The 114755-nt window shown below is 50.1% G+C and overlaps 2 protein-coding genes and 2 long non-coding RNA genes across 5 annotated transcripts; 1 reads left to right on the top strand and 3 right to left on the bottom strand.

Moving 5' to 3' along the window:
* Positions 1-1970: 1970 nt before the first annotated feature.
* On the bottom strand, positions 1971-8023 carry LOC308590648. The gene is made up of 3 exons (XR_014009838.1): positions 5779-8023; positions 3711-3819; positions 1971-2872 (listed from the first exon to the last, which is right to left on the bottom strand). It is a non-coding gene; the product is annotated as an uncharacterized lncRNA (long non-coding RNA).
* Positions 8024-10422: 2399 nt separating this feature from the next.
* On the top strand, positions 10423-12703 carry LOC308590632. The gene is made up of 2 exons (XR_014009819.1): positions 10423-12148; positions 12360-12703. It is a non-coding gene; the product is annotated as an uncharacterized lncRNA (long non-coding RNA).
* On the bottom strand, positions 11108-41668 carry PPP5C (protein phosphatase 5 catalytic subunit). Its single transcript, XM_081200385.1, is given in 14 exon segments — positions 11108-13146; positions 14310-14391; positions 15625-15803; positions 16880-16920; positions 19791-19878; positions 19974-20116; positions 22555-22660; positions 24623-24721; positions 26203-26268; positions 28845-28966; positions 32396-32543; positions 34470-34711; positions 41160-41353; positions 41355-41668. Coding segments are annotated over 14 exon segments (1872 nt in total). The 5' UTR covers positions 41654-41668; the 3' UTR covers positions 11108-13083.
* A 9253-nt stretch (positions 41669-50921) lies between these two features.
* On the bottom strand, positions 50922-114521 carry HIF3A (hypoxia inducible factor 3 subunit alpha). 2 transcript variants are annotated; one of them, XM_081200286.1, is made up of 15 exons: positions 114383-114521; positions 86149-86339; positions 81130-81275; positions 79265-79349; positions 77547-77656; positions 75519-75733; positions 74114-74220; positions 71356-71503; positions 68056-68216; positions 67698-67939; positions 65929-66024; positions 62100-62482; positions 60139-60250; positions 58981-59086; positions 50922-57781 (listed from the first exon to the last, which is right to left on the bottom strand). In XM_081200286.1, the coding sequence occupies exons 1-15, from the start codon at positions 114406-114408 to the stop codon at positions 57630-57632; spliced, it is 2280 nt and encodes a 759-aa protein (XP_081056412.1). In that variant the 5' UTR covers positions 114409-114521; the 3' UTR covers positions 50922-57629. The 2 variants fall into 2 exon arrangements, with proteins under 2 accessions (XP_081056412.1, XP_081056411.1); XM_081200285.1 differs by lacking the exon at positions 114383-114521 and adding an exon at positions 91054-91348.
* Between the last annotated feature and the right edge of the window lie 234 nt (positions 114522-114755).

The following is a 114755-nucleotide window of genomic DNA, read 5'->3' as shown; positions in this document are numbered from 1 at the left end:
ATCAGTTGTCCCCCTAGATCCACAAATATCATTGAAAAGCATTGAAAGCAATAATAATAATAATAATAATAATAATAATAATAATAATAATAATAAATAATTTATTTTTACCCCACGCTCCCCGGCCAGAGCCGGGCTCAGGGTGGCTAACACCAGTAAATGTACAGTAATAACATAATAGGGGGGAAAACCCAATTTAAAATACAGGTTATAATGCAATTTAAAATGCAGCCTCATTTTAAAAGTCAAAACCATAAGGGGAGGGAAACATAAGGGTCAGACTGAGTCCAAACCAAAGGCCAGGCGGAACAGCTCTGTCTTGCAGGCCCTGCGGAAAGATGTCAAGTCCCGCAGGGCCCTAGTCTCTTGTGACAGAGCGTTCCACCAAGTCGGGGCCAGTACTGAAAAGGCCCTGGTCCTAGTTGAGACCAGTCTAACCACCTTGCAGCTCGGGACCTCCAAAGTGTTGTCATCCGTGGACCTTAAGGTCCTCTGCGGGGCATACCAGGAGAGGCGGTCCCCTAGGGACGTGGGTTCTAGGCCGCATAGGGCTTTAAAGGTCAAAACCAGCACCTTAAACCTGACCCTGTATCCCACTGGGAGCCGGTGCAGCTGGTATAGCACTGGGTGAATGTGATCCTGCGGCAAGGACCCCCTAAAGAGCCTCACCACGGCATTCTGCACCCGCTGGAGTTTCTGAATCATAGAATCATAGAATCATACAGTTGGAAGAGACCACAAGGGCCATCGAGTCCAACCCCCTGCCAAGCAGGAAACACCATCAGAGCACTCCTGACATATGGTTGTCAAGCCTCTGCTTAAAGACCTCCAAAGTAGGAGACTCCACCACACTCCTTGGCAGCAAATTCCACTGTCAAACAGCTCTTACTGTCAGGAAGTTCTTCCTAATGTTTAGGTGGAATCTTCTTTCTTGTAGTTTGGATCCATTGCTCTGTGTCCACTTCTCTGGAGCAGCAGAAAACCACCTTTCTCCCTCCTCTATGTGACATCCTTTTATATATTTGAACATGGCTATCATATCACCCCTTAACCTCCTCTTCTCCAGGCTAAACATGCCCAGCTCCCTTAGCCGTTCCTCATAAGGCATCGTTTCCAGGCCTTTGACCATTTTGGTTGCCCTCCTCTGGACACGTTCCAGTTTGTCAGTGTCCTTCTTGAATTGTGGTGCCCAGAACTGGACACAGTACTCCAGGTGAGGTCTGACCAGAGCAGAATACAGTGGCACTATTACTTCCCTTGATCTAGATGCTATACTCCTATTGATGCAGCCCAGAATTGCATTGGCTTTTTTAGCTGCCGCGTCACACTGTTGGCTCATGTCAAGTTTGTGGTCAACCAAGACTCCTAGATCCTTTTCACATGTACTGCTCTCAAGCCAGGTGTCACCCATCTTGTATTTGTGCCTCTCATTTTTTTTGCCCAAGTGCAATACTTTACATTTCTCCTTGTTAAAATTCATCTTGTTTGTTTTGGCCCAGTTCTCTAATCTGTCAAGGTCGTTTTGAAGTGTGATCCTGTCCTCTGGGGTGTTAGCCACCCCTCCCAGTTTGGTGTCATCTGCAAATTTGATCAGGATGCCCTTGAGTCCATCATCCAAGTCGTTGATAAAGATGTTGAATAAGACCGGGCCCAAGACAGAACCCTGTGGCACCCCACTAGTCACTCTTCTCCAGGATGAAGAGGAACCATTGATGAGCACCCTTTGGGTTCGGTCAGTCAGCCAGTTACAAATCCACTGAGTGGTAGCATAGTCTAGACCGCATTTTACCAGCTTCTTTACAAGAATATCATGGGGCACCTTGTCAAATGCCTTGCTGAAATCAAGGTAGGCTATATCCACTGGGTATATTCTGGGTCAGCTTCAAGGGCAGCCCCGCTTATTACTCAATTATCTGAGGTGCTGCCCCCACAGCAGAACCTGCCCCCACCCTAAAGAAAGATCAACAACTTTGATTTCCTTAAAAAAGGGGGGGAAACCCTCCGCGGCCCCCACCCCAAATCCTGGCTATGCCCCTGAACCCTGCCCCCAAACACCCCAAAAGGAAAAGCATTCCTTTTGAACACAGAGACCGATCCGAACCCGCCTTCTTGCCACGGTTGCAGGATTGCAGAGGGAAGCAGCTGCCCTCTGTTATGGAAGAGCAGGGCTGCAACTGGCATTTGCCAGTAGGGTCCAACCCTCCCTGGCACTCTTCGCAGAGGGTGTTTTGCTGGTTTTGGCCATAGCCAATAGAATTGGTGCTTTTGAATTCTGGTGCTGGAGGAGACTCTTGAGAGTCCCATGGACTGCAAGAAGATCAAACCTCTCCATTCTGAAGGAAATCAGCCCTGAGTGCTCACTGGAAGGACAGATCCTGAAGCTGAGGCTCCAATACTTGGGCCACCTCATGAGAAGAGAAGACTCCCTGGAAAAGACCCTGATGTTGGGAAAGATGGAGGGCGCAAGGAGAAGGGGACGACAGAGGACGAGATGGTTGGATAGTGTTCTCGAAGCTGCCAACATGAGTTTGACCAAACTGCGGGAGGCAGTGGAAGACAGGAGTGCCTGGCGTGCTCTGGTCCAGGGGGTCACAAAGAGTCAGACACGACTAAACAACTAAGCAACAACAACAACAACAACAACAACAAATAGCTCCTTATCCAAGCGCGGTTTGATATTCTTCTCCCAGTGTTTGCCTAGACAGGCTCCTCCATCTCCCAGCTCTTGGCCTGACATTTCCTCTGTCTTGAACCTGTTCCTTCTTGCCCTCCTTTCTTTTAAGTGTTTCAATGCTTCCTTCCTCTCCCTTTATAGCCTGTCTTTCAAGTAGGCAAATGAGAGAAAGTCCTGCAGCGTTTTCCAACCTTCCTCCTGCAGAACAAAGAACATTTTCCACACTGTCCGCTCTTAACCCAGAAAACCACCAACCTTGGAACCAAAGTGGGTTGCAAGGGATTCTGGGTAGAGTGGTACCCAAGATTATAATAGGTCTGGAAACTGAGGCTTATGGGGAACGGTTGATAATCATGGGTACCACTTTACCCAGAATCACTTGCAACCCACTTTGGCTCCAAGATCGGTGGTTTTCTAGAACACTCCATCATGGTTTTAAATGCATAATTAGGGCATGTCATTTAAGGGGGCGAAACTTAAGTTTGCAAGTTTCTTCAGTGAAGGGTCTTGAAAATATTGGGTGCAAGGAATTAAAAACTGCTCCATTTTTGTGATTTGACAACATTTAGCTTGGTAAGTCTACATTTCATGGGGAAAGTGCATGAACTGCTTTCAGAAACCCAATGAATCTGAAAATGTCAATGCTAAATATTAATGGATAACTGCAAGTATTTGGCAATCATTTCTAATTATTTCTAGTCAATTATACACACATTTTACAGAGCAAAACTATAAAGGGGCAGCTCCAGCCAGTTGTTTTTTTCTTGGGGGGTACACAGTACTGGCACCTTTTTTGTTTCCTAGAAGAAAAGCACTGGTTAAAAGTACTTTTCTTAGCCAAATAGATCATTGCCAGAATCAAAAACCTTTGATAATTCCAAGCAGCCTGATTGGTACAAATGTGAGCTATATTCTCTGCATGCACTCTTAATAGAGATGAAGTTTGTTTCAATCTTTTTCTTCTAGCCTAATTGGTTCAAAACTGGGAATGGAATACGACAAGGCTGTATATTGTCTCCCTGCTTATTTAACTTACCAGTATATGCAGAATTCATCATGCGAAAGGCTGGGCTGGATGAATCCCTAGCTGGAATTAAGATTGCCGGAAGAAATATCAACAACCTCAGATATGCAGATGACACAACCTTGATGGCAGAAAGTCAGGAGGAATTAAATAACCTTTTAATGAGGGTGAAAGAGGAGAGCGCAAAATATGGTCTGAAACTCAACATCAAAAAAATGAAGATCATGGCCACTGGTCCCATCACCTCCTGGCAAATAGAAGGGGAAGAAATGGAGGCAGTGAGAGATTTTACTTTCTTGGGCTACATGATCACTGCAGATGATGACAGTAGTCACGAAATTAAAAGACGCCTGCTCCTTGGGAGAAAGGTGATGGCAAACCTAGACAGCATCTTAAAAAGCAGAGGCATCACCTTGCCAACAAAGGTCCATATAGTAAAAGCTATGGTTTTCCCAGTAGTGATGTATGGAAGTGAGAGCTGGACCATAAAGAAGGCTGATCGCCAAAGAATTTATGCTTTTGAATTATGGTGCTGGAGGAGACTCTTGAGAGTCCCATGGACTGCAAGAAGATCAAACCTCTCCATTCTGAAGGAAATCAGCCCTGAGTGCTCACTGGAAGGACAGATCCTGAAGCTGAGGCTCCAATACTTTGGCCACCTCATGAGAAGAGAAGACTCCCTGGAAAAGACCCTGATGTTGGGAAAGATAGAGGGCACAAGGAGAAGGGGGTGACAAAGGACGAGATGGTTGGACAGTGTTCTCGAAGCTACCAGCATGAGTTTGACCAAACTGTGGGAGGCAGTGGAAGACAGGAGTGCGTGGCGTGCTCTGGTCCATGGGGTCATGAATAGTCGGACACAACTAAACGACTAAATAACAACAACAACAATGTCTGTCACTTAAAATTATGGTTGCCTTTTTATGTAGAAAAGCGATTACCGGTAAACCATCAGTGAATGTCTCAAGCAAAACTACTCTGACCTGGGTGCAACAGTCCCAATGGGCTCTGACTAAAGCAGTGTTTCTCAAACTTAGGTCCCCTACTGTTTTTTGGACAACAGTTCCCATCATCCCTGACCACTGGTCCTGCTAGCTAGGGATGATGGGAGTTGTAGTCCAAAAACAACCAAAGGCCCAAGTTTGGGGAAGCCTGGACTGGAAGCAAGGGTGGCATTCACTCAAAGTGACTCAACAATTAATAATAATCCCTTCGCCCTAAGGCCACACAGTTAAAGCACAGTGTTAAAAACAGTCTGAAACAACAACCAGATGGAGGTAGGTCCTAAAAATGTTGTTGCAGGAATTTATGTATAGGTTTTTTGGGGGGTTGCCCCTCCAGCAGATATCATGCCCATGCAGCCCACTACCAAAACCAGCACAATCGCTTTTGTGACTTTTGTGATTTGTCCCCACAAAAGACCCCATCACAGTTTCTTCCTATCTATTCCAAGGGCCTTTGCTGCACGATACCAAATGTAAGAATTCACTGATAAATGCATCTATGTACTGGCTCACTGGGAAAACTTCAGAAATTCATATAGACCTGTGAGTTCATCTGCTCAGCAGCCCCTCTGCCTGAGTGATAATCCCTGGCATCCTGATACCTGAGTGCCAGACAGGCAGCCATTCCAGAAATAACAAACCCAGATGAAGACAAAAGGGTGTGATTAACTTGGCTGGGAAACAGGGAAATGTAAAGATCTCTTTTGCTTCACTTGATGGGTGTTTGGTGGAGGGCAAGGAGAACCATGGGGCAGGGTCCAGGATGCTCAGATTACGGCCACCAGACCTCCCCTTTCATGATGTAACCGTGATGTATGAGTGATGTAGTTTGAGGGGGTGTAACACGGGGATGAGCAGCTAATAAAAGTTTGGGTTCTCTCTTGTTCTGGGCTTCCATCTTGTTTCACCTGGTGGCAGGTGGGAGTCCTGTCGCGACAGTCTTCAATCAAGACCAAGCCTGCTGTTTTGCTCTGGTATTCCTGGCTGGTGTCCTCAACCCAAGTGTCAAAGGCCAGGTTAGAGGAGTGGGCCTTCAGCATTTGTCGAAAGCTGTACTACGAAGATGCCAGACTCACCTCCGTGGGTTCCAACATTTGGAGAGTGTTTCTCAACTACGGGTCCCCGGCCCAGTAGATGGCAGTGTGGAGAGTGTTTTGGCAGCTACAATTGGATCCATTCAGAAAAGTACAGCATAATACAGCATTTTGAGGAAAAATACATTTATGGAAAGATACATTTCAGTGAGGATACATTCAGAAATGCAATTTTAAAGTCACTGAGAAAGGCACAGCAAAACGACACATTAGATACTGCGAAAACAATACATTCTCAAAGGATGCATTCTCCAAGGCACAATTTACATTCATGTAGGGTTCTAAGGCAGAATACTATTATTTGATATTTTATTGGTAGGGTTATTTTCCTCCCCCCCCATCCCTCTGACCCTGACTGTCTTACGACGGGGGGCGGGCGCAAAGAATGGAAGGGGGCATATTCGGGGGGGGGGGGAAGAGAAGGGTTTTTAATCATCATATTCAGCCCAGTATTCTGGGGTATAGGTTAAAGAGGGCAAGGGCAGAGCTGGGATGGGGCAAAAAAGGGTCTCTTACAGGGAGGGCTCAGGGGGCATACGATGGGAACCTTTCAGGGAGGGGGGGCATATTCAGGGAGGGATTAAGGGGGCATATTTAGGGAGAGTTTCAGAGGTGGAGGGGACATATTCTGGGAGGGTATCAGGGGCAAGGGGGCATATTTTGGGAAAGTTTCAGGGGGGAAGGGGCATATTTAGGGAGGGTTTCAGGGGGCAGGGGGGCTGAAATATACTACTCAGTACACAACAGGGGCATATTCCAGAGGTGGCTGAAGGGAGAGGGAGCAGAAATATGAGACAATTTCTGAGGGGGACTCGTGGGGGAGGGGGATATTTTCGGGGGAGACCAGAAGGGAGGGGGATGCAGTGTGGATCGAGGGAGAAGGGGACAAGGAGGAAGAAGGCAGGTTTTGGGGTGGGATCAGAAGGGTAATGGTGGGTTTAAGTGGGAGAGATGGCTTAATTATAGGGGCGGTCATCAGGGGGGAGCAGGGGGGTTCTTGAGAAGTGCGGAGGGTGGAAACTTGTGGGGTATGAATTATGGGGTTTTGCCGGGTGGGAAGGAATATTTTTGGGATGTGGGGGACAGGAACCCGAGAGATGGGGCGGGCAGGTGGTTTGGGGGGCATGGAGGGGTGTTTTGGGTTTTGGGGATAGGGATAAGCGGAGCCTGGAGAAAGAGGGTGCTGACAGGTCCCAGCCCATGCACTTCGCTCCTTGGTGCAATTTCCTGTGTAGAGCAGAAGGAACAAAGAAAAGAAAAAAACACCTTTTGAGTATTTCTGTGGCTAAAATCTCTGGAGCTAGAAGCATGCCTGGATCCTAACTTTGCCTATGTCTGCTTCCTGTGTATGGTTGCCATACGCTACATTGCCATACATTGATTGATATGTTCCGGATTTCCCCAGACATGTCCAGGATCCCAGTGACAGAATTAGCGTCCATGGGGAATTTTGAGAAAGCAGTAAAATGTCCGGGGTTTTCTTTGAAACTTTCCCCAGAAAAGTGCAACAAGTTTTGTGTCCTGATTTTTACTTCTTGAAGTATGGCAACCCTAGATGATATACCCGCTGGGATGTCGCTGACAAAAAGGACTATGGGCTTCCTAGCCCTGCTGGTGGACCAATTTATCAGCACGCCCCAGAGTGAGTGTGGAAAGTTAAAAACGATAGCTCCCCAACACTCCAGGACTGAGGGGGCAAGATAATGGCACATCAGTGAGGCCTTGTCACAAGTGGGGACCCTAGTAGCTGCCTAAGGATGCTATGTGCTACCAGGTTTGTGAGTTCGTGGAGATAAAGGAGCAGAAGGGACCTGAGGAGAAGGATCAGGAGATAAAGAGATAAAGGCAGGGAGAGATGGACTAGCCCTTCCTCAAATGCTAATTCTGGGGTGATGTATTTATGAGGCATACCTTCGTCCTAGGGACGCGGGTGGCGCTGTGGGTTAAACCACAGAGCCTAGGGCTTGCTGATCAGAAGGTCGGGGGTTCAAATCCCTGCGACGGGGTGAGCTCCCGTTGCTCGGTCCCTGCTCCTGCCAACCTAGCAGTTCGAAAGCACGTCAAAGTGCAAGTAGATAAATAGGTACCGCTCCGGCGGGAAGGTAAACGGCGTTTCTGTGCGCTGCTCTGGTTCTCCAGAAGCGGCTTAGTCATGCTGGCCACATGACCCGGAAGCTGTACCCCGGCTCCCTCAGCCAATAAAGCGAGATGAGTGCCTCAACCCCAGAGTCGGTCATGACTGGACCTAATGGTCAGGGGTCCCTTTACTTTACCTTATCATCATCCTAGTTCTCCTGAAGCTGCTTCGTCTCAACTGCCATAACTGCTTTGCTTCTGCAGCATCGCGTTTGAATTCACTGGCGTCTCCAGGGACACCGGAACCCAGGGCACAAACGGCTGCAAATCCCAGGCAACCAAACGGGGATCCTCCAATTTGTTGGTCAAAGTAAACCTCCCCAGCAGTCTGCTTAACGTTGGTCCATGGGAGATGATAACTTGGGCAGGCGTTTTGTATCCATCTTCAGTTAGCTGCACAGACTCAGTATCCAGTCACTGTGTGCTTTTTCCAACTCCACCGATTCCCTCATAGATTTGGGGGCATTTGGGGGCAGCACTCCACTGGTTTCTCTTCCTCTGCCTTCATTGGCTGAAATGTCAATTTGCTCAGAGTCCCCCCACTCCACCCCCTTTTAAATCCTTTCCCCCCTGGGTGCGAAAGGACAGTAAGGAGGGGGCTATCTCACCAAGAAGTCCCATTCCTTTCAAAGGGAAGCAAAACAACCACCCCAGTTCCAAGGCTTTCTGTGCATACCGGGGGAACCAAAGACTTTTGCCTTCCACCCCTGGCAATCCCCAATAATAATAATAATAATAATAATAATAATTTATTATTTATACCCTGCCCATCTGGCTGGGCTTCCCCAGCCACTCTGGGTGGCTTCCAACCAAATACAGTGGTACCTCGGGTTAAGTACTTAATGCGTTCTGGAGGTCCGTACTTAACCTGAAACTGTTCTTAACCTGAAGCACCACTTTAGCTAATGGGGCCTCCTGCTGCCGCCGTGCCGCCGGAGCACGATTTCTGTTCTCATCCTGAAGCAAAGTTCTTAACCTGTAGCACTATTTCTGGGTTAGCGGAGTCTGTAACCTGAAGTGTATGTAACCCAAGGTACCGCTGTATTAAAATACAGTGGTGCCTCGTAAGACGAAAAGAATCCGTTCTGTGATTCTCTTCGTTTAGCGGTTTTTTCGTCTTGCGAAGCAAGCCCATTGACGGATTAGCGGATTAGCGCTATTAGCAGCTTTTAGCAGCTTATCGGATCAGCTGATAAATGGCTTAGCGGCTTAGAAAAGGGGGGGGAGGGGAAAAAACCAGCAGGAACTCGCAAGACATTTTTGTCTTGCGAAGCAAGCCCATAGGAGATTCGTTTTGCAAAGCACCTCCAAAACGGAAAACTCTTTCGTCTAGTGAGTTTTCCGTCTTGCGAGGCATTCGTCTTGCGGGGCACCACTGTACAGTAATACATCAAACATTAAAAGCTTCCCTAAACAGGGCTGCCTTCAGATGTCTTCTAAAAGTTTGGTAGTTGTGGTTCTCTTTGACATCTGGTGGGAGGGTGTTCCACAGGGCGGGTGCCACTACCGAGAAGGCCCTCTGCCTGGTTCCCTGTAACTTGGCTTCTCGCAGTGAGGGAACTGCCAGAAGGCCCTCAGAGCTGGACCTCAGCATCCGGGCTGAACGATGGAGGTGGAGATGCTCCTTCAGGTATACTGGGCTGAGGCCATAGCTCCTTTATGCCCTCACTGCTAGCAGGGCAGCCAGAGTAAGAAGCCCTCTACCTTCAAGAGAAGGTCTCCATAGCGGGCGTCACTCTTTGCAGGTGAACGCCCCTCTCCTGATAGGCTGGAGGAACCACATGCTACCTATTTTAAGGCCCACCCTATTCTTGCGACTGTAAACTGTCCCAACTTATTTCAAGGTTGCATTTTTATATTGTTGTAACCTCCCCTCGGACCGTGTGGTGAAGGAAATAAATGTCACAAAGCTTGCCAAAATAGGCAAGTCAAAATCCAGTCTTTGTTGGAAATGTAAGGAGGTGGAGGGTACTGTGATGCACTCATGGTGGGGCTGTGGAACAGTTAAAAATTGCATTAACGAGGAATTTAAAAAGATGCTCAAAATCTCTATAGGAAAAAACCCAGAGGCTTATTTATTGAGTATAATGGGCAAGGATATACCACAAGACAGGAAAACACTATTTTTATACGCTACAGTGGTACCTTGGGTTAAGTACTTAATTCATCCCGGAGGTCCGTTCCTAACCTGAAACTGTTCTTAACCTGAAGCACTACTTTAGCTAATGGGGCCTCCTGCTGCCACTGCGCTGCTGGAGCACGATTTCTGTTCTCATCCTGAAGCAAAGTTCTTAACCTGAAGCACTATTTCTGGGTTTGTGGAGTCTGTAACCTGAAGCATATGTAACCTGAAGCGTATGTAACCGGAGGTACCACTGTACTGCCACAGCAAGGCTCCTGCTAGTAGCAAAGAACTGGAAAGGAAATCACATCCCCACAAAAGAAGATTGGCTAAACAAATTAACGAGTTCATTGAAATGGCAAAAGATATCAAACAAACCAGAATTTAAGGCAACAATGGAAATGGTTTGAACACTATATGAGCAAACACTGCTCCAAAAACAACACATTGATCTGTTTAGATTAAGTTTGTAAAGTTGATTTAGAAAAAACAAGAGTAAAACAAGAGGTTTAAGGATCAGAGATAAAAATTGCAATGTGAATAAAAAAATTACAGGCTAAGTGAAGACGAGCACTGGTGGAAGGAAGTCACATGGGTGTAGGTAATGTTAACTTTTTGTATGTTTAAGTACGTTGTTCAATGTTTCTATTATTTTTTCTTGGTATGTAGTGTTTGTGTGTTTATGTCTATATGTAAATAAATGTGGTTTTTTAAAAAACAACAGCTATGGGTCCCCGGTTCTTGTTTGACTACAACTCCCATCACCCCTCACCCCTGGTCCTGCTTGCTAGGGATGATGGGAATTGTAGTCCAACAACAGCTGGGGACCAAAGTTTGAGAGTCCCTGATTTAGGGGCTGCCACAGAGAAGGCCCTCTCCCAACCTGCCCCCCTGAGCTTCAGAGAGAGGAGGAACCCTCCTCTGCTGATCTTAACACACCAGAGCACGCCTGTGGGGAAGGAGGCCATCTTCCAGATATTTGGGGTCCGAGTTGATTGGGGTTTTAAGAATGAAGCGTTTGGGAAGGAAAAAACTGAGGCTGTACCCAACCTAGCAGGTCTTTCAATAGTTACTTTATTTTAACATCTTTTGTTTAATTACAGACAGTAAAATAGCTCAAATAGGTAGGAGGGCGAGTGGAGAGGAAATCCTGGATGTATAAAAACCCTCCATGGTCAGCATGGAAATAAGAACATCCAAAGTGCTTCTGGAATATTCGCTGGTTTCTCTTTTCGGCCACAATAGGGGAAGAAAGCAGCCTCGTTTCAGTTTGGAAAAGCCGAAATGACGATGCCTTGCCAGAGCGGGAGCAGGAAGGGGAGGTCCCAAGAAGGTGTGAGTGTTTTTGGGGGGGCGGGGAATAGGAGCAAAAAAAAAAAAAAAAAAAAACCACCAAATTTCTCCATTTCCCAGTTCTTCAGCCCTTTGGCAAAGCTGGTCCCCTCAGGCTGATCCCTCACCCCCAGGCAGTTTTATCCTCTGGCGACAAAAACATAAAATGCACAAGCTAGGGGAAGGAAATAAAACCAACCAGGAGGGAACCAGGAGCCACAAGGCAGATACTGACATCTCCGCTGAGATTGAGGTCTTTCTCTCTCTCTCTCTCTCTCTCTCTCTCTCTCTCTCAACCAAGCTTGTGCAATATCAGAATTGGAAGCCCCCCACCCTAGAGAGAGGACCCTGACCTTCCCAAGATCCCACCAGCAGCATATCCTGGACTAAAAGAGTGATCCCTCCAAATCAGTCACAGGGAAGAGGTCGAGAAGGATCTCGAGAGGATCAAAGCCCCGGAAGCGGTGTTAAGTCTCCCCAGCCCCTGGACAAACGGATCCCCGAAGCCTGCAGATCTCAAGACGGGAGAGTCGTCAAAATGCCCTGATGAATTTTCCCCTCCCTGGAACGCGTAACAATCCCTGCGAGGCTGGAATGAAGGGGGCCCGAAAGCCAAGGGTCAGCCCTACACAATTCCCGAATCCCCTTCCCCAATCCCCTTCCTGTCTCCACCCCAAAATTACCAGAAGCCCCCCTCCCCTGCTCCGTACTGCGCTGGGGACGGTGGCCAGTAATAGTCCATCTGAGGCTAATCCACAGTTGGCATCAGGATGGAAAAATTCACACACACAAACATGCACACAGGCTACACGTTCTCCTGGGGTTTTCGGCTTGGGCTAGCTGGGAACACAACGACAGGACCAACAAAGTACCCGGGAAGAGATTAGAGCTGGCGGGCAGCTAGGCTGAGAAGCCATCCTTGCCCAGAGATGGAAGAACCCTTGTCACTATGACAAGGTGGCGCAGGAAAGAGGCAGAGGTAACGGATCAGCTCTTCCCCTTGAGCTCCGAACGCCTGGGCAAACCGAACAGTTTCTCTGCAGCGACGCAGAACCCACGGGAAAGGTGGAAGGGGTCGGGTGTGTTTGCACACACCTAACGGAGTTGAGCTCTGATCTTCCGGGACTGGAGGAGGGGAAGAGGGGAGAGGCTGGCAAAGGCAGCCCTCAACCTCCGCCCCACTCCTCCAGGCTGGTGGGTTGCAGAATCGTGAGTGCTTTCAAGCTGGGAAAAGATGAAGGAGAACCGGTGGGAGGGCAGGGGAAAAAATCAGAGTAGGTAAGGAATAAATACAGTCTTCCAATATATTAAAAAAAATTGTTATCTAACGTTCTGGCTGCCGTTTTCTCGGGTTGCCTGTGCGCATTACACAACGCTAGCAAAGGTGAGGGTCGCCCTGGGACAGTATCTGCCTTCTGGGGGGTGGGTGGGGGGTATTACAGACGCAGTCCTCAGCACACACACACCCTGCAGGAGATGCTCAGGCTTAATCACCACCCCACCTGCCAAAATATCCCTTGCTTTGTAGTGAAGGCTGATGTCGGAAGGAACTGTAACCAAAAAAAAAAGGAAGGAAGGAAGGAAGGAAGGAAGGAAGGAAGGAAGGAAGGAAGGGGGATTTGTTGTTTGCCTAGCGCAGGGGTCTCCTGGCAAGAAGGTGGGGGGGGGGGTGCGAGCTGGCAGAGCTGGAGGGCAGCTTACATCATCCCCATTTGCAGCAGCGAATTGGCATACATCATTGGCTTGACGTTCGGATGAGGCTGGGGAAGGAGGAAGAGAGGTTTGGTTAGCAAAGGTGCACCCCTTTCTAGAGGAGGGGTCCTCAAATCAGGTCCCCGTCCCCTTGGTTCCATAAACTCCCCGGTGCCCCCTGTCCCATCAAAAGCACCACTCAGAATTGTAGCAAATTGTTCCAATTAAAGCTTTTTGGTTTAACTGATTCAGCAAAACCGACGCGATTGATCCAGTGACACCTGCGTGAAAAATATTTTCACACCTTCTTACAAAAAGAAGGGAGAAGGAAATTGATAGCATGAAATGTTTTTACATGACGGCTTCCTGAACATGCACACGTCTTCACCTACCACAGGTGTTCAGTAAGTACCATATTTTTCGCTCCGTAAGACGCACTTTTTCCCTCCTAAAAAGTAAGGGGAAATGTGTGTGCGTCTTATGGAGCGAATGCAGGGGGGAGGCAGGCAGGAAAAGCCCCCAAGAGCCACACACAAGCTCTGCGCGGCTCTTGCGGGCTTTTCCCCAGGAGGGAGAAGGGACTGACACGGCCAGTCAGTTCCTTCTCCCTCCTCGTAGAAAAGCCCGCAGGAGCCGCGCACTCCTTAAAGGGTGTGCGGCTCCTGTGGGCTTTTGCAGGAGGTGGGGGAATTGCCGGAGAGGCTGCACAAGGGTAAAGAAGCCAAGACAGCGAGCGGGATGGATCCCGCTCGCTGTTTTGGCTTCTTTGCTCTTTGGGGCTGGGGGGGGAGGGGAACCCGGGCTTCCCCTGGCAGCCCCAAGAAGCTCTCTCACCAATAAGGGGGAAATAATATATTTTTTCTTGATTTCCCCCTCTAAAAACTAGGTGCACGTTATGGTCCGGTGCGCCTTATGGAGCAAAAAATACAGTAATTCATAGGAAAATCAACAGCTCTTGCCAATACGGCTACCTTGTGACTTCTGCCAACTCAGGATTGTGAATACAAACAGACTTGGCCAAATGCAACATCCCGGGTCATCCAGTCAAACTTTCTGCAGTGCAGAAATCTTTTGCCCAATGTGGGACTTGAACCCACAGCCCTGGGATTAAAGGCCTGTTTGCGTGGACAGATCCCAGGAAGGGGGCCGAGTGGGAGTTGGGGCATCGGTGCAGGCGCACTTGAGAGCTGCGTGCGACCACTAAGCGCATCGTTCCAGTGCTGTGACTCACCACTGCTGTGAACTGGTGGAATTCCGGCCGCAAGTCTGAGCCTTGCAAGTGAATGTAGGAACCCTTATTGCCCATCTGGTCACTGGGAAAGAGAAGGTGGGGGGATAGAAGAGGGTTAGGGCAGCATTTTCTCAGGGTTTTCAGAACCCCCTCCCCGTCCCCCAGAAAAGGCGGGGAGCGCCATCAAGGGAGGGCATGAACGGTTTTTGCACATTATGGGGGCTAACAGGCCGATAAAAGGCACGGCAGGAAGACCCAATGCAGAGGAACGGTGGATCAAAATCTGGGGCACTGCCAAGCTTACAAGTATGGTTAGGGTTAAGGCATGCGGTTCCTGAGAGGTTGCCCAGAAAGGAACATGGCCCTTTGGCTGAGAAGGGATCTCTATCCTTGATTTAAAGGCTCTCAAGTTAAGGCCAGCAGCTGGCTAAGTGTCCCACCGACCTAAGGCGGCTTCCAGCGTCCCTCTCCGAGGAAGGCAGCCTTTGTTAAAGAAGACCTCCCAACCTCTCTGCCTGACAGAAGCGAGCCAGCAGCAGAAAACCACAAGCTGGAGTTAACTTTTTATCAGCACGAACAGGATAATAATAATAATAATAATAATAATAATAATAATAATAATAGTTACAGATAGGTAGCCGTGTTGGTCTGCCATAGTCAAAATAAAAAAATTCCTTCCAGTAGCACCTTAAAGACCAACTGGAAGGAATTTTTTTATAATAATAATAATAATAATAATAATAATAATAATAATAATAATAATTTATTATTTATGCCCCACCCATCAGGCTGGGTTTCCCCAGCCATTCTGGGTGGCATCCAACAAAACACTAAAATACAATAACCTATAAAACATTAAAAGCTTCTCTAAACAGGGCTGCCTTTAGATGTCTTCTAAAAGTTTGGTAGTTATTTTTCTCTTTGACATTTGGTGGGAGGGCGTTCCACAGGGCGGGCGCCACTACCGAGAAGGCCCTCTGCCTGGTTCCCTGTAACTTGGCTTCTCGCAGCGAGGGAACCGCCAGAAGGCCCTCGGCGCTGGACCTCAGTGTCCGGGCAGAACGATGGAGGTGGAGATGCTCCTTCAGGTCTACTGGGCCTTTGAGGCCGTTTAGGGCTTTAATGGTCAGCACCAACGCAAAGCGAGATGAGCGCCGCAACCCCAGAGTCAGCCACGACTGGACCTAATGGTCAGGGGTCCCTTTACCTTTACTATTTTGGATTTATGTAACTGAAAACTAATAAAAAATTGTTTATATATAAAAAAATAGGAAGTAGAGCACTACCACGGCAGCGTGCCCCCTCACTCACTCACCAGTAGTTGGGGGCAGAGAAGACAGTGACACACTTGCCATCATGAGCCATCTCATACCCTTCCGGCTTGACTTCGTGGCTGCGGATGATGTAATCTAGGTGGTTGCGTTCAAGGAAGCTTTTGGTGACGTCGGGCCCGAACTGGCAGCTCACGCCACGCTTGCTGATGGACCGGCCGTTCTGGGTGGAGGAGAGAAAGACACCCTTGAGTGCAACGGCAGCCTTATAAACATGAGATGGGGGTTGGGGGGTTGGGTGCCCAGTATGCAGGCGACACCAAGAAATCCACTGGCATTCATCTGTCTCGGGAGACAGAATCGGGCAAAAGGAGAAGAGCTCTACAGCAGAATTCCCCAAGCTTGGGTCTCTTGCTGTTGTTGAACTACAAGTCCAATCATCCCTAGCTAACAGGACCAGTGGTCAGGGATGATGGGAACTGTAGTCCAAAAGCAGCTGGACCCAAGTTTGGAGAACCCTGCTCTATAAGGCAGGAGGAGGAGGAGGAGGAGGAGGAGGAGGAGGAGGAGGAGGAGGAGGAGAAGAAGAAGAAGAAGAAGAAGAAGAAGAAGAAGAAGAAGAAGAAGAAGAAGAGTAGTAGTAGTAGTAGTAGTAGTAGTAGTAGTAGTAGTAGTTTGGATTTGATATCCCGCCTTTCACTCCCCTTCAGGAGTCTCAAAGTGGCTAACATTCTCCTTTCCCTTCCTCCCCCACAACAAACACTCTGTGAGGTGAAAATAAAAAAATTCCTTCCAGTAGCACCTTAAAGACCAACTAAGTTCTTGGTATGAGCTTTCGTGTGCATGCACACTTCTTCACCTCTGTGAGGTGAGTGGGGCTGAGAGACTTCAGAGAAGTGTGACTGGCCCAAGGTCACCCAGCAGCTGCATGTGGAGGAGCGGAGACGCAAGCCCGGTTCCCCAGATTACGAGACTACCGCTCTTAACCACTACACCACACTGGCTCTCTCTCACTGGATAGAGAAGGCCGTACTAGAGGTGGTGCCGCTATGTATATCGAAGACAGCACTCAGCCCAGCAAAGGGGCAGACTCCTCCACAGAATCATTGTGGGAGGGGATACCAGGCCCCAAGAGTAATTTAGTCCTGGAGAAATGCTACCGTCCCTCCCCACCCGGTCAAAATGCCCATGGAGATCTCGAGATGAAGAATGAAATCAAGGAAGCATCCGAAAGAGGAGACGTTGTGGTCATGGAGCAATGGGCACACAGCTCATGAGTCTCACCAAAGCAAGACCTACCTGGGGTTGAGGGTCTGACCACAGCAAGTCGCACATGGGACCTGCAAATGAGAAGGAGGCGAGTTCAATACATGAGCGGGGAGGAACGCAGGCACAGAAAGTGAGGCCTGTGGCTGGTGGAAACCAATGATGGCTGCCAGCTGACTGCCGATCAACCACCTCGGACTCTGCGATTGCCAGGTGAGGCCTTGCTGGTGGTGCCACCACGGGGGGATGCCTGGCTGGCACTGAGTCGTAACAGGGCCTTTCCTGTGGCGGCCCCCCCAGTTGTGGAACGACCTCCCTAGTGAGGTGCGCCGGACTCTCCATCACTGTTAACTTTCAGGAGGTATTTGAAAACATTCCTGTTTGCACCCAGGCACGTGGTGGCTGAAGACTACTGTTCTGGGCAACCCTAAGGTCACTGGGCGGAAGAATGGCTCTTAATTGTCACTGCTTTTAATTGCAGTTGTTTTGAGAACGCTTTCACTGGTTTTCAAATGTCTGCTTTTGTTTTAAATGGTGCTTCCGCTTGCTATCCAGGCTCTTTGGGGAGTTGAGGGCAGGATATAAAGTCAATCAATCCATTAATCACAGAATTAAACCTGCCTTTGCCAACCGACCTGGTGCCCTCTAGCGATGTTGGACTGGACTCTCCTTTATTGAAGGTTTTTAAGTACAGGTTGGGTGTCCATCTGCCATGGATGCTTTAGTTGAGATTCCTGCATAGCAGGGGGTTAGACTAGATGACCCTCGGGGTCCCTTCCAAATCTACAATTCTGAGTCAACTCTCAGGCCTTCTGCCCTACCCCTAATCTGCTCAGATCTAGGGTTTACACCTCTTTTTTCTTCTTCTTCTCCTCCAAGCATGGCTTCTCTTTCTTAACAGGAGCAGACTGCCAGCAGTCTTCCCCATCACTTTTTTCTCTATGCCAGGGAAGCTTCACCTGCCAAATTTCTGCTCCTCAAAAACAGGGGAAGCAACAGCAAGACAGTAATAAATACATGAATAACCATAGTTCAGAGGTCCCGGGCCCTAAGGAAGTCAGACTATCCTCCACCAGGGCCTTTTCAGTGACGGCTCCGACCTGGCGGAATGTTCTGTCCCATGAGACTAGGGCCCTTCAGGATTTAACCTCCTTCCGCCAGGCCTGTAAGACAGAGCAATTCTGCCTGGCCTTTAATTTGAATTCAGCCTGATCTTTTATTTCCCTCCCCTTCCCTCCCCCTCCTTTTATGAAGATCACCCGCTCTGAGACCCCACTGCTAATTCTCCCCTGGCCTCCTCGCTGGCCCAAGTAGTACCAACTCAGCCAAGCTAGCCCTGGGGATTATGTAATGCTTATTTCCCCTAAATTGATTTTTGATTTTTATTCATGTTTTTATACTGTATTTTATGCTGGTTGTATAATTAAGCATTTTAAATTTGTTGTTAGCCTGGTTTTTGAACCGGGAAGGCCGGGGTATAAATAAAAAATTAGTAGTAGTAGTAGGTGGGTGGAGAAAACAGACAGACAGCTAAGCCTAAAACTTTTAGATGACTACATTGGTCAGATTCGCCAGTCAATCCCAAAAGGTTTAAGCTAATAAAAAGGTGCCCCTGGTAATTCAGGCAGGAAATTTGTATTCCCCCCCTCTAAGAAGGGCAACCACAACCTGCTAGGCAGGAAGGGAGTGAAGGGGGGGCAGCGCTGTCCTCCCACATGGGGCTGTAAGCGTGTCCTAATTTTCAGAAAGCGTCCTAGTGGAGTTTATGGGAGAGACAACCCATCCAAGATCCCCTTCTCCATGGCAGGAAAAAGCCACCCTCGTTCCCTCCCAATAATTAGCCATAAATTAAGTGCAAGTGGCAAGTGCCATCTTAAAAGAGGTGCTCTTGGAAGAGAAGTGGATGTCTCTTCTCAGAGAGAGCTGCTTTCGTTGCAGCTCAGAACTGTTCTCTCCCCCCCCCTTAGATCTGCCAAAAAAGCTGCAAAACATCTTCATGTATGCAACAACAGCTGTGAGAGATTTAATAACACAAGGATGGAAGACTGAAGAAACCCCAACTAAAGAATCATGGCAAGAAAAACTGATGGACTATGCAGAACTGGCAAAACTGACATATAAGCTACCGGACAAGGATAACTGTGACTTTAAGGATGAATGGGAACCCTTTACAAAGTATCTGAAGACGCAACAAAGTGAGCTGGACTCCTTGGCTGGCTTTGAATAAACATTCACAAACTTTTTATTGATAATAATCAGCTAAATAGTTTGAGGATCTATTACAACTGTGTAACATGCAGAAAACAGCATTTTTAGAGAAATCAAAGACTGGAACTGAGGGAAGCCGGGGGGTGGGTGGGTTCTGTGTGGGAGGGAGGAAAAATAAGGATGATATGTTTCTGGATGATATGTTTTGTTTTGTTTTAATTTTGAATAAAAAAGTTTTGTTCTTTTAAAAAAAGAACAGTTTCCCCTCTCTTGTGCAAATTTATGCCCATTTAAATCGCATAGCCCAGAGTTTCCTAAACGTGGTGGATCTCTGGCTGTTTTTGGACTACAACTCTCATCACCCCTGAACACAGGTCCTGCTAGCTAGGGATGATGGGAGTTGTAGTCCCAAAACAGCTGGAGGGCCGAGTTTGGGAAACCCTGGCTTGGTCGACCAAAACCTGATGCAATGAATCAACAAATATTTCCTTTCGTGACTATTCCCTTGCTCGTAGCATTGATAGCCATACCTTCTGGGGCAGAGCACCAGGAAGGTCCCAGCTTCAGCATCTCCAGGTAGGAAAGCAGCTGCTGCCAGTCAGTGCGAACAATATGGAGCTAGACGGACCAATCTTCTGGCTCATTGTAAGGCGACTTGCTTTACTCCTATGGGTACACAAGGCTACCCAATCCCCACCAGACAAATCATTCCACCCCAGTCCCCGCCACCGCTCACCCGAATCTGGAGGTTGCCGATTCCTCTCGATCTTCCTGATATCGTCTAACGTTATGCCGTCTTCACTGAAGAGGCCACCGTGCATTATCTACCCAGGGGGAGAGAAGAGGAGAAGGAACAGCAAGGGTCACAAAGAGTGCTCAGCTGAGCTGCGGTCCCCCACCCAAGCGGCCGGCTGCTCACCAAGACTTTGCCGTTGATGCACTGCGCCAGAGGTAGCCACTCAAAGACTTCGCTGAAGAGCTCAAACATCTGGGCTGTGTATTTGGCTTTGACCTCTCCCTCAAACCCATAGATCTGGTTCATATTGTCCGTTTCGTGGTTCCCTAAAGAGCAGGAGGAGTTAAAAGGCCAAAATGAAGGGGGATTTTGGTTTGAGTTTGCAGGAAAGGGCTTCACCCTACCTCCCATCCCTAAACCTCAGGGCTGATGATATTACAGTCGTACCTCAGAAGTCGAACGGAATCCGTTCCAGAAGTCCGTTTGAATTCTAAAACTTTCGGAAACCGAAGCACGGCTTCTGATTGGATACAGGAAGCTCCTGCAGCCAATTGGAAGCCGCGGAAGCCCCGTCGGACGTTTGGCTTCCAAAAATAGTTTGCAAACCAGAACAGTCACTTCCGGGTTTGCACGTTCGGAGCCAAAACATTTGAGAACTAAGCTGTTTGAAAACCAAGGTACGACTGTATCATCATCATCATTATGCCACTCATCTGGCAGGGTTGCACCAGCCACTCTGAGCAGCTTCCAACAAAATATTAGGGGGGAAAAATCTAAGGATGCCGAGAGTTGTTTGTGTTGGGATACTGCCGGGGAGACCGGGGCATCAGGTAAGTCCCCAGCTGGCTCCAGCCACCGGCCGGCAACCGGTCTCCCTTGGAACAGCATCAAATAGCGACACGAGCCTCAGATACGTTTAGAGACTCGGCACGCTCTTATCAGCAGAGTAAATAAATCTTCTCACAACGGAAGTGGCGGACAGAGAAATGTGTAAGCATATTTACAGCATTTATTCAGCATAGTTCAGGAACAAAGGAAAAAAATGTCTGCTTCCCTTCGTGTCTGGCAAATAGAAATACTAGCAAAAGCAATATACAAAATGGAAGTTCCCAGCAGACTGTGCTGGAAGTAAACAGGCATGTGACACACAACAGTCATGCCTGTTCCCTTTTAAGGTGGAACGGAACTACTGTATTTTTCGCTCCATAAGACGCACCTAGTTTTTAGAGGAGGAAAACAAGAAAGCAACGCAAAGCCTCTTGAGCAAAGAGGCAGGAGCGCTCCCGCTGCGCTCAAGAGGCTTTGCGTGGCTATCCCCGAAGCTAGAAGAGAAAGAGAGATCGGTGCGCACTAATCACTCATGCTCTTCTGGCTTCTGAGATAGCTGCGCAGCCTCTTCAGGGCAGCAGGATGAAGGCTCCCCGCCGCCCTGAAGAGGCTGCGTGTGGCTAAGCCAGAAGCTAGAACAGCGAGAGGGAGCGCTGCACAGCGATCCCTCTCGCTGTTCTGTCTTCTGGGATAGCTGCGCAGCCTGCATTCGCTCCGTAAGACACACACACACATTTCCCCTTACTTTTTAGGAGGGGAAAAGTGTGTCTTATAGAGCGAAAAATACGGTATATCCTAACAGTTTGGAGAACCCCTGATTCCCCTCCCAGAACTAACATTCCCAGAGTGGTTAACCATCAATCCCTCTTCCCAGGGAACTCTGGGAACTGCAGCTCTGGGAGGGGGAGGGGTCTCCTAAGAACTCTCAGCACCCACAACAAATGGCAGCTCCCAGGAGTCTTTGGGAGAAGTCACAGCTGTCTAGAGCGCCAGGGAGCAAAGAGAGTTGGCACAAAGTGACTCCTCTGCAACATCTCAGAAGATGGAGCCTGGTGTTTTTTTGGGAATGTGTAGTGCAGCAGAACGCGGCAAACCGAAGACCCACCTGCTCTCACATTCTGCTTTCGCAGTGGCCCTCCCGATGCCTGTGGGAAGCTTGCAAGCAGGTTGAATGACGGCCCTTGCCCTCTCCACCATACCCGTGTTTCCCCACAGATGGCATTCAGGAGCATGCTGCCTTCAAGAGGGAAGAGGGAGCACAGCCACCAAGGTCCCCCAAGAACGAAACAAAGCTGGGAAGCTAGAGCCACCCCCTTGGCCCGGAGAGACGCACAACCTCAAGAGAAAAGCGGCAGGGATGCACTCAGCAAGCAGCTCAGGAATGCGGGCTCGTTACACTAAAGGCTCGTCACGGAAAGCCATAGGGTGGCGTGGGAGGAGTGCCAGGCTTTTGAAGCCATATACGTGGGGCAGGGCGAGTGGCAAGAGGTTTCTAAAAGCATTTGATAAAGGCAGGAGGAGGATTCAAATCACAAGAAATGAGATTCTGACTTCTGAATACCAGATGCTGGAAACCACAGCAGGGGATAAGAAGACGAGGAGTTTGGATTTGACATCCCGCTTTATCACTACCCTAGGGAGTCTCAAAGCGGCTCACATTCTCCTTTCCCTTCCTCCCCCACAACAAACACTCTGTGAGGTGAGTGGGGCTGAGAGACTTCAGAGAAGTGTGACTGGCCCAAGGTCACCCAGCAGCTGCATGTGGAGGAGCGGGGAATCGAACCCGGTTCCCTAGATTACGAGTCCACCGCTCTTAACCACTACACCACACTGGCTCAAATCCTGCTTGCGGCCATCCGACAGGTATCTGGCTGGGCAGATGTTGGACTAGACGGGCCAATGGCCTGATGCAGCAGGGCTATTCTGATGTTCTTACCTCGAAGTAGGTGGAAATGATCTGGATATAGCAGCTTAAAACCGAAGAGCGTCAGGATCACCTCCACGGAGAAGGAGCCACGATCAACAAAGTCCCCGTTGAATATCTGTGGTGGGGAAGCAGCTGTGCTCAAGGGAAAAAACCGTAAAATGCGGCCTTTGCATGGCAGGTCCATGTGGATTCCACACTTGCCCGCCCCAGCTTCCTTCTTGTCATCTGATACATCTCTTCCCCAAGAAATGCCAGGCCTTGTCTAGAGCTCTTGGGAGGGCAAGCAAGACAGGTAAACACAAACTCAAGGATAGGTTGCCGTGATGGGGCCGAGGGAGACAATAAAAGCAGGCGCCAAACGTGACTTCAGAAGAGCTCAGGGAGCAATGACAGAAGCAGGTAAACGTCACTATGCAAGGATCCTGCCCTCAGAGCAAAAAGACAAAATGAAAGGGAGGGATGAGAGAGGTTCACCTGGATGAACCTCCAGAACATTCCAGCTCCCGTGGTTCTAGGGAGGCTCTGAAAACAAGCTCTGAAAGCATGACCCTAGGCATGTTTACACGGAAGGAAGTCCCATGAGCTCAAGGGGGGCTTGTTCTGTAGTAAGGGCATCTAGGATTGCAGACTGAATGTGGATCCCAGGAGCCTGTACAGAATTATTGGGAGCCTCAACGTTCATTAGCAACAACAGGGGGTGGGGAGAGCAAAACGGGGGTGGGGGGGGAAGGAAGGGAAAAGTTTCTATCCCTCACATTTGGAGAGAGAAATCTGAGCATGCATGGACAAAATATGTGGCAGTGGCCATTGGCCAGAGGGCATTTCCAAGTCAGATTTCTAGCTCAGAAAGTCTTCACATTGCCTACCCCCAAAATTAGAGGATTGGCAGGAATGAGCATTACTTCTTAATTCATAACAAATTAATTAAGCAGCAGCCACACATTTTTTTACCTGCCCCTAATCAGGAGGTCCCAGGGTGGGAGTCAATCATTTAAAATTCAGTACTAAAAGTGGCTTAAAGCAAGCACTGTATTTTTCACTCTATAAGACGCACTTTCCCCCCTCCTAAAATTAAGGGGAAATGGGTGTCCGTCTTATGAAGTGAATGCAGGCTTCATGGCTTCAGCAAAAGCAACGTGAAGCCTCCAAGGCGCAGCGGGAGCACCGCGCTCCGGAGGCTTCGCGTTGCTTTTGCTGAAGCCTGGAGAGCGAGAGGGGTCGGTGCGCACCAACCCCTCTTGCTCTCCAGGCTTCAGGGATAGCCGCCTGAAGCCCCCGGAGAGGCTTCGCTGGAGAGGTGCTGCGCAGCTTTCCCTCTCTGCGCAGCGCCCCTTCAGCGAAGCGGGAGGAGAAATGGAAGGGGCTCCGTTTCTCCTGCCGCTTCGCTGAAGGTGCGCTGTGCAGAGAGGGAGAGAATTTTTTTTTCTTGTTCTCTAGGTGCATCATATGGTCGGGTGCGTCCTATAGAGTGAAAAATACGGTAACAGCCACCGGAATCGGGCGGACCCTGAAAAAACACATCTGAGGAGTCTAAGAGGTGTGTCTTCAGGCATCTGCCAAAAGCTGTATAGTGAAGATGCCAGATGCACTTCCAGGGTGGATGGGTGGGTGGAAGTCACACAACTTAGGGGCTGCCACAGAGAAGGCCCTCACCCGGGCCACCACACACACGCACACCCCTTGAAATTTTGGAGGTTTCTGAAAGTTACCAAGATGGCTCCCTCTGCAGATCTTAGCACCCGAGAAAGGTCTGCAGGGAAGGTGGCAGCCTCCAAGATCTTTTTCCTAGATAAATTCAGGTGCACACAGAAGTTCTACAAACTGGTCTGCAATTTTCCTGGGTGGAAGGAAGCGCTTGCCCCCAGCAGACCAGTTCCCTCACATCTGGGTGTGCGGAGAAGGGGGAATTGCGGGAAGTCCTTGCTCCCCATGTCTCCTGCCGTTTCTCCCTTTCCGAAGTCCGTCCATCTGTCCCCTGCCAGGAACCCACCAGCGCAGTTCCCTTTCCACCCAAGGAGGAGGCGAAACAGATGAACAAGGCCTGCAGTGGCCCTAGAGGAGCGGCAAGAAAGGATACATATGGATTCGTTTCCGACGGCAGCCCGTTCAATTCAAATATATTCAGGAGGTCATAATACTGTCCGTGGGTGTCTCCACAAACAGTTATTTTCTCTGTCTGGAACAAAAAAGAAGCGGGGTGGTGGTGGTGGGGAGGCAGAATAAGACAACAGAGGGAAGAGGCGTGAAGCGCAGCCAGATAATGCTTATTTATAACCAACTATTTTTGGATGCTTCTCCTCCTCCCACTCTTTGGATTTCCCCACACAAGACATCACGGTCTATCCCGCAAGAAGGAATCTACGCAGGGCACTATAGTGCTGGCGTGGTGAACCTGCGCAGAGGTGCCCTGCTCCAGAGGTTGCTGGACTCCGACCATTGGCCATGCTGGCCGGGGCTGAGGAGAGCTGGGAATCCAACAGTGCCTGGAAAGCCCAGGAGACTCCCCACTCCTGCTTTAAAGGCCTGGGTTGCCCGCAGAATTTGCAGGCGGTGTACGCCAACCCAGACTCCTTTAACCGTTCTGGCCTCCTTTGCAGAATGACAGCGCTGCAAATCTGCTGGCAAACTCCCAAAAGAGCCGTAGGCTCTCATGATTATTCCCAGTATTTCCTCGGAAGGAACAGCAGAGGTGACAGCAATAAGCGGCCTGAGCCTGTAATGTGGATAAACTTTTGTGCTGCCGTGGTGGCTCATGGGGACAGCAGTCACGAAACAAGGGATGGCTGCACTCTGTGTGTGTGTGTGTGTGTGTGTGTGTAGCGAGAGAGAGAGAGAGAGATCACTTGGGGAGCCGTGATCACTCTCAGAATCCTGGCATCCTATGGCCAGGGATTCACCATACTCTCAAGATTTCTTGAAGATGGCGTGCAGCACAGACACTTAGGAAAGAACGACTGTTCAAGGAGTTCTGAAAACCTGGAGATCGATTTGCAAAATGCATCTCCCAGGCCTTGATGGAAGAATGTAACTCATGAACTGCAGGCCGGAAGGAAAAATAGTAAGACTGCAGGTGATTTTCAGATTATTTTGACTGATTTTAAGTCTTATGTAATGACTGAAAATGGCATGGTTACTGCCCTGCGCGTCTACAGAGCAGTATTCTGGAGTGGAATTTTTTTTGACAGCTCCCTGTCTTTTTATAATCCAGGGATGCTGAGGAACTTCTTTGGAGATACAGTGGACGCCCAGGTTGCGAATGTGATCAGTGTGGGAGGCACGTTCGCAACCCGCAGCGCCTGTGCACGTGCAGGTCGCAATCTGGCGCTTCTGCGCATGTGCAAAGCGCAATTTAGCATTTCTGTGCATGTGCGAGCGCTGAAACCTGGAAGTAATCCATTCCGGTACTTCCAGGTTCGGCATAGTGCACAACCCGAAAACGCGCAACCTGAAGCACCTGTAACCCGAGGTATGACTATTATTATTCTTTGTATGTTTCCTTTTTCCTCCTGGTTTGAATTTTTTATGTTATTTAAAAATCAATAAATAACATAAATTGTCCCCCAAATGGGGAGTTCTGAGAAGAAGAAAATTGCCAAGGAGGGAGGCAACAGACCTGCAGCTTAAATTGAAAGTGTGGGAGCACAGAGAGACACGCACCTCTTTTAACGTCGTTTCTACTAGGGTGGGGAGTTTTGATAGCACCTCTTTCACCTGCACCAAGATCTGCAAGGAGGAAGAGAGAAGTCAGTCAGAGAGCGAGACAGAGGGAGAGAGAGAGAGAGAGAGAGAGAGAGAGAGCGCACATACAGGCACGGTGGCAGAGAAGAAATAATAATAATAATAATAATAATAATAATAATAATAATAATAATGATAATTTGTTATTTATACCCCGCCCTCCCCAGCCAAGGCCGGGCTCAGAGCGGCTTACAAGCAATAATAAAAACAAGTTGAATGATTACAACTTAAAAACAAAATAAAAATACAACATTAAAATATTGAAACATTAAAATATTAAAATGTAGCTTCCTCGCAGGAGGAGAAGGAAAAGAAAAAAGAAAGAGAGGGAGGCCAGGCAGAACAACACTGTCTTACGGACCCTGCGGAAAGAAATCAGATCCCACAGGGCCCTGGTCTCATGAGGCAGAGCGTTCCACCAGGCCGGGGCCAGTGTTGAAAAGGCCCTGGCTCTGGTTGAGTCTAATCTGACTTCCTTAGGGCCTGGGACCACTAGGGTGTTGCTATTTATGGACCTTGAGGCTCTCCGTGGGGCATACCGGGAGAGGTGGTCCCGTAGGTATGAGGGTCCTAGGCCGTGAAGGGCTTTAAAGGTCAAAAGCAGCACCTTAAATCTGACCCTGTACTCCACTGGGAGCCAATGCAGCTGGAAAAGCACTGGGTGAATATGCTCCCATGGCAGAGACCCCGTGAGGAGCCTCGCTGCAGCATTCTGCACCCGCTGGAGTTTCTGGGACAGCTTCAAGGGCAGCCCCGTGTAGAGCGAATTACAGTAGTCAAGCCTGGCGGTGACCGCCGCATGGATCACTGCGGCCAGTGAAAAATGAATGCAAATTATTATTACATTTCTATACCACCTTTCTTCCAAGGAGCTCAATCATGTGGCGTACATGATTCTCCCTCTTCCACGTTTTATCCAAACAACAGCCCTGTGAGGGTGGCTAGGCTGAGAGGCAGGGACTGACCCAAGCAGTCTAACCCAGTGGTTCTCAAATGTTTTTCCTCTGGGCCAGAATGGCTGGGGCAACTCAGCCAGATGGGCAGGGTACTACTACTACTACTACTACTACTACTACTACTACTACTATTACATAATAAAAGTTTGCTTGCGCCACACTTGCTTGGGGCCTAGGACCCACGTACCTAAGGGACCCCCTCTTCTGGTATGCCCTGCAGAGGACCTTAAGGTCCACAAATGACAACACCTTGGAGGTCCTAAGTCGCAAGGTGGTTAGATTGGTCTCAACTAGGGCCAGGGCCTTTTCAGTACTGGCCCCGACTTGGTGGAACGCTCTGTCACAAGAGACCAGGGCCCTGTGGGACTTGACATCTTTCCGCAGGGAATGCAAGACAGAGCTGTTCTGCCTGGCCTTTGGTTTGGACTCAGTCTGACCCTTATGTTTCCCTCCCCTTATGGTTTTGATCTATGGGCTACTTTTAAAATGAGGCTGCATTTTAAATTACATTTTAACCTGTATTTTAAATTGGTTTTTTTAATTGTAATTTTACTGGTGTTAGCTGCCCTGAGCCAGGGAGGGAGGGGTATAAATCATCATCATCATCATCATCATCATCATCATCATCATTATTATTATTATTATTATTATTATTATTATTATTACATTTTTAATTGATAAGAAATACATTGGAGAACAAGAAGAAACAACTCCTAGCAGTGCTCAGTTCTGAAAATACAGAAAATTATACTATCCTGTACTACACCGAAATGTTTAAATGTTTCTTTCATTGTCCTTGAATCTTCCCACCATCCTCACCTTCCACACCCTTTGAAAACCACTATTCTAACCACGACACCAAGGGGGGACGGGACAGGGAAGAAGAGTCAAGGCTTCCAGTGGGTATGGCTTGGATTAGCTTAGATCAACCTTTGCCATCCTCTTGCCCTCCAGAGCTTTTGGACTACAACTCCCATCAGCCCCTGCCAGCACTGCTGAGAGCTGACCTGGGACAGGGCCTTCTCAGTAGCCGTTCCCTGTTGGTGGAACGCCCTCCCTAGTAAGGTGCGCCTGTCTCCCTCATTGATGTCATCCAGGAGGAATCAAAAAACATTCCTGTTCACTCAGGCATTTGTGGGCTGAAAGATACCGTTCTAAACCCTGAAATTATTAGCTGGGAGTATATGTTTTTAAATGTCCTTAGTGATTTGAAAAGCCTGTTCTGCTGTCTGCCATCCTGGCCTCCTTTGGAAGAGCAGGGGAGGCATTTAAATAAACACATACTTGGCGGAAACGTCCCGTAACTGTGGCCCACAAGTGCCAATGGCCTGCTGTGGTATGTACTGTGCATGAGATATGCCTTCAATTACAGGCAGGTTGCAATGATCCCCTTAGAGCAGGCATGTCCAACTCCCAAGAGATCTACCAGGATTAGCTGAGGATCTACTGGTAGATCGCGATCTACTGGTTGGACATCCCTGCCTTAGAGCAACCCTTTAAGCCTCTTGCAGCTCCATGTCATAGCACAGAGAACCCAGCGTTTCTGCAGCCCGGGGGGGGGGGGGCGGCTCTCAAGGGAGGAAGAAGAGGAGGAGGAGGAGTTACCTGATAGGCACATTTCCTGTGGAGCTTCTTTTGATCCTTGTACCACTGCATTAACTCCTTCATGAACGCAAGCGTCACTTTCCCGTTGTCCAGCTTCGGGCCACTGTACTCGTCCTCAATGGCTGGGGAAGCAAGAAGATGGAAGTGGGTGGAGAGGCAGAACGCAAACAGAAGGCCAGCCTAGCATCACGCGGGGGCGGGGGGCATAGCTGCCAAGCGTCCCTTATTTGGCGGGACAGTCCCTTATCCCAGCACCATGTCCCACTGCTGTCCCTTATTGATGACGTCCCTTAAATAAGCTACTGAAGGTAATGGGGCCCTTTCTATGTCCAGCTGTCCTTTGTCAAGAACAAATTGTTGCTGTTTTTGTGTGTTGAATATATGCTATATGGTAATTTATGGACCTAATAGGTATCTAAAGCCATTTGCACGCAACAAAGTATGTATTTCATCAAAGCAATTGTTGATCCCTTATTTTGGCTGCTGATCCCTTATTTTTGAGGCTGCTGGCCCCTTATTTTCAAATCTGTAAGTTGACAGCTACGGCTGGGGGGGGGAGTCCGCCTGCCCCTTGGCACCCCAAGCGACCACACAGGTAACACCCACTGCGTTACAGGTAAGCAACTGCAGGTTCAATACCTCACTGGCCCTTGCCTTTCACTAATGGCTCCATCACAAGCTGTCCCGGGAGCCTTTCTCCTTCTGGCAGAAGATATTTTAACAGTTCCAAGTAGACAAAACCGGGCACCATATTGCCCTCCCTCAGTACATATTGCTTTACCACTTTTCCAGAGTGTGGGCAGGATACCTGATCCCCAGAAACAATCACAGAAATGCGGAGTTGGAGGGGTCCGTGAGGATTATCTAGTCCGACTCCATGCAATGCAGGAATCTTTTGTCCTAAGTGGGGTTCGAACCCACAACCCTGAGATCATGCTCTACCAACTGTTTGCCCAAGGTGGAGGCGGGCAAGTGTCTGCGTGTTCACCTCACAACAGTACCGTTTCTGCAAAACCAAAGTGTCTTGCCAGGGCTCCCTTCCTGTAATTGCCACTGCCTTTCCGCTTATTGGGCTGAACTGCCAAACTCGAGGGACAGCAATTTCCCCTCCGGCTCCTCCAAATGCGGCATGAGGAAGGCCCCTGCTTGCAGAAACAAGCTTTGAATGCAGAATCCACAGACGTCCAGGATGAAAGAGTGCAGTGGCTTAGTCCAGACAGTGAGATTAAGGGACGCAGCTCGTGCCAGCAGCTGGCCCGCAGAGGAGAAGACCAGTCTATTTGTTTTTCCTGATTAAGCCTCTCCACGCCAGGGATCTATTTCTGATCAGAGATCTTGATCTATTTCAGGCGCTGGCAGAGAAACCTTGGCGCAGCCTCCCGTGCGAAATAGCATTAGTCACCAGCGTGAGGATGGCAGGGCTCCCTCGGAAAGGAGGGATGCTGGGATGAGGAGGGGGTGCTGCTCGGCGATAGCAGCGGCCCCCAATCCAGACCATAACAAGCAGGGGTCCAAACAAGCTAAAAAGGGGTTCCATCCAACAGAAGCTTGAAGTGGCTGCAAGCAGGAACCTTAGCCTTGCGCCAAGTCAGAGACCTCCTCATTGCCTTTGCTTTTTTGACTTCTAACAAGCCTGATCTCTTTCCTTCTAGTCCTTATCTCAAGCCTCTCTGGAAACCTCTTTCAGACAGAGTTCTAGAGAATCCCCAGGATTTCCTAGTGAAAAGATCAGTAATGGCAGATACTTTGGCCAGCACGTTTCCGAGCACAATTCAAAGTGTTGGTGCTGACCTTTAAAGCCCTAAACGGCCTCGGTCCTGTATACCTGAAGGAGCGTCTCCACCCCCATCGTTCTGCCCGGACACTGAGGTCCACGCCGAGGGCCTTCTGACGGTTCCCTCGCTACAAAAAGCCAAGTTACAGGGAACCAGGCAGAGGGCCTTCTCGGTGGTGGCGCCCTCCCTGTGGAACGCCCTCCCATCAGATGTCAAAGAGATAAGCAACTACTTGACATTCAGAAGACATCTGAAGGCGACCCTGTTCAGGGAAGCTTTGAATGTTTAATAGTTACAGATAGGTAGCCGTGTTGGTCTGCCATAGTCAAAATAAAAAATTCCTTCCAGTAGCACCTTAAAGACCAACTAAGTTAGTTCTTGGTATGAGCTTTTGTGTGCATGCACACTTCTTCAGATTCTTCAGAGGTATCTGAAGAAGTGTGCATGCACACGAAAGCTCATACCAAGAACTAACTTAGTTGGTCTTTAAGGTGCTACTGGAAGGAATTTTTTTTATAATGTTTAATAGGTTATTGTATTTTAGTGTTCTGTTGGAAACCTCCCAGAGTGGCTGGGGAAACCCAGCCAGATGGGCGGGGTATAAATAATAAATTGTTGTTGTTGTTGTTGTTATATTTGGCCTGCCGTAACCTATTTTTTCTCCTGCAGTTTCTGCCAGGGGTGAAGGCAGTGGGCCTCTTCTCAAGCACATCCACTATTCACTCGAGGTGTCAGGGACTGAGTGGACAAGGAGGAGCGGTTGGAGGCACCAGCCGGAAAACCCCCAAGGGAAATCCCAGAGGAGGATGGCTCAGAGCCTTGGGATACTGAAGAAACAACAGGGTTTAGTGAGCAGGAGGAACCCGTGACAGGGAGCAGTTCAGACTCTGAGGCTGAAACAGAGGAGAGGAGGGTCAAGAGGCTGCTGGAGAATTCAGGGAGTCTCCCCCTCCTGCTGCGACAAGAATGCACAGAATAATGAGGAGGGCAGAACAGAGACCAGAGGAGCCTTAGAGTGGGTGGAAGGCAGGAACCTTCAGTCCTGGCAACTGCTCTATGGGGGCAAGACCTGCTGAGAAGTATTGCCGAGTGGTACACCATTTCCTTGAATAAAGAGTTGAGTTCACTGACAACCGATTCTGCGTCTTCCTGCTGACCTTCATCTGACTCCAGCCCTGACGCAGGGCAATGCTAGAGTCCTGCGTGAGCCACTTGAAGCATGTCCCAGAATCCTCTGCAATATGCAAGAGTTCCACAGCAGATATGCAGAGACTCCTGAGAATAGGAAGTTTGAGAACCACTGGGCTCGAGTCCAGCAGTTAAAAGATCTACTCTAGCACACAGCCTTGGGAAGAAACTGGAGACAAGCAATTAAGAGCAGTGAGCACAGGAGACGATACCTATGATCATGAGCCGTGCCCCAAATCAGAGACTACACAAAGCATGCTGGGTAATTGGGCCCTGTGGCACATCTTTCAGGCCATCAGGGGGCTTGTTCCGGCCCTCTCTTTGCCTGTGAACATTACTATGAGGGTTTGGTCTCTGCACAGAGCATGTTAAAACACCTGTCAGAATGGCTGATGCCTGAAACTTTAGCAATGGGGTACTGATTAGAGCCTCGCTGAAGATGTCTCATGTGGATTAGCAAGAAGCTTGGAAGCTCCCCTCTGTGTTTCAGCTGCACTTTGAGCACCTTGCCCCAGTCAGGTCGCAGTCAACCCCCCCAGTATCCACTGTAACAGCTTCCCCCTGCCACAGCCTCCACAAAGAACTCACTCATGTTCTCTATGTCCAGGGAGTCAACCACAGACCGCTTGTGCTCATCACTGGCGATGGCCCTCTCGAAAGCCTTCTGCTTCACAATCTTATTGCACTCCTGATACTTCATCTTAGCATCCTTGTCGTTTGGCTTCACCTTGACAACCTGAGGGCAGTGGAGGGAATTTATATATATTCATCATCTGCAAGTTGGGAATCTCGTAAATTCACGACTGAGCCTTTGTGTGCAACACCAATTTCTCAAAATGCGGGTTTAAGCGGATAACAATTTTATTACGCTGTATTACAATTATTACTGTGTATTTACAAGATATTGTAAACTGTCCTGAAATGTGGCCTATGAAGTCAGGTTATAAACAAGCTACTTTGGCATGTTTCCCTCCTCCTTTTGCTCTCCATCACAAAAAACCTACAATGTCCTCACACGCACGATGCTGGCACATGGAGCTGTATCCATTTTTTGCCGCGTCTGCTCCATTTCTTGCCGAAACCTTTCCAACCAACAACACGCAGCTCCCCTTGTCCACAGGCCTTGTCTGCCACACACTCTTAAAAACTTCTGAGCAAATAGAATGCTTATGAACATTCCTGAGCCGCTGAGCTACTGGATAAAGATAAAGGTAAAGGGACCCCTGACCATTAGGTCCAGTCGTGGACGACTCTAGGGTTGCAGTGCTCATCTTGCTTTATTGGCCGAGGGAGCCGGCGTACAGCTTCCGGGTCATGCGTCCAGCATGACTAAGCCGCTTCTGGAGAACCATAGCAGCGCACGGAAACGCCGTTTACCTTCCCGCCGGAGCGATACCTATTTATCTACTTGCACTTTGACGTGCTTTCGAACTGCTAGGTTGGCAGGAGCAGAGACCGAGCAACGGGAGCTCACCCCGTCACGGGGATTTGAACCGCCAACCCTCTGATCGGCAAGTCCTAGGCTCTGTGGTTTAACCCACAGAGCCACCCGCGTCCCCCCAGCTACTGGATAGGGTGGGCTTATATCACTCTGCTGAAACTGGAGGCCATCTACATTTACCTCGGGGTTTTGCCTCTCCCCACTCTTAGCACCTCTGAGGGAATAAATTGACACGAGCATTCCCCACCCCAAAAACCCTGCATATTCTGTCCTCAACTTGATACTATTTTCATCTCTGACCATTGTCAAGGCTGGGGACGCGGGTGGCACTGTGGTCTAAACCACGGAGCCTCTTGGACTTGCTGATCAGAAGGTCGTGGTTTGAATCCCCATGATGGGATGAGCTCCCATTGCTCTGTCCCAGCTCCTGCCAACCTAGCAGTTCGAAAGCATGCCAATGCAAGTAGATAAATAGGTACTGCTGCAGCGGGAAGGTAAACAGGGTTTCCATGCGCTCTAGTTTCCATCACAGTGTTCCGTTGCACCAGAAGCGGTTTAGTCATGCTGGCCACATGACCTAGAAAGCTATTTGTGGACAAACGCTGGCTCCCTCGGCCTACAGTGAGATGAGCGCCACAACACCATAGTCGCCTTTGACTGGGCTTACCTGTCCAGGGGTCTTTTACCTTTTATTGTCAGGGCTCCACAAAGCCAATTGCTGGGTGGCCAGTCACAATGATCCTTCCACATCTTGCCCAGAACAATAATGCCATCTGCGCAATTCTTAGTGAAATGAAGATGTGTGTGTGTGTGTGTGTGTGTGTGTGTGTTTGGACATGTGTCTTCTCTCACTCTGTCCTGGAGCTTGGAGAACATGGAACATCAGGAATCTGCTACATTGCTCAAAAGAGGTTCCTTTGCTGCCTCCTACCTTTGCCACACTCTGGTGCGAATGAGAGAAGGCCACACTCCTCCCACAAGTCTTCTGTCTGAGTAGCGGGATTGGGGAGAGGAAGAGGGTCGTGGTGGTGGTGGTGGTCTGGCATTGTCCACAAATAATGGCTGGCTAGAAAGCCGAGCCAAGATTTGTGGACTCCTGAGGAATTATTCAAAGCTGACACTGGTTTCGCAAGCTTAGCCCCATGTGAAGCAACACCCCCCCCCCTCCGCCATTGCGCCAACCCTAGATGCTCAAGAGGAGGAAGCCGCCCCCCTGCTTACCGTCTCATAGTCCCGCAAGGCTGCCTTGAACTTGCCCAGGGCCATGTTGCTGGTGGCCCGCCTGTAATAGCCTTTGATGTACTTCTTGTCCAGCTCGATGGACTTGGTGGCGTCGGCCAGGGCGTAGCCGTAGCATTCCGTCCGCAAGTAGGCCAGGCTCCGATTGCCATAGTAGATGGCGTTGGTGGGGTTCAGTTCAATGGCCTGGGTGTAATACTTCACGGCGTTCTCATAGTCCTTTGCTGGGAGAAGAGGGGAGGACAGGCGGGAAACGGCTGTTATCAGGGAGCCAATACATGTTGCCAGAAGCACCCCTTTGGCAACGGAGCCCAGAGGTGCAACTAAACAGATGCCAAGCTTTTATTATTTCGTTAAATTTCCAATACTGCCCTTCATCCGAGGGTGACAGGGCGGTTTAAAATATAAAAGCACAAAAATGCACAACAAAGCAACAAACAAAACTGTTATTCACACGAGGAAGAGAAGAAAGGCGAGGTGCGAGAAGCTAATCCGTGGAAAGCTCACCTGTGCCGTTTACACACAGGAGTGGGCTATGCACAGAATCAGAGAGCTGAAAGGGACCTCGAGGGTCAACTAGTCCAGTCCCCTGCAATGCAGGGATCTCAAACTGCTTAGCTTTGCATGAGTACAGTGGTGCCTCGCAAGACGAAAAGAATCCGTTCTGTGATTCTCTACGTCTAGCGGTTTTTTTCGTCTTGCGAAGCAAGCCCATTGAAGGATTAGCGGATTAGTGCTATTAGCGCTATTAGCGGCTTTTAGCGGCTTATCTGCTGATCGGATCAGCTGATAAGCGGCTTAGCGGCTTAGAAAAAGGGGGGGAAAGGAGGGAAAAAACAGCAGGAACTCGCAAGACATTGTCGTCTTGCGAAGCAAGCCCATAGGAGATTCGTTTTGCGAAGCACCTCCAAAACGGAAAACTCTTTCGTCTAGCGAGTTTTCCGTCTTGCGAGGCATTCGTCTTGCGGGGCACCACTGTATGTCTAAGCTGCTTTTAAAGTCATCAGAGTTGGCATGAAGAGGACAAAGAGTCTGGGGAAAAGCAGGTCGGGACATCCCAGAGTTCTCCTCTCTTCTGTCAAGAGGAAGCAACATTCCTCCATGACAGGAAGAGGCTCCCTGGGAAGGGGGACCTAACTCTGGCGCAAGTCACCTAAATGTTCAAGCAGAAAGGCACACAGTGCATATAGTCCAGTTGGTAGAGCCAGAGACTCTTAATCTCAGGGCTGTGGGTTCAAGCCCCACATTGGGCAAAAGATTTTTGTATCGCAGGGGGTCGGACTAGATGATCCTCACGGTCCCTTCCAACTCTACAATTCCATGATTCTTCTTCAAAGAAGAATCCGCATTTCAGCTCCCTTCTGGTGTTGCCTTCTTGGCCAGTGAAAGACATTGACCTTGGCCTGAACATGACCCAAGGTCACCTCTAGATGATACGTTAATAGCTTAGACCAGCTTCCCCCAAGCTGCTGGCCTCCAGATGGGAGTATCAGGTTGGTGGAAGCTGGTTTAGACCAAGATGATTGCTGTATGGTAAGCAGACACATGTCTGTGCAGCCGCTTCCTTTGCTACCCAAGCCCTGAGGCATCTATGAACAACAACAACCACCCTGTTCTTTATTGCCTAAGAATCAGAAACACAAATGCAAATCCACAGGTGCTCCAGTCATCATGTGTTTCCGCTGTTCCTATTATGTCCACCCCGCAGACTTTGCCTCCCCACACTGCAATGCTGGTAAGTTGGGACTGTTGGCTACTCCCAAACTGCAGAGGGGGGTGGGTCTTTTGGGGGAGCATTCCCCCGTCCAGGTTCACTATAAACCTCCACAGCTGCAGCCCCCCCTTGCAGGAATGTAACCTCAGTTTCTTTGCCCTCGCCCATCTCAAAGCAGCCCCCAGACATGGTTTTAGGGTTCCCACAACCCGATCAGAGATGGACAAGAAAGGCACAGCTGCATGTTACCAGCATGCTGGTGGAATGGAAGCCCAAACCTTTGGATGACTCCCCTCTGTGGTTCTATGTAGATGTTAGAGTGCGGGGGACAATAAAGACCCCTGGAACCCCGTAAGCTAAAGGGCAAAAAGCAAGAGCTCTCCCTCACCATCATCTGGGCATGCCCGTCCAGGAAGGAGCAAAAGCACCAAAGAGCCTCCGAAGTCTAGCCCCAATCCAGGCGGATACCAACGGCAGTGGTATCAAAAGGAGCTGAGGTTCAGGAAAACTAACAGAGCAGCACTCCTCACTCCATCCTCCTGGCCCACTCGCAGGTGTAAAGACATCCGCTGGCAAAGTAAGCCTTCTTCTGTCTCATAACTGGGCCTGAAGCCAGACTGCAATGGATCCAGGTCATCAGCGCCCTCTAAGGCTGAACAACCGTCCTCAGGCCCCCTCCAGACAGAAAGGTTGATGAGACTGATCCACCACCTCTAAGCTACAAACCTGGTGAGCTGTAAAACGCCAACGGATGCAGTGCTTTGGACAACATAACAAGCAGCGTACCAACTTCCTGCGCCCAAAATGCACTAGTTAAAAGCAGCTCCTTGCTTTGCTTTTCCACCTACAGCCTGGAAAGGTTCCCCTTCCTCAAACGTAAGTTGGGACAGCATAGGCTATTGCTCTCTCCACAGCAAAGGCAACCAGGACCCACTCCTGTCCCCAGAGCTTGTTTTTCCTTTAAAATCATTTTTAACCATGCACATGCATACCTAGGAGCAAGTCCCACTGGGCGCATGCATAGGAACGAGCTGTTAAACAGACCTTGGAGGCCCAATGAAATTATGGAAGGAAATGACTCCTATCTCTTGGGGCTGCTAGGAGGGGACATTCTCAATGACAAACATATCCTTCTTTAAATAAGCTCTTCTGCTTACTTGTTTAAGGACGCTGGAGAGACCAGCCAGATGGAGATATCAGTAGCCAAGATGCCGTCCAGAAATGTCCATGTGGTCACAAATAGACCCAGGCAAGCCACAAAATGCACCTAGGTAAAGGGACCCCTGACCATGAGGTCCAGTTGTGACCGACTTTGGGGTTGTGGTGCTCATCTCACTTATAGGCCGAGGGAGCCAGTGTACAGCTTCTGGGTCATGTGGCTAGCATGACTAAGCCACTTCTGGCGATCCAGAGCAGCGCACTGAAAAGCCGTTTACCTTCCCACCAGACCGGTACCTATTGATCTACTTGCACTTTGACATGCTTTCGAACTACTAGGTTGGCAGGAGCAGGGACCGAGCAACGGGAGCTCACCCCGTCGCGGGGATTCGAACCGCCGACCTTCTGATCGGCGAGTCCTACGCTCTGTGGTTTAACCCACAGCGCCACCCGCGTCCCTTAAACACTCTGTGAGGTGAGTGGGGCTGAGAGACTTCAGAGAAGTGTGACTGGCCCAAGGTCACCCAGCAGCTGCATGTGGAGGAGCGGAGACGCGAACCTGGTTCCCCAGATTATGAGTCTACTGCTCTTAACCACTACACCACACTGGAGCACCTAGAGCCCAGCTAATTTCTAGCACTGCCAATGGGGCTTACTTCTGAGTAGACAGGACTGTGCCATTAAACAACTTTCTGTACCCAGAATCAGGGTGATAAAGAGTGACAAAATGGAAGGGCTGAAGATATTTCGGCAAGAAGCAAAGATTCTGATTTGCCTTAAGGATTTAAAGTTAGAACTAGGGTGGAAATAACGCTAGACGGACGACACAATCAAATTTCCCCCAACAAATTACAAGTTATGCGTTTTATGTATGCAGTGCCAGTGAGGACAGAAACCAAGAGTACATTACGGCTCTGCTGAACTGAAATAGCCAAACATGTGAATGTGGGGCAAGTTCCCGCAGCTTATTTGACAAAATATAAAGAGACAGAGTTACTCCAGAAAATAAAGAGAAATGTGCACATTTCCATATATGTGAAGCTGCCCTCACTTGTTTCCATGGATCCGTAGACGCCAGAATTATGAGGCTCTAAAAACATCTTGTTTCAGGTCATGAGCCAACATCACAGGGGATTAAAAGTGAACCATATTCTGAAAGTTGGCAGAGGTTCTACCAAATGCAACAGAGTCCAAGAGGCCTGGATTGTTTAATTACAGAGTTGGTCATCATGTGACCCGAGGGCATAACGAGAGGTTAAGCATCATGGCTGCGGGAAGGCAGAAAAGCCTCCCAAATCCATCTTTAAGAGCCTGGTGTCAAGGAAGGTGTTGGAGGCTTAAGAACAAGAGCTCATAGAGACCTACTTGAAGGAAACCCCATTCTGCCATATCCCAAAATAGGAAGATGGACCAAGTCACCTTCTTCATGCCAAGCAAATGTTCTACACCTGAGCTGTCACACTTGCTCTAATAATCTGGGTCACTCCTTTACACTCTCCTAAACAACACACCTCCACCACTTACTCAGCCAGAATTTCCCCATTCATCTTAGATTCAACCCTCCTAAGAAAGTTATTGGGGAGAAAACCTCTTCAACGAGGCCATCTACTTCCTCACTGGGTGCTGTGGATCCAGCCTGCCGTTCAGCAATGCCTGCAAAACTCTGCAAATCTGCTGCCACCTCCAGAGATTAGGATCCCTTTGAATGCTAATCCTGCAAATTGACCACAATGCTTCCCGCCCCTGAATAGATCATTCTAGTGGACAGACCGTGTGTCATGGGATGGAAAGTAGAAAGTCTACTTGCTTGCAATTAACAGGTTTAATGTAACAGGGAGGAAGGAAGACCATTAACCTGTAATTTGCCCGGCGTTTTTCCTATCTAGGAGAAATCAGGAACCCAAGTATGGCTAATTTCACACGTTCAAGTCACAGAAAGTTATTTGTTCCCTTACAGGAAGCAAGAGAAGTGGTGGCTGCCTGGCCGCCCAACACATCTCACCTTTAACTCCCCATGTGAAGCACATACCTCTGCACGTGTTTCTCCAAGATGACATGGTCCCTTTAACTACCCTTCTTCTCCCCCATGGAACCAGATAAGCCACCAACATCCCTAAAAAAAAACTTCCAAGGAAGCCACTGCAGGCAGACCTGTGTTCCCATAAGTCGCTCTGCCCCAAGAGGACTCTTCTTCCTTCCAAGCCAAAATTAAGTCCTTCGCTTTGCTGCAAAGTCCAATGGGTTCCATTTACAAACATGGTTGACTCTAATTGAAGACTGGAAAGAGACTTTTGGCAGCAGGAGCTTATTCCACAGCAGAATAATGTACTTCAGAGCAGTGGCGTAGCGTGGGGGGTGCAGGGGGGGCCGGCTGCACCGGGCGCAACATCTGGGGGTTAGGGGGCGCAAATCCACGGGTTAGGGGGTGCAAATTACTTGCCCCGGGTGCTGACAACCCACGCTACGCCACTGCTTCACAAGGTGATAGACTCCCTTTTACTGCAAGTTTCTAAGGCAGGAGCCGTCTGGCCTCCTATCAGGGGATGCTGTTGCAGCCAAATTCGCCGCTCAGCCAAAGGGGTTAAGCTGGATGACCTTTGGGATCCTTCCCAATACTATGATTCTATGCCCTCTACCCCATGAGCTCCCATGACACGTTTCATACTTCCTCCCTCACTGACTCCCACACACATCCTAAGGGAGCATCTTCCTCGAATCCTCCTCCTCTATCAAATGGAGCCAGTGATAGGGTTGCCATATGTCCTCTTTTTCCAGGACATGTCTTGTTTTTCACAGGTTTGTATTATAAGAGTCATCACAGCATTCCATGGTTAAAATCAGAAGTCGGCAAATGTGTCCTATTTTTTGATCTTCAACATATAATAATAATTTATTATTTATACCCCACCCATCTGGCTGGGCTTCCCCAGCCACTCTGGGCGGCTTCCAACAATGTATTAAAATACTGTAATACATCAAACATTAAAAGCTTCCCTAAACAGGGCTGCCTTCAGATGTCTTCTAAAAGTCTGCTATTCTCTTTGACATCTGAAGGGAGGGCATTCCACAGGGCGGGTGCCACCACCGAGAAGGCCCTCTGCCTGGTTCCCTGTAACTTGACTTCTCGCAGTGAGGGAACCGCCAGAAGGCCCTCGGCGCTGGACCTCAGTGTCCGGGTAGAACGATGGGGGTGGAGACGCTCCTTCAGAGCGGAGGCACTCAGATTATGAGCTCTGGACTAGGACCAGGGTTCAAATCCCCATTCGGTCCGGAAGCTCACCGGGTATGACCTTGGGGGCCAGCGGCAGCCTCTCAGCCTAACCTACCTCACAGGGTTGTTGTTGTTGTGGGGGTTCAACGGAAAGTGTGGGAGGGTGAAGGGGAGGAGCTATGCAGATTACTTTGAGCTCTTTGGAGAAGGCAGGAAATTAATGCAATAAATAAATAAATAAATAAATAAATTATTATTATTAATGCTCCCCCTCATTAGTCCTCTCTCACACAACAACCCCCCATGGGTGGCACAGGAGGCCCCTCCCTCCCTCCCCCCATCTCTTTCCCCACAATAGGACCCCCTAACTCTAATCAAAAAGCCCCCTCCCCACAAGCAGCCCAGCCCTCCCACCGGCCACCTCTTCACTCAGATGCCCCTCATTGGCTCCTCCCTCTGGCAAACCCCGCCCCTTTCTCATGGCTCCTCCCATCCTGACTCCGCCCCTTTAACTCCCGGCTCCTCCCCTCCTCCCTCAAGGTGCCCCGCCCCCTTCCCCTCCCGGCTCCTCCTCCCTGCCGGCCGCTACCTTTGAAGAAGTCGTTGGCCTGCGTCTTGAGGGCCTCGGCCCGCTCCAGCGCCCCCAGCTCGCCCTCCTGAGGCGGCCGCCCGGAGCTCCCGCCGCCGCCGCCGTTCTCCGCCCGCTCTCCCTCCGCCATCGCCGCCGGGCCGTAAAGCGAGCTGCCCTGACAACCAGCGAGCAAAGGAGGAGGGGGAGAGAGCCCACCAGCCGTCAAGCGCGGCGGTCGCAAACAGGCACCTAGCGGGAAAAGAGCGCGGAGCGGGGGGCGGAGCCGGCGGCGACGTCACTTGACTGACGTACGGAGGGAAAAGGAGGGGCCGCTTGGCGCCCATGCGCAGAACCGAAGCTGGGAGGAATCCTGGTGGTTTCCCTTCTCTCGCGCCGAGGAGGCGGGGCCTGAGCGACGCGCCCGACCACAGAGAGGGGAGCGGAGGGGATTCCTGCCTCAGACACCGGCCTAGAGCGTCCTCCAGGGCGAATGGAGGCGGAGCCAGCGCCATGATAGGCCGGCAGCCTTAGAAGGAGGCGTTACACGATTAGCCGCGGCGGTGCCCGGAGAGCCACGATTGGTTGCTTTGTTAGGATAGGCCGGCTTCGAGAGCGAGGTGGAATGTCATTGGCCCGTGCCTATTTGCAGCTGGCAGGGGACGGCCTGTCGTCCTCTGAGCGCGTCACTTGCGTTGGAAAACAGCAGAGGGGGAGGATCAGTGCAAAGAGGGAGATCCTGCGCAGCCATGCTGATGCATGCGAGGGAATCTAAATCATAGAATCATAGAGTTGGAAGAGACCACAAGGGCCATCGAGTCCAACCCCCTGCCAAGCAGGAAACAAATGAATCGGACGCTTTTTTTATTGAAGAAAACCTTCGTCCTAAAGGAATCCAGAGCAGCGTACAAAATATGTATTGTGTTGCTTTATTGTTATAGCAATATATTCAGATCATTTATAATACTATATATTATAATTTATTAGGCATACATAAATTAATATATTCGATATAAATATCTATATATTATATAGATATCTATATAATATATAGATATTTTTCTCAGTAGTGATGTATGGAAGTGAGAGCTGGACCATAAAGAAGGCTGATCGCCGAAAAATTGATGCTTTTGAATTCTGGTGCTGGAGGAGACTCTTGAGAGTCCCATGGACTGCAAGAAGATCAAACCTTTCCATTCTGAAGGAAATCAGCCCTGGGTGCTCACTGGAAGGACAGATCCTGAAGCTGAGGCTCCAATACTTTGGCCACCTCATGAGAAGAGAAGACTCCCTGGAAAAGACCCTGTTGCTGGGAAAGATGGAGGGCACAAGGAGAAGGGGACGACAGAGGATGAGATGGTTGGACAGTGTTCTCAAAGCTCCCAGCATGAGTTTGACCAAACTGCGGGAGGCAGTGGAAGACAGGAGTGCCTGGCGTGCTCTGGTCCAGGGGGTCACGAAGAGTCAGACATGACTAAACAACAACAATTAATATATATTAATATTAAGTATATCACTATAATAACAGTAAAGCAACACAGTGTGATAAAAATGTAGTAAGAACAGCACCTCCATAGCTTTGTCCAATCCTCCTTTAACACCATCCAAGTTGGTGGCCGTCACGAGTTCATTCCGTTGCTGAACTATGTTCTGTGTGACACATACATTTATTTCCTGCTCAGGTTTCCGTGTCTCCCTCCTTCCCGCCCCTTCTTAAGGTTGTAAAGCAGACAAAGGGGCAAAACAGAGAGGAACCTTTCTGAGTTCTCCACAGCTGTTAAATCATGCGAGGGGGGAAACCAAACTGTAAAAATACATAAAAGTAGGGCAGATCTTGTAGCCTCAAGGACTCAACATGAAAATTGCAAACTAATTTAATTAAGTTCTGCCAAGTATTAATGTCCACCTAAGGCTGTGTACACCCCAAATATATAAAACACATGGCCTCCCCCAAAGAATCCTGGAAACTACAATTCCCAGCTCCATTAACAAACGATAGTGTAGGCAGCTTTATCTAGGATAGAGAATGACCAGTTCTGCTGTAAGGAGGAGGGGAAAATGTGGTCAGCTGCAAGAATGGACTAAAGACAAGTGAAGAATCAACTGGACATTCAATTAGAGATCATGCGGCTATATTAGGAAATGATCGACATATGTTTGCAATAGGAGTAGGAACCCTGATTTTAAGAAATTGTATTAAAGTAATTTGGTTTGAGAGACATAACCTTACCAACAAAGGTGGTCCGTATAGCTAAAGCTATAGTTTTCCCAGTAAGTGATGTATGGAAGTGAGAGCTGGACCATAAAGAAGGCTGATCGCCGAAGAATCAATGCTTTTGAATTCTGGTGCTGGAGGAGACTCTTGAGAGTCCCATGGACTGCAAGAAGATCAAACCGATCCATTCTTAAGGAAATCAGCCCTGAGTGCTCACTGGAAGGACAGATCCTGAAGCTGAGGCTCCAATACTTTGGCCACCTCATGAGAAGAGAAGACTCCCTGGAAAAGACCCTGATGTTGGGGAAGATGGAGGGCACAAGGAGAAGGGGATGACAGAGGACGAGATGGTGGGACAGTGTTCTCAAAGCTACCAGCATGAGTCTGACCAAACTGCAGGAGGCAGTGGAAGGCATGTTCAGGTCCATGGGGTCATGAAGAGTTGGACACGACTAAACAACAACAACAACAATTTGGTTAAATTTGTAATAATTTGGAAAATAAGTAAAAATTATTTTTTTTGGGGGGGGGGGGAGAGAATGACTGGTTCCCATTTTGTACAACGTAAAGCTTGGCTGTATTCCTGTTAGTCCATACCATATAAAATCCATTTTGCTTCCCTTGCAAATTGCACATATGGTCAACTTGCAACTTTAATTTGCGTAATCACAGCTTTACATGCTTGCCGGCTGCAATCACACAAACACACGCGAGGCAGAGAGCTTAAAAGGTCTTTCTGCATGGGATCCTCCCAGACCTTAAAAAAGATCTCTGCCCTGCGTGGAGGGGGGGGGGAGGCTAGCTCAGTGCGCCAGCTTCAGAAATAAACGGCTGTGCAGGGGTGGTTCTGGGGTTGTTTTGACTATACACAATTTTGGCTTTACACACAATCCCCAGAACATAACCACTACATACGGTAAGTTATGAACCATCTGTGCCAATACAGTTAACTGCAGTGAATGTTATATGTGAGCTTGCCTTTGAAAATGATTTGGAAGCTTCAGTTGGTCCAAAATGCAGCAAGATAATCCACTGGGAATGAGTGTTATGTGGGTGCTCTGTCATCGGCACTGGCTGCCAGCCCAGTTCAAAGCACTGTACTGGGCAAAGCGTAAAAAAAGGGACACAGGTGGCACTGTGGGTTTAACCACAGAGCCTAGGGCTTGCTGATCAGAAGGTTGGCAGTTCAAAAACCTGTGCCGGGGTGAGCTCCCGTTGCTCGGTCCCAGCTCCTGCCAACCTAGCAGTTCAAAAGCACGAAGTGCAAGTAGATAAATAGGTACCACTCCAGCAGGAAGGTAAATGGCGTTTCCGTGCGCTGCTCCAGTTCACCAGAAGCGGCTTAGTCATGCTGGCCACATGACCCGGAAGCTGTACGCCGGCTCCCTCGGCCAATAAAGCGAGATGAGCACCACAGCCCCAGAGTTGTCCGTGACTGGACCTAATGGTCAGGGGTCCCTTGTTAAAGCGTAAAAAAAAATGGGCATGGCCAAAAAGGTCATTTTTTGAGATGCAGGGCAAAGGGAAGCCTTTTGGCTCAGCATAACAGCAGAGTTTGACCAAACTGCGGGAGGCAGTGGAAGACAGGAGTGCCTGGCGTGCTCTGGTCCAGGGGGTCACAAAGAGTTGGATATGACTAAACAACAACAAAAGCAGGGAACCTGTGGAAGCAGTCTGTTTTTTATTTGTATTGTTACATGCCATCCCACTCTCCAAGCGGTGCAAGATTTCATGGGTCTAGGCGCTTACCTGGGGTTCATGTTTCCTTTGGAAATGAGGCAAAGCGGAGATTGTGGTGTCTTTATTATATATGGTTTAGGTTGGCATCCATCTGCTGGGAGTCAATGAAACAGTGTGCATTGGAGGAGGGGTGAAGTCAAACCATTGGAGAGTTACAGCACCTGCTCTAGCTACAAAGAGCAATGCAGGAGAGACATGTTTTGTTGCAGTTGGGGCAGATAAAGGGATCTGGTTGTGCTGATGTAGGTGTATCATGCTACATCTGCTTTCTGTGTTCCTCCCAGTGGTCATATGGTTTATTTACACATATATACAACCTCAGCCTATGATGGAGGGGCTCAAAACATTACACTCGAAGAGGCTCCTGCTTCTCCCATGGCCAGAGTTTTGGATGCCGGCAGAAATCAGTCATGGATGCTCTGTCTCTCTGCTTCAGCTTGCTGCGTTGAAGAGGCTGCCAGCATTTTCTCCTGGAACAAGCCACAGCTGACTGACATCCTAAAAACTCCAAACGCTTCTGTCTCTGCCCACCAGCTCAGGGCGGGGCTCCACCCATCTGCCACAAGGTTCCAACTTAATGCTTGATTAAATTCTAACACTTTCCAGGAACTGAGGGGGACCCGGCTCACGCACAAGAATGTGAAATGTCACCACGCTCTGCAGTCGGACAGCTAAACCAGCTGAACTGTGAGAAATGCCAGCCCAGGCTACTTGTTTAACAGAATGGGGGCAGCTGAATTGCGCCCACAGTGAAGTTTAATGGAAGGGTGAGGAGACCCTGGCCCCGCAAGTTGCTCAGGTGGGTGGGGGGTTGGCAAAAGGGAGTAGGTGGGGTTGGTGGGCAGAGAGGGAGCAAGGGCAGAGTCCCTAGTATGCTAGATGATACACAGTGGTACCTTGGTTCTCAAACGCCTTGGTGCGCAAACAACTTTGGAACCCAAACACTGCAAACCCGGAAGTGTTCCAGTTTGCAAACTTTTTCTGGAAGCTGAACGTGCTCCGTTTTGAGTGTTACGCTTCTGATTTGAATGACACACTTCCGTTTTCAGTGTTACGCTGAGGTCTGTCTGTTTTCGCTATTTATTTTGCGTTTTTGTTTTGTTTTTGTGGCTTTGTAGAACCCAGTTCAGCTACTGATTGACTGATTGTGTGACTGCAGTACATCGTTCTGCCCGGACACTGAGGTCCAACTCCGAGGGCCTTCCGGCGGTTCCCTCGCTGCGAGAAGCCAAGCTACAGGGAACCAGGCAGAGGGCCTTCATAGTAGTGGCACCCGCCCTGTTGAACGCCCTCCCACCAGATGTCAAAGAGAAAAACAACTACCAAACTTTTAGAAGACAGCCCTGTTTAGGGAAGTTTTTAATGTTTAATAGGTTATTGTATTTTAGTATTCTGTTGGAAGCTGCCCAGAGTTGCTGGGGAAACCCAGCCAGATGGGTGGGGTATAAATAATAAATTATTATTATTATTATTATTATTATTATTATTATTATTACATTGTTTATTGCTTTCATTTTATGGATTGATGGTCTTGTTAGATAGTAAAACTCATGTTAAAATATGGCTGTTTTAGGGGTTGTTTATAAAAGTCTGGAATGGATTAATTAGTCTTGCATTACTTACTATGGGAAAGTGCAGCTTGGTTTTGTACTTCTGGAATGGATTAAGTTTGAGAACCAAGGTACCACTGCATAGCTGTCACATAGATGAGGGAACGAGCTTGTCTCCTCCTCCTCTGGAGGGCAGGACTCGAACCCATGGCTTCAAGTTACAAGAAAGGAGACTGCGACTCAACACCAGGAAGAACGTTCTGACAGTAAGAGCTGTTTGACAGTGGAATAGTCTCCCTCGGGAAGGTTGTGGACTGTCCTTCCTTGGATATTTTTGAGCAGAGGCTGGATGGCCATCTGTCATGGGACGCTTTAGTTGAGATTCCTGCCTTGCAGGGGGTTGGACTAGATGACCACAGGGGTCCCTTCCAACTCTTCAATTCAATGGTTCCTTAGAAGAACCTGTTTCAAAAGAGTACTGGCTGGGTTGTATGCTGCAGCCAGACACTCTCAAGGGCAGGATCAACCCCAACCCCCACTGCATTCAATGACAGTTGCTCTGGCTCTGTCTCCAATGACCCAGTGACTCATTTCCCTTGCGCTGCCTTCCCAGAGCAGGATTTAGATCTAAGCCAGACACGAGCCGTGCAGTCACAGAATGTCAAAGCAGACTTCCAGAGAGTCCTGCACGCCAGCCCCGCCTCAAAGGGCTGGCGACGGCTTCTGCATCTGTTTATGGTAACGTCATACTTGGAAAATTATGCATCCTCCTCCTAGCGTGTGCTATGTTTTGAAAACTGGTGGAATATGGGATAGACGGTGAGAATGCCATGTTTAACCACAAATCCTACCCCCGCCCTGTGTTTAACTATACAGTGGTGCCCCGCAAGACGAATGCCTCGCAAGACGGAAAACTCGCTAGACGAAAGAGTTTTCCGTTTTGGAGGTGCTTCGCAAAACGAATCTCCTATGGGCTTACTTCGCAAGACGACAATGTCTTGCGAGTTCCTGCTGGTTTTTTTTTCCTTTCCCCCCCTTTTCTAAGCCACTAAGCCGCTTATCAGCTGATCCGATCAGCAGATAAGCTGCTAAAAGCCGCTAATAGCGCTAATCCGCTAATCTGTCAATGGGCTTGCTTCGCAAGACAAAAAAACTGCTAGACGAAGAGAATCACAGAACGGATTCTTTTCGTCTTGCGAGGCACCACTGTATCTATTTTGTGAATTAAAATCAGAGGTTGGCAAACTGGCTCCTGTAAAAGGCTTTCACTGGTGCCCAAGTAAAAGCTATCTGTCTGTCTGTCTATCCACACACACACACCTATATATACAGTGGACGCTTGGGTTCTGAACGTGATCCGTGGGGGAAGCACGTTCACAACCTGCAGCGCAGTGTCTGCGCAGGTGCGGGTTGTGATTCGATGCTTCTGCACATGCGCAAAACGCGATTTAGCGCTTCTGCACATGCGCGAAACCCGGAAATAACCCGTTCTGGTACTTCCAGGTTAGGCGTGGTGCGCAACCCGAAATCGCACAACCCAAAGTGTTTGTAACCCGAGGTATGACTGTACAGTACAGTCAAACCTCGGATTGAAGTCGCTTCAACTTAAGCCTTTTTGGGTTGCGTTCCGTGGTGACCAGGAAGTAACGGAGTGCGCTACTTTCGGGTTTCGCCACTCGCGCATGTGCAGACGCTCAAAATGGCGTCACGTGCATGTATGGAGGCGGCGAATCGCGACCCGCGCAGACGTGGGTTGCGTTCGCTTCAGGATGCGAACGGGGCTCCAGAACGGATCCTGTTCGCATCCAGAGCTACCACTGTATGTATGCAAGTATCCAGTCCTCCTAGAAAGTTATGGAGCAAAATGTGCCGGCAGCTTTTAAGTTTAATTGGCAAGCGTATTTTTGGTACTCTTTCTTTTTTTATTATTATTAAAGATTTTCTTGATTTACATAAATGTTTGCAATGTCTCTCTCACATTTCTTTTTCCCATGTAACATTTTTACAAATCAGTTTCATTTGTTGAGACATTGGGAAGAAAAGGGGGAAAGAGGTGGAGGGGGGAAAAGATGGCTGGAGGTAGGGTCGGGTGACAATGTTTCTATTTTACTTACTATATGGAGGGTTTGGTGTCAGCGTTGCTTGTGCAGGTTCATTGTTGTTCGCTTGTGTTCCTTTTTGGTACTTTTTCTGTGCAGAGGAATGTTTCCTGTTGCTACTAGACGGCAACACCTTTAATGTGTGCACATAAAACCAATACAGTGGTACCTCAGGTTACATACGCTTCAGGTTACAGACTCTGCTAACCCAGAAATAGTGCTTCAGGTTAAGAACTTTGCTTCAGGATAAGAACAGAAATTGGGCTCCGGCGGCGCGACAGCAGCAGGAGGCCCCATTAGCTAAAGTGGTATCTCAGGTTAAGAACAGTTTCAGGTTAAGAACGGACCTCCGAAATGAATTAAGTACTTAACCCGAGGTACCACTGTATTGTGTGATCCCAGGTTCCACACAGTGGGGATCAGGAGGGCAAAGTTGACTTCTCGCAGTAAGTGTAAGGTTGCCAGGGATGGTTCTCTCTTAATTTTGTGTTATGCCCACATACGCAACCAGCAGCCACAGTGTGTTATGCCTCATCCCCATTGCAGCAATTTTGTGACTGGCACCCCAGAACTCTCAAAATGTGCCCAAAGGTTGGTGGACTTCCATTTCTACGATCCGGCCTTTCGATCAAACGATCTCTAAGGTACTTGCAACAGATTTTATGCAGTACTAAATAATCAACTTGTATCTTGCTTGCTATTAGTGCAGAATTTGAGAAAAAGCAAGCAAATGAATTCTTTAGTTTTACGCTGTTAAAATGTTGAAAAAGTTAAAACGATTTTATTCTTTCACTTTTTATGATTCAATGCACACAGTGACTTGCGATCTCGATCACACACAGTCTGTAGTCCGTTGGCAGTAGGAGTACAATATGGGCATGTCTTTCAGTTAACATCTTATATTAAAAACCTGGCAGTACCAAAGTATCGAAGGCTTTCCCCCAAAGCCAGACTAAACGTCTTTCCTTCTGCAGTGTTGGATGGCAGGTTGAGAGGAGTTCCCTACCAGGACAGACTTTGCTCGTGTGCTCAAGACATTGATTCCATAAAACATATTTTGCAGCACTGTGCGAAATATGAGCAAGCCAGGGCTGAACTGATACTACCCTTGCTGGTACCTTTCCCGGGAAAATCAGAGGCTCACCATGTCAGGTTCCTATTGGAAGACTGGACAAATGCTAGAACATTAGCAGTGGCAAAGTTTTTATCGGTGGTTGCAAGAACCAATGATCCCTATATTCTGAACAAAATGCTTGTTTAACCTGGAGGTAGGCTGTATGAATTGTGTATTGCTTTGTAACGATTTGTTGGGTCTCTGGACCGTAATAAAGATTGTTGTTGTTTTTTTATGATTCATATCATATACTACTTACGATGGGTCTTCTTCCAAGCTATTAAAAACTGCAAGACTGACACCCTGATGGTTGGTTTTCACAGCACATGTACCTGTTCAGAAATGCTGAATTTAGCCCGAGACAGAGCGTCCTTAGCCGGCAACAACTTGAAATCACGAATGTGAACTGCTCAATTGTAATTCATGGGAACTAAGGGTAAACGCTATCAATTGCAGATTGAACCAGGATAACGGATTCTTATCACACTCCCATGGCTTAATTTGCTTGCCAATGCTAAGATGGCTGTGTTATCAAAGATTCTGCGAATGATCACTATCTAAATGTACTTTCTGCATTTCATTTCACTCCCTCGCCATTCCCAATCCACACCTGCCCAAAAAACAATGTGTATGCCAGCAGGCTAGGATAACACTGATGTACTGTAGTCTACAAAAGCTGGTACCATAACAAAGAAGTCTTTTAAAGTACAGCTACATTCTTGGCTGTTGTCCCCCCCCCCCGAAATAGAGACCCCCTCTGGAAATAATTTAAAGGGGTCACCATAGTTACGAAAGAAGTGTCTGAAGTGTAAATATGAGAAGCTGTTTAGCGCACGTCTAGAATGACATCCCCAAAAATGCTAATCCAAATTTTCCCGTGTGGCTGGTTGAGAAGTTTTGGGGTTTTATGGGCCAATTCTTTAATGGGTCATGACCCAGACCCATTACTCTCAACCTGCCCCCCTCCCCCTTGAAGCGGCTTGCTCAACTGGCACTCGTCCCTTATCATTCGGTAAACATTTTTTTTGTGTGTGGGGGGAAAAAAGACACACAGAGACTGTCCTCTATGTTACCAGACGTATTTTATGTTTCACAACAGCGATAGATACAGACGAGGCAGGGGGTAAATCTGATCCCGCCACAGAGAGGGGAAAAATTAACCACACACAAGGGTAGAGGGAACAATATATAGAATTCTTCTTTTCTTTAAAAAAAAATTATATATAAACAAATCCCCAAAGCCTTTTCAGACGCTGAAGCCTGCTACGATGTGCTCCCCTCTGAAGGAGCTCTTCCTACACCCCTTTGTCATAGCCGGTCAGCACTTCCGGGAATAGGCTTGTGTACCGATTTCATGGCCCACGCAGACTGACCTGCCAGTCAGCGGCGGGTTCCTTCTGGGTTATCACCGTGCGTCGAAAAATGCCAGACTGACCGCTTCCCTCCCAAGAGTAGCAGAGACTCATTGGGAGTGGCACCACTCAGTTCTCCGGCCCCAGGAAAAGCCGCCTCGGTTTTGGCGTAAAGTCAAAGCTTGCTGGCATTCTCAACCCTGGAGGATGTGTTTTGTAGCCGGCTTAAGTTCTACTAAATGGACAGACCCGAGTATGGTTAACAACGGATTCAATCCCAGGTAAAGGAGTTTTAAGCACCGTAGGCCTCAGTTTTCAAGTCTGCAAGGCCCTGACCTTATCAAAGATTTCAGTTCTGCTATTCCCCTCACCACCACCCGAAAGCTCTCTTCCTTCAGGGAATCCTCTCCACGTTGCCCATGATTCTGGTTCTATGTTCCAAGGCACGCGATCAACTCCACGCACGGCCCCGATCAGAACTCGTGGGCCTCGTTATCGCCGAAGCTGAACCAAGTGTGCCTTAGAAGAGGCGTGCTATGCGCTCCTTGGTCCAGGGGTGCGGTCAGTACTGGAAGGCTGATTTCCTTTCAGGACGGCTTGTCCTCTTATTAGGTCTCTCTTGAGGGGCCTTTCAGAAGGCGGTTCCTCAGGAGACAGTTTGAACGCCACTGAATTTTCCATTCCGTGCTGGCCGGCCATGACAAACGCTGGGGCAGGGAGCAATGTGCGTGTGTAGGCATGGGGAGGAGAGGCGGTTGTGTCTCTTGCAGAAGTGTGCATTTTGCGGTAAAACGCGGCGGGTTCTCCTTCGAGGGTTTCCCGGCAAGATGGCTGGGCCCACACACACCACGACTGGCCACGGGGAGGGCGCCGCTGTGCGGCCCGGAAACCAGCGCAACAGTTACAGGGAGGGAGGGAAGGGGGCCACAGCCTCTGAGCGGCCCAGCCGCCCCTTCCGCGAAGCGGAGGGGTGGAGCACCGGGGCCTCTCCAGCGGTTCTGCAGCTGCCGCTGGAGACAGGGCGTGGCGGTCTTTGGGTACGGGGTCGCCTTCATCGGGCTGCACGGCGGCAGCGATGGACGGTTCGGCGAGAGCACACACTTCCTGGCTGAGGGGTGGCCAGGACTGGACCCTGAAAAGGCGCTGGTGGCGTTGAGTTACACAGAAGGCAGAATTCAAGCACGAGCCGCCTCATCCTGTCCCGGCCCTGCAATCGCAGCTGAGTTACAGGGCATCATACGAAGCTGCCCTAGCATTACCAACACTGGCTGGCAGCTTCCTCCTGCATGCAGTTTCCCCATGCTGCAACCTGCAGGCACGTCCCTGGCGACCTGCCGAAATTCTGCCTTCTGCGCGGGCTTTAAAGCCTCGCCGGCTCTTTGGCTGGCAGCTGCCTGGCGAAACCCCCTTGAGTGTGCGTGCGTGAGACACAGACGGAGGGACAAGGAAGTGAGCTGAGCACCACGGCAATTGGGTATGGCTACCCGTTGCCAATACGAGGTCAGAGAGCTGAGTGAGGGCGGAGGAGCCGGGCTTGCAGCCATCGCAGGTGGAAGGGAGGCGTGAAGAGAGCACCATGGCCACAATGTGGCCTTCAAAGAACCACCGCCGGGGACGGGACGTCACAGCTTTTGCGTGTATAGTTTAGCACCTCATGCGTGGTCCGCATGGCACGTCCCCGGGGGAAGAAGGGGGTGGCCCGGGTCTGCCGCGCCAGGAATGCCACTGAATGGGCGAGAGAAGCCGCCCTGTAGGAAAACGACAGCGGATTGGGGATTGAGGTTTTGTGGAATGAGTGCTGGTCACAGGAACGAAAGAGACACAACCCCTCTTGCCCCCCTTTCTTTTTCCCCCCTTCCCTCTACAAAAGTAGCAGGACTTGTTAAAATTCAAAGGAGGGGGCAGAGGGCGCAGCGCCAGGCTTTGGGGGCGGACGAGGAAATTAAAAAAAACAGCTACAACCCTACCAGAACGACGACATTAATCATAATAAAAAGGGTGGTGCCATAGTCGTTTCACCAAAGTCTCTTGGAAAAAAGGAACACAATGAAAACAGGTTAAGGGAGGGAGGGGGAAATGACGACGGGTCAGGAATCAGAAGAACAACAATTAGAACCATCGCAATAATTAAAAGGAGAAAAGATAGACGCAACATCCTGTGTTCTTCACCCGGCTTGGGAATTCTATTGTTCTGTGCGTGTGGTCAACTGCGGCTTTCGGAGAAAAGAGCTGCCTGGGCCAAACGCGGCCCGTCGTTGTGAGATTGCGCATGCTTGTGTGCAGGTATCGTGCGTTTTGTGTCTCTCTACACGTGTGTGTATGCGATATCTATGTATATACGTGTGCATGTGTGTCTCTGTGTGTGCGTTTTGCTCGCAATGAAATTGAACAGTCTGCGTTGTTAGATCTCAATGCCTTACGTCTGCATTTCCTACCCAGATCCCCACTCCTGCCACTGCCACGCCAACCTCCCTGCTTGGAAGTTGGCGTGAGGTTTGTACGCAGGGAGAGGAAGGGGTGTTTGGGAACAGGGAGGCAGTTGTGTAGGGGGTGGTTTCCTCCCCAACCGCCTCTTTCCCCTTGCTCGGGGGGCAGGGGTGGGGGGGGCAGACCCAGGGGAAACGGCAGCCCGTTTCCCCCACCCCCCATTCTCCCCGTGCCACTCACGGTTGCCCTCACCAACGCGGAAGATATCGGAGAGGGTTGCGTGTTTTGTTTCTTCCCTCTCCCCACCCCCGTATGATGTGTGTGTTTATCTACGTTATCGAACGCTCGCTCTTTTTTTTGGTGCTGGTGTAACGAGAAGGCACAGGTGAATGGCGGACGAGGCAAAAGTGGTTTCAAGGGCAGCTATTCGTCCCTCTCAGACTGCAATTCTCAATGCGGCTCGTCAAGAAAAGAAAGAGAGAGGGGGGGGGAGAGAGCACTCTTTTGACTCCCCACCTGCCTCGGTGACAAGGGTCCCGATCCTGGCATCGCAGGCGTTCTTGCAACCCAGTGGGGTGGAAGCAGGGGCCCCTGCCAAATACTTGCCAGTTTCTCTGTCTAAATCAAACTTTCTGAATTAACCCCTACCCCTCCACCTCTTCCTGGGGTGGGTCAGTGAAAGATCTGCATGCAGAGGCTGACCCCAGGGGACCCGCTATGTCCCAAATCTCCTTTCCCTCTCTGTAGGGCAGGGGTCGGCAAGGTTTACCTTGGCTAGGCCGGTTTACTCCAGCGGAGATCCCTCCATGGGCTGGATCACGCCCGTGATTTTCTGCATCTGCATCTGCGCAGACGCAATTTCCAGCGTCTGTGCATGTGCAGACGTGATTTGCGGCACTGTGAAAGCAAGTCTCTGTGGTGCGCCAGTTTAGCGCAGCGCGCGGGGACTCGCCGAGCGGGCGGCTCGGTTCGTGGGCCAGTTAAATGATGCTTGTGGCCCACGGACCTTAGGTTGCTGACCCCTGTTGTAGGACCTCCAGCCCACTCCTACCTCTGAGTGGGCTCCCAGGATTTGCTCTGGGATCTTGAAGGAATGAGGCATGCAGCAGAAAGAGAAGGGAAAGCTTTTTTTGGGGGGTGGGGGTGTCGAGAGAGCGGCTCTCTCCCTGGAAAACTGCTACGCCCTCAGCTGAGTCAGGCTGTGAGCCAGGCTGGCATACACAAACACACACGTACAGACACAGACGGCAGTGCGAAACACTGACTTGCACGGCCTCCTACGCTCCTGTTTTCACATCCGAGGGCTCTGGACTGCAGGGACGGGGAAGTGAGCTGCAGTGATTAAGCCTGGCTTGGGACCGGGTCTAAAACCCAATTAAAATAAAAAAAAGACACAAAACTCCTAAAAGTTGTGGTTAAAGTAACGGCGTCAAGGGCTAAGCAACTGAATTGCCAGGGGTTTTTTTAAAAGAAAAAAGAAAGAAAGGAAAAGAGGTTTTTGTTTTTAAATTGGAGACTACTGGGAAAATTTTCCCACCACACGGGCTTTCAACTAGGCGGCCGCCAGCATTCCTGTGGGAAAAGGGTTCCTGTGATTTTAAGAATGGTGTCGATGGGGGGAATCACAGCTAGTGAGGCTTCCCCGACCGGTCAAGGGTTAAGGAAGCTGCACCTGCCAATATTCTCTTTTCTGGGTAATAATTAAAGAGGCAGAGGAAGCCCCATCCCTCCTAAAATGTTTAGCAACCCTACTATGAGCGCCAGCTAACACTACGTTGGCCTTTTATACCAAAAGGGTATAAAAGAGGTAAGGCAATTCAATCTTAGGCGACGTTTGCTAGTGCAGGAATTATGCAAGGTTTCGAGTTACGCAGAACTCTTCCTCTTTGGGCAGAATGGAAAAGTAGCTCATTTTTAAGCGCGAAAACAGGGAAAATTGGTGGCGAATGCGAGCGTTTGCGTCGCTTCAAGTCACGGGGTTTTGCGAGTCTTACCGCAAAACTTCTGCTTTATTTTATTTTTCGCAGCAGCCAAGAATGACCGACCTTTCCATGCTGACAGCGCATGATGCAACTAAGCTGCAATCCTAGGCATGCTAACCCAGAAGCAAAGTAAGCCCAGTGAGCACCATGGGGGCTTACTTCTGAGTAAACGTGCAAGATCAGGCTGTTTTTTTAAAAAATCAAGAGTGAAGGGTGGAATCTCAATCCTGTACACAGCTACTCAGAAGTTAAGTCTCAACGTGTAAACGCGTTCAGGATCAGGGGGCAAAAAAACAAGAGAAAGAGGGAGGTTTCCTCTTTCAAATGTCCTTTTCCGCCCTGTTTTAAGTAGAACTTACTGGCAAAAATGCCATTTCCTGGCAACCTATATTTAGGCTGATTGCAGTTCAAATTTACTTTGTTTAAGAACCAATGTGATCTTTGTGGCGAGTTCCCAATCCTAATTTTTTTAAAAATAGGTCAGCCTCCCCACCCCATTTCAAATTGAGGAACTTTCTAAAGATTGTCTTTAAAAGTTTCAAGATTGTGAAAGCAACATCTAGGCTCCTTAAACTTTCCTTTTAGAATTTCGAAATCACCATCCACTGCCCAGCTACCTGTGGCTATTGTGAGGTTAAAAACCTACCTTTTTCGGTGCCAAGGTTTGTGAGAGTGGGGTGGAGGATGGGGAGGGGAGTGGCCTGCACATATCTCACCCATTTTTAGGATTCAAGAAACTTCCCCCCCACCCAAAAAAGCAACCCAACCACCCCTAAGTAGTGACAAAGTGCGGAGGGGGGGGGAGGAAGGACTTCTTAAAAATTAGAAATATATCTGGTGAGGCAGGAGCAAGATATAGAATCCCATCTCTTTTTTGAAGAAAAAAAAAGGTTTTTTGTTTGTTTTTAAGAAGAAAATATTTCTCTGCTCCCTGTACAATACGTTCAAGTTTTTAGACCTTTTAAAACTTGTGGTCGCTTGACCACCAGAAACATTTCGGCCTCTTTTTATAAGCGTAAACAGACCGTAAAAGTGGGTCAAAAAATTCGGCCAGAGCACCATGGTTACCCTTCCTCTCCTCTGGGAGAAATCCATTTCCATCTCTTTTAAGTTTTGGGCCACTTCCGGGGGAAAAAATCAGTCCGGACAACTGGGAACAAGGGGCCGGGGGTGCTTGAATAAGACCCAAAACTTTCTTCCCCAGAAGTGCTCGTCAGAGAGGCAAGAGCAGTGATTCAGCTGCTCCCTCCCTAAGTCTTGGCGGTGCAAGAGCCAAGCCGAGTGCCGCCCAACCCTAAAGTTTGCCTCGTGTTTGGGTGGTCCCAGTTCCTTCTGGAATGGGTGAACTGGTGTTGGAAGCCAGCAGGAGGGTCACAGCGGAGGGGCGGCTTCCTTCACATTCAGGTGTCGCCCTGGCTCCCTCATTTCTCAGGGGAGAGCGACACCCCCGTCTCCAACCCCTGACCATCCCTTCGCCCCGACTCTCCTCTCAATTCTGGGGATTTGACAGAACGGAGTCTTCCCGCGTGAAGGCTTAATATGGGCCCCCCAGCTCCTTTCCTTCCACCCCACTTCTGCTTCCCATCTCAGGAAAAGAGGATACATAAGCACCAATATTTGGGGAGGGGGAGCTGGTTTGTAGTGTGGGGGGGGGGGAGACAGTCCCTATGAACGCAGGCTCCTAAATTCGGCTAAGCCTTCCTCCCTCGCCGTCTCTGGAGGGGAGAGGCTGCCCGATGAGGACAGGACTGAGGTAGGAAGAATTCAAAGGACGCCGGCGGAGATTTGGGGGTGGGGGAGGCAAAGAGAGAGAGAGAGAGAGCAGGGCGTTTGGGTGGGGTGGGGGGACGGTTGGAAGAGGAGGAGGGGAGGGAAAGGAGGGGCCCCCTCCCCTCCTCTGCCTCTCATGGGTGATTTCGGGTGGGGTTTGGTTCTGTTTTCGTCCCATCTGCGGAGAAGGAGTGTGGCGTGAAGGTTTTGCGGCGGCGGCGGCGGCAGGGGGGGCCACCGCCTCAGGTGGCCTGGTCGAGTTCCACCAGCAGCTCCTCCCCCAGCTGGAAATGCTGCCCACTCTGCACAGAGGCTTCGTCCTCGCCGTCAAACAGGGCCAGCTGAGAGAGGGCTGGTCCGTCCACCACAAATGGCAACATGTCCCCCAGGAGGCCTGGAGAGAAAGGAGGGAGACCCAGGCAGGGAGAGAGAAAAGGCCGGGAGTCAGGAGAGAGGAGGGCGATTTTTGTCCGTTTGGGAGGCACCCGGCCCACGCGCCCCCCTCAGCGCAAGGGTACCCGCTCACCAAACTCCCCCCCCTTTCCAAATCTGTTCTGGAGGGTTGGAGGAACCCCAAGAACGGATTTAGGGGGGCATGAGGGGGGAGGAGAAGAGAGAAAGTCACGATGTGGAAGCGGAAACCCTAGTGATGATACAACCCGTTGTTGTTTTTAAAAAGATGTGGTCTTCAGAAGGTACAGTGGTGCCCCGCAAGACGAAAAACCCGCTAGACGATAGGGTTTTCCGTTTTTCGATGCGCTTCGCAAGACGAATTTCCCTATGGGCTTGCTTCGCAAGACGAAAAAGTCTTGCGAGTCTTGCGATTTTTTTCGCGTTCCCCTTTTTCTAAGCTGCTAAGCCGCTAATAGCCTTTTAGCCGCTAAGCCTTTAACAGCCACTAAACCGCTAATAGCGCTAATCTGCTAAGCCGCTAATAGGGTTGCTTCGCAAGACGAAAAAACCGCTAGACGAAGAGACTCGTGGAACGGATTAATTTCGTCTTGTGAGGCACCACTGTATTGGGGTGCAGACTTGAATGAAATAATAATAATAATAATAATAATTTTTATTTATATCCCGCCCTCCCCAGCCGAAGCCGGGCTCAGGGCGGCTAACAACAATAAAATAGTACAACATTCTAAAATCATTTCATTATAAAATTAATTCAACTCAAATTGATGGCAACCATTAGGCTAAAGTTCTGTGAAGTTTGCCAAAGGAGGGAGTCAGGCTGCGCCCTGACCAAAGGCCTGGTGGAACAGCTCTGTCTTGCAGGCCCTGCGGAAAGATGTCAGGTCCTGCAGGGCCCTAGTCTCTTGTGACAGAGCGTTCCACCAGATCGGGGCCAATGCCGAAAAAGCCCTGACTCTGGTTGAGGCCAGCCTAACCTCTCTGTGGCCTGGGACCTTCAGGATGTTTTTGTTTGAAGACCGTAAGTTCCTCTGTGGGACATACAAGTAAGCGCCACCCACGTAATCGACTGCAGGACGTGGCGTGCACCCATCATTTGAATGGCAGTGCCTGTCAACTTTGGGAGAGCCCCCCCCCCAAATATTTTATTGCTTCACCCCATCAGAACTGCACAATACTCACCCATCGGCTCCTCCAGCGACAGAAGCTTCTTGCCCAGGGACACACTGCCCCCGAAACCCCGCTCAGACCTGGCATCCAAACATTCTTCCACACTCAGCAGGAAACCCTGGGGGAGGGGAGCACAGGAAGCTTGGGTCAAACCAGGCCACTGGTCCATCTGGGTCGGCAGGTGGGCAGGAGGTCCGCCTGCCGACCACATGGTGTTAGCGTGGCATCGTGTAAAAAGTGCTTTGAAATCCCAGAGTTGGGTCTTCAAAGCACCTTGAAAGGGAACGGTTCCTCCCCCAACTTTCGTAGAGGGGTCCATGGATCCCCTTGCTGAAACAGTGGTGTAAAAATCCTCTGCTTCAGCTGATGCACCCCTGATTTTGAGAGGAGTGTGTCTCAGAATTGAATGCACAAAGGAAGAGCATGTTCCCAACCCCTTCTACTTAACAGGGGATCCTATGCAGCTGATAAACGAGGGTCTGATTGCGCGCTGCTGTTCACTGCTGGGACCAGAGAACCACAGCCAACACAGGATTTAACCCTGCCATAACATCTAATAGAGAGGACACAGGTGGTGCTGTGGGTTAAAACACAGAGCCTAGGACTTGCCGATCAGAAGGTCGGCGGTTCGAATCCCCGCGATGGGGTGAGCTCCCGTTGCTCGGTCTCTGCTCATGCCAACCTAGCAGTTCGAAAGCATCTCCAAGTGCAAGTAGATAAATAGGTACCGCTCCAGAGGGAAGGTAAACGGCGTTTCCGTGCGCTGCTCTGGTTCGCTAGAAGCAGCTTAGTCATGCTGGCCACATGACCTGGAAGCTGTACGCCGGCTCCCTCGGCCAATAAAGCGAGATGAGCGCCACAACCCCAGAGTCGGCCATAGCTGGACCTAATGGTCAGGGGTCCCTTTACCTTTAAACACCTAACGGACAACGTCAAAGGTGACTCTTCCAGGGTTTCAGGCAGTGGATCTCTCCCGGCCCCACCTTGAGAGGCCGGGGGTTGAACGGAGGACCTTCTACATGCCTAGCAGACGTCCTGCCACCCAGCCACAGAAACGAAAGAGGTTCCTCGCAAGGGAGCCTCCTGTGATCTGGGCAGGAGGGAGCTTTGGCGGAAATGGATTGGAAGAGGTTTCCCTCCCTCCTATGGATGGGTGATTTCAGCACCTACCAGGCTAAGGGAGGGCATCAGGAAGCCATCGGGCTCCAGGCCACGGGTGCGCTTAGGGAGCCCTGCCTCCAGGAAGACATCTCTCTCTTCCTCCACACTCAGCTCCCGGGCCCTGTTGGGTGAACAGCAGAAGGAGGTGGGAGAAAGAAGACGGTATGAAATTATGCCCAGACAAAATTACCTATGTATTTATTTATTCATTCATACCCCACCTTTTTTTATGGGACGCAAGTGGCCCTGTGGGTTAAACCACAGAGCCTAGGACTTGCCGATCAGAATGTCGGCGGTTCGAATCCCCGTGATGGGGTGAGCTCCCGTTGCTCGGTCCCTGCTCCTGCCAACCTAGCAGTTTGAAAGCATGTCAAAGTGCAAGTAGATAAATAGGTACCACTCCGGCGGGAAGGTAAACGGCGTTTCTGTGTGCTGCTCTGGTTCGCCAGAAGTGGCTTAGTCATGCTGGCCACATGACCCGGAAGCTGAACGCCGGCTCCCTCGGCCAATAAAGCGAGATGAGCGCCGCAACCCCCGAGTCGGCCACGACTAGACTTAAATGGTCAGGGGTCCCTTTACCTTTACCCCACCTTTTTCCCTGGCAGAACTCAAGGTGGCTCACAGATAAAAATAGGATGTAGCGCGGGCACAAAGAACAGGACTTTAAAACTATAATCCAACATCCTCCCCCCCCTTTTTACTTAATTTTTAAATTATGTAAAAACGAGGTGGTCAGTTAAGTATTAATGCTAAAACACTGCCAGAAACTGAGGCTACATTTAAAGCACGATGACACCACTCCTAAACAGGTATGGCTTTCCCCCAAAGAATTCTGGGAGCTGTAGTTTGCTAAGGATGCGGGAAATCCCATTTGGATTGAGTTTGCGCAGAATATATTAGGTTACCAACAATTATCTGTGTATTAGAATGATACGAATATACACATTTGTATATTTACGCATGGTAATGTCTTTTTTCTTTCATTCTCGCTTTTTTCTGTCTCCCCCCCCCTCTATATTTTCATAAATGAAGATAAAATAAAAAAGACGTGTGGTTTTTTAAAAAGGGGGGGCGAATGCGGAAAGTTGTCAAAGTGGTTTTAGCGCTCAACCTCTCTTCACAGTGAACTCTAGTTCTGAGAGTGGAATAAGGGTGTTGGCTTTATTATTTCTGCTCCCAGTTTACCATTTCACTTGCAAGCCGCCCTGGAGGGGCATATCATTTTTTATTTAAAAATTGCTATATAAAAGCCAACCCTCCCCTTACTTCATGGGTAGGCAAACTAAGGCCCGTGGGTCAGATGTGGCCCAATCGCCTTCTCAATCCGGCCCACAGATGGTCCGGGAATCAGCGTGTTTTTCATAGAATCCTAGAGTTGGAAGAGACCACAAGGGCCATCGAGTCCAACCCCCTGCCAAGCAGGAAACACCATCAGAGCACTCCTGACATATGGTTGTCAAGCCTCTGCTTAAAGACCTCCAAAGTAGGAGACTCCACCACACTCCTTGGCAGCAAATTCCACTGTCGAACAGCTCTTACTGTCAGGAAGTTCTTCCTAATGTTTAGGTGGAATCTTCTTTCTTGTAGTTTGGATCCATTGCTCCGTGTCCGCTTCTCTGGAGCAGCAGAAAACAACCTTTCTCCCTCCTCTATGTGACATCCTTTTATATATTTGAACATGGCTATCATATACCTTAACCTCCTCTTCTCCAGGCTAAACATGCCCAGCTCCCTTAGTTTTTACATGAGTAGAATGTGTCCTTTTATTTAAAATGAATTTCTGGGTTATTTGTGGGGCCTGCCTGGTGTTTTTGCATGAGTAGAATGTGTCCTTTTATTTAAAATGCATCTCTGGGTTATTTGTGGGGCATAGGAATTCATTCACCCCCCCCCAATATAGTCCGGCCCCCAAGGTCTAAGGGACAGTGGACTGGCCCCCTGCTGAAACCGTTTGCTGACCCCTGCCTTACCTCTTCCTCCCACCCACGGAGGCTGCCTGGCCATTTTGGCCGCTCCCGTCCTGCACGGCCTGGATCTTGACGGACGCCACCATCTCCACCACTTGCTCTGCCCCGCATGGGGGGCTCCCTGGGGGCTGGGCAGGGCGGGGGTGGCTCAGGCTGGTGTCGCTGCCCCAGCGGGGGAGAGTGGTCTGCTCGGGTGGGCGGGGGGAGACTCCGTGGAAGCTTCTGGAGCGAGGCCGCGGGGGCGGCGAGGTTGGCCGGGTCCCCGGCCCCGGGACGCCGCCCCGTTTCTCGGCCAGCCAGGGCGGGTGGTCGGTGCTGCTGAGCTGGAAATCGTCGTCCATCGAGATGTACGGGGCCAGCATCTCCAGGTCCAGGCCTTCGTAGTCCTGCAGGGGGCGGCAGAGAGCTGTCAGCGACAATGGGAACGTTTGCGGGGGGGGGGGGGGAGCTCGGGAGAGGCTTGCGGAAATTCACATTCTCAAGAGGCAAAATGTCCTTTGATGAGCTCCCAGCTTCGCCGGCAGACAAGTGTCAGGCTTACTTGGCGATAGGCAGACACAGCTATGCCAAGGGAAGTTTAATGGCGGCTAGACCAAGGCTGTGCATTGCTGCTCATGACACCAGATAATAATAAAATAATACCAATAGAAAACTCAGGGAAAGAATCAGTGGGGACCAGAGACTTCATCAGCTTGTCAAGGATGCCAAATGATGGTGCCGGCCTCATAGATTCCATTTTTTAAAAGAAAACACAACATTCCTAAATTGACAGGTACTATAGAATTTAGGGGAGCAGGGAGAACAAATATTCTAAAAAATAAAATAAAACACGTTAGTGTTTTTTTTAAATAACTGTTTAGGGATACAGTCATACCTCGGGTTGAATATGCTCCATGTTGAGCGCGTTCGAGTTGCGCTCCGCGGCAACCTGAAAGTAACGGAGCACGTTACTTCTGGGCTTCGCCGCTCGTGCATGCGCAGACGCTCAAAGTGACGTCACGCGCATGAACAGAAGCGGCGAAAAGCAACGCGTGCGTGCGCAGACGTGCCGTCACTAGTTACGTTTGGTTCTGGATGCGAACGGGGCTCTGGAACAGATCCCGTTCGCATCACGAGGTACCACTGTAATTTTGCAAGGAAAAAAATTATTTTGTACAGTACAGTCATACCTCGTGTTAAGTTGGGTTTATGTTGCGTCTTTTCGGCTTGCAAACGCGGCATACCCAGAAGTGTACACTTCCAGGTTTCGCCGCGCATGCATGCGCAGAAGCGTTCTGCATGCTTTGCACATGCACAGAAGCGCTCTAACGCGCCGCATGTGTGCGCAGAAGCGACACTCTAGTTACAGACTTTTTGGGGTGCAAACGGCACCCCGGAACTGATCAAGTCCGTAAATAGAGGTACCAATGTACATAAAAATTGTACAGATTTTATATTTGCTATATTGCATTTGTTTTTTGTAAGCAGCTTAGAGACTTTGTAATTGTTAAGAGGGATATAAATATATGAGCTATTTATTTTATTTTTTTAAGTAAATCCTGTGACACCATTAAAGGCCAACTGGTTGAGGCGGCAAAGCTCTGTGCCAACCTTCGCCATCCTGATGCCCTCTAGTTGTTTTGGACTACAACTCCCATCAGCCCTCAGCTGACCTAAAGCATGGCTTCAATGACAGTGAATGAACCGCACCTCTTCTCCATCTGTCTCCTCGAGAGGAGGAACGTTTCCCTTTCAAGTGCAAACTTGGGGAACTGAAATTCATGCTAATTCGAGTTAGTGAAAACAAACCAGGGTAATCAAACCGTAAGATGATATCTTGGGTTTGTTTCCTCCCACTAAATCACAGTTCCCCGAGTTCATACATAGCAGAAAGCTGTGGTTTTCGTCAGAAGTGGAACTGGAAGTTTTCACAACCCTTCTCTCGCTCACGAAGGAAGGAGAGGGAAGGGGCACAGAACAAGTACGAGGCGCCAGCTCCCACCAGCATAGCGAGCAGTCAGGAATGATGAGAGCTGCAGCCCAATATCACTGGCACCCATCTAAGTCATAATTTAAGTCACCTGGGCATAAACAAAGCCATTTCTATGTTCGGCGCACATGCTGTTGGCACTGAACCAATGCTGAAAGACAGTATTTTTCGCTCTATAGGACGCACCGGACCATAGTAGGGGGAGAACAGGGGAAAAAAATTTTTTTTCTTGTTCCCCTCCTCTAAAACAAGGTGCATTCACCCAAAGCCTCCGGAGGGCAGCGGGAGATCCCGCTGCGCTCTGGAGGCTTCAGGCGGCTACCTTGGAAGCCTGGAGAGCGAGAGGGGTCGGTGCGCACTGACCCCTCTCGCTCTCCAGGCTTCAGTGAAGGCAACCCAAAGCCCACTGCCAGCCTCAAAGACCAGGTCGGGGAGCAGTGCAAAGGCGGTACGCCGCCTTCCCGTTGCCCCCTGAGCTTGTGGGGCTGGCGGTGGGGGGAAGCGCTGCTCCGCAGCGCTCCGTCTCACTGTTCTGGCTTCGGGGACAGCCTTTGGAGCCTCTACAACTCCAAAGGCTGTCCCTGAAGCCTGAAGCCTTTGGAGCGCAGCGGGAACTTGCGCTGCGCTCCAAAGGCTCCGCAGCGCTCCGTCTCCCCGTTCTGGCTTTGGGCTTAGCCGCGCAGCCTGCATTCGCTCACAGGACGCACACACATTTCCCCTTAATTTTTGGAGGGGGAAAAGTGCATCCTATAGAGCAAAAAATATGGTACTTGAAGCATGTGCTTGAATGTGACTTCCGCTAACTGTGTACATGTGGCTTTTTCTTCTTGTTGCTTCGCAGCAACTGCTTTATTGTGTTGGCTACTGGAAGCCTGCTCCCTCCCTGATGACGTAAGGCTCCCACTCTGGCTTGTGACATTTCCATAACTTTAAGGGCTAGAAACTTGGCTTGTAAAAACAAAATGAACGCTGGCATTTGAAGCCCAGTGAGTTCAGTACCAAACTGAATGAACACGCATGGGAATGGACCTGAGTACTCGGTTGGTCACCGTTGAGGGGCCTGGTAGGAATTTTTCCACTGGGCAAATTGGCACCAGCCACTTGGTTTTCGCCTACCTCGTAGCAAATCGTCACAACTTTCTTGGTATTGGTGTTAGGCATTGGTATTGTTCTGTAGACGGAAGAGGGGAGGTAGCGCCATTGCCTGCCCCGCATATTGAAGGGCAGTCCGATAAAGGATTCCGGGGGCGTGGCCCTGTCCGAAGCCTGGGGAGGTGAGGGCCTAAGGCACGCCCCCTATCGGTGACCCCGGAGGAATTCCTAGTTGATGTGCATCAGCAGGACTCCCCTTACTGGTGGTTAACCCTTCCCAGACTTCAAGCAGATGGGCTGAAGTCGGATGTAGTCGGTTAGGACCAATGCCCAAGCCAATACCGCTCACCACCTGTAATCAATAAATTTGTGGCCTTATTTAGCCCATTAACCTTAATAATTTTGTCATGTGTCATTATTTCCACGGGGGGTGGGAACTCGCCACGCAATGGACCTGAGCACTCTCTGTCTGAGGCTGGGAGCCCCCAAAGCAGAGGAGGAGTTTGGATTTGATATCCCGCTTTATCACTACCCGAAGGAGTCTCAAAGCGGCTCACATTCTCCTTTCCCTTCCTCCCCCACAACAAACACTCTGTGAGGTGAGTGGGGCTGAGAGACTTCAGAGAAGTGTGACTGGCCCAAGGTCACCTAGCAGCTGCATGTGGAGGAGTGGAGACGCGAACCCGGTTCCCCAGATTACGAGTCTACTGCTCTTAACCACTACACCACACTGGCTCTCACTAGCAGAGAGCCTTCCCTGCCCAATGATACCTGCAGGGCCGTCTCCATTGTCTGAGTCTCCCTGCTGGAAGCGAAGAGCTTCTGCACGTTCTCCATGTCAAAAAGCAGCTCTTCTGGCAGCTCGACCTGGAGGGGGAAACAAAAGCAAAACATTGGCGAAGATTCTCTTGCTTTGCCAATGTTTCTAGGATCAAGCCCCCGACAGTTCCAAGTGCGGATCTCAAACAGAGTAGAGTCTCATTTCTTATAAGGGAAACCTGATCTGTTGTCATCCCATCTGTCTTGAGACACACAATGCAGTGTGCCTCTGGGGGTGAAGTCACAGCGCAGGGTTTTCTCCCCGGGAAGCCTGGGCAGGTTGTCTGGAGATCCTGGACTGCCCAGATGACAAGACCCTCCTCTCGGCCTCGCTGGGTTGGTCCAAAGCAGCGGTGCTCAACCTGTGGGTCCCCAGATGTTGTTGGACTACAACTCCCATCATCCCTGAGCTCTGGCCTTGCTTGCTAGGGGTGATGGGAGTTGTAGTTCAGCAACATCTGGGGACCCACAGGTTGAAAAAGGCTGGTCCAAAGGAATGGGGAGCAAGGCATTTTTCACCAGTTTGGCTACAGGAGTTACCGGAAGGAGGCGTACAAGGCACCCTCCAACCATCTTAGGGACTCTGGAAACCTGATCACAAGGTTAGGAATGCACTGTGGGCGCTCTGCTTACAGGGACCTGCTTGGCCACTGCAAGAACAGAATGCTGGTCTAAAAAGGGCTTTAGGTCTGATCCTGTCAGGGACCGGACTGAGGATGAATGGTAGCGATCCCCCTTCTCCTGTACCTTCCCGAGAAGAGAAGGACAGGATAGATTTACAACGGTGGTTTGCAGAGGGTCACAGCTCAGAGAGGGACAAAGCTGGGAAATGGAGGAGCAGAGCATCCCAGACCCCGCTTCTCCCAGAAACCGGCGAGCAGTGAAAGTAGGAGAGCAAAGAGCAAAGAGGCAATTGGCCCTAAGCAGCCAATGGTGCTGTTGATGACTGAGAAGGGAAAGGCAGAGGAGATAACTCGGACCAATGCCATTACCCCAAGAGGCAGCATTTCTATGCCTCTCTCTGTGACTATTGAATAAAAGATACTGCTAAGAGCTTCTAGTCTTTTCATTACTGGCAGCATGCTGTGATGGAGGGGGATCCAATTCCCTGAAGCCTGACAGATCCAGGGCCATTCCGACGTTCTTAAATGCACAGGCCTGGTCACCCTTGTAATTTGCACAGTGATACATCCCCATTAGGGACGCAGGTGGCGCTGTGGGTTAAACCACAGAGCCCAGGACTTGCCGATCAGAAGGTCGCGGTTCGAATCCCCGCGATGGGGTGAGCTCCCGTTGCTCGGTCCCTGCTCCTGCCAACCTAGCAGTTCGAAAGCACACTAGTGCAAGTAGATAAATAGGTACTGCTCCGGTGGAAAGGTAAACAGTGTTTCCATGCGCTGCTCTGATTCGCCAGAAGCAGCTTAGTCATGCTGGCCACATGACCCGGAAGCTGTACGCCAGCTCCCTCGGCCAGTAAAGCGAGATGAGCGCCACAACCCCAGAGTCGGTCACGACTGGACCTAATGGTCAGGGGTCCCTTTACCTTTATATCCCCATTCCTTCACCAAATAACCCTCCTCTTCTCCCCCTCCTTGCAGGTGACTCTGTCTCTGCAACACAGCCTCCGAGGCACCAAATCCCCTAGGCAGGCCATGTGCCTGCACTCTAAATTCAACCCACATGGAGAAGGACTCCCTTCCTAAAGTCCACAACCTCCTTACCGGGTTCACTGGGCTCCTGCCTCCAGAAGCGTTCTTGGCAACCGGAGCAGGCTTCGGTGGTACGGCCGGAGGCCTTGCCCGCAGCGTCCCTGGCGCTTGGCTCTGGGCCCCGGGAGGGTCAAAGATGGGGCCCAGAAGCTTCTGGAGGTCAGGGCTGCAGAAACGCTTGGGGTCCACCTGCAGCTCCTCTTCGCTGATGTTGGCGGGGCGCAGGAAGGCCAGGACTTTGGGGCCGCGCAGCTCTGGGGAGAGGAAAGAGGGAGCGACGGCATCACAGGTGAGGGTCCGGCTTGTTTCCTGAACTCCCTGCCCCACAGAAAACCTCCCGCCCGTGACTCCCGCCGCCGCCGCTCCATACCAAAGCTGAGGTTGATGATGGTGTCTCCCCCGTTGGCATCCAGGTCGTCAAGGGCCCCGTCGGAGTCCAGCCCCTCGAGGGAGGGCGGGGGCAGCCGGCGGTGCTCCCCCTGCCGCTCGGTCTGCTCCAAGGAGAGTACCAGGCCCATCTCTTCCACCTGGCTGTAAAAAGGGCGTCGAGGCAAGGAGGTTGTGAACCTAAGGATACCAGATGTCCCCGTTTCCCCGGGACAGTCCCTGGATTTACAAATCAGTCCACATAGAAAATTCATTGAAGTTGAAAAGTGTCCCCGGATTCATTGAAAAAAATCTGGTAACCTTATGTTAACCACGCACGGCAGGGCCAATGCAACTGGCAACCACAGACACCTGAGTGGCCAGGGAGGGTGTGGTTGCCAATATTTTACATCTCTTTTTCTTCCTCTTCTCTCTCTCTCTCTCTCTCTCTCTCTCTCTCTCTCTCTCTCTCTATGTACCCACGTATTTACGGACCCAGGTACCTACGGGACCGTCTCTCCTGGTATGCCCTGCAGAGGACCTTAAGGTCCACAAATGACAACACCTTGGAGGTCCCAGGTTGCGAGGTGGTTAGATTGGTCTCAACTAGGGCCAGGGCCTTTTCAGTACTGGCCCCAACTTGGTGGAACGCTCTGTCACAAGAGACCAGGGCCCTGCGGGACTTGACATCTTTCTGCAGGGCCTGCAAGACAGAGCTTTTCTGCCTGGCCTTTGGTTTAGACTCAGTCTGACCCTTATGTTTCCCTCCCCTTATGGTTTTGACTTTTAAAATGAGGCTGCATTTTAAATTGCATTTTAACCTGTATTTTAAATTGGTCCGTGTCCCCCCCCCCATTATGTTTTTACTGTAATTTTACTGGTGTCAGCCGCCTTGAGCCCAGCTCTGGCCAGGGAGGGCGGGGTATAAATAAAATTATTATTATTATTATTATTATTATTATTATTATTATTATTACACACACACACACAATATTCATATTCATTTCGAATAAAATAAAATAAGGCAGAGGCAAGGCCTGCTACCAAGCAAGGTGGGTGCCTAGCTCTTTGTCTCCTTGCCTTGAGAAGGCCTCTGATGCATAAAGTGGCAGCGGGTGCAGATTAATTCTACTGCCGGGCGGAAGAATAAAAAAAGGGAACGCAGTCGGCATCAAATCAACGACTGAGAAAGCTCCAAACCTCTGCTTTTGCTGAACATGAGCTCCCAGAGCTATCTAGTGATGAGGACACAACTATGGCATGCGTTGGGGAGCTTTGATTACCAGTTTTGAGGCTGCCGTGTTAAACTGCAGTGGTACCTCGGGTTAAGTACTTAATTCGTTCCGGAGGTCCGTTCTTAACCTGAAACTGTTCTTAACCTGAAGCACCACTTTAGCTAATGGGGCCTCCTGCTCCCGCCGCGCCACCACAGCACGATTTCTGTTCTCATCCTGAAGCAAAGTTCTTAACCCGAGGTACTATTTCTGGGTTAGCGGAGTCTGTAACCTGAAGCGTATGTAACCTGAAACATATGTAACCCAAGGTACCACTGTACAGGTAACTCCCCACTTATGTGGGGTTCACGTTCCGAAGCACCGCGCATTTAAGTGAAATCGCGCACACTGGGAAGGACACAGAAAAAGTCAGCAAGCTACACCTCTGGGAACTCTTGGAAAACCCTTTCAAAAATAGCAAAAATCCACTGAACTTCAGCACAATCGCTCCCTCCGAACTTCCTCGCTCAAAATCCAAAGTCCTGGGATTGCACTTGCAAAGGCTTGTGGGATTGTTTTCTCACATCTTTTTTTCTGTTTTAGGGCCATTCTTGCCCCTTTTCGTGCCACGCATGCACATTCCCATGTGCCTTGAATGTGCGTAAATGGGGAGTTGCCTGTATTAACTAACCAGATGCAATTACATAAATAATAATAATAATAATAATAATAATAATAATAATAATAATAATAATAATAATAATAATAATAATAATTTATTATTTATACCCAGCCACTCTGGGCGGCTTTCAACAGAATATTAAAATACAATAACCTATTAAACATTAAAAGCTTCCCTAAACAGGGCTGCCTTCAGATGTCTTCTGAAAGTCTGGTAGTTGTTTTTCTCTTTGACATCTGAACACAAGATGAGCGCTTCTGGATCCACCTAGTCCACTCTCCCTGTTTCCAAAAGTGGCCAGACAAGCCCCAACAGAATGTGCACTGGCTCCCAAATGCCGCAAACCCAAAAGTGATTGTTCCAGTTTTGCAAACGTTCTTTCGGAACCCGAGCCTCCAATCAGAAGCCGCGATTTGGTTTTCGAACGTTTTGTAAGCCGGACGGACGTCCAGGACGGATTATGTCCGACTTCCGAGGTACGGCTGTACTTAAAAACTCAACTCACGAACTCCGTGTTGCCCAACACTACTGTTCAGACTGAAAATACAAAATTACCCTGTCTAGAGTTGTTGACAAGATCTCCAGGCTACTTCCCCAAAACCAAATTAGGAACAAGGGGGATTCCTTGTGTCTGGTAGCTAATGATAAGACCCTGGCTTTCTTACCTCCGAAGAAACATAACACTTGCCACTGAGTAACTTAAAAACAGCACAATCCCCCAAACCTGAGGTTTCACGTTTCTTGGAAGCTTTGCCACAAGATCCGTTCCAAAAATGGTAAAAATCTGAAAGTCGCACGGGGTTGTGTGCTTTCTTTTGTTCATATGCTTTCTATCAGGCATAGGCAAACTTCGGCCCTCCAGCTGTTTTGGGACTACACTTCCCATCACCCCAGCTAACAGGACCAATGGTCAGGGATGATGGGAATTGTAGTCCCAAACATCTGGAGGGCTGGAGTTTGCCTATGCCTGCTCTATATGCTAAATCTCTGAAGAAAACCAGAGAGTGCTAGATGACAGTCCGTTGTTCCTTCTGAGCTGTATTATAGTTCTGTTCTCCAAGACTGTGACAATTTACATTTTTGGTTCCTTTGTTTTCCTTCTGCATTTCTCTACACTTAAATTTAATTAAAAAACACTCTGGGGGAAAGGAAATGTAAGTGGTAAAGGACTCCACAGTGGGAATGTTGTCAATTTAGAGAACGTAATGACAAGACCATAGTCATTTGATTGCAAGAAAATTTAAGTCGCTCTTTTCACCACCGCGCCAACAAACTAAACAAAAACCCCCCAGGGCATCTCTATATAATATTCACTGTTCCTACAAGCCTCCCAGTCCAGGATTGTTCATTCATCTGGGGGCAGGGGATGGACACTTAAGAGACACACCACCCCTTCCCGGATTCTGACCTCAAGATGAAGTGTACACAGACGATGCTCTCGGGCTGGGAGTTTTTGCTGCTGGAGATGACCGTGGCTTGAGTCTGGGTCCACAGGTAGCCGCCGTTCCTGGCCAGGAAACGGTACTGCCCGGTTACCGCCTGCCCCTTGCTCAGCACTACCAGAAGGAAGTGAAACACAGACAGTCTAGAACAGACAGACAAACGGATAAGCTGGGAGGTGGAGGCAGCGAGACAGGAAGGCGGAACAGGCGGCAGCCACTCTTGTTTACAAGCTACTCGCTTACGGAACTGGAAATCCCCCACCAAGGCAGATTTTCTCCCTCTTGACGTAGAGCGTCCCACTCATCTTTAAATGCCTGCAAGGCCCTTTTTGCTGCGTTGGTGCCCTCCTGATGCGTTGAGCTAGGGCTGCACCCACATTTAAGGCATTACAACTTGGCACAGTCCTGGCTTCCCCAAAAGAATTCTGGGGGCTGTATTTAGTTGTTAAGGGTGATGAGGGTGTTTAGGTGAAGGGACCCCTGACCGTTAGGTCCAGTCATGGCGACTCTGGGGTTGCGGCGCTCATCTTGCTTTATTGGCCGAGGGAGCCGGCGTACAGCTTCCCGGTCATGTGGCCAGCATGACTAAGCCGCTTCTGGCGAACCAGAGCAGCTCACGGAAATGCCGTTTACCTTCCCGCAGGAGTGGTACCTATTTATCTACTTGCACTTTGACATGCTTTCGAACTGCTAGGTTGGCAGGAGCAGGGACCGAGCAACGGGAGCTCACCCCGTTGCGGGGATTTGAACTACTGACCTTCTGATCGGCAAGTCCTAGGCTCTGTGGTTTAGACCACTTCGCCACCCCATTTAGGGCATTTAAAGGTAAAGGTAAAGGTACCCATGCCCGTACGGGCCAGTCTTGACAGACTCTAGGGTTGTGCGCTCATCTCACTCTAGAGGCTGGGAGCCAGTGCTGTCCGCAGACACTTCCGGGTCACGTGGCCAGCGTGACAAGCTGCATCTGGCGAGCCAGCGCAGCACACGGAAACGCCGTTTACCTTCCCGCTGGTAAGCGGTCCCTATTTATCTACTTGCACCTGGGGGTGCTTTCGATCTGCTAGGTTGGCAGGCGCTGGGACCGAACGACGGGAGCACACCCCGCCGTGGGGATTCGAACCGCCGACCATGCGATCGGCAAGTCCTAGGCGCTGAGGTTTTACCCACAGCGCCACCCGGGTGTTTGGAGGAGCCCTATTCCCCTCACAGAACTACAGTTCCCAGGGTGGTTTAGCAATCAACCCCTCTTGAAGCTGAGAATTTCAGCTCTGGGAGGGATACCGGGGTCTCAAAACGATTCTCAGCACACTTAACAAACTGCAGGTCCCAAAATTCCTTGCGGCAAGCCAGGACTGCTTAGTGTGAATGTGGCCTACAATTCTGACCAGCTCCAGCCAGCGGGGACTACAACTCCCATGAGCCTCAGCCAGCTGGAACATGTTTTCTGGAGCTCATGGGAGCTGTAATCCAAAAAAACTGGGGAAGCACCAGGTTGGCAAAGACCTGCTCTTATCTGCAGCAGAAACTGAAGAGATTGTGTCCACTGTTCCCTCACTAAGTCCCCCCCTTTTGAAGGGACCCCGCAGGAGTTCTCGCCCCGCCTTGTATGTGGCTTGTTGAAAGCACTGCACATGAATGGTCCACTCTGCCAGAAACATCATTTCATGTTGGCTCAACCACCTCAGAATCCACTCTACATTCAGTGCCAGCAACAAGGGAAAGAAAAGAAACTGAGGAATTTATGGGGAATTTGGGGGGGAAATGTACAGCGACAGGGACATTGAATGACGGTGCACGTGGGGAAGCAAGGAAAACTGGGAGCCGCGAGGAAGGCACCAGCCAACTCTGTTGATTTCGGTTCCCCAGTTCTTGCCTTTGAAATAATGAGGACTAGGAACTTGCTTTTTAAAATAGAGACAAGGCAACGTTGCAAAGAAATCGGCTTCTCTGTATTACGATGCCTGATTAACAGAAGGAAGCGGCCCAGGACACAGCAGTTGTCCTGTTTGGTTCCATACTGCGTGTGCTTAAATGTGTGTAAAAAATACACATTCTGCACCAAAAAAAAAAAAAGCTGAATCCACCAGCTTGCATGAATCATGAAAATGAAGTTAGTATTTATCTGATCATTTGGCCTTTCGTTTACCCTGCTTCCACCAGCCACAGACAAACAGGCAAGGAATAAGGCAGAACAAGTAGTCCCCAGCCGTCTCTGTATTCTGAGGTTCTGCCCAACACCTCTTCAAGTTTAAGGACTAGAAACTTAGTTTAGGAGAAGTGAGAGCCATGGCGAGCAAGGTGGTAAGCTTTGATTCCTGATACTACGTTCTGTACCCTGCACCAAGGCCGCAATAAAGCAAACTGGAGGAAAGCCAGTGCAGTGATACCACTTTAAACAGCCATGGTTTCACCCAAAGGATTCTGGGAGCTGCGGTTGCTCAAAAATGCCGACAGTTGTTAGGACACCCCATTGCTCTCCCGGAACTACAGTTCCCATAATTCCCTGGGCAGAAGGATGGATTGTTAAATCACTCAGGGAATTGTAGCTCTGGGATCAGAGGGGCCTCCTAACAACTCTCATCTCCCAGAATTCTCTGGGAGAAGCCATGACACGCGAATGCAGTCAAAGTTCTTCTCTTTTCCATTTTTGCTGCAGGGAACGGTTTCCCCCAGATCAGGATCCCGCTCCGTGTGTGTGTGACACTCAGGGAAGGTGTAACTTACGGGTGTTGATGCTCTTGCTGACAGAATCAGAGTCCAGGGCGTGGATATACTCGTAAATGGAGCAGCCCAGCAAGTCTTCAGGCGTGTAACCAGCCACCTCTGCAATCCTGCCGGGGGAGATGTCGCATGAGAGAGGCAGAGTGGAAGATCTCTACCCAAGGGTGGAGGCAACTGTTCCACTTCACATGTACCTTTACAGAACCGCCACATCAATGGCCAAGGGGCTCAGATACCCAAAACCAACTCCCTTATTTTATTTTATTTATTTCCAGTATTTATATACCACTTTTCAGACAGAATTTGCAAAGCGGTTTTTGCGTAAGATCATGACTACAGGAGCCACTATCAGCTCTGGGTGTCCCTCATGCTTCTTTCTTCACTGCCCTCGAGGCAAGACGGCAGAAAAATCCCCCCCGATGTCAGAGAAGTTCTGTCACCGCCAATATCTCCCTCTCATTCATCACTTCCTCCTGCAACTTTGGGGGTGGGGAGTCCTCAAAAACTGCCAGGGCAAAGTAGGGTGGGAGAAACACCCAGCGGAGCCACAAAAGAGCTCCTAATTCTCAAGCAAGAGGTGGGTACTGCATTGCCCGTTCCCGGAAAGTGCCGGAACATGGGATCCCCTGGCTCCCCACCAACTGCCTCCAACGGACCGCCTCAGCTCATGGCCTGATCCTGGTCTTTGTCAGCCTGGTTTTCTTCCAAATGCTATGGACAACAACTCCCATCAGTTCAACGTTGAGGACCCTGAGTTAATTCTGCTACAGTCATACCTCATGTTACGCTTGCTTCGTGTTACGTTTTTTCAGGTTGCGTCCCGCGGCAACCCGGAAGTACCAGAAAGGATTACTTCCAGGTTTCGCCGCCCGCGCATGCGCAGATACACAAAATGGCACCACGCGCGTGCACAGAAGCTGCAAATCGCAACCCACGCGTGCGTAGACGCACCGCTGCAGGTTGCGTTCCTTTCGTGTTGCGAACGGTCCTCCAGAACAGATCCCGTTCGCAACCAGAGGTACCACTGTGTTTGACCAGCTGACTGCGGACTGACTGTCTGGAGTCAGCTGGAAATTCGCTGTCAGTGAGGAAGACCATTCAGATTTGACCGTTGGAGGAGTTGGAGGGGAAAGCCCTTCTGAAGGAAGTTTACCTCAGAAAGCGTGGCTGAACATGTCTCCCGGCCCTCAACATGGCCTGTAAATACAATCCTCCTCAAGTTATATAGTGTTCTTGTTCCGTTTGCCATTGGGTGAAGTATTAGAAATTTCCTTTCTCTCTGGTCCGTATGCTTTACCCCAGTTGCTCTGCTAGCCCCGCGAGCGCCAGCCAGCACGGCCGTTTTGGATGGCAATTCCCATCAGCCCCACCCGGCGCAATTTCCCAGCCCTCTGTGCCTCATGCTCACCTGTCGTCGCAATAGGTAAACTTCATGTCCATGGTGTGGCGGCTGAGGAAGGTGCCGCTGTCCAGCGGGGTCTCGATGTTAGCGGGGTGCGGGATGGCCTCGCAGATCAGCACCAAACACCGCAAAGGGGGCTCCACGAAGCCGCCTTCTGCCTCCTTCCCCGCTGCTGGCTTGGCGGGCGCATAGGACCGCATATGGCCAGAGCAATGGAGCACCTGCGAGAGAAGAAGAACTGGGGCAGTTCCAACCCACCAATTCATTCACAGACCCCCCTCCAGAAGGTGTTCTAAGATGGTGCTGCCTCTCAGAAACATCCTTAAATTTTCATTCATGCTGCTTGGGTTTTGAAGACTTTAATTTTCAGATGTAAAGGTAAAGGGACCCCTGACCATTAGGTCCAGCCGCGACCGACTCTGGGGTTGCGGCGCTCATCTCGCTTTACTGGCCGAGGCAGCCGGCTTACAGCTTCCAGGTCATGTGGCTAGCATGACTACGCCGATTCTGGAGAACCAGAGCAGGGCATGGAAACGCCGTTTACCTTCCTGCCGGAGTGGTACCTATTTATCTACTTGAACTTTGACGTGCTTTCAAACTGCTAGGTTGGCAGGAGCAGGGACCCAGCAACGGGAGCTCACCCCGTCGCGGGGATTTGAACTGCCCACCTTCTGACTGGCAAGTCCTAGGCTCTGTGGTTTAACCCACAGAGCTACCTGCGTCCCTAATTTTCAGGTAACGAGTTGCAAATACAAAACCACCCGTTGCGCGTCTGTACGATGCGTCTATCCCACCTTAACAGTGATGGGGAAAAGAATATACAGTGGTACCTTGGTTCTCGAATTTTATCTGTTCCAGTAGTCCATTCGATTCCCAGAATGGTTCGAAAACCAAGGTGCGGATTCCGATTGGCTGCAGGAGCTTCCTGCCCTCAATCGGAAGCCACGGAAGACATTTGGCTTCTGAAAAAAGTTCACAAACTGAAGCACTCACTTCTGGGTTTGCATCTTTCGGGAGCCAAGCCGTTCGACTACCAAGGTACCACTGTGTGTGTGAGTGTGTGTGTGCATACACACACACACACACACACACACACACACACACACACAAACTTGAGAAAGATAGCAGTTATATGTGCAATCCCACCCAAAAATATAAATATAGTTATTATCATCACCATCATCATTTTGTGCCGCCTTCGTGCTGGTCCAAGCCATGGTTTTCAGCCCTTTCATTTCTATAACGATGCCCTCGGTGCCGCTGCCACAGTGAGGCCCTCCTTTTTCCAGAGTGGCACTTTGCTCTAGAGCAGATTCCCAAACTTATTTGAACTGAAGGTAAAGGTAAAGGGACCCCTGACCATTAGGTCCAGTCGTGGCCGACTCTGGGGTTGCAGCGCTCATCTCGCTTTACTGGCCGAGGGAGCCGGCGTACAGCTTCCGGGTCATGTGGCCAGCATGACTAAGCCGCTTCTGGCAAACCAGAGCAGCGCACGGAAATGCCGTTTACCTTCCCGCCGGAGCGGTACCTATTTATCTACTTGCACTTTGAGGTGCTTTCGAACTGCTAGGTTGGCAGGAGCAGGGACCGAGCAACGGGAGCTCACCCCGTTGCGGGGATTCGAACCGCCGACCTTCTGATCAGCAAGTCCTAGGCTCTGTGGTTTAACCTACAGTGCCACCCGCGTCCCTCTTTATTTGAACCCTTTTCAGGAAAAAAACAACAACCAATTACTCTGTGCCCCCCGGAAAGCTACCTTCTTTAAGAAAACAAACAGAAAGATGCAGGGACAAATTTGTTTTCTTTTATGCATGTATGTTTCTTTACCGCCCCATTATTTTTATTCAACGCTCCTTCCCTCCCTCCCCCCCCTCCGCCTTGCAACCCAGGCGACTACCGCCCCTCTGGATTGTTCCAGCGCCCCCCAGGGGGGTGGCATTGCCCCACTTTGTGAAAAGAACCCTCTTTCCCACATACTCCCAACACAAAACCCATTTGGTTCCATGCACACCCTCTTAAGACGCATTCGCTCACTTTCCAGGTGGCGGACTTGAGGTTGACGGTGCGCCCCCTGGTCGTGAGGGTGCTCTTCATGCGCAGGGAGAAGCTGCGTTCTGTCTTCACCTCCTTCTTCTTTGAGAAACCTGGGGGGGATTAGAGATGGAAAAGCCTGTCAAGGGGGCACTAGTTCAAAGGCTGGTGCAGGGAGGGAGCAGGAGTCGGGAGTCCGGGGAGGGAGGAGAACGTGCTTCTTCTGCGGCAGGAAGAGGAGAAGGGGAAATCAAGTTCTGGATGCACATTTTAATTATAAGAAAATGTAAGGAGCGCAGTGCCGTGCGCCAGACTAGGACCTGGGAGAAACGGGTTCAAATCCCACCCCTCAGCCATGAAGCTCAGTCTTGTCACTGTCTCTCAAATTAGCCTACCTCACAGGGCTGTTTTGAAGATAGCATAGGGAGGGAGGGAGCAGCATACACTGCCCCAAACTGGTGGGTGACCTCGGGCAAGTCGCAATCTCTCAACCTGAGCCACCTCGCAGGACCCTTGTGGGCATATTCCGTTCCACTGCATTCCACCCTATTTTTTGCTGTTTCTCCCCACCAAAAGCCACACATTCCATGCCCACTGCGAGGGTGCGCACCAAGCAGTTTTTCAGGCCTCCCCAACTCTGTTAAAGTTCACCCTCCACCCATTTCTTTAAAAAGCGTTTTTGTACAGTGGTACCTCTTGATGCGAACAGGATCCGTTCCGGAGCCCTGTTCGCATCCTGAGTAGAACGTAGCACGCGGCTGCGGGTCACGTTTCGCCGCTTCCACGCATGCGCGTGACGCCATTTTGAGCTTCTGCGCATGCGGCGAAACCTGGAAGTAACGCGTTCCATTACTTCCGGGTAGCTGCGGAGCGTAACCTGAAAACGCTCAACCTGAAGCATATCTAACCTGAGGTATGACTGTACTTCTGTTACTCCTGCGAGTCTGCCGACACCTCCCTGGTTGTTTTCATGACAGTGGGAGAATAAGGCCACCTCTACAACATACATTTTTAAAGTCCTGTGCTACAACTTTAAACAGACATAGCTTCTCCCCAAGAACCCTGGTAGTTGTAGTTTGTTTTGGGTGCTGAGAGTCACTGGGAGGCTCTTAATTCTCCTCTGGGAACTACAGTTCCCATAGTAGATAGGTAGCCGTGTTGGTCTGCCATAGTCAAAATAAAAAAATTCCTTCCAGTAGCACCTTAAAGACCAACTAAGTTAGTTCTTGGTATGAGCTTTCGTGTGCATGCACACTTCTTCAGAAGAAAATGTAGGGAGGGCAGTGCCGTGCGTCAGAAGAAGTGTGCATGCACACGAAAGCTCATACCAAGAACTAACTTAGTTGGTCTTTAAGGTGCTACTGGAAGGAATTTTTTTATTTTGACTACAGTTCCCATAGTTCCCTGGGAAGCGGGGTTGACTGTTAAGCCACTCTGGGAACTGTAGCTCTGGAAGGAGCCCCCAAACAGCTCTCAGCCCCCTCCCCTTAACAAACCACACTTCCCAGAATCCTTTGGGGGAAGCCACGATTGCTTAAAGCGGCAATGTTCCTGCTTCAAAACGCACAGTGCAGATGGGGGGGGGGGGTCCACGCCTGCTATTAGCACATCACGAGGAGTCTGTGAGATAAAGACGCTCTGTTTGTGTGTGGGTCACGGGGAGGAACATTTCTCAAGGCCCAACGGGCATGCATGGGAGAGGATGGGGGAGAGGCACTCACCTTGCCTTGGGCTCAATACATCTTGCAGTTCTTCTTGATCACAGGGATGAATGAAGTCAAAGACGCTGTGACCAATGAGCTCCAGCTAGCGGAAGGAAAGAGAATTGGGGACATCAGAAAGCAACGCACGGGGTGGGGGGAGGTTGGAGCCAGCACACTGCCTCCGCTAAGCCTAGCAGGACACCATATGCTAGGAGCACATGCAAAGGAGCCGAGATCTGCTAGAAAGCAGCCAGTTGGTCGGGGCTCTCTGGAGCCAGCCAATCAGAAATCCCACCTCCTTCCTGTGTTCCCTTTCACTCTCCCACGTACGCCAGCAATTCAATAAAGCCGCATCACATATCGCGAAGGGCACATTTTCCCGAACGCCTCTGTTTTGCTTTTAGGTTGCTTCTGAGTCTTGAGCAAAAACTTCTGCAGCCGTTTCAGAGCAGGTGCTTAGCAGGAGAAAACTACCGGCCTCAGTACAACCAGCACCGTCAGAGGGGAAAGCGAATTTTGCCCATGTCAAGAATTCTGGTTGCTTGGGGATAAAGAAACGCATTGGTTCAGCTTGGTTTGCAGCAACCTGAGTGCATTCCGTTTCCAAAAAGAGGAAAGTTAAAGAGGGGGGAAAACCCCAGCATGATCTGAAAAAATATTTTGGAGAAAATGTAATAATTCTCTCTCAGGATTAAGAAGAAAAACAAGATTTTGGAAGTGAAAACTAGAAAACGTTATTTTCTAGCAACCCTTTCCTGAGGGCAAGACTCCACTCCCAAAATCACAGGGCTGAGTGAAACGTCAAAGGCATCATCATGCTGTAACTACTCCAGTAAAATAAAACAATCCATTCAGCAATCAATCTGCCACAGGGGATTTTTTTTTCCGCCAGAGGAATGCCAACACTGACTGCGATTCAGCAAGAATGAAAGAAAAGTGTTGTCCTTAATTTTCCAGTGCACACAAAATAAAGACAATATAAAGCCTTTGTTTCCGGACTGCCAAGTTGCACAAGTAATTTCAAAGTGCATAGCAACTACTTCCACAATGAACACTCTCTTTCAAAAGGTCACAGGCTCTCGCCCCAAACACTGATCTTCATTGGGCTGCCCTGTTAATATTCTGGGCTGCTGTCTTCCTGGTCAGGCCCACCCATACCCCTTTGCCCTCAGGGTCTTGGTTAGGAAGCAGCTGCCTGGAAGCAAAATCTTGGGATGACCTCCTCCTCACCCTGAAAGCAACAGGGGAGTTTGCCATCTTCCTATTACAGATCATGGTTGCCAGAAGCAGTAAACCTCTGTATGCCAGCTGCCAGGAATCACAAGCAAGGAAGAGCCCAGTTGTGCTCATGTCCTCCTGGTGATTTTCCCACTGGATTTGGCCACTGGAAGAAGAAGGTGCTGGACTTTGGCTGAATCCAGCAGGGCCCGTCTTAAGTTCCTATGTTGCCCACGGCAGAAATGTCCAGAGTAAAAACAAATTGCCAAGTCCCCCATTAGAGAGGGCGTGATCTACGGGGAGCTGGCTTCAGGGAAGTTCTTGGCAGCAGGAGAATCAGAGCCGGTTCATCTCCCACCACCAAAAGAGGCCAGGACAGAAAGATGTGACTGGGAACATAACCAACTGCACAAAGGTAGGAGTCACACCCACTGCCCTGCCCCAATTTCCCACCTGGCCCCACACATTTTTGGCATGCGGCCCTTGGAAGGGAATCCAGCCTTCAAGCTGAGAAAGGTTCCCCGCCCTGGTTAACCTGCCCAGGCAAAATACCTCCTGCCAGTTTTGTGGAACTGCAGAACAGCACCCCCCTGACTTTCGTAGGTCCCCCACGTCATCAACCTGCACAGGTGTCCTCTGGTCCTGGCCAGGTGGCAGCGCCTCACCTGACTGAGGCCCAGGTGCTTGTTGACGTTCTCAGAGAGGTAGATCATGTCCCCTTCCTCGGTCAGGACCATGAGGAAGCCATCCAGAGCCTTCAGGTAATAAGCGTCCACCTGCTCCTCTGCCTCCACCTCATCTCTCCATTCTCCTGGTTTTAAAGGAAGCAGAAAAAGAGATGCTTCAGGGCAAAGCTCGCTCAGGTACGTGCCATGGCACAGAGACAGGACCCTCAACTCTGGGGCAGCCTGGATGGCACATACACAAGGCATCTTGTTGGAAACAACCAATCTGGAAGTTCATGGCTCCTCCTGAGAATGCCGCTTTCAAACCTCCTTGCCACTCGCTCTCTGGAACTTGTGGGGTGATCAAACTGCAGCTTTCTGACCTAAGGAACGTCTTACAATGATCCTGGGCCGCAGTGAGAACTCCTTGGGCCCAGAAATGGAAGACGCTACGAACTTTAAACCTCTGGCTGTGGTACAACATTATGTGGGCTTTAGCTACTGCATAGAAAATAACTCACAAAACCCAGAACATTCCTTACATGTCGAATTTCGATATGCAGAACTTTCTTCCCTCATCCGAATGTGAAATTTGGTTCCTCTATGTCAGGGGTCTGCAACCTGCGGCTCCGGAGCCGCATGTGGCTCTTTTACACCTTTGCCGCGGCTCCAGGGCGGATACTAGCGAGGGGAGGAAGCGCATTGTGCGCCCCGACACTCCCCACTGTGGCGGGCGCTGTACTGGCTGTGACGTCGCATGGGGGCGGTGCGTGCGTTAGTGGCTCCCAGTTTTTTTTCCTTCGGAAACGGGTCCAAGTGGCTCTTTTTGTCTTAAAGGTTGCAGACCCCTGCTCTATGTGTTTGGATGCTTTCATTTTTCAACATTATCTGCTCCCTATTTATTTATTCTGTGAACCACCCTGATATCCTGTGATGAAAGGAGGTACATCAATTTAATAAGCGAAATTTTTTTTTGGAAAATACAGTCTATGTACTGCTTCTTTGTTTTGTACATTTGATTATGGTTTTTTTATTTTACATTAATAGAAATACACATACACACACTGCACTCCCAGAGCAAGAAAAGCGTAACAATCAATCCCTCTTCTCAGGGAATTGTAGCTCTAAGATGGCAACAGTGAGGTTTTCCAAGAACTCTGAGTGCCCTTAATAAACTACAGCTCCCAGGATTCTTTGGGGGAAGCGATGACTGTTTAAAGTGGAATCAAAGCGCTTTAAATGTATGGTTTGAATGGGGCCGATGTTGCTTTACATCCAAAACTTTCAAAGCAGAATCCTTCAGGAAACATGACACAGTAGGCACAGTACATATTTTAACACCCAGAAATTGACGAAAGCCACAGCTGAGATCACCAGTCAGGGAAGAGTTGTCAATTTAAAAGGCTTTCAATGGATGCTGAAAGGCCACTACGGTTGGCGCCTGTCTAATTTGTACAGGGAGAGGACTCCATGAAAAAGGGGATGCAATGCTAGGATGTCACAGGGCAGGGCTCAGGTATCTTCAGCAACTATCACACCACCTGCCAATGAGTACACAACCTGAACAGGTATCTAGGGAACAAGAAGATCTTTCAAGTAACTGTGTTGTCTAGCACCTTGTATACAAGTACAGTGGTACCCCGCAAGACGGACGCCTCGCGAGAAGAAAAACTCGCGAAACGAAAGGTTTTTTCATTTTCGAGTTGCCTCGCAAGACGAATTTCCCTATGGGCTTGCTTCGCAAAATGAAGCTTGCCCCGGGGACAGCGGGTCTTCTCTTTTGAAGCAAGGGGCGGCGGGGAGAAGCGATCTTCTCCCCGCAGCCCCAGGTCCGGGGACAGCGGGAAGCGCTTCCCGCTGCCCCCGGACCTCTTTTGAAGCAAGGGGCTGCGGGGTGAAGATCGCTTCTCCCCGCCGCCCCTTGCTTCAAAAGAGGTCCGGGGGCAGCGGCAAGCGCTTCCCGCTGTCCCCGGACCTGGGGCTGCGGGGAGAAGATCGCTTCTCCCCGCCGCCCCTTGCTTCAAAAGAGGTCCGGGGGCAGCGGCAAGCGCTTCCCGCTGTCCCCGGACCTGGGGCTGCGGGGAGAAGATCGCTTCTCCCCGCCACCCCTTGCTTCAAAAGAGGTCCGGGGGCAGCGGCAAGCGCTTCCCGCTGTCCCCGGACCTGGGGCTGCGGGGAGAAGATCGCTTCTCCCCGCCGCCCCTTGCTTCAAAAGAGGTCCGGGGGCTGCCCCCGGACCTCTTTTGAAGCAAGGGGCTGCGGGGAGATCGCTTCTCCCGGTGCTCCGAAGCGGGGCGGGGGGGTGGGAACACCTTCCCCCACCGCCCCGCTTCGGAACGGTGCTCCGAAGCGGGGCGGGGGGGTGGGAACACCTTCCCCCACCGCCCGGCTTCGGAACGGTGCTCCGAAGCGGGGCGGGGGGCGGGAACACCTTCTGAAGGCTGGCGGGGGGCAAAAGTCTTTGTCCCCCCTGCCTGCCTTCCCAGGGGCTTTTAAATCGCCCCGGACAGCGGAGAAGTCCTCCGCTGTCCCGGGGCGATTTTAAAATGCCGCCCGCCAGCATTTTAAGATTGCCCGGACAGCGGAGAAGTCCTCCGCTGTCCCGGAGTTTTTTAAAATGCTGGGGGTGGGAAGAAAAGCCCTTATCCCCCCCCCCAGCCTTCAGAAGAGGTCCGGGGACAGACTGTCCCCGGACCTGGTCTGAAGGCGGTTTCCCTAGGAACGCATTAATTGATTTTCAATGCATTCCTATGGGAAACCGTGCATCGCAAGACGAAAAACTCGCAAGACGAAGAGACTTGCGGAATGAATTAATTTCGTCTTGCGAGGCACCACTGTACCAAAATTGTTGGGCCGCGGGCACACTGGCAGCCAAGGGAAGCTGTCTCAGCCGTCCACCCAGAACTCACGGTAATAATTCAGCCCTGAAGTTATAAACACCTGGACAGATGTACGTTTGCCTCCAGGAAATACCTGTAGCTACCTTACTATCAAGGGATGCGGGTGGCGCTGTGGGTTAAACCACAGAGCCTAGGACTTGCCGATCAGAAGGTCGGCAGTTTGAATCCCCGCGACGGGGTGAGCTCCCATTGCTGGGTCCCTGCTCCTGCCAACCTAGCAATTCAAAAGCACGTCAAAGTGCAAGTAGATAAATAGGTACCACTCCGGCGGGAAGGTAAACAGCGTTTCCGTGTGCTGCTCTGGTTCGTCAGAAGCGGCTTAGTCATGCTGGCCACATGACCCGGAAGCTGTACGCCGGCTCCCTCGGCCAATAAAGCGAGATGAGCGCCGCAACCCCAGTCATGACTGGACCTAATGGTCAGGGGTCCCGTTACCTTTTTACCTTACTATCAGGAAGCTGGCAAAAAGCCCTTCAAGCAGCAAAGGGCAGAGGGTCAGCTTGCAACTTAGGAATCGTGGAATTTAGTACAGATAACAAAAATGGATAATTGCAGCTCCACACAGCCCAGCCACTAGGATGCTTTTGGGCAGGGAAAGCCTGGCTTCTATGCTCTGGTAACCTCTAGTTTAGATTACTGCAATGTACGTAGGGCTGCTCACGGGGGCAAGGCAGTTTGAGCATATTACACCAATCCTGGCCTGACTGCACCAGCTGCCAATTAGTTTCTGGGCCCAATTCAATGTGCTGGTTTTGGCCTATAAAGCCTTAAACGACTTAGGAGCGCAATACCTCAAAGACCTCTTTCCATATGAACCTACCTGAGACCCTGAGATCATTATCGAAGGTCCTTACTCATGTCCCTCCCCCACGAGAGGTCCGGAGGGTAGCAACATGAGAACAGGGCCTTTTTGGTGGTGGCTCCCTATTTGTGGCATGCTCTCCCCAGGAAGGCTCGCCTGGCACCTTCGTTATACACCTTTAGGCGCCAAGTGAAAACATTCATCTTCAACCAAGCCTTTGGCTGATTAATATCCTAATGTCCTTTTGTCCTTGTTTTTATTATGTACTTTGTATTCTTTTATCTTGTATTTTAATTTTGCGAATCACCCTGAGATCTATGAATGAAGGGTGGTACACAAATTTTAATAATCATAATAATAGATTTTTGCACCCTGCCCATCTGACTAGGTTGCCCTCGCCACTCTGGGCAGCTTCCAACAGAATATACAAAAACACAACAAAACATCACACATTAATAGCTTCCTGATATAGGGTAGATGTCTACAGAAGGTCAAATAATTATTTATTTCCTTGACATCTGGTGGGATGGCGCCACTACCAAGAAGGCCCTCAAGCCTGGTTCCCTGTAACATGGCTTCTTGCACTAAGGGAACCACCAGAAGGCCCTCGGAGCTGGGCCTCACTGCTTTCAGACGGCCAGACCACTAGGCATCCTTGCCCCCACTCCTCAATTTCAAAACCACCACCAGAGCTAGCCCAGGCTTCCGCCTCAGTGACACCCAAGTCCCGAGATCAGAACTGCCCGTCGCATTTCCAAGCTGCCACAAACAGGACTAGAAACTTGCTTTTTTTTGAGCTTCAAAGGAAGGCGGGGAGTCTCGGGTTCAAGGCTGCTGCCGGTTTGGTCCAACAGCCGTCCTTTTGTCGGGCATCGGCGGGCAAGCGCTCCTCCCCATCGGACAATGCCTGTCAACTGAGCATCCCTCTGTGGCAGCCGCTACACGGGTCTACCAGTGGGAGCGGAAAGGAGGAGGAGATTCTAGAACTCGCTTAGCAACGGGGTCCATGGGGGGCGATAACATAAATGTGGAGGAGGCTCTAAGGGGCAGGTGGCAACGCTTTTGATCTCCCGCCTACCACTTTCCCCCACATGTTTGGGGTTCTAGCTAGCATTTGCTCGGCTGCGGCTCAGATGTCGAGTCCCAGCATTGAGGCGTCTGCCGGGCAGAACACAGCGCACTGAGGCGGCACGTAGCATGATCCAGAACCCCCTCGAGGAGCCGGGGGGGGCTCAGGACTGCCAGCAGAGCAGGATTGGGGCATTGGGGGGTGGTGCAAGGAAGAGGGGAACCCCGAGAGAACGTGGCAGCCCTCACCTGAATTCAGTAGCTTGTGCATCCGCAGGTAACTGATGGTCAGCCGCATGATGGAGGCCTTGTCCAGGTGGGCACTGACCCCCCGGGCGAAGGGCAGGGTGTGCGCCAGCTGGTAGAAAACCTCCGTCTCCTTGCTGCGGCGGCATCGTGCCGCGTCCCTCGATTTCTCCTTCCGGATTTCTGTGGTGGACCTGCAGGCAAAGGAAGAAAGGTCAGGGGTTGGTTTGTGTGGTTTTTTTTGAGCAAGAGAACTGAGCTCCCTAACCTTTTTTAAATTAAAAAATTGCCGAATTTTTCCGTCTATAAGCTCCGAGCTCTGGCCCAATGGTTGCCAGTGGCTTGAATTAATTGATTTTATAATGAATGATTTTAGAGTGTTGTTTGTGCTGTATTTTTGTACTGTTTTATTGTTGTTAGCCGCCCTGAGCCCGGCTTCGGCTGGGGAGGGTGGGATATAAATAAAATTTATTATTATTATTATTATTATTATTATTATTATTATTATTATTATTATTATTAGACGCCCCCTATTTTGGGGGACTCAGATTTAAGAAAATGGGTGGAGGCGTAGGCGTGTATAAGATGCTCCCTAATTTTTGACATTATTTTTTAAGGGGGAAAAACCTAGTCTTATACACGGAAAAATACAGTACTTTTTTTTTTGTCAGGGTGAGCCAAAAACCCACCTCTATCTGTAACCCATAAAATCGTAGCTATTTCGAATCCAGATCTTTGTTCGCTTGAGTTTATTAATCACATCTTGCATCTAGCCGCTGCCCAGGGGCGGGGGGCCACTTCAACTGGGCTCACAACAAACAAACAAACAAACAAACAAACAAACAAACAAACAAACAAACAAACATGCACACACCTTTTTTACCAGAAAAAGCACTGAAACATCAGGGTAAAGCAGCACTTTTGAGGTAGGCCTCCAGGCAGGGCTATTATGGGATATCTGCTTGTGTCATGTTGTTCATGTTAGACAAGGAGGACTGAGGAGACACGAGTTCAAATCTTCGCTCGACTGCAATGGAGTTCCCTAGGTGACTTTAGGCCTGTCAGCCTAGCCTACCTCTCGGGGTTGTTGTGAGGACTGGGGAGGGGAACGACACACGCTAGGGTAAGCTTCTTGGAGGAAAAGCAAGCTATCAATGGAATATAGAAAACAAATAAGAAAATTGTCTCAGGACTCCCATTTACAGAAGATGCTATTCTGAGTTCTATTCCCAGGTCAAGGGATGAGGATGTGACCGGTCAAATAACATTTTTGTTATGGATTTATGTTATGAGAAGAGCAGAAGACAATAGTCAACAAGTCTGACAAGTCCATATAGTAAAAGCTATGGTTTTCCCAGTAGTGATGTATGGAAGTGAGAGCTGGACCATAAAGAAGGCGGATCGCCGAAGAACGGATGCTTTTGTATTATGGTGCTGGAGGAGACTCTTGAGAGTCCCATGGACTGCAAGAAGATCAAACCTCTCCATTCTGAAGGAAATCAGCCCTGAGTGCTCACTGGAAGGACAGATCCTGAAGCTGAGGCTCCAATACTTTGGCCACCTCATGAGAAGAGAAGACTCCCTGGAAAAGACCCTGATGTTGGGAAAGATGGAGGGCACAAGGAGAAGGGGACGACAGAGGATGAGATGGTTGGATGGTGTTCTCGAAGATACCAGCATGAGTTTGACCAAACTGCGGGAGGCAGTGGAAGACAGGAGTGCCTGGTGTGCTCTGGTCCATGGGGTCACGAAGAGTCGGACATGACTAAACGACTAAACAACAACAACAACTGACAAGCCACTGACAAAATGAAGGGGGGACGGGGATCAGAGATCCTTGTTTCACAAGATAGCCATTAGCGTCTTTAAAAGCACACCTGATTTTATTTATTTGCACAGGGAGACCTATGTTGTCCTTTCCACCTTTACAACAACCCTGTGAGGTAGGTTAGGCTGAGATTTAGGGACCGGCCACTGTGAGAAGAGGATGCTATGCTGGAAGGGGCTTTGATCCGAACTTGGAGGTGAGTTCACATATACCAGGGAAAGCTTTGCTGAGATTTGCTGCGGCTTTAGGGAGGAAGGAAGACCTCACTCTTGCCCCTTGCTCACAAAATAACGCTCTAAGGAATTCTAAAAGAAAAATCAGGGAAGGGAAAAAAGTTGCCATCTACCAAGTGGACTTCTTGAAATATCTGTAAAAGGTAAAGGTAAAGGGACCCCTGACCATTAGGTCCAGTCGTGGCCGACTGGGGTTGCGGCGCTCATCTCGCTTTATTGGCCGAGGGAGCCGGCATACAGCTTCCAGGTCATTTGGCCAGCATGACTAAGCCGCTTCTGGCGAACCAGAGCAGCGCACGGAAACGCTGTTTACCTTCCCGCCAGAGTGGTACCTATTTATCTACTTGCACTTTGACGTGCTTTCGAACTGCTAGCTTGGCAGGAGCAGGGACTGAGCAATGGGAGCTCACCCCATCACGGGGATTCGAACCACCGACCTTCTGATCGGCAAGTCCTAGGCTCTGTGGTATAACCCACAGCGCCACCCGCGTCCCCCACAGTCAAATAATGGGTGGCCAAGCTGACAATATTTGGGGTGTGTGCCAACCCTACCCAGGCCCAATAAACAGAGATCAGCTCTGCAACCTGGGCAACTCTCCCTCCAAAACACCTGACTCCTGCAACTTCCACTTACAGAACCGTAGAATTGGAGAGTTGGAAGGGAACCCCGGGGGTCATCTAGTCCAACCCGCTCCAATGCAGGAACTCAAAGCAGAAGAAAAGAAGAAGATAAAAGATTTGATGACCATTAAAGACGGATGCACTCATTTGGAAGAAACAAGAAGGGATAGTTCTCCTGGGAACATGGGTCAGAATATGGGCAGGGGGAGGCGGAGTCTGAAAAGTTAGAGCTCTCCCTGCTTGTAGATATCTAGCACCTCAAGGGTAAAGGTTCGACAACAGGCTCACGCAACCTTCAAACACAAGATAAAGCAATGCAACCCTGTGATTTGTCACCCACGCCAGTGTATGTTTATGGGTGGCACCAACCCACACAGGCACACTATGTTCCACAACAGCAAAGCCACAGATTACATGGAACAACACACCCAACATTCACAATCCCATTTATCACCACCCATTCTTCTCTGAGGAGTTCACTAAGCCGATTTTTATCCTCCCGACCACCTTGCAAGGTAGGCTATGCCATGAGTGACGTTGCTCAAGGCAAGTTTCCTGGCTCAGGTTTCCCACAATCCATTACATCATACTCTAGGCCAACTGAAGAGGCAGGGAGCTCAAGCTGAGATAGCCTGGATAGCGTGTGGTGCTGAGAACGCAAAGGTTGCAGGTTCGATTCCCAAATGGGATAGCTGTGAATCCCTGCATTGCATTGGACTAGATGACTCTCAAGGGCCCCTCAACTCTACGATTCTATGATTTCCCCATTAGACTTGAAGGCTTGCTTTGATCAAACTCTTACGATTTCTAATTATTCGCTGTGGCTTCTGAGAGCCCCTAACAAATGCCCTGTCCTCTGGGTCCGAGCCTCCAAACCAAACAGACACATAACATACCCTCAGATCTTCTCAGTGCCCGCCAAAATTGCTGCTAATGGCACGTCTAAGGCAAGTTTCTTTCTCCAAGCACAACTGTACACACAAAGGCACAAGCCAAGCCGACACAGGGCCAAGCGCCACCCCTGAGCCTCCTTCAAACCCACAACCCCTACACAACCCACCCCACAACGGAAGCACCCTTAAAATGGGAAGTCTGTGTTCTATGTTGTTGTTTTCTTGGGATTTCCTCACAAAAGAAGATGCATGCAGATTCTGGGGCGTGTGGCGGGCTGGCGAGTGGGATGGCAAGGCCGCTCTCTCAGAAGCTGAAAAACAGCGACACGCCTTCCTAGGATTCTGACCAGCACCTCAAAAAAAGAAGCGTTCACCCCGATATTGAGACCTAGGGGCCACACGCACCTCCAAATTGCAGAGTTTCTCATATGACCCAGAATTCCGCTTGTCTCGACGTTGCTCACCTGGAAACACACCAATCTAGGCCTCATTGCATTGCACCCCCCAAAAAAAAACCCCAATTCCCGTCCAGTTCCTATTGGTGTCTGGAATCCTATTCTCTTAACAAACCCCCACCAAGTGCCCCATTTTGTTCCAGCCGGTCATTTTGGTGGGTTTCATTGGACGTTCTTTCCCGCCCAAAATACACCCTTGCATTGTAGCATCTACCCCAAAGTCTCACAGATCTAGAATGATCTCCAAGCGCCAAAGACATCCAGATCCACATTCCCTGAGCTTGCATGCAGATACCAGTGTCTGAAAGCCCAGGCACCCCAAGCTCTGGGCAATGGGAGGTATACCGGGATCCACACCTCCCCCCCAAATACCACAAACGCCCCCAAACAGGGAACCGCATAAAACTTATTTGCCCAGGCTGGCTCCCACAAAAAAAAACACCTCACACCATCAAAAAGCTTACAGTTCCTCGGGATATCGAAGAAAGAAACGCCCTTGTAAGCTCCAGGGGGGAAAACCACGCCGTTCAGAGATTCCCGAGGCAAACATTTTTAATTTCGTTTGTTGTTACGATTACGTCCCCACCTTCCTCTTAAAAAACAAACACGCAAGCAGCAAAGGCAGGTGGGAGACTGTAGTCCCTGACCCAGAGAACCTCTGCCGTGACCCTGTGGAAACCCACCGAAAGACCCTCCCTGGCCCACAAAGGAGACCCCACACAATACCTGGGAGCCCGGAGATCTTTGAAGAATCCTGCCGAACAAGCCCCAGGGATCTGTGGGAAGCCACAAAGCCACGCCGCTTTGGAGCATGAAAGAACCACACCACCAGCAGACCACAAAACTCTTCCACCCCGAAAGCAGGATGGAGACCTCACCTGTGCCAGCTCCTGTACCTCAGCCTCTTCCGGCGGCGGCGCATCGCTGGGTGACTGGCTCTCCGTTCAGCTCCCTGAGTCGAATAAAGCCGGGCTTTGATCTCCCCAGTCCTCCTCTTCTTGCCACCCGTCCCTCCCAGGTCCCATCCAGGGTACAGGCTGTTCCATTCCTGTCCCCTGGCACAGCGCCACTCACTCCCGGGTTGCGCAGAGCAAGCAGCGTTTTGCCGCGGGGGATGAAGACGAGAGCCTTATCTGTGGCTGCTCTCGGCTTACTCTCCAGCAAACGGGTTCACTCAGGGGGCCTGGCCAGTGGCCAGGTGGGCCAACGGGTCACCAGACAGGGCTGGCAGCAGGCAGGAGGGAAGCGGGGAATCCTCATGCGCAGCCACGTGCCTGAGACAAGCATGGGTGCGCATGGGCAAGGGGGGCGTGAACGCAGCGAAGGATCACTGCAGGAACACACCGGCCGGGCGAATGAGAGGGACGAATGCAATACAACTCTCTCCCCCCCCCAAAAAAAATCAACAACCCAGAGAAATGCATTGTGGGGGCGATGTTGCGCCAGAATATGAAATCCCCGGCAGAATTCGCAAGGGAGAGTTCAGATCAGGCAGCGGTTGATTTTTAGAAAGATGACGACGAGCCTCTTTTTGGAAATTATATGCTTTGCCTCAGAAGCGGTTCTCGCTATTCCTGGATATGTGCAACACATACTCCGGTTAGCAGCTGGCATCAGTATTGAAGCCTCATGCCACTTTTTTTAAAATTGTAAAACTTTTTAGGAACATTGGATGCTGCCGTCCCATCGAGCTTAGAAATGCTATCTGGCAGCAGATCCCTTGGGTCACAGGCCTTAACTCTTCGACTTGGGAGATGCTAGGAATTGAACCCAAGACCCTTTGCTGCACCACTGAGCTATGGCATTTCGCCAAAGGAGAGAAACAACTCTTTGGAGAGGGTGATTGAGAGGGAAGGGGCGATTCTTAAAACTCTCCCCCTGCTCTAAATCCTTCCAAGTGACTCGCTCTCTTGCATGTGACCCAGAATGGAATGTCAGCGTGCTCCACTGTTAAGGAAGTCTGCACGTGAACAGAGGCACTCTTTGTCGGAGATTCCAAAGCTGGGCCACTCACTTTCCAAAACGTCTTAAAGGGCGGGATCCAGAAATATTAAAGAGACTTGGTTTCTGGCCCATTTTTGGCTCACCTAACTCTGCTGCCAATTTGACGTTCCCACCCACCCCAGGAAGGATTTTCCACTCCACTGATAAACTGATCCGATTTAATCAGTCCTGCTGACTTGGACCAAAGGTCCGGTCCCCATTTCCCAGAATGCTCAGCGAGATGCTCCATCTGGGAAACTGAGAAGCAGACAGGATGAAGGCATTTGCCTCCAGCAGTTGTCACTCGGGGAGCTGCTGACATTCGCTAGCATGGCTAATGGTGATTTATTGGGCAAACTAGTTCTGTAGTCATACCATCAGAGCACCAGAAAACTTGGGTTCAGGCACAGAACCTCCGCTTGCTTTCCTGCTTTTCTAAATCAGCAGTTTCTTCTAGACTTCCACGTTTCTCTTTGTCCCTTTCATCCAACAGACCCTCTCGTATTTCCCCCTTTCCATATCCGCTTCCTTCCCCACACCAAACGGCATTTACCCTCCTTCAAACATAATCACCGAAATGAAAGGAATAGGGCAAAAACTAGGATCAAATAATCTTCACATAAATAACAAGATAGAAAGAAGAGGGGGGGGGACACATTCCACTCCGTAATATGTGCCTTCCAAGTCTCCAGATGGGCACCAGATGTTGCTCAGCAAACAGTTACAAGAATCTAGTCCTCAAGGATGAAAAAGGCAGTCTTGGAAGCGCCCCAAATTACCATAGAGTTGTAAAGTTAGAAGGGTCATCTTGTCCAACCCTCCGCAATACAGGAATGCCTTAGCCTTGGAAAATTGCAGAGTCTCGCCACCCACCCCACTTTTAAATTTATTTGTGACTTAAGGGGGGGGGACACCTATTAATGAAGAAAAGAGAGGTCTGCAGACCCACGGCAAGCAGGTTAGAAGTTGGTCAGAGGGAGAGGGCATCAATATACCCTATACAGCCACCTGCCATAGAAATGCTTTGCTGTGTGCAATGTGAAACAGAGCCCCTGTTTGTGAAGGCACCATCCTGGAGGGCGCCAGACCCAAGCGCCCTCCCTGCAGGAGCTCATCCTGCTGCACTACGGCACGGCTCGATAACAGCTGCCTACGCAAAGCTCGCATGCATCTCTGATGCCTTCTGCTCAGATCAAGCATCTCTGACGTCAAACTTCCTTCCTCCACTGAGAATATCTCAGCTCTGCACATGCAGAGCGTTGCCAGCCGGCTACTTTGCACAACAAACCGTTTTTTCCTTATTAGCGCAAAATTGGAAAAGTTGGGGGTGGGGTGGAGAGAGACAGGCGTGGGCAGGCAAAAACAACCCCCCCAGCACCCCCAACATCCAGCTCCACAGCACCATAAGCTTCCCCCAAGGCACTGCTCAGCTGTGCTGGAGCGACCCCTTTCAATCAGGACAGCCAAATCGATTCTGATGAATTTCCAGCAGACCCGTCATTTGGTATTTCCATCGATCCGATCCATGCATATGGATGCCCGGAGACAAGCAAACCAAATGCCAGAGATACTGAACATCTGAAGAGGCTCGTACATTCAATAGGTTAGCTTCTCCCCACCCACAAACCTTTGTCTGAGGACAAACTCACAGAGGAGAGGGCTGTCGATAGCTACTAGCCATGGCAGTCAGAGGCAGAATTGCTTCTGAAGACTAGTTGCTGGAAAGCTCAAGAGGGGACAGGGATTTTGTGCTCAGATTCTGGTTTCCCCCAGGCATCTGTGGAGATGCTGGACAAGTCACTAGACTCACCCAGCCAACTCTTCTTCTGTTCTTAAGTGGAGACGGTATGGTCTAGCGCCAATGGATGACCAGTGGTTTGATCAAACACGGCCTGACAGGGCATCACATCTGGACTCTGGGTCGGAATTTACCCTCCCTTAAAGATCAGGTTAGGGACATGGGTGGCGCTGTGGTTTAAACCACAGAGCCTAGGACTTGCCGATCAGAAAGTCGGCGGTTCAAATCCCCATGACGGGGTGAACTCCCGTTGCTCGGTCCCTGCTCCTGCCAACCTAGCAGTTCAAAAGCACGTCAAAGTGCAAGTAGATAAATAGGTACCGCTCCGGCGGGAAGGTAAACGGCATTTCCGTGCGCTGCTCTGGTTCGCCAGAAGCGGCTTAGCCAGGCTGACCACATGACCCGGAAGCTGTACGCCGGCTCCCTCGGCCAGTAAAGCGAGATGAGCGTCGCAACCCCAGAGTCGGCCATGACTGGACCTAATGGTCAGGGGTCCCTTTACCTTTAATGATCAGGTTGGCTTGCAGCCCTAATGGGTGGGCTGTTTTGCCCTGCACAGACAGAGATTGGCTCACTTCCACCTTGCTTCTGCACCCTGCGACTGGCACAGCGTAGCAGCAGGCAGGTCAGACTCATTGATCTCTGGACCCCTTCCAAGGCTACGGCCAGCCCATTTTACAGTGCACAGTTCTATTTATATATGTGTGTGTGTGCCCCAGCCACGCTTGCAATTCTGCTTAATAAGCACTGCTCATGCAGTCTTTGGATTTCCAAGGTATTATCCTCCACCCCGTTCAGACCCTCCCCACCCCGTTCAGACCCTCCCCACATGTGCAAGAGAAAGGCACTACAAAACACTGTCCCCTCCAGGACTTCCTGCAATCCAGGGCTAAGTTATGGAACCGGAGAAACACCCCCCCCCCCCAACGAAACAACAGCTCAAATCAACCCCCACGACATGTCCCCACTTCTCAGCTGGCACACTTGCCTTGCTCCTAATCCCCTCCTTTTAAAACATCTCCCCAAATCCCAACTGCTGAAAAATTATCTGGTCAGACTCTGTAGGAAGCCGTCTTATACTCCCAGTCAGACCGCCGGCCCATCTAGATTGGTACTGCCAACACGGACCGGCAGCAGCTCCCCCCCCCCCCAGCAAGGCTCTCTCTGCTGGGAGAGTTCTGCGTGCCAAGTGGATGCCCTGCCAACACTGAGCGAAGGCCCTTCCCACTTAGCCTTGCATAGCCAGCTGCAGGCAGGCCCTCCCCTCTCCCCGCCCACCCCAGGCACGGATCCAAGCCCCTTAATCACTGCACTCTCTTCAACAACCCGCCCCCTCCTCCTTCCACCAAGCAGGAATCCTGTTGCACGTGCTCTTGGCAGTGCCTTTAGCTGTTCTGTCCACGTCTGCCCGGGACTTTGTGTACTGTAGACGGGGACCAATGCCAAGTACTCATCATGGCTGCGCGGGGGGGGGGTGGAGAGGAGGGGGGAGGAGAGGAAAGGTTGTGGGTGGGAGGAAAGATGACGCTGCTGGAGGAAGAGGAAAAGATCTGCAAGCAGCGCAGCTAGCTTCCCGTAAATCGTCAGCGTCACTGCTAAAAACAGAGGAGCTTTCACCCCTTAAATTAGGGAGTGCACAGCTGTGTATGTAAAATAGGGTGAATGGGGTATTAGGGGGGAGGGTAGTACTTCTGGCGGGGGACACATCATGCTCCTTCTGGGGTAGTTTGTCCACCTTGGGTCCCTATCCTGCACTCAGCTCTCACCTGGGGCTCCTAGAAGCTGTCAGCAGGCGACAGATGCCAAGAATGGCTTCGACTGGCCGGCTAAACCAGGTGAGGGTGGCTAAGGGGTCTCAAACCCTTGTTTGAGTTGGGGACTTCGTCTGCATGCAAAGACAGGCTCTGGTGGGTTGAGCAGATGAGACCAAGAGGGGATCCAATGGTCAAGAAGGTGGTTTCTGCACCTGCTGTACGGAGAAGGAAGGGGAAGTGGGGTTTGTCACCTGGGAAGGGAGCCCATCTAGAAGGAGGAAAGCTCTACAGCAGGGGTCAGCAACCTTTTCCAGCAGTGGGTCGGTCCACCGTCCCTCAGATCATGTGGGGGGGCCGGACTATTTTTTTTTTTGGCGGGGGGGGGGAATGAACAAATTCCTATGCCCCACAAAATAACCCAGAGATGCATTTTAAATACAGTGGTACCTCAGGATGCGAACGGGATCCATTCCCGAGCCCCGTTCGCATCCTGAATAGAACGTAGAATGTGGGTCGCGTTTTGCCGCTTCTGTGCATGCGCGTGACGTCATTTTGAGCGTGAGCGGCGAAACCCGGAAGTAACGCGCTCCTTTACTTCTGGGTTGCTGTGAAGCGCAACCCGAAAGCGCTCAACCTGAAGCACATTAGACCCGAGGTATGACTGTAAAAGCAGACATTCTACTCATGTAAAAACACCAGGCAGGCCCCACAAATAACCCAGAGATGCGTTTTAAATAAAAGCAGACATTCTACTCATGTAAAAACACCAGGCAGGCCCCACAAATAACCCAGAGATGCATTTACATTTACTCATGTAAAAACACGCTGATTCCCGGACCGTCTGCGGGCTGGATTGAGAAGGCAATTGGGCTGCATCTGGCCCCTGGGCCTTAGGTTGCCTACCCCTGCTCTACAGGAACAACGCAACACTTGAGCCAGCAACCAAACTCCTGGAATTGTCCGAAGGCACCATGAGGGTCCTACAGGCCAACCCCCTGCAAAAGCAGGAATACGGGGATCGAACCTGCAACCTTGGGTGTTATCAGCACCACACACTAACCAGCAGTCAGGATGGGAGAGGAATTTGATTCTGTTTGCAGGGAAGGGGGTAGAAGGTGGGTTGCAGAAATAAGAGAAGGCTTTTATGTCAGGCCATTTCCTTCTCCCCAAAACTGAACCAGGAGTGCCTGCAAAGCCAGCCAGCCCCCGCCCCGCTCCTCACACCCCCACAAGGGCCTCTTCCCTCTGGGCTGGGTGGGAACGCAATGTTCTTGGCAAGGCACAGGCCTCCCCACCCCATAGCTTTTCCATCTGGAGAGTGTGTTTGTGTTCATAAGGGAGGCGTGAGCTACCTTTTACCTGAACTAACACAGGGCTTCAGGGCTGGGCAGGGCTGAGCTCGCAGGAGAACAGCATGCCACTCTCGGCTTTCAGAGCCCATCTGCTAGGATTTCCCAGCCTTTGCATTTATTAAAGGGCTATTGACATCCGCAAAACCGCCGCTTGTTATTTCTATTTCGCAGGTCAAGAACCGTGGCCAACAGAGCGAGGCGGGGCCCACGGAGAAGCTAGAATTTAATCCTAAAACTTGCGGGGCCTTCAGCCAAGTCTCTATGCGCACACACGAGACCTTATCCCCTTTCGCACTCACAATTGCTTTGTGCAAATTTAGCTTCCTCTCGCTTATTTATTTCACAGCCAGACGGGCCAGGCCAAGGGATGACGACACCCAGGCACCCAGAGTGGCAAAGAGCGCTCTGCCCTGCCATTTGCCAACGCCACCCGCAAGGCGAGGCAGGAGGGAATGTGAGAGGGGCTGTGTTTGAAACATGTGGCTTCCCCCAAGGAATTCTGGGAACTGTAGTCTGTAAAGGACGCTTGGGAGTTGGAGCTCCATGGTGGGTAAACTACAATTCCCAGGTTTCTTTGGGATGGGGGGAAGTGCTCTAAATGTATGGTGTGTGCACACAGACTGGCTGGTTCCATACCATTATCAGCTGATGATACCGTATTTATCGCTCCATAAGACACACTTTTTTCTTCCTAAAAAGTAAGGCGAAATGTCTATGCGTCTTATGGAGCAAATGCATGGTCCCTGGAGCCAAATTGCCCAGGGGCGAAAAGCAGATCATGCAATGGCGCAAAAATGTGGTTACAAAGCACGGATAAACATGGATTCTCAGGATTTTTGCATTGGGCTACACCAAACTCACCGTCAAATCACATGTCTGTGGTCACAACATGAACCACAAAAATTATACATCTGCTGTTTCGTTCTGAATATATATTTTTTTCTTGTTTTCCTCCTCTAAAAACTAGTTGTGTCTTATGGTCAGGTGTGTCTTATGGAACAAAAAATATGGTAAATGGGGTGTGTGTGTGGTTTTTTTTTTTGGGGGGGGGGTCCCCTGTTCAACTGCCCCAGAAGAAAATGGGATAAAAAGTCCTTTTCAACTATGCTGACAAAGAAATCCTCATTTCAATAGCAATAGTAATCATTCATATTACGGAAACATGTGAACCACCCTGGAATCTATGGATAAAGGGCAGTACACAAACAAACAAACAAAGTCAACAGAATTAACTGTTCATACACATTGAAAACAGCACTAGCATCCCGCAATGCAGGTAAGAGATCACAAACGTTTGTTGCTTCCTCTCCCTGAACTTTTCCATCCCCGGTCATAAGTAACTAAAAACTTGGACTTGAGTTTGCTTATGTCCTCATCCTTCCCAATCCGTTTGTCCTTTTGTGTCGTGTCTTTTCAGATTAAAAACCAGAAGGTAGCGGCTATTTTGGGGGGGGACTCGGGAGCCAGATTTTTAAAAAGTCTCTGATTAAATGATACACACAAACAAACAATTTTTCCCACACACTGGAATTCCTTGAAAGCTAAAAGCAGCTACGGTACTTCTGATACAGGAGCAGCCATTTATACAGTGGTACCTCAGGTTACATACGCTTCGGGTTACATACGCTTCAGGTTACAGACTCCGCTAACGCAGAAATAGTACCTCGGGTTAAGAACTTTGCTTCAGGATGAGAACAGAAATCGTGCTCCGGCAGCACGGCAGCAGCAGGAGGCTCCATTAGCTAAAGTGGTGCTTCAGGTTAAGAACAGTTTCAGGTTAAGTACGGACCTCCGGAACAAATTAAGTACTTAACCTGAGGTACCACTGTACTGCCATCGTCCAGCACCTTCCTCTCCGCCTGCGGGCTGAGATGCAATAGGGAAAGCCAACCCTGTTGGATTACCCGCCCGGGTTCCCACGGCACGAGGGAGCCTCTAACCCACCAGGCGCCATTCCCCCGGCTGTGCAAGAGAAACTCAAGCTCCTGAGACAAGCCGGGAAAGGCCAGGGAATCTCTGGCATTCCTGGGGGGTGGAGAGGCTCTGCGAAGTGCCGGCAGGGCAGCCGAATTCCCTTGGCACGCTTCCACGGCCTGTTCTCTGGCTGAGCCAGCGGTGGAAGCCAAGAGCATACACAGCGTGTGAATAAACAGAGGAGGCCGGAACAGGACCTGCTCCCAGCCAAGCCAGATACGGAGCCAAGGCTTAGGACACCGGGCCTCGCAGATTCACCTACTGCCCTACAAAGTGCAAAAATAGAACCCAGGTGTCCGGGCACTCTGCTGTGACTGCTATGCCCCGCTACCCTCGCACAGTGAGAGGCAGAGTTCAGCGGCTCCTCCTCTCTTCAACCCAAAAAGCCACAGATGATTCCCAGTGAAAAGGAACCACAAGCCTCAACTTCCCTGGCCGAAACTTAGTACTCCAGCCACTAGGCTCCAAGGCCACCCCAAAGCTGAGAAAATAACCCAGATGGCCAGGGATTCCCCTCTGCTCTGTGCTGAATGCCAAACCCAAATCCTGTACCTAAACAAGGGCAGTTTCACCTCTTTGCAGCACATAAAAACAAGTTTCAGCTAATTCAGGGCAGTTATTTATTTATTGGCCAAGGATTGAAGAGAGCCGAGTTCGTATTATTTCCCCTGCAGCTCAGCAAAGAACTCTTCGGGTGACCTTATGCCTCTCCCTCGCAACCTACCTCACTTTGCAGGATCGTTGTGAGGTTAACATTGGGGTGGGGAGACCTCACGCACCACCCTTGGAGGCCAGGTGGGATAAAGATGCAATTAAACAACTTCTGCCGCTATCAATGTCCCGCAAGATATCATGCATGCATCTTTCAAAGAGTATATTTGCATTAACCGTAAAACAAACTAATTGCAATTCGCCAAACTGCAAACAACAACATGCAGCATAAAGCAATTGCAAAAGACAAAGCATCAGAGATATTTTTTTATCCCTGCATTGCAGGGGGTTGGACTAGATGACCCTGAGGGCTCCCTTCCATCTTGACGATTCTACAAAAGAAAGGGAGTCACAGCCCGTAAACATAATCTGAGAGTTCGTACCTAGATTAACTTCTGCCAGACCCCCTGATATCTAGTGCAAATTAATGCAATATCACGTAGCTCTCTCTTTCTAACCTTTCTTGCTGCCAGAGCACAAAAGCGCCATTTTAAGTGTCATAAATCAGTTCGGGGCACACGCCCCCCCCCCCCAAAGGCAAATAATTTCTGCCGTAGCAAGCCTGCTTCCAGGAATTAGCAAAATCGATCTCTTAAAGGGCAGGTTAACAAGTCATGTGTGATGTTGTCCTATAGCAGCTATCCAAGACACCCAGAATCTAAGCTCCATAAAGTCTGGATAGCTTCGTTAGTTAGCGTGTGGCACTGATAACGCCAAGGTTGCAAGTCCGATCCCCGTATGGGGCAGCTGCATATCCCTGCATTGGGCTAGATCAGCCATAGGCAAACTCGGCCCTCCAGATGTTTTGGGACTACAACTCCCATCATCCCTAGCTAACAGGGCCAGTGGTCAGGGATGATGGGAGTTGTAGTCCCAAAACATCGGGAGGGCCGGAGTTTGCCTATGCCTGGGCTAGACGACAGCCAGGGTGCTTTTCAGCTCTAGGTTTCTAGGATTTAACGCAGCTGGCATTGAGCATCTCTCTCTCTGGAGCGGCAGGGCGAGGAGAAAGCAAAGGGGCAGGCGGATCAATCTGCGCCCGCCAGCTGTTTCCAGAGAACGAAAAATAAAACACACACACACAGAGGGAGAAAATGCAGCCATTAGGCTGCACCGAGCCTGATAAACAGTGCTATTTGCAGCCTTGCTCAGTTAGCAAAGCTCGGCCGGGCAGCTGCTGTGCACAAGCAAGGCTGACAACCGAGAAGGGGGTCTGCCTGGGTGCTGGGACGCCACCCCCCCTATGGAGAGGCACCGCTGCAACGGCAGGCCCCGTCCCCCGGGCACCAGGCGGGCCTTGACTTGACGCGAGCTCCGCCGAGGCCTCTGGGGCCTGCGGCCTTGGTGAGGCCGAGCTCCTCTCTCTCTCAGTGCCTCTCCAGCCCCCCCTCCACCGCTTGGAAAGCAGCCCAGAGGCCCCTCGCTCAGGCCAGGCCTACGTGAGCCGAGCGACGGGCGGGGGCCCGGGCTAGGCCAGGAGCAGCCAACCAGCGCCCGGCCTCCTTTCCTGTTTGCCTGCTAATTTCGGCTGGGAACACTGCGCTGCCATTGGGCGCCCGGCTTGAATGTGCAGAGCCCGGGCCCTTTGCCAGATGGGCTGGCGCTGGCCGAGCAGCCAAGCTGCTCTCCTCTCAGGGAGAGCTGGACACAGGGCAAATGGAGGGGGGACAGGAGCCCCAAAGAAGGAAAAACAAGCGTGTGCAATGGGGGAGAGGGGACTGCATGTTCAAAAAGTCCTCCCCAAAAGCCTCACCAGGATCTTCTGCAGGCACCTCGAATCCTGCTTGCAACTGCAAAAAAAGAAATACCACGCCAGATCGCAGGCAGCAAAAGTAACTCGAGCGTCGCTGCTTTTTCATTTCGGATTCTGAGAGCGCCCTATGCGTTTTTAGAAACGTAACTGAGGGTGCAGATTCAGTTTCCTGCACTTAGGGTTAAAATAATAAAAGAGACATTATTCCCACCCTACAATTCACACAAACAATTCTCTTTCCAAAGTAATTTGAAAATTGAGCAAGGCCCATTTTAAGGCACACGAAACAACAACAACAAAAATGGCTTTGCATCAAATAAGATGTGGCCAAGGACTAAAGGAAACTGGTGTTTTTACACCTTACTTGCACACGCAAGCTCGTATTGGAGACACGCTGGTATATATGTTTATTACTCTCTTCTCAGCATTCCTGACAGATATACCAATTTGCGTCGGCGTAATCTGCATTGAGTAACCCTGTGGTAACTACCACCTTGAGTAACCCTGTGGTAACTACCACCTTGAGTAACCCTGTGGTAACTACCACCTTGAGTAACCCTGTGGTAACTACCACCTTGAGTAACCCTGTGGTAACTACCACCTTGGTTCTGCACTCCTGACCCCCAAGCTGCCCCCCCTCCCTGCCTTTTGCCTATAAGCATATAATAATGCAAGGGGGTGAACTGGGGGTAATGTACCCATTTATCATGCTTTAATACACATTTGAGCACAGTAAACTAAGTCATGGTAACCAGTCTGTGTTAATTACCAAGCCCTCTGGAGCATGTGCTCAGGGTTGCCAACTGCACCGTATTTCGCCAGGCCATTCGGCATTTTTGCCTCAGGTTTCGTATCAGATACTTTACTTAAAATAAAAATAACTTCTTATTTATATGCCGCCCATCTGACTGGGTTGCCCCAGCCACTCTGGGCAGCTCCCAAGAAAAACAGTATAAACACGATACAACACACTAAAAATGTCCCCAAACAGGGCTGCCTTCGGATGACTTTAAAAAAACGCGCTAACTGATTTCCTGTTTATTTAATAACTTTAATTACTTATTTTAGTTCATTTACATCCCATCTGCTCCTCTGAGGAGCTCAAAGTGGCGTACAGAGTTCTCCTCACAACAACCCTGTGAGGTAGATTAGGCCCAAGGTCGCCCAGTGTCTTACGTGACTGAGTAGGGATTTGAACCCTGGTCTCCCAGGTCCTAGTCTGAAGCCCTAACCACTGCGGGATAGGAGCCAGGATTGTAGGGGAGAGAGGGAATCTTTCCCCCCTTAAGCTCATAAAGCTAAAGGTAAAGGGACCCCTGACCATTAGGTCCAGTCGTGACCGACTCTGGGGTTGCGGCGCTCATCTCACTTTACTGGCCAAGGGAGCCGGTATACAGCTTTCTAGTCATGTGGCCAGCATGACTGAGCCGCTTCTGGCAAACCAGAGCAGCGCACGGAAACGCTGTTTACCTTCCCGCCAGAGCGGTACCTATTTATCTACTTGCACTTTGAGGTGCTTTCAAAGTGCTAGGTGGGCAGGAGCAGGGACTGAGGAGCAGGAGCTCACCCCATCGCGGGGATTCGAACCGCCGACCTTCTGATCAGCAAGCCCTAGGCTCTGTGGTTTAACTCACAGCGCCACCCGCGTCCCTTCGCCACCCGCATACCCTCCTCCAAACAGGGCAGGGACCCAAAAATGTGTGAGGCTCCACTACTTGACAGGTCAAACCCCACCAACTTAACCAGGCATTTGTAAAATCATGAGTTGGAAGCACCCGGTGGGTCTTGGAGGGCAACGAAGGTGCAAGAATAATTCCCCCCCTCCATTTTGAATGAGAGAAAACCAACTGGCCAAGAATCATGTGTTGGGGGTAGGTGGGTCTGAATTGATTTCCCTCTTGGTGAGAATCGGGTTTAATGCAAGTCTCTGAAGCCACCATTTTCAGGAGGGCCCAACAGATTGTGTTATTTGGACTGGGGTATCAAGGCCACATCTGCGCCACACATTTAAAGCGCTACGATACCGCTTTAAACAGCTAAACCATTCTGGGAGTTGTAGTTTGTTTGGGGTCCTCTATTCTCCTCACAGAGCTACAATTCCCGGGGCTGCCTGTGAAGAAGAGGGCCTGACAAACCACTCTGGGAACTGTAGCTCTCCGAGGAGAACAGGGAGGTCTCCAACGACTCTCCGCACCCTTTGCAAACTGCAACTCCCAGAATTCGATGGGGGAAGCCATGGCGGGACTTTAAACGTATGATGTGGCCGTGACCCTAAACTACTTTCCCATCTGAATGGTTTCAAAACCCCTTGGCAGGGGGACTCTCCCCTCACAGGGTGAGACTGAAGGTACATTCCTTCACCTTTGGTGGACATGCCCAAGGATTAAGGCTTTCTGGGAGATGATCTATAATGAAATGAAAAAGGTATTTAAATATACCTTCCTGAAGAAACCAGAGGCCTTTCTCCTGGGCATAGTCGGCCAAATGGTGCCAAAGAAGGACAGAACTTTCTTTATGTACGCTACAACAGCAGCAAGAATACTTATTGCAAAGTATTGGAAGACACAAGATCTACCCACTCTGGAAGAATGGCAGATGAGGGTGATGGACTATATGGAACTGGCGGAAATGACTGGCAGAATCCGAGACCAGGGAGAAGAGTCGGTGGAAGAAGACTGGAAAAGTTTAAAGACTATTTACAGAGATACTGTAAAATTAATGAATGTTAGAAAAATGTTGGAATGAAGTTATATGGCTTTAGTAGAAATGTTATAAGGAATTAAGTATAAATAGATTAATAGAGCATTAAAGGGAAAAATAAGGTTAGAATGTGTTAAGATAATTAAAGGATAGAAAGCAGAGGAAGATGGAAAGGAATTGCTGAAACAATTAACAGAAGTGGAATACAAAAAGGGAGGTGTGAGGAGGCCATTGAAATAAGTGAATGAAAGATAAGATACTGAAATTGTTTGATGTGTTTTAAACTGTTTTTGTTTTGTTTTGTTAGTTTAATGTGTTAGTGTTATGTACTGTTTTTGTATTGTATTGTTTATTTTTTTGTAGTGTTTAAATTGTTGGAAAAGTAATAAATATTATTTTTAAAAAAAGAAAGTTCAGTCCAGCAGTTTACACTGACTGCAAAATTTCCGAGGCATCATTACGGGGGTTCAGAAATGAACGTTTTCCAGGAAGCACAAGTGCGCTGAAACCTGCCTCGAGGGCATCTGTGCAAGACAGCCTGTGCATAGGGGCTGTGACATTTTGGCTTAGATGTAGCAAAAGTAAGGCTTTTGGGACGGGAGGAAGTCCTCTTCTGGTTTTCAAGGAAGGGGAAGCTGGTTCAAGAGATAGCAAGGTGTGGGGCACAAGACAGGCCTCCAAAGAAAGGAAAGTTCATGGGGCTATTTCAGCATCCGTCGCCCCAGGCAGCAACCTCAATCTGTCAAACGGTAGAGCTGGCCCTGGGTTTTCATGCGGTCACAAAGACGCATTGGATCGTGGGCAACGGCGAAAAGCAAAGCCTCTCTTGAACCACATTCAACTCTCTGGAAAAGACAACTGTCCCCCCGATTTTAACCACAAGTTTGTTTTCCATTTCTGGAGCAAAAGAGAGGAAGGGAGCAAAGGCACAATGTCACCATCCGATCGCCAGCTGCTGCTCCCTAGACTAGGCCATAGCCTACGAAAAACACTGGAGTGATTCAGACTTAGTCCCAAACCATGGTTTCCCACTGTGGCAAGAAGCCGGGGGGGGGGGGACTTCGGCTCAGGATCTCTAAACACCCCCTCTTCTTCCATTCCCGCTTTGAGGCAAGCCCTCACTTGCCGCTGTCCAATACAGCTTGCGCTTTCCCTGAAAACCAGGAACCATGGTGCGCAACCATAGTTAGCAGGGCAGGTGCACTCCTAAACAGGCTATGGTTTGCCTCAAGCCAGGATCGGACGGTGGGTGGGGGCTCATAGCTTACGAAGGGAGGAAGCAGCCCCCGTTTTCCTTGCCGTTGCATCTTAATGGACTCCCGATCATGTCGATGAAATGTTCAGGCGGTGGCGGCAAGCTAAAAGCAATTATTTGGGCAACACTGAAGTTCTGAGCACTGAAAATTCTCAAAGATAGACTCCAGACACATTTCACATGGAGCAAGAAAAACGTCTAACCGCCCCCCCCCCAGTCCATTAACCTGAAGTGAATCTGGGGCAACAAATCTTCTGGTGTGCCATTGGGCCCATTAAAATCAATGTGCGGTGATCAAAGCACGGCTGAGTAATCGAAATACCCTTGAAACTTGCCCCCACCAAACAAGGCACTTCTTAGGCCAGATGCAAATGTCTGTTCCCCTTTAAAGGAAGGGGAGGGAAGCTTAATGATCTATAATGGGATGAGGGTGTCGAGAGAAGCGCAATTCGTCTTCCGAAGCGAAACACGGCATATCAGTTTCAGCTAGCAGACCTGCAAGCCATGATTCTAATACAAGGGTCAGCAAACGTTTTCAGCAGGGGGCCGGTCCACTGTCCCTCAGACCTTGTGGGGGGCCGGACTATTTTTTTTTGGGGGGGGGATGAACAAATTCCTATGCTCCACAAATAACCCGGAGATGCATTTTAAATAAAAGCGCACATTCTACTCATGTAAAAACACGCTGATTCCTGGACAGTCCGCAGGCCGGATTTAGAAGGTGATTGGGCCAGATCCGGCCCCCGGGCCTTAGGCTGCCTACCCATGTTCTAGTATTTCATTTCCTAACACTGTTTTTTTAAATTATTACCCACATTCCAGGGGGGGGGGTGAAAGGCAGGATCTCTGGTTCTGGAAGGCAAGCGTAGTGGTTAGTGCTTGCGAAAACGGTAGGCACCAGGTACACAATTTCTACTCCAGATGAATTAATTCACAACAGCTGCCACCTGCAAGTTCCTCACCCACTAATTGCTCAAGCCCCTTTTCCTAATTTCAGGTGTGCGTTGGCAGCAATTCTGCACCAAGAATAAGGAACTTTGCACACTCTCAAGGAACGTTACCTTCGTTATTAAAAAACACCTGCATTTTTATTTGTTTGAAATGTATTTGCATGGTCTATTAGGCTACAAGAGACTAGTAGCCTTGAAACTGGAGGGAGGCAGAACTAAAAGAAAATTACCAATCACCTGGACTAGAATCTTGGTTCCACTCATAAGCGTGCATTAAAAAAAACACACACACACACACACTTTTACCACCCTATCTGCAGGTAGAAACTGTGCTGGAAAGTTAAAGGGCAATTCCTATGTATTATCTGGACCTGGATGGCACACACACCCCGAGGTCACTGAGTCCTGCCTCCAGCTCTTGGAAGTATATAGGTGAAGACTTCTGCAGACTTGACTTTCTTTTGCAATTATGAATAAACAACCTGTACAGGTTTCGTTGCACAGACTGCTGGACGCACAAATCAATTCCTATGTTCCCACAACCACAACCAGGTACAATTGCCAGAAAAGTAAGAGGCAACAAACAAAGTGAGACGTCCAGTGTGGCTGGAGCAGAAACAGGCTATCCATAAACGCCCAGGGCCACATCCGTGGGATGGTAGCAAATACAGTGGTACCTCAGGTTAAGTACTTAATACGTTCCGGAGTTCTGTACTTAACCTGAAACTGTTCTTAACCTGAAGCACCACTTTAGCTAACGGGGCCTTCCTGCTGCTGCTGCGCCGCCGGAGCACGATTTCTGTTCTCATCCTGAAGCAAAGTTCTTAACCTGAGGTAATATTTCTGGGTTAGCGAAGTCTGTAACCTGAAGCGTATGTAACCTGAAGCGTATGTAACCCGAGGTACCACTGTACTAGCCTGGCCACACTGAACCTGTAATTTCAAATCGCCCCGACTATTTCCTCAAGGGAATGTGGTCTACTACATACAGCGTCCTTTACCAAAAGGCCGCCCTCTAGAAGTTCGGACTACAACTCCCATCAGCCCCGGGGCAACAGGTTGTTGAAGGCATGCAAAGGGAGAGCAGGTTTGGATCTCGCGGGACACTGCATTCAAATCCCCTTTCGGCCATAAAGCCCAATGGGGAGGGGGCAGAGAAAGCAACAGGAGGGGTCCCTCCCAGGTCCTGTTTAGTCAAAGGCATGCAAAATGAAATGAGTTTTTTTAAAATAAAAAAACAGTGCCTCTGAGAGCGTACAAAGGCTTCTCTCTCAATGCTCCACAATTCCAGCCAACCTTGGCACATCAGAGGTTAGGGGAAAGGGTCTTGGTTCCTCTCACTTTATTAATGAAAACGACACCGGACGTTTGTTTCAAATATTACTCCCGACACAAGGGATGTTACCACCACTATGTAATCACTAGCGGAGGAGATGGGAGTATCCTCAAAGTGCGTATCCTCAAAAGTCTCTGGTCGTCCCCCCAATATATATCCAACCCTGCTGACAGCTGCCATGCTGAGCAGCCTTGGCCAAGTCACGACTCTCTCAGCCTAGCCGACCTTACAAGGTTGTTATGTAGATTAAAAACAAGGTAACCCTGCGCATACCATCCTGAGGTGCTTGCAGGAAGGCTGGAATATAAAGTCAGTAGCCTGAGGTTACAATGGGGTGTAAGGAAGGAATTTGTCTATGGACGGGGGCCAGGGCAGAGATGTTCAAAGAAGAAGATTATCAAGGATGCTCAACGCAGAAAGTGGCTTTCATGCAGTCATCCCACCCGTCCCATAAGGCTCATAAAAAAAAATTCTGCGTTTTAGGGACTGGGAATCCATATCAACAGGATGTTACCCAAAAGACCGCATGCATCTATATCAACTCACCTGAGCCTTCAGGTGTACCTTTGAAGCCCTGCTCAGGCATCCACCTGGTAAGGTAAATTATGGTGACAGGAACACAAGGGCGAGGGCTTTTTGACGAGGGCCCCACAACTGTGGAATCTGAACCCACCTGGTATCAGACAAACACCGTATCTAAGGACTTCTGGCAGTTTTGCACAAAGCTAAACTACTATTCTGCTTTTCGGTGGCTTTGAACAACATTTTGACGTAACGATGTTTGCAATGATTTTTTTTAATGGTTTTTAATTTTATATTGTATTGTGCATCACTTGTGAACCACTTTGGGAAGCTTTTCTTTTTCCCTTGAAGAGCAGTTTGCACATTTGTTAAATAATAAATAATTAGAAGTAAGAGGGACAAGTGTTCCCCATGTTAGATTCCTGCACCACCACCCCAGAATACAATCTCACCCTCTGCCTCATGGAACGCTGCTTTGTGCTTTGGTGCTCAGAGGGGCGAGATTTCAGCCAGGCCTCAGCCATAGAGCCGGTCTTGAAACATGCAAACTAGTAAAAAAAAAGTGCCTTCTGAGCATGCACAAAGTACATATACCTGCCAAGGGTGCAATCGCAGCCAGCAACTTGCAGGTCAGAAGGGCATGGCCCTCTAATTAGGCCACCAGGAGCCCAGGTGCTCATTTTAGGAAAATACCGTATTGTTTGCTCTGTAAGACTCACTTTTCCCCTCCTAAAAAGTAAGGGGAAATGTGTGTGTGTCTTATGGAGCGAATGCAGGCTGCGCAGCTATCCCAGAAGCCAGAACAGCAAGAGGGATCGCTGCTTTCGCTGCGCAGCGATCCCTCTTGCTGTTCTGGCTTGTGAGATTCAGAATATTTTTTTTCTTGTTTTCCTCCTCCAAAAACTAGGTGCGTCTTGTGGTCTGGTGCGTCTTATAGAGCGAAAAATACGGTAAACGCTGGGTGCCTGGTGATCACAACCTCTGAAACACAGCGCAGGTGGGCAAGAATTCCTGCAATGAGGACTCCCCGAAGTCTAAAATGTGCAGGACGGGAGACAACAGTATTAAAAACAGCTTTAAACAACTTACAACCACAAAAATAAGGCGGGTCTTGAAAAGTATGCATCTCAAACATCAAAAGAGGGAGGGAGTTTCTCAGGCCAGTGGCTGCAGCAGAGGGCGCTCTCTCCCAGTCACCGCCCCACAAGCTTCTGAGACTAGTGGAACAACAAAGAGGGTCCCTTTCACTGATCTTAGCACCCGAGAGGGTCTACAGGGAAGGAGGCAGTCTTTCAAGTATTTAGGGCCCAAGTCGTCTAGGGCTTTAATCGTTAAAGGAGAAAACAATAACACAATTCTTACGTCCCGGAGGACCAGATACCTCCATCTTTTCCAGCACCCCCTGCTGGTCATTCACAGTCGCCACATCTTCCCAAGTCACAGTCCCCGACATCCCATCATTAGTTCCCTCCGGAACCCACAAAGCGATGCATAAAAATGGCACTCAGTCGGGAAGTTAGGTTGCAAGAGGGGGAAACTGAGGCACGTCCTCAAAGCTGATGGTGGAGATCTAGCTCGCTGCGAGACTCGTGACGAGGACTCCAGGGTCCTGGACCCCAAGGCTCCTTTCTCAGAAATTCCGGGCGTCACATATTCCAAGTCTAAGCTCCAGCCTTGGAGCAGCCGCTGCTACCGCCCCTTCCAAAATGGCGAAAGAACACAAGCGCAAAACAAGCCCTTAAGTCCTGACTCCTAGTCCACTCTTATCAAATTATCTCTCTTGCCAATCAACCTCTGTCCCCATCAACAGAAGAAATAAACCGTATATGTGCCACCACTTAACAAAAAAACCTCCACCACAACCACATCATTCAGATTCCGTTAATCAAAATGCAGGTCACAAGTAAGGTGAGAAAACGTCTCACCCCAAGTTAAAGATTCACGAACATCAGCCAAAGCAGTTCTGTGATTTAGCGCCAAGACGTCTTTTCCGACGCCAATTTTTGCGACGCCAGATTTCTCCCGCCGCTGATTGTCCTCATCCAAGCCAAGACTGGCTTGGGAACCCCAACAAAGTCTGGGTCAGGCAGGCCTAGGGGGCCAGAGACACCCCCGTCCTACCCCAAAAAGTAAACCCTTCACTGGCGAAGAGCCATTTCAGCCTGGATTGGGAGAAGGAGCAACAGGGAGATCGAAAGGAAAATAACAGAACGGTTCCCGAAATTTCGAAAACGCAAGGAAGGCGAACTGGATTAATTTTATTTAAAAAGGACATGGGGATGAGAACAGAAGGGGAATGGAAAGGCCGACAGGGAACTCGAGGGAAGAAGAGAAAGGCAAAATGCACAAAAATAAAAAGAAAGTGAGTCGAACTGTAATTGAGGAGACAACCACAAATTTGGGATGCGAACAGGAAAAACAGAAGAACGTGCCTCCCCCCCCCCCGTCAAATGGAGGAAAAAATTCAGTAGCTCAAAAGAAGGAAAGAAGGGGTCTGTGTGAATGAGAAAACACAAAGGACAGGAGAGGCGGAGGAGAAAAAAATCCACGTGAATGGGAAAGTAACAGAACAGACAAGAGGACGGCTGGGGAAGGAGGGCACAAGAAAGTCAAGGGAGAGAGGTTGTGTCAAGACGAAAGGGGCGCAGAACGAGGAGCAGAAAGAGATAGCCAGAAGGAAAAGTGAAAAGAGAGAGAGAAAAGAGAGAACAGGGACAGGAGCCAAGCCAGGCGCACATCTGCTGCCGTTGCCTTTTGCCCCTGGCAGTGCCACACTCACCCTCCGAAGGAGCCCTGCCCGCGGGCGACATGCCTCCAGGGCCCTCTTCCTGCCCTGTTGCCCCGCCGTCCCCCATCGCCCACTGACCGCCGCTGCCAGCCCCAAGCCGAGAGCACTGCTATCCCCAAATAGGAACTGCCCCTACCTCCGCCCCCCGCGTCACAGCCTGGCACGGGGCCGGGAGCACGTGATGTACACAAGAGCTGTCATGCGCCCGCCGTCCGGCACACGAGGTCCACCGGCTTTCCCTGCCCGGAGGAGAACAGCCAGCAGCCGAGGCTGCAGAGGAAGGACATGTGCGAGGAGGAGGAGGAGGAGGAGGCTGGGTTGGGACGGGTGCCAGTCCATTCCGCCTGCAAGAAGAGAAACTCCGGAGGGAAAAGCAGAGAGTGAGCGAGTTCCGGGGATGCCACAAGGGGGCGCCGGAGGAGGGCAGGGGGGAAAGCAGGCCGGATCTGTGCCAGGGGAATCACATGGAGGCGGAAGGAGACCCAATTCAGCAGGAATGGAGAGGGTTCAATTGCCGGCAGCGCTGGGAGAGACTCCTGCCTGAATTGCTGGAGGGCCAGTGCTGAAATAGACAACACTGGGTGAAATGGACCAATGGCCTGAGTCTGTATCAGGCAGATTCCTATGTTCCCAAAGCCAAGGTCATGGTGGGCTGGTGCCACAAACCCCGGCGCAGCGAAACGGGACAGATAAGCACTCAAAACGGAAAAGCAGATTCCACAGGTGGATTTTCCTTATCAAAAATCAGGGCCCGCAGCAGCAGCTTCGCAGGATCTCTGCCTTAAAGGAGAAAGTCTTTAAAAAAAATAAAATCGTCAGCGGCAGCCCCTACCCCAGCCAGCAGGGGGCAAGAATGGCTTGGTGGGCAGGAAAGACAAACCAACTGAGCAGGAGCTGGGAATTGCAAAGAGGTGTGCTCTGGCTTTTAATAGGGCTTGGGGGGGGAGGTTTAAGTGCTGGGGCTTGACAGACCAGGGTCCTTGGTCCAGCTCTCCCAAAGGAGCGGCGACCAGTGACTTCTTTTAAAAGGCTATTCCAGGAAACTGTCCTGGAGAAATTCAAGGGAGAGTTCTTATTTTCTCCCTTACTTTGACAGGACCTCATTTACGGGGGGGGGGCGGATTGGGGGGTTACATCTGCACCCTGGCAAGCTCCCTCTCCGTCCCTGGTTTACCAACAGTTAACGAGAGACCTGTAGCCTGCGAGGCAAAAAAAAAAAGGGGGTTGTTTGTTTTTTGGTTTTTAAAAAGGATAAAAACACACACACAATTAAGTCCACGTTGGCTTCCTGCCCTCAGTGGCACAGTGCCAGTTTGTGTCCTACCCAGCAACAGGCTCCAAGATTGTCCACGGGACGTCTAGCGGAGCAACTTGCGCAGCCCAGAAACCAAGCGGAGCGGACAGTCACGACACACCCACCCGGGCACGTCGGCGCTGCCATGGCCACACACCCTTGCTCGCTCCGGTCGAATTCGCCCAACGGAGCCCGCACCCAGACCCAGACCCCCGTGCTGGCTGCCACCTTCCGAAGACCTGCTTTTCACAAAGCTGAAAAGCACACGTCACACACCCATATAATATATGCACCTCTCTCTCTCTGTCACCCTGTTCATTCTTGCCTTAACCCAATTCTGAGATGATCTCCACGGAATTGACCTACATCTGAAATGACGCTGTGGCTGGCTGGCATACCTGTACCAATCCAGCAGCCACTGCCTAATTTTAAATGCCCCTTTGGAACACCAAAACTTCATGCATTTCCCTGGCCAGCCAACAGCTGCCGCCCCCCTTTGCCCCTTTCTCTCTCTCTCCCTCAAAACTTCGTGGGCGATTTAAACAGCCTAGGCGAACAACCTCTCTCCACCACAGTACCAAAAGCTTCCAAAGTCTCCAAAATCCAAGACGTTTTTTGGAAAGCCAAGTTTTCCGAGTTACAAAGGTCCTTATAAATCATCGTCAATAACAACAATGGCAAATATTATTAAGCGACTGGGTGTGCATTTCACTGTCCAGGCACGTTCCCTTTCAGGGATCGCTCTCCTCCGCTACTGTACGGAGATTTCTGCCAACTCACTTCTGGCAAAGGCTGCCAGATTTACAGGCAGAGCTTTGCGAAGATGCACCTTGCAGCTTTCGCTTGCCTCGTTTTTTTAAAAGCGTCCATTTAAACGGGGAATCAAAATCGGGGAACGGTGCAAAAGTAATAAAAGTGGAGGAGTTTCCCGGAATATTGGTCCAGGAAAGCAACAAAAAATCCCTTTTCCATATGCACAAACCGTCCGATCTTGTATGCTTGCATTTCTCAACTGGGGTCTAAAGGCAGCCAGCAGAGAGAGAGGGAGAGAGAGAGGCCATGATAAAAAGATTGCAGCACTGTAAACAAGGTATGCGGGGAGATTAAGCAGCAGATCCACAAGCAGGAGGAGAGAGACATCACACAGCCAGTGTTGTCGCTTTCTTGGGCCTGTTCCATGATATTCAGCTCGCTGGCTGACGTTGGTGACCAGACTTGAGGTTGGCTACAGAACCCTGCGCTCCCTCCTTGCTGGTTTACATTTGGCACATATCTCCACTGTAATCTACTAGATCTCCTTGCGGCCAAGAGAACACCCCCCCTTCCTTCTTTCCAGCTCTGCAGGATTACTGCACATCCGAGGCTCCCCATGTCCTCCTGCAGCCGTCGGGTGACATTGACCAGCAAGATGCAAATAAAATAATGAAAAGAAAACAAGCTGGCCGTTTCACTCATTAAAAAATAATAATAATGAGAATAACAAGGTCACACACAATCCCCTCCCTCCACAAACACACACACACACACCCCATGGCGCCAGAAAAAGCTGCCCACAAGAAGGGCACCCTTTAACATACTACTGAAGACCTAGATCTAGAAGTTTTTTGGGGGGTGAGAAGGGAGTGGGACGTTCTCAGGACTGCGCAAGGAAGGAAAGGAATGGAGGGCTCCAACCAGCCCTTTCCATGGAACCCCAAAACTCAGGCGCGCACATAGGTTGTGTGTTTTAAAATACACACAGCCCCACTTTGGAATCTGATGAGTCCGCAGATTTCCTCTCCCCCCCCCCTCCCGCCCCACATATAGATAAATCGCTCGGAGGGAGGGGGCGGCGCGCGCAAACCATTGCAAAATATCTATATATCAGGGGCGCATGCCTCCCCCTGCGTTTGCGCAACCCCCTCTCCAAATCGGGGAACTGGGTTGCAGATTTCTCGCGCACCCGGGAAGAGTGCAACACCGCCCCCCCCCAAAAAAAATCTGGGGAGGGGGGCTTCGTGCACCCCCACCCAGCCAGCCACCTTTCCTTGCTTTTACCTTGGACACTGCAAGCCATTCTCCATGGCTGGCTGGCTCTCCTGCGCGTCCTGCCCGGGTCCAGCCGCCTCGCCTCGCTCCGCGCGCGCTCTCCCCTCCTGCCTCTCCGCCTGCGCTCCTTGCCTCTCTCGCCCCCCCCTTCTCCCCCTCCTCGAAGCCCACTCCCCTTCAGGCTACACCCACCGCCCCTCCCCCATCCGTGCCATTGGCTCCCCCTCCCACCCCAAGGTGCCCCCCCTACGCCCGGCGCGCGCGCGCGCCCTCGCAAGCCTTGCAGATCCAAGGCGCTTTTTGGCACGCCTCCTTCTGCTGCTGGTGCGCGCGCCGATTGGGCGCCGGGGATGCCACTCCGAGACCCAAGGGGGGGGTCTTC

Source organism: Podarcis bocagei (genome assembly GCF_964188305.1).
Source record: "Podarcis bocagei genome assembly, chromosome: 7".
NCBI classification, from domain to species: Eukaryota; Metazoa; Chordata; class Lepidosauria; order Squamata; family Lacertidae; genus Podarcis; species Podarcis bocagei.
Note: the sequence above shows the minus strand (reverse complement) of the source record. Positions and strands in the feature narration are given on the sequence as shown.

What these genes read in the sequence shown, in the direction of transcription:
- HIF3A (XM_081200285.1), bottom strand. Translation starts at nt 91,097, where the DNA reads ATGCGCCGCCGCCGGAAGAGGCTGAGGTACAGGAGCTGGCACAG. An exon ending in TCCGTGGGTGGGAGGAAGAG is followed by an intron (nt 60,251 to 62,099) that starts GTAAGGCAGGGG and finishes TTCACCCAACAG; the next exon opens with GGCCCGGGAGCTGAGTGTGG. An exon ending in GTCGCTGGAGGAGCCGATGG is followed by an intron (nt 57,782 to 58,980) that starts GTGAGTATTGTG and finishes CTTTCTCTCCAG; the next exon opens with GCCTCCTGGGGGACATGTTG.